Below are 144,179 nucleotides of genomic sequence, written 5' to 3' on the forward strand. Positions count from 1 at the left end.
GCCACGAATAAATGAGATACACATGGTTATTATAATTGTCATGGAACAGGGTGGGGCTTAAACATACAGTCAGAGGACATGGCCTAACCAAAACAGAGAATAGGAAACTGCTGAAGGACTGGTGAGTCATCTGCTTGACCTGAGGCCCAGGGTGGGTAGGAAATAGAGGGAAAGAAGGCTAGAAACGCAGGTTGGTTGGGGTCCCATCATGGTGCAGCACTTCAATACCAACCTGAGGGATTTGTGATGAATTTAATAGTAATAAGAAAACACAGAAGGTTTCCACAGTAGGGAAATACATGATCAAAATTTGCTCTGACTTGATGTGTTAGATTGAGAGTAGCAAAGATGAAGAGGGAGGAGCCCAAGATGGTTCTGGACTTTAAGAGTAGGAAGACACTGGCGCCTTCAGCCAGGAACAGGGTAGTCCAGAAGAGACAATGGCTCACAGAAAGAGAGGTATCAAAACTCATTGTGATGGAGGAGGATACAGCAGTACATCCAAATGAAAACATCTAGCAGGCAGATGGGTCTGCTGACCTTGAGTTCAGGAGAAATGCTGGGCTGGCAAGACAAACTTGGAAGACATCCATGAAAAATACCAGTTAAAACATGGATAAATACCCTGAGGGAGTTCAGGAAGAAGAGGGGAGACCCTTAGGAAGTATGACCCTGGAAAATGAGGAAAGCAAGAGGAGTCAGAGAAGCTAAGAGAAGAATCAGGATTTGCAGAATCACGGGATTAAAAGTAGTTTTCTTTCAAGAGTGCCAAATCTGACAGATCAGGACAGAGAAAAGGACTTTGAAAGCAGCAGAGATAGGCACAGCAGACCTACAACAGAATAGCTGAGGAACCAAGGTATCCTTCTTCATAGTTTCTGTGGCCTAATCTAATGCAAGGCTAGTGGAAAAAGCTTGATAAATATTGACTACTTGAACCACACAATAGCTGCCACATCTTGGGCTGAATGACTTCTGCAAAGTGCCTGAGTCCCTTGCCATATTCCACTCCATGTTGAGTTTCTTAGCCTGTTCTAGAAGAGAAATTAGTAACCCTGGCTCTGAAGTAGTGGTAGGGAGAGCTCACAATCAAGAAGGAGCTGTTTCCTTAATCCTGCAGTCTTGGGCCTGAGGCTAACCTCTTGCCTGTCTTTGGGCCATCTAAGTGAGACAGACATCCATCTCTGTTTTTAACAGCTCCAGAGGCAATTCCTCAACATCTCTTGGTAGTCTGTTCTATAGTTTCTGAAAACCCTTGCCAAGGTCAACTAGAAAATAGGCCCTTGTGACCCAGAGTTTCTAAAAAGCTCACTTGACAAATTGAGTAATGAGTCAATCAAGAGGAAAAATAAAGTCAGAGATCACCCTGCTTCTGGAAGGACCGAGTCATCTACAGCTAAAGGAGTGGATTGTAAAGGGGACACAGAGGCCAACATCCTGGAGAGTGCACAGCACAGCTCTAACTCAGGGAACTGAGGAGCTCTGTCATGCCCAAGAACATCAGAAGCTTGAAGTACAAAGGATCATTTGTTCTGTGCCCTGAGAATGAACTCCAATGAAGTTATTCACAAGGAATGATTGTTGTCAAGGTCTTGTCATTGGAGTTTTCCCATTTTCGTGGTGTCTAGAACTGATAACCCTTGAGATCATGTATAGTGCTCGAAGACAAAGGGCATCACTTAACATCAAGGAGCCACATTAAGAAAAGAGTAGGGGGACAAAGAGGTACAGTGCAGAAAGAATTAGAATAAAAACATATGCTTGCTGCAGGTATTGAGACAGAGCTTATAGGGAAGCTTATAGGGAATGTCAAGGGTCCATGTCTGTGAATCATGTTACATTTTATTGGCATTCTACTAAATATGATGTATGGGAAATGTTTTATTGGATTTTTAAGAATACTTTTAGTCATTCAAATGTTTATTGAGCAGCACCTAGGTGCCACGCACTAGGCTGGGCAACAGGGCACGATGGTGCATTCTCTTGAGGAGTGAACAGCTTATTGGGAGAGACAAGTGTGAGCAAGGAACTGTGAAACAGCTTTAAAGGTGTTAATAGAAGCAAGGGACTTACCATGAGGAGACAGAAAGAGAAACTTAGAAGAGCAGCACAGAGAAACTGTTGCAAATTCTGGGGATTTCATTTGAGCTACAGATAGCCCTGCATTGGCATTTGCAGACTGAATATGCATGAATGACAAAAACCCCCAGTGAGTAATCCAAAAGGTCCCTGTCATGAGGTAATTTGCTGAGACACAAATTTGAATGGGGCTGCCAGGAGGCCAGAGTGTACTTGCCAGCCACTCAGCTAGTGAACGACCACTCCTAACACTGGCATTTGTGTCCCAGTACCACTTAGCTCTCCTTACTTTCTCATCGACATCCGCACAATAATTCTCATACTGTGATCAATTTTTTCTTCACAGAGTCAGGGAAATAGGGCGTTAATAAGGTAAAGATATAAGGTAATGAAGTAAGAAGTTTATTTTAATGGCAAAATTTATTTAAGTAGCTTTAGAAATTACTTTGGCCCCATATTCATAGAGCCATTAAGAGTCTAAAAAGATTCTTTACATTTTTCAGCTACACTTTACTGTACTTTATGGTGGAAATTATATGCCATGATGACATTCATGATTTTGGAGACTCACCAAGGTCATGGATGAACCCTCTGAGAATGTCAAGGGTCCAAGTCCATGAATAATGTTACATTTTATTGGCTTTACTAAATATAACAAAATCTTATTTTAAGTTTGAAAAATAAGATATTCTTCCTTATGTGATTTCCCCATATTTTGGGAAAGGCTGCCATTCCCCTTCCCGTTTATGAAGGTTTAACACGTGTCACCAGAAGACAAAGGAGTTATTTATCCACAAAACTGCAGCCTGACGAGCAACTCAAATTAAGAAACATAACTACATTCCCCAATGAAATGCTTTCCTTTTGGTCTATTGCCTGGAACCTAATAACCACTGAAACTCAAACTCTGACCCCACCCTGCCCCCCAAATACCTCCAAGAACCTCGAACTTAACATGACATCACCCACAGTCCCAAGCTGCTTCCCCTTCTATCGCCTTGTTCAGTTACCAAGTAAATACGTTTACCTCCTAAGTGATTCTTAAATGCAAATGCAGCCAGGCCTCTCCAGTCCCACAGCACTGCCCCAAGCTAGCCGAGGGTCAAAGTATCTGTCATCACAATATTCTGAAACTCTGCCTCCTCTATTCTCTATATGGATGCAGAGTAATTTTTCTCAAAATGCATGGCTTGCCTTCATTGGCTTCCACTGAAGTTTAAGATAAGGTCCTATCAAGAGAAGACACTGGGCCCTACTAGAGGGTGAAGGGTAGGAGGAGGCAGAGGATAAAAAAAAAATACCTATTGGGTACTATCCTCATTACCAGGGTGATAAAATAATCTGTCCAACAAACCCCTATGACATGCAATTTACCTATATAACAAACTTGCACATGTACCTCTGAACCTAAAAGTTAAAAAAATTATTCACCAAACCCAGTGATCAAGGTTAATAACACCAGTAAAAAGTCATATTGCTATCATGTACCCCTGACATAATGCAATGAGAAGGCACTTCATCTTCATGGTATTCATCCCCCAAATCCAAAACCCTGGTCTAATCATGAGGAAACATCAGATAAATGCAAATGAGGAACAATTCTACGGAATATCTGACCAGTCCTCTTTAAAAACGTCAAGGTCATGAAAAACAGAGAAAGACTGAGAAGCTGTCACAGACTGAGAAGAATAAGGAGATGTAATGACTAAATGCAACATCATATCTTGGATTAGATTCTAGAGAAAAAAAGACATTAGTGGAAAAACTAGAAATCAAAATAAAGTCTGTAGTCTTAATTTTAAAAAGAAAAAAGATATGGTCTATCAACAACCAATTGATTCTTGGACAGTGATTCTGATGCCCATGGTCGACACATAACACCTTGAGAAATGCCTTGACTGTGAGTTGTTTCTCCCCCTCAGTACAGGACGAGTTCTTTCATATCTCTATGCATTTTGCATTTGCCAAATGCTGGTCCTGTACTACTCATTCACCTTTCTCTTTTCAGTGAGACTCTACAGTCTGTCAGTATTCAATTTAAATGTCACTACTTGAGCAAAGTCACACGTAAATCTCTCAGTGGCCAGAGAGCCACTGAGTGGCTCTCTGACCACTGAGGGATTTACATGTGGCCAGAGATTTACATGTCTGGCCTTCCACGGCACTGGATACACAGCCCCACTAAAGCAGGTGTCACAGTTTACTATAATAACTTGTTAACAGGTTTATTTTCTCCAGTGATCCATGTGCTCTTTTTCAACTTTGAATCCCTAGTACCTAGCACTATGTTTGGCTCCTGCCAGGCAGGCAGTCAGCCTTTGCTGAATGAAAGGACCAGTGATTGAGGTCTGTGGCTACAAGGTAAAATGAGAGAGACGAGTCATCAAAGGGAAAAACTGCTTTTTTGTTAACTATAAAGTGAACCAAGGTGTCAGAACAGTTAAAACAAGGATGAAGAGTGCTTTTAGATCTCAATCAATTTTTAAATTACTCGTCACACCTGTCCTAGCTAAAGACTAACTCTAGCACCTCCTGCGGCCTGTTAGTCAGTATTTCACACTTGGGCAGCAGATCCAGCAAATGTTCAATGATCGGAGAAGAAATACTTAGAAAGAAACTATTGGCTTTGAAAATAAAAATATAAGAAGATGCCTAGTAAAAGCATCTGCTAAATATTTTTCCTGTTTGGCACATTAGACTGCAGTATCAGACACATGACCGTGGTCATACTGTACACAATGCCCAATGTCTGCCAAAACTCTGGCATATGAGAGACTTAGTGCTGGAGTACGGAGGGATTCTTCCGGTATCCCCACTACACACAGTGGTGGAAAGAAGAGCTTCCAGAACAAACCCAGTCAGGCAAAGAGGCAAATACACTGCATTTAGTAACGCTGCTGGAGCCCGCCCTTCACCCTTCCTGAAGGTAGGATACTAAAAGGGCTCAAGCCTAAATCTAATCCAACAAGCTATATTCTGAATAACGACCAATCTCTGATAAAGCTGTTCCCCTAACCCTTCTGCTGCCCGAAACACTCACTCTACAGCCCCTACTGGGCTACTGGGTTCCCCACTGGACTCTGGACAGCGCCGCGCCCTGCTCGGCCTCACCCACCCGGTGGCGCTTGGGCCCGCCCTAGTCCCCCACCCCCACCCCAGGGCACCACCTACCAGGGCCCCGCCCCGCCTCAGCCCCACGTGCGGGGCCCCACCCCGGCGCTAGCGGCCCTTTAAACACCCCCACCCTTACACATTACCCCCCCCCCACCCGGACGGCAGCCGGATAGGGACAAAACTCATGGCGTACAGCCAGTTTCCTCCGCGGAGCACGTCCTGTGCTGCCCCAGCCGTTGGGGCTCTCCACCCCGGGCCACAGCCTCCTGGCGCCCCCCGGGCCGGGGCAGCCGGGCCGAGGAGTGTCGGTGTGGTCCGGCTACGGGGCGGGGCCGGCGGGAGCTCCGGCCGCCGCCGCCGCCGCCGCCGCCGCCGCTGCCTCCGCCTGCCTCTCGGGCCGCCCGCTCGCCCGCCGCTGGGTGCGCTGCACGCGGGGGGCAGCCGCGGTGCAGAGGTTCATGCAGCGGCGGCGGCGGCGGCGGCTGCTGCTGCTGCCGCCGCGGAGGCAGACAGACCGGGCGCTGCCACCGCCGCCCTCCCCCGGCTCCATGCCGCCGCCGCTGCCGCCTCCTCCTCTCCGGCGAGGGGCGGGGGGCTCCGGCCCGGGGTGGGCACCATTCCTCGCAGCGCCGCTCCCCTCCCTGCCCTCGGCCCGGGCGCTGGAGCCGGCGAGGGCACCCGCTGCCTCCTAGGAGTGCACCCTCCGCGCGCCCTGCCGGAGCGAGGGGGCGGGCGTGGGCAGGCGTCGGGGCAGCGGGGACCCCGCGCGGCTGCAAGAGGAGGGGGCTTCCCCAAGGATGCCCGGCGGCTCCCCGCTCCTAGGTGCGAGCTGAGTCTGACCGGGAGCGAGCGGCGCGTCGCCATGCCGGCGTGACGGGCGCCCCCGGCTGCCCGCGCGGGCCCCCGCGCTGCCCCACGCCGCGCCGTGCCGGCACCGGGCTGCAGGATGGGCTGTATCCAAAGCATCACCTGCAAGGCGCGGATCCGGCGCGAGAACATCGTGGTGTACGATGTGTGCGCCACCATCGACCAGTGCCCCACGCGCATCGAGGAGACCTCGCCCATCGTCCTGCGCTACAAGACCCCCTACTTCAAAGCCTCCGCCCGCGTGGTCATGCCCCCCATCCCCCGCCACGAGACCTGGGTGGTGGGCTGGATTCAGGCGTGCAACCAGATGGAGTTCTTCAACACCTACAGCGACCTGGGCATGTAAGCGACTCGCCGCGCGGCACGGGAGCGGACTCTGGGCCCCCAGCTCTGCTTGCCACCTTGACCCCCCTCCCCAGCTCCTTCCTACTGCTGTCCCCATCCTCTTTCTAAACCTTCCTCCCGCCTCCTCTCCCACCTCCCTCCTCCCTACGCTTTTGTTTCAGTGACAGGGCGGGTGTAGGGAGGCTCCTTGCGAAGGCATTTTCTCGTGGTTTGCTTCTGACTTCGCAGAAACGCGAGGAGAACGGTGCGGGGCGGGAAGAACGCGACAAGGAGGATTCGAGAGGCGGAGGTGGGGATGGCTGGCGAGTGCCTGGCGAGTTTCAGGGCGCCGTCTGTGCTTTGTGGGGCTCCCCGGGAAGAGTTTGGGGGAAACCATAGAGGAGTGGAGTGGAGTGCCGGGGGCGCATGGGCTGTGCCGCGCGTCCTTTGGAGAAACCGGAGCGGGCTTGGAAGAGCAGGTCCCGGGCATCCGAGCAGGAGTTGGTGGTTCTGTCCTTGCCCTCGCGACTGTTGAAGTTTCGAACCCTTGTCCGCCCGGCCAGGGAGCCCGGAGGCGTTTCCGTCTGGAACCACAAGCCGGACACAGTTGCCTCTCTGTTTCCGCGCCCCCTGGACCAGTTCTGGTTGGGAGCTGGAAGGCACCGGGTGCGTCCCGGCCAAGAAGGGCGGATAGCCTTGTGCGAGCAGCTTTCGGCTGGCGCGGCGCGGGGTGTTTCTTATGCTAAAGGAAAGGATGGATCTCTTGTCTGTCTAGGGTCCTTACTTTTTAAAACTTTCCTAATTGCGGCACTGGAAGGGATTCCCCTGGCGCCCACCGCCGAATTCTATCGGCGAGCTGGGAGCTCTCCAACTTTCAGCAGCGCCGGTTGGTGCGCGCCGGGCTTGGCTGCTGCGGTGAAGACCAAGGATCGCCGCGGCTCCTCAACCGCCAGGGGCCGCAGGCTACGGGCGGTCGCGTCCGGGACTTTTATATTTACCAAATTTTCATAACTCCGCACCCGCCTCCTTTCAGAACTAGACTCTGAGCAGGTGGCAACGACAATAGCTAAAAGGTTTAGGGCCTGCCTTCTACCTGCTGTTACAATGTAGGTCTAGAACACCCTAATTAGCCAGTCTGCAGCCTACAGGGAAACCCTTTTTCTGGAAATTCAACCTCGTTTCACTTATTAATCTAAAACTCTAGAGCTCCCAAGGTTCGTCTATTTAATATGGATATGGGGTGGGGGAGTTCCCATTTTAAAAGGTCAAACCATCTTTTTAGCAGCAGTTTGCAGGCTTTTTATTGCACTCTTGAGAGCATGTCAGTTAACACTAGTCATAGGCGCTAAAAGAAATTTTGACAGGTCGTTGTTTCCTTTTTTCCTCCCAAAGATTTTGCACTTTTCTCTTTAAGCACAAAAGCTTAATGCTAGAGAAAACTCAATTCCTAGTGAAGAAATGTGAGGCCCAGTTTCCAATATGCCTCAGCACACTGTATTCTTCTTTCTGGAAGACAGCTAGATGTGAGAAATAGGGGATATTTTATTTGGGGCGAATCATGCCATTTAAAAACGGACATACCCTCAAAAGAATGATTATATGTGAACACATGTGTCTCTTAAAACTGCTTTTTAAAATAAATCCATTGTTTCCAGCCAAGTCAGAGAAAGCCACAGGCAGGGCAAGAGCCCTCCCTCTCATTTCCCTGGCCTCACCCTGATGGCAGTGAGTTGCTGGAGGACAGCAAGTGCTCCCCACAACAGGCTGGGGCCCCTGGTAGAGGAAGCCAGGAGTGACTGTGCAGAAGCAGCCTCACTTTTCCCAAGACTGCACAGCGGAGCTCTCTGTTGCCTCAAATCTCTTATGAATAAGTAAAAGCAAATATATAAATACAGAATTATTTCCGTAAAACTTACTTTACCTTAGGAGAAGTCAAGTTGAGATATAAACAGACATGGTAGTTGAACTTCCTGGAATCTATAGGGAAGGTATGTCCTCACTGGAACCAACTTTAATGGATATGAATCAGTGACAGGATTCCTGACCCTTCCCCACTGAATCCTTGCATTTGGGATTTGGAAAGTGGTTTTGTTTTTAAACTGCCACTTTTGATGTTTTAAGATTCTTGGTTTTCATGTAGATGTAGGAGAGCAAAAATAGACCCCCAATAAATCATAAAGCATATTATTATAGATTTTTGTCCACAGTCTACCTGTTTCTTCATGGTTGCAATAATTGTTGTGTGTTTAAGGCCACTTTGGAGCCCAAATTTGAATGAACCAATTTCCACAAGATATTTATGCCTGGAAAATTTTGCTAGTGTAAACTTTTTAATGGGAACTCATATTGCATGAAAGTTGCTGCAGTCTATTAGTTATTATGTCTACTTTAGCCAATATCTGGATTGTAAAAAATAGCATGGAGTGATTTTTCACCCCTGTGCAGTGTTCTGTCACATGAACCACAATATGGTGAAAGGGTTTGGATTAGAAAACTGCCTTTTCAATATTTTGAAAAGGATTGTGCCAGAGGAAATCCACAACATAAAATGGCAAGAAACTTCTGTTTACAGGATTGAAAGAAAGCCTGAGGTTTTGTGGTTTAAATTGTAAACTTTTCCAAGAAGGGGTAGGCTTCTAAAAGAACATTTGAAATAGTTGATGGCTATGATAGCCAGAGCTTAATTTGAACTTGAACTCATTGCCATGGCACTTCCTCGAATGATTCTATAGAAACCAGGCTGGTGAAGAGTTGTGGCACCTATTTATTTCTCATTTGGCCCTGGTGAATCTTGCTAGTGCAGCCTTGAACAGACTGCTGCAAGTCTTCATCCCTCGGGGAGGAAGGGCTCCTGACTCTCTCAATCAACCTGTCAATATACAAACATTTACCAAATGCTTCTGCTGTGCAGGCAGCAGCACCAAAGAAAAAGGAATATGCAGGCAGTTTTCACTGCTTCTCATTATAAGACGACACATGCAGAGAAAAGCAGCGCTCTTTGGTGGTGTGGAAGAAATGCCTGAGAGAGCTGGGGGGCCAAGCAGGGTGTTCTAGAGGTGAATGGACTCAAGGTGAACTCTGAGGTACAGGTAATATTCAGGTAGGCAAGGAGGAGGGACTAATTCCAAAGGGGAAGACCAGCAAAGATATGGAGGTAGGAAAATAGAAGGTGTTTTAAGGGGGCATAAGTGGGCCAGAGTGGAGTGTTCAAGAAGGAGAACAGTAGGAGATGAGGTTTGAAAGGTAGCTTGGGGTCTGTTGGGTGGGCCCAGAATAACACAGTCTGGAAAAGGAAAAGATTAAAGTCAGATCTTGACCAGACAGAGGATGTCAGGAAGCTCTTCCTATCTTCTTTATACCTCTTGAGTATGCAGAAGCTTTCCAACAGAAGTGGAAGACGTTTATAATGGAACAGTTTTGAATGCTGGAGTACAACGCTGAAGAGGTTTCCTGAGTAAGATTTGAGCAAGGAATGGGGCTCTTGTGCCAGGGTTGAATGAGATGAAAACAAGGTCAGGCAAAACCAGCAATAGCTAAAGGCCCTTCTCATTCTCTTTGAGTCTTCTGGGGCTATAAGGGAACTCTCCATGGTCAGGCTGGGCTGATAGTATGGAAACCATCTCCACTGCCAATTTGGAAATCTTTGGCCTGTGTGAAACTTTAGGAAGTCATAGCTCAGTCATAGCTTCAAGAGACAGCTCCTGCCTGTCCCTCTACTCCTCCTTCAGAATCAAGATTATTGAGGATTTGGCTGTACCTGCTCACCTCTGTTGCCTATTCAGTTTAGTCCAAGCTGATTTCTATCCATTCTGAAACTGCTCTTGCTAAGTTCGTCTGTGATTTCCATGTTGCCGAATCCCTCAGACACTTTTGAGAGACTCACCGTTTCAGCAGCATTCCTTGTAGACGGGCTTCTCTGTATGGAACTACTCCCATCTTTTAGCTTCTATGCTGTTTTTCCGCTGTTCCTCTAACTCCATCTTACCGCAAAGTACAGTTAATGGGACTTTTTTCTCCTTGTTCTATGCTTTCCTTGGGTAATTTCATCCATCCTAATGGTGAGAGATAACCTCTATGATACACAGTCACCTCCAGTCCAGATGTGTGTGTGTCTTCGCACAATGATGACATGACACAATGAAAGACATCTCAAGCTTAGGGTATCCAGACCCGAACTCTCGATCCCCACTATAGCTCCCACTCTAAATCTGCACCTTTGCCATTCTTCATCTTAGTAAACAACACCTCCACTCTTTGAGTTGCTCAAGCGAAACCATCTGTATGTCACCCTAGATATTTCTCCACACATCCAGCCCATCATTAAATCCTACTGATCCCATCTCCAGAATATGTGTGTAATCCAGCCACCACTCTCTCTGTCTAGGACATGTCACCATTAACTGTCACCTGTTCTTGTAGAGACTTTCTAACTGAACCTGTCACCACCATTCTTGTCCCCCTCCAGTCTGCCTCCCACATAGCAGCCAGAGTGATATATTAAAAATGTAGATGTTATTAGTTTCTTGCTTAAACCTTTTAATAACTTACCATTGCAATTGGAATAAAATGGGAAAATCTCTTGCATGGGAGGCCGAGGCAGGTGGATCACTTGAGCCCAGGAGTTCAAGACCAGCCTGACCAAGATGGTGAAACCCCATCTCTACTAAAAATTCCAAAAAGTAGCTGGGCATGGTGGCACACGCCTGTAAACCCATTTACTCTGGTGGCTGAGGCACGAGAATTGCTTGAGCCTGGGAGGTGGAGGTTGCAGTGAACCAAGATCGCACACTCCAGCCTGGCTGACAGAGCGAGAGTCTGTTTCAAAAAAAAAAAGAAAGAAAATCTCTTTCTGTTCTATGATTTTCTGTTCGTAAGCCATGTCAGCCTTCTTCCAGTCTTTCAAAAGAACCAACTTTATCCCAACTCAGAACGTTTCCATATGCCGCTCTCCATCTGAAATGTGCTTCCTCCCTGCACTGCTCTAGCTACTTCCTGCCCCTCATTCCGGTCTCAGCCGCTATCTCCTCTGAGAGGCTATCCCTGATCTCACAGCTGAAATTGGGATCCTCCTGTTCTTTTCCTTCAAGATGCGCTGTTCTTATACTGGTTACCATTACTAAGAATATAATTACTGAGAATATAATTGTTTACTTAATTTCTGACTTGTCCACTACAGTGTAAATTTCATGAAAGCAGATGTCATGTCCATCTTGTTTATGAACAGTGCATGGCCCATAGCAGATGTTCAAGAAACATTTGATACAAAATAAACGAATGAACTATTTTTCTGACCTCAAATAGTCTATGTCCTCTTCAACAAATAATGTCTCTTCAAAGTTAGCTTTTCATGTTAAACCTAAGCCTGAACCCACAAAGATCTTGAACCCAAGACACTCCAGCAGTTACTTAGCACTAATATATAGTTTAACTCCGCTGTGCTTTTGCGTTATTTGTCCTGTGTTACCCCACCAGATGGTTTGTTTCTCAGCACAGGGCTTACTTCTGTCACTTCCTCTGTCTCCCTGAGGTGTTCTGTACACTGGGAGTGGTGTTCAGCAAACACCGAGCCTTGCTCTCATATCACCTACGTGCTGTAAAGTGGCATTCAGTGTGTACCCAAGGAGACCTTGTTGTGGCACTGTTCCACCTGCATCACTAACTCATTAATCCCGGACTTGTGGAGGAGAAGGCTAAAGGCCTTGGCTAGTACAGTTATGTCCCCCAAGCTAGAGCTCCCCTTTTTGTTACCAGTTACACGCTGCTACATGCCCAGTGTGGCTTTAAGTGTGACCTTCATTGGTGACCATAGAGATGGTCACACAGTTGGGCATTTTGCTCTCGAGGACCAGATCAGCCCATCTGTCCAGGGAGCCTGATGAGTCTCCAGGCCACTTGACCAATACGCATTCTCCCCCCACCATTTCCATTTCATTCCAATCAGGAGGCTCATGGTCTGGAAATAACCAGAACTGCTTCTCAGCAGAAACACTGGGGATGCCAATCTAGAGCATCAGATGGGAAAGCAGGATCCAGTTCTTTTATTAAAGTCCTGAGTGCCCTTGGAGGGGAGATGACCCTTTGCCTTTAATCTCCTCCATCTCTGCAAAAGAGGAGCAGCAGAGGATTAACCGGTCTTATCAGGGAAGCATTAAGCTCACTGGAGATAAAGCACAACTCTGGAGTCAAAGGAGGAGTTGGAGAGATAGGGGAGGAAACAAATGATTAGGGAAAGATGTAGAGGGGGAGAAACAAATGGGAAGTTAACAAAATGTGGCTTGTGTAGCCTGGGATATTAATCTGCATTCCAGGGCACTGGATGGGTTGGGGAAAGCAAGGACAGGAGATGGACTGTGAGGGCATCAGACTGCAAAGTATCAGTGACCTTCCACAGGCAGCAGGGACAAATGCTGTTTTAGGGGCAGGTCTGCAGAGGCATCATGTTCCAGGTTAAGGATGCAGACTGGCAAGTGAAAGGGAAATGCAAAGTCTGGTGTGGGGTGTGCAGTCCCAAATATCCCCTTTCCTTCTAATTCATACTGCATTCTGATCTCATCTGACCCTCTCATCTGACCCTCTCATCTGATCCCCCTGGTTCTTGGGAACTAGGTACTATTGTCATGCTGATCTTACTGATGAGGAAACTGAGTCTCAGGGGGTTGGGTAACCTGCCTGAGGCCATACATCAAGTAAGTGGCCGAGCTGAGACTGCAAGCCATGTCTTCTGACCCTGTGTCCTGGCTTTCTATATACTGCCACAGTTTGGCCTGTGAGGGGGACAGGTCAGCCCTCCATATCAGCACAAGAAAAGTTAGTAGTTATGGCCGCCGTTACTGTCATCATGCACCTAGCTCTTTTCCTCAAAGCTTCTTCCAAGGAAGCCTAGGGTTGCCCAAAGGCTCCAAGTAGTTGATAGCATGGCTTTCTTCTTACCCAGCTTCCTTCCCTGGACCACTTTGGTCTACTGATAAGAAAAAGTTGTCACAGATAACAGAGGGGCCACAACTTCTGTTGTGTTAACACCAAGCAGGCCACAAGAAGTGGCTGTCATTTATAAGTTGGTTATTATGGACTCCTTTGAGAAGATAAATAACAGGAAATTAGCAGTAGCAGAGCTTCCTGGTGAATACTTACAAAGAAGCAGAGTCCTCGTGGTGCTGAGGGTCCCTGGAAGGGATTGGTGCCTGCCTGCACACCAACAGCAGAGCTGCCCACAGAGTGGGATATTCCCCCACAGAGGCAGAGTCATCAGGCAAGTTGCCTCTTATTCTCACTAATCCAAATCAGTGTGGTATTTAAGGATGGTTCTAGAGTTGTTGTTGTTGTTGTTTTGGGTTTTAGTAAAGAAGGTGTGAGTGTGCCTGTGCCAGGAGAGTTGTCCAGATCGAGGAACGTCTGGAGATGCTGTTTGGGAAGGAAAAGAAAGAGAAGGGAAATAACACACGTGAAAGGTCTATGTGCCCGGCACTGTGCAGGGTGCTTTCCATGCATGGCCTCATTGAAATCTTACCCAGTGAGGGAAGTTATCCTATTGTGAGGTCCAGGGATGCTCAGTAGCTAGCTCAAGGCCTCATGGCCAGCAAGGAGCCGTGCCAGGAGTCTAGCTCATGTGCTCTGACTACTCTGGTTCTTTTTAAAAATTATTTATTTATTTATCTATCCGTCTATCTGAGATAAGTCTTGCTCTGTTACCCAGGCTGGAGTGCAGTGGCACAATCACAGCTCATTGCAGCCTGGATCCCCTGGGCCCAAGTGATTCTCCCACCTCAGCCTCCCGCGTAGTTGGGACCACAGTCATGTACCACCACACCTGACTAGTATTCTGTTTCTAATAGATGATGGCCTTATCTTCCAGGAAGGGGGTTCTCTGAACTTGCTTTGCAAAATAGTGATAACGGACCTAGCTTTATTGGTTTTCTCTGATTTCTATATTTCCTCACTGCTTTGGAAACAGAGTAAGTTGCTCTGAGATCATGTGTGTGAACCTCCTTGCATTCCCCTTGAGAATGGCATTGGTGGTTAGCTGTAAGAGCCATATCTTTGTGAGGGGCCAGGAGTAAAGACAGCAGGGAATAAGTTCCTTTCATGCTGAGGAGCACATTCCTTGGGAGCAGGGGGACGACATCCTCAGTTCTCAGGCTGCAAGCTGGTTGGTCTGGGCTGTAGCTTTTAGCTGTGTGCCTACACCTTCAGGCCCTAATGGGCAGCCCTGGGCCCTAGCAGACAGTCACCCAGACTACCCAGGTACTGGATATGGATAGCTATTCATCCCTCAAACTCTCCGGGCAGTTGCTGTTCGGGTGGATGATTAGGAAGAGAAGGAGAACAAGGATTCCCATCTGGTGGTGGAAGGGACCCCTGGCTTTGTCATCAGCTCATTGGACATACCTCTGGCTCCCAAGAATTCCTGCACTGTTCCTTTTCTCGAGGCCCATGTGGACCCTGCTCCCTCATTAGGTTCTGGGGTACATGCCAGTTGGAACTGTTCACTGTGCCAGTGGAAGATTTAGTTGCTGGTTCCCCAGCGCAGGGTTCCAGTCAGAAGATCTGGGTCCCAGTGCCAGCTGCATGACCTTTGGCAGGTCCCTTAATAAGCCAGCATCTAGTTTGCCTGTACATAAATGGACAGTAATAAGATCTCCCCTATCCTAATGCCATAGGGATTAGGAATCAACACTTGTGATTTTTGTTATTACAGAGCATGCTCGTTATTATTGCTAGAGGATGACTGTGGATCAGCCTTAAGGAACAGGAAGGTTGTGGCTGTGACCCTGCAACTTCCCTGGACAGAGAAGCATTCAGACTCTGGAGAGGGGTCTCTGGCATGTCAGCTATACAAACCTCCCCTACAAACCCACTCAAAGATAGAGGGGAGGAGAAAGGCTTGCTCTGTACATCTGGAGCCAGGGCTGTTTTCTGTTCAAACTCAGAGGAAGGCATTGGAGCCCCCTCGCCCCCTTGACGTCATGTCACTCAGAAGTCACCCTCCTTGTTCTCCTCTAAGCTGTAGACTTTGGGAAGCCTCCAGGACCCTGGCTGCTCCTAATCCCTAGGCATGATGCCTGCAGCCTAGCCACATCCTTATGGGGACTTCCTGTCCCATCCCTGAGCCCTTCTTTGGTAACAGTATCACTCAGGCTGGGGGAAGGAGCTACAGTTTGTCCAAGCCAAGGACTTGAGGGTGGGGTGATGCTGGAGCATGTGAGCCATGCTGTTCATGCTCAGGAAGGTTGTGCAATTTCCACCTTAGGGGGACAGTGAGACCAACACCTGAAATCATTTGTGTCCAAAGCTATTTTTAAGGTACTTTATTCTTTGCAGGTCCCTTTCTTGATTTTTGTTTTCTTTATAAGGGGACCTCTCATAATTAACCTCACAATAATCATGAAACATGTAGGACAACAGTTATTCCTATTTCAGATAAGCAAGCTGAGGCCTAAGGAGATTAAATTATGTGCCCAAGGTCATCCTGGCAAGCACTGGTAGACTCAGGCCTGATGCTCAGGCATCCCACCTCCTCTCCCAGTGCCCTCCATACTGAGTCCATGATCAGCCAACCAAGAATGGGAGTCAGGGATGGGAGAGGTCATCCTCAGAGCCATGTGCATTGGGCACCTCTGGCTCAGCCAGCATGTGGACACTTTTAGGGGCATCATTTATGATGTCTGAAGACAAGAGAGGGTAAACAGGACCACCTAAATGTCTTCAACAAGTGCAAAGAGAAATTTTCAGGCTGTCAGATTAAAACAAGATAAATAAGGCCATTTTGTTATTAAAACAAAATAAAGGATGGCACATCAACAGGGTCACTGTGCGAGGCCTGCCTCGCAAAGCCTCTGGCTGGCTCCTGCTCCTGGGGCCTGACCTTTCAGAGCCGGCTGGTGGGCCTGTGTCCGGCACAGGCTCTCAGAGGCTGTTAGAGGCCTGGCTAATGGGAAGCGGTAAATCGGCATCCGCAGTCAGCACTTTCTGCAGCATCCTGAAAGAGCAGGCAGAGGCTTCTGGGGCATGCATGGCGGCAGGTACAGGCTTTGGCAAGTCCAAGAGCTGCCAGAAACAGGCAAATTAGATGTTGCTTTGCCCTCTGCATGGGGGCTCAGGCTGGGATATGTAGGGGAAGAGAGGCGTGAAGGGAATCAGACATGCCCGTTCTGTGAGAGCAGGATCTTACTTACCTTCTATTCCCTCTCCCGAGACCACACATGCTGAGCCTCCATTCCAAAATGGCAGTCCCCACACCTGAGCTGGGCAAATCAATTCAAGAATAGATTTTTTGTTATCACTTAATGATTTGAGAATCTGTTTCAAGCTTCCACGAACCATCTTCACTTTCTTTAGGAAGGATGAGTGATTTGTGCCACAAACTAACCCCCAACCTCCTGTTGAAGTTATTTTCTTGACGTTCAGAACCAAGGAGCCTGTCTTTTGCTAAGAAACCTGTACACACTGAGTGATGGGCAGCTATGTGCTCGTCTGTCTCCCCATGAAACCATGAGCAATTTACTCAACTTGATGATGATAACAACTAGTGTGTGCCAGATGCTTTAGATGCACTGTCTGTAAAGTAGGTAGCACCATTGTTTTCCTCATATTAGAGATGAAGCGGAGGCCTACAGCGGTTGGATAACATGCCCAGCATTACTCAGCTAAGTAGTGCCAGAGCCAGATTTAGAAAGCAGGTCAAATTAATTCCTGTGACTCCTTATGATGTTGTACTGCCTCATAAGGGTTGAATGAATGAATGTCCAAATGAATGAATGATCAGGAAGTATTCAGGATATTGCTTGAGTGTTTGCTTTTGTCCTTGCTGAGGAGACTTGGGAAACAAAAGGTTTAAATCAAATTGGAAATGACTAGTCTCCTCGCCTCCCAGCTGCCTGGTTCACTCAGCTGCTCAGGATGTGATAGTAATGAAACCAGGGTCTTGGGATCAGACCCAGGGGACCATCCCAGCACCAGAGGCAGTCCTCTGTCCTTTCAGCTACCTCACAGGTGACTGTTACCAGCTACCAGTCACAGCAGGGTCTTGATTAAAGAGTAGAGAAATGGCCAGAAGAATGCAAGTGGTAGATCAACAGAATCATCCTTAACTTACAGGGTGTTAGGATGGTGCGGGAAATCATCTAGCTCATTTGCTTCTTTTACAGATGGGGACGCTGAAGCCCAGAAAAGGGCAGTGCCACAACTAGTGAGGGACAGAACCAGGACTCAGACTCAGGTCCATGGGCCTGGATCACTGGCTAATTCTGTGGGTCAGGGCTGGAGGCACCCAGCACACCTAGTCTTCAAGGCAGCAGTCAGTGGTCACCACCCCCTGTTTTTTCATCACTGCCTGCCCCTGCCCCCCAACCAGGTTTGCTGAGGGTCCAGGTCTTCAGGCAGAGATGGCCACCTGCCCAGGAAAGGAAAGTACACAGGGTGCAGGAAGAATCCATCCCTTGGCAGCACAGAGAGGAACTCACATCATCCCAAGGGATGTCTACACAGTTGCCAGGAGCAGAGAGTCCAGCCTGTTTTCAGTGTCTATATGCAGTGATTAGCAAGCAAGAAAGAAGAGGGTCTCCCCAGAGACACCTGTCACAGATGGCAGGAGATGGGAGGGCTTGGCAGCCCAAGGGAAGGGGAAAGTATGGAGAAATTGAGATTTAGCCGGGATTCCCAACAACCCAGAATCCCTTTCTTCCACCCCTCAATACCCCCCTTACCCTAGCCCTGGTGCTGATGGCATGCATGGCCCTCCTGGCCCCTACCCACACACAGGCAAGGTATCTTCCTAGCCCCTGGCAGCTCTAGAAGAAATAAGATCCAAGTAGCGTCAAAGATGACAGATTGTGAGGGCGCCAGGGGCCCTCCCCTGACAGCAGGGCTCAGCTGGGAGGCCTCTGTGGAGCAGAACAGATGGGAGAAGTCTGAGAGGGATATCCTAGCAGCCTGGAGACCCTGTCTCTGTTGTGGCTTTTAGTTGGTTTCAGTCAATTCTTTTGTCATTGTTTTGTTTTATTGAGGCATTTCAGCATAGGGACATGATCAAATGGTGCTGTGTCTGCTCACCCTAAAGGAGGTGGGGTTGGGGAAGAATGGGAGGGAACAGGTCTAGGCAACACCCCATTTTGCTTTGCCCTTGTTGGGATCTAAGGGGGGTATAGAGGGAGGACTGCAGAGGGAGACGAGTATATACCTCCGAGCATCCTGCCATCACTGCCTGGCTGGCTTACTCTAAAGCTGTAGTTTCTGTACCACTCCACACTGCCTGTCATGAGGACTCTGGGAATCCAGGGCGATGTCATGTGGTCCACCTCCCCCTTACATAGTCCTGTTGCAGCCTGGCCCTCCTTCTCTAAGCTTGCACTGGGACCAGGCTTCTACCCTCCCTGGAGACCTCCGTAGAGGAGGAGGCATCCTCATGTTTCTTGGGCTATGTGGACCCTTCACTGTTGTCCTGCCTGCCTGGCATGTCCTGTTCCAAGTCCTATAACTCACAGGGCTCCTGCCTGTCTGATCGATTGGCCCTGCTGCCTGATTCTCAGTATTTGTTGCCAGGTTCCTGCCTGCCTTTGAACTACTTGTTCATCTTTGTGTCCATCCCAAGTTCTACCGGCTTGGTTTCTGACCCTCTGCTTGTCTTGGGATAGTCACTCTTTCAAGCTGCAGGGCTTTAGCCAGATGCCCTTCCCCAGACCCCTGGATCCCCCCACTTCTCATTGACTCCCTGACTTGTGCTCCCCCTCTCTCTCTGGAGAGATAAATATGGAAGGAGCCACAGCTGGAAGAGCAAAGCTGTTCTCCACCCTTGGAGCAGAACCGTTCACCCTTCTCTTGGGAGCCCATGAGTCACTCTGTCTTCCACGTTGCCTCCAAGCCTGGCTGGGCGTCTACTTTCATCTCATGAGTGGGTTTCCAAAAACCATGGATGATCTTTATAAAGAAAATTACTTGTGATCTAAAGGGGAAACTCAGCTAGAGTTCTGGATGTCTGGTGAGGAAGCTGGGAACAGTTAAAACCAGAGTACCAGCTGGGCGCACTCACGCCTATAATCCCAGCACTTTGGGAGGCCAAGGCAGGCAGATCATGAGGTCAAGAAATCGAGACCATCCTGGCCAACATGGTGAAACCTCGTCTGTACTAAAAATACAAAAATTAGCTGGGTGTGGTGGCGTGCACCTGTAGTTCCAGCTACTTGGGAGGCTGAGGCAGGAGAATCTCTTGAACCCAGGAGGTGGAGGTTGCAGTGAGCAGAGATCACGCCACTGCACTCCAGCCTGGTGACAGAGCGAGATTCCATCTAAAAAAATAATAATAAATAAATAAATAAATAAATCCAGAGTACCAAGAACTTCCCCTGAGCATGTGGGGTTTGGAATCCAGGGAGAGGGCACAGGTTAAAGGGGGATTGATTCAACAAGTGTCCGGGGCCAGTTCATCCACAGCAAGTCTGCAGCAGAGAGGGAGTATGAAAGAAGCTTAAGCACATGGTTGTCCTCTGGGCAAGCATCTTAAAGGCCTGGATATCAAGAGTAGATCCTAAAATATGGAAAAGAGAACAATTAATGGGGTGCAGACAGGGCCAAGGGAAGCTATGGTGGGCCTAGTTTCTCACGACAAGACCAGACAAATTCTTGACCTTTGGTCCTGCCGCATCCCGCCAGCGTGGAACTGAAAGGCCCGGGCAAGGTTAGCAGCTGCTCCCATCCCTATCCCTGACACCTGAGAACAACAACCACCACGGGCTTCTCTGCTGCAAAGCTCCCTGGGGTAACATCTCCAGCTGGATGGCTGAGCAGATGGCTTTAGCTAGAAGATTCCAGAGAGGGGAGGAGCTAGGAACACTGAAGGGCCCTTTATAGCCTCGGTGGACATCCTCCTCTCTGGCCAGTGCCTGGGCTGCTGGGATTCTCAGATGTCTTTGAGAAAATTTGTCTTTTCAGAACCTGTATCTGACAGAGACTCTAGATAATCTGGGTACCTGTGGGGTTGCGTAATCACAATTGAAGAGTCTTTCAGAGATGGGACTGTTGTATAATTAGGCTGAGAGTTGGGCCCGGGGTAAAGTTAAGTACTGGTATGGATTTAGTGCTAATGGGCTCATTCCTTCTACTGGGCCGTCAAAGTTGAACAGAAGGGGAGAGGTAGCATTTGTCTACATGATAAAGTTTTTGCGGAAACCCTATCTGTTGAACTTTAACCTTGGGATCTGTACATAGTTACTTTTTCATGAAGCAGCTAATTCTCTTTAGCCAAATGGTTGAACAGTTGAGTAGGTCTGGCACTTGAAGCAGAGACATTTGGGTACAGCTCCTACTGAGGAGTATTTGTGAACACCTGGAAGCTAAGATGGTTTCTTGTCCACTTACATCTGGCCATGGTTTCTGTGGCTGTATCAATGACTTCAGATTGAGGGATCCTAGGCCAACAATTGGACAAACTCACTGCTGAGCCAAGAAAAGCAGGATGCTTCTGGATCAGAACCCAGGAATGTTTAGGGCTTTATTCTAAGAGGGAGAGTCTTCCTTGGATGCTGGGAGGGTTTTTTCAAGATTTACCTTCAACATCTGGTGCTTCCTGAAATGTTTGGTCATCAGAGTTAGAATCTAGAATTATACCCTAGTACTTAACGACTTTCCACTAAAAGGAAAATCTTGGAATGTTTTCATGCCATCCTCAAAAAGCAAAAACATTGAAAAAATGTTCTATCAGAAATGCCCCTGGTTAAACTGAAGCAGAGTAACCAGAGAGAAAGAAGTGGACAAGACAGTCAAATTGTCTTCATTGAGACATTTCAAAAGCACAGGCCAATTTACAGGGTAGCATTGAACTCTTGAGCTATTACAAGTCTACGTGCATTTGTTTCCAGTCTCAAGTGTTCAAATTCTTCTCTGATGCCATCCTCTATAACCCAGCACAGAACTGAGGTGAATCTCCCTGCAAGCTCCTTGGCAAAAATCAACTTCTATACCAGATTAAAACCCCAGTTCTGGGTCATACCATCCAACTTCTAAACATTTCTGATTTACCTCTATTATACATTTTAATTTTTTTATTTTTTAAATATAGGTAGAGACAAGTTCTCACTGTGTTGCTCAGGCTAGTCTCAAACTCCTGGGCTCAAGTAATCCTGCCTCAGCCTCCCAAAGTGCTGGCATTACAGGCATGAGCCCCTGCACCCAGCCTGCTTCTATGTATACTTTAAAAGAATGTGTATTTCTTGTTGTCCATAAGATCCCATTTGCTAGTTGTATTGTACAAATGTTCTATATTCTTGGTAATTTTTATGTTTGATCTATCATTTGAGAAGAATGATAGAAATTTGTGTATGAAATTTGTGTTGAAATTTGTGTATGCTAGTGTGGTCGTAACTCTTTTTGCAGTTTTTTCACATTTTACTTTGTACATTTTGAGGATGAGGCTGCTTACCTCTTGAGTTGTGGGCTTCCTCTTCATTTTTGACCCCTAGGAATTTATTTTTGCAAATTCAACTGTGTATTCAAGAAGAAACTTGCAATGTAGGAGTTTTTCAGGAGATTTAGTCTATTATGATTTACTTACTGTATTCTTCTGTTCCTCAATTATAGAGAAAAGTAAGCTTTTCATGTCTCGTTTTTCTGGTTTGAATGACTGTCTTTCAAAGCAAGCTGCCTATCTAGGCAAGGCTCTTTGATAAAAAGAACTGAGGTTTCTTTTTACTTAGCACTCCACTGTTAGGGGTGAAGGGGGAGCCAAGGCACTGGGAGGGTTTGGGTCTAAGGCCAAGGACAAGAGAGTCCAGCACGTTGGTCCCACTGTGCACTAGGCACAACCACCTGGAGTATACTGCTGCCTCAGCAGACCCAGTTTCTCTGAGATGCATTCCTCAGACATCACAAACCCCCCTGAGGCACAGCCATCCTCATTGTCCCTATGCAGTATCAGAGTCCGAAGTAGCTAGCTCCAGGTTTCTCTGCACCTGTTCCCTGACCTTACCCCCAAGGCTCACTTTGCACTAGCATTTGGCTTCTGGCAGGCAGGAAGCTTGTTGCTTTCATCTCTTGCAGGTGGCTCTAGGAAGGACCAGCAGAGGGAAGGGAGGTGGGAGAGGAGACCAAGAGGCAAAGCAATGTCATTTGGAAGGTGCAGCCAGCAACCCCCAAGAAGGCACACATGCCTAGTATCACCCTGCACTCAGCAGGCTGACACTCTCCAGAGGTGGGGATGGAGCATGGGGATTCCCTGTGTGGAGGTATTTTACGATATGGAGCTCAAGGTGGTTGGGGCCATATAAACCTTGAATGTAATGAAAAAGGCTAGGCTTGAACTTTAATGTTTACAAAAATGCTTCCATGTATGTTACTCCTATTGAGCCTCACACTCACTTTTAGAGATGGTATTATTGTTCTCCATGTAATGAGAGAAAACCAAGGCTCTGCATGCTGAACTGATTCAGCAGGTTTACGTGGTTAGGAGGTGGCCACACTTGCCATCCAATTCCAAATTGATTACTCCCTTTAAGTAGCTGATACTGGAAAAGGGGAAAGTGATAGAACTTCTGAAGCTGAAACGACCTTGGAGATCCCAGTCTTCTCCCTTGACTTTACAGGTGAGAAGACATGTAAAAAGAGGTAAAAAGGAATTGCCCAAGCTCATACAAAAAGCTAAGAAATCCTCAAAGGATGGAGTTTAAGATGTCTGTTTTCTATAACAGTTCAATTCAGTGAATGTAATTTTCATGAATGCTTATCACTTATCTGAGAAACCCACTCTGTGGTGGGATGACAGTCTACAGGAATAACCTAGCTGAATGGACAACTGCATTGGGAGAAAAAGATATGAGCTCCCTTTGTCATCTGATCTTCCTGGCTCAAAGTGACAGCACAGGTTGTCTCCTCTCTCATTTCCGTTGAGTTCCCATTAGAAGTCTGAGCTGCATCCCAGCTGCCCGCCTGCCATTGGGCAGATCCTTTTCTAATACAGATTTTCATCATTGATTCATCACCTAATGGGCACAGATGAACATGAGGTGCTAGGCGTTTACACAAATGATATCTCATTTAACACTTATTCACATTATCTCTGTTTCACATATAATGAAACTATGGCTCATGAAAGACCATGTAAGTTGCCCAAACTTTCAGTGCCAGAATCAGAATATAACACCAGGTTAGAATAATTCCAAAGCTAGGCCTCTGCCTACCATCATGCTTATATAGATGCTTCACCTGAAAGAGAAAAAGGAGCCTCAGATTCTGAGCAGGACTTGGGAAAGCTGGGCACAGCAAATAATTTGAACATACCATGGCAAAACTATTGCAATCACTCTTGCCAAATTACTGTACCAAAAGTATTTCAAGATTTATCTTTTAGCCATAAGACACTCCTTAAAACATCTGATTAGAGTTGAATTATTTGTGTTACCAGCTCTCTAGACCCCTCATATCTTACTTTGCATTCATCTGTTTCTACATGGGTTTCTACAAAAAGTGAGAGATTCATTGTTGTTAAAGTTGAAGTGTTAGATTAACAGGAAGAGTGTACCACAATGGAGAGGAGCATGAGATTCAGAAGCCACCCGTCACCAAGAATTAATTTCCTTTAACCCCTCTTTGATTGCAGGCAACATTAAAAAGCACAGACTTTGGGTCAAGGAAGTGGCTCATGCCTGTAATCCCAGCACTCTGGGAGGCTGAAGTGGGAGGATCACTTGAGCCCAGGAGTTCAAGACCAGCCCAGGCAACAAAGCACAAGACCCCATCTCTACAAAAAATGCAAAAATTAGCCTGGGGTATGGTGGTGTGCACCTGAAGTCCCAGCCACTCGGGAGGCTGAGGTGGGAGGATTGCTTGAGCCCAGGAGGTCAAGGCTGCAGTGAGCTATGATTGCACTGCTCCACTCCAGCATGGGTGACAGAGTGAGATCCTGTCTCAAAAAAAAAAAAAAGCATGGTGTTTGGAACCTTAGTATGTGAGTTCAAATCCTGCTTGCTTGCACCATTTACTAGCTGTGTGATTTCAGGCACTTTAACTGTCTGAGCAGGGGGAACGCAGTAGACCCATAAAAACACCTGACAATACCGTAATTTCCCATCCAGCCTTCTCCAGGCAGACTTGTGCCAGTTCTCTAAAGCATCCTTATGGGTTCTAACTTATTCATCCTTTGGACTCAGTTCCCCAAGAAGGTCTGGCCTGAGCTGGCTGCAGCCATGAGAGGACATCCCTGGGCCTCCTGCCCACTGATGCTCATTTAGGCGTTATCATCCTGGCATTGCCTGCTTTTTGTCTCTGAAACCACAGCAGGCCAGTAAGAGAGGCTGACTGTTACCTTCAACAACCCCTAGGACTTTTCTGACTGTGCTCACCACACACAGAACCAGCCTTTCCTGTCCTGGTGTTGAGCAAGTTTCCCCTCCCTGTGTCCACTGCTGCACTTACTAAGCTGAACTTTGTTCTTTCCTGACCACCTCTCCTAGGGTAAGGCTCTTTCTGATTATCTCCTCCTAGATCAGCTCTCTCATGAACTCCAGTCAAGCGAGTACCAGACCCAGAACTCAAAGCTCTGGGATGAGGTTATGAGCTTAGAATGTCTAGGAACCTTACAGCTTTGTGTGTGTGCTTGGTGATGTGAGGATCAGACCTGCAAGGAGAGATCGTAGGTTAGTCTCACAAAGTGGTGAACCGAGCCTGCACATTCAATACAGAGGGAAGTGAATGATCTGAAGCTTGCAAAGAGGAAGCTCAGGATAACTCCTGCCAGCACAAATGAAATGAATGCCAGTGCTCAGAAGGCCATTTCTACTATTGTTGAGAGGTTGACTGAGATGTTCCCTAAGACTCATTATCTATGATTTGTCTACTTTTAACATCCCACTTCCCCTCTGCCTTCTGAATTTGAGCATCAGCTTAATGTGCCGCCCTTGACCCATTGTATATTCGCAACTTCCCAACCTCCTTTTTTTGAATGTGGGGAGACTACCATAGGCAACCTCAGACCCCCCTTGCCCTTGGCCTAGTAGAGCTCTGACCTTGGAGTGCTTTTAGCCCAGTTAGGTTATAGAAATCTCCTCCTAAAACTGGTAAACAAGAGCAGGTTTCTGTCCATCTTCATTTCCGTAGGACTGCATCATCCTACCTGTCCAGTCAGCAGCCCTTATTTATTATTTTATCAAGTACCAGCTTTATAGCAAGCACTGTACTTGGCATGAGAGGACTATGAAAATCAATCAGTTTGATTCAACATAGAAGAAATGTCTCAGAAAGTATCCTAAATAAACATAATGCCTTGTGATCCCAGATGCCGTAAAACCCTGAGTGAAGAAAATAGAAATTGGTCATTGGGTCAGAAGTCTTTTCAACAGAATGACAGTGGCACTGTGAGACATGAGTCCATTGAACTAATGTTTTAAAGCATCCCCCTGAATTGTCCTCAGGGAAGATTCTGGACCTTTCAAGCAATGTTAATAATAACCATCCTTCATCCTTCATACAGGTAGTAGAAGTTTACAGAGTGCTCTCATTCACATTTCTTTTGCTCCTCACAGTAGCTGTGAGAGGAAGCAGAGAAGCTATCATCTCTCCTTCGCAAATGAAAAGAACTAAGACTGAGATTTAAGGGGCAAAGCCTGGCAGAGACACAATAAAAAAAAGAGAATTTTAGACCAATAACTTACCCCTTAATATATTTATTGTCCAAAGCCAGAAGGAGGAGACAAAAGACTAAAACAGTATCTTCTGACTCATTATCCAGTATTTGTTTACTTTACCACACTACTGGCCTTCAGGTTGTGAATTTAGCATCAGTTTAATGTGCAGCCAACCAAGAAAAAGTGTTAGTCACCTTTCATTTGAAAAGCTTGCGTGGATGGGCTTCATTTGATGCCAAAAATGTGTCTGACTTGAGATTGTCTTTGATAAGTTACAGATCCAAGACTAGATGTTTTGCTGGATTTTTGCTAAGATAATGCATTGTGGCCTGTCTTAGAGTCCTAAAGCAGCTGGAAGAGAATTTTGGAAAACATCTGACTCATCCCTTCCCCTCCTCCATGCAACTGAGAGGCAGGCAAATATCCTGTACCTTGCAGGCCCTTACATCCTCCTCTTTGCCCATCAAAACGCCCTCTTTCCCTTTGAAAGCATGGGCAAAGTGCTGCTGACATGATGGCACCTGGTGCCAACCTACAGGATGCCCTAATGCACCCTGGGAATGTAGGCTTCAGGCAGGGAAGTGAGACAGGTGGAAGCACACCCAACATGTAAAATCTTGCTTTGGTACCATGTTTAGGAGGCACCTTTGACTTGCAAAGATAAACTTGATGGAAGCAGCTTTGATGGAAGGGGTGGAAGTCTGAGGCAGGGATGGTGATTCCTGCAGTGCTTGGCCTCCTTAGTTTGTGGATATCAGAAGCTGAGAGGGGTTCAGCTTTTTTGTCCCAGGGCCAACCAGTTGGTACAATCTTTACCGTGACTGGAATAGACCTGACCCAAGTTGAGGGCATTTCCCCCATCCTCCCGCCTGTCTTCTTTGGTGTGGTTTGAGATTCAAGGAACTGGGGACTGATGTATCCTTTAAAATGATAGTCAAGTCTGGTAGGTGGTGGTGAGTCCTCCCAACCCTCACCCCATCTCTATCTTTTCCAAAGAAACCCCAAACTTCTCCCTTCCATGGACAGGAAATCAGAGGAGTGGGTTGCCTTTTTATGGAAAGATTGATGGGTTCACAGCAAAACCCCTGGGTGAGGTGCCATGGTAAAGAACAGAAAGGAGGTTTAAGTGGCAGGTCTCTCCTTCTTTTGTGGGCTCTGTACCTTTGATGTGCTTTTCCCCTCTTGCAGCTGAAGATTTTGCCTTGAGGAAAGTTAGTTTACACCTTGTTGCTGGAGAAAATAGCTGAGGTTTGAGAGATAAACAGCCACCCACTCCCTGTCTGTCAAGAGCCAGTACAGTTTAAGATGAATGGGGACCTCACTCTGCCCCCCCTTTCCGCCCACCCTGTTACTCTCTGATCCTTCCTGCTCCATCATGAGGACAACAACCAACCTCTTTCTCCCCATCCCTGTCTCCCACCTTTGGACGGAGACAGATCAGAGTTGAGCTAATCCTTTCAAAAATATTTAATGTTCATATGCCTTCCTTGCATAGAAGCAGTTTAAGGGTTCCTGTGATTCTGGATTTAAATCTGTCTCTTTCATTTCCTACAAATGTATTGCCATCTGTTGATTTCATTCCTGTGACACCCACATCAAGATCATTCATAAGGAAAATCAGGCCCATTTCTAGACCACCCCCCCCCCACTCCCCAGCCTTACTCACAGCTCTCCCCAGTCCAAATGCCTGAGCAGGGATCTGTGAAAACGCTAACACACACACAACAGACTGACAGGAAATTTAGAGTTTGGTGTTCATCTCCTAAATAATTGAAGTGGGCACCCACCAAGCCCTTCATCCCTGGGAACCCTGGTTACTGGACCCCCATTAATTTGGGCCCAGGAGTTCTCTGGTGCCTTTTGTCAGCTATTTTGGATGCGTCATCATTACTTACGCCTTAATAAAACCACCCTCCTTTTTTATTGTCATCAGATGTGTTAGCAGTTTGTATCTCATCTGTCCTTCAGCTCCTAAGGACATTCTGGAGGAGGGACATTCCCTCCCCATCCTGCCCCCAACCCTCACACACACTGTGGTTCATAGGGTTTGGGTAAAGACTAAAAGAGTTGCTCCATGCGAAGTGTTTGGCACAGGGGCTGACGTGGTTAAGGGCTCAATGTATTGTCAGTTATGGTGTTTTAGTATATGCAGTTCTGTTGTTTAACCTCTTGATCTTTCTCAGATCTCTGCTTCCCTCTCCACCCCACTTCCTTAGAGCACCCCTCACTGCCTCTCACCTTCATTACTGCCATGGCCTCCCGTCAGGCCCCTCTTCCTCCTGGCTCCACATGCTTCCCCTCCACCACCTGTCCTCTGCACCACAGCCCAAGTAGGCAACTCAGAATAGAAAGCTGATAATATCACCCTCTCCTATTTAAAAGCCTCCTAAGGTTCCCCATTCCCTTCAAGATGAAATTTACATGCCTTAGCAAGTAATGCCAAGCCTCTGTTGGCCTGACCTTTCCTAGATAGGGAACCAGAAACATCTCTGGCCTGTCTTCATCTGCCAGTCTCTCCTTGGCACTAGGGCAGAGCTACACCACATGGCATGTACCTCCCAGCCGTGATACCTCTAGACTTTTGAATATGCTGTTCCCCAGCCAGGCTTACCCTCTCCTCTCCTAGAAGACACCTGTGCATCTCCCCAGAGCCCTCCCTGGCACCCTTCCCCCAGTCTGAATTAGGCCTCTTCCCTGCCACTGTCCCAGCCTCTACTATATATTAATAGTTAATACATTTGCAAATATGTTATGTTTTAACTCATTTAATCCTCACAACAACCCTATATTGGGTACTGTCATTATTATGGCTACTTAAAGATGAGGAAATTGAGACATAGAGAAATTACCTAATTTGCCCAACATCTCACAACTCCTAAGAGCTGAGATTTGAACCCAAATGATCTGGCTCCAGAGTCTACACTCATAACCACTGGGCTTTATGGCCTCTTACACTACTGTACCATTGACCAAACCATGGCCCTCTCTGGACTGAGCTCCCTGAACTAAGAAACCATGTGCTGCTCATGTTTGCACCCTGTGCCCTGACACAGGGCAAGAGCACAATTCCTTCTTAATTAACCCTTCAACCCATTCATCCTTCTAGGCCTGTGGTATTCAGTAGATTTAAGACTAGCCCACTTTTTACAACCCATTACCCGTATATCATTTCATTTAAAAAGTGCCTAGAGGGCCTTTTATGTGCTACAGTGGTAAGACAAGGTTCCACCCTTGAGGAACTTATAATTTGGTTGAAGAGATAAAAATTATACCCAAACCTGAAGTAATGAAAATGATTCCTCAAATCACAAACGAAACCAGTTTCTTTGTTTTGTGGTCAATCCTCAAATAAAAATAGTCTCCCTCTTTTCCCACTTAGACCTCAAGATCCTTGAGGGGAGGAATCCCATTGTGTACCATACATATGTCAATGCCCAGTGCTCAGTAAGTGCTGGTGCTAATGCACCACTGACTCTGTCTGTGGACTTCAGGCTTCTGCTGCTGCCCTGTGTCCTAGCCTCAGCTGTGCAGTCTTCCCAGGCCTGGGTGGTAGCAGTCACCCAGAAGACTTAGGGCACAGGGAGAGTCTGGGAGAGTCTAAGTTGGAAGTAGATTTTTGGGTGCAGAGTCTCAAGCTGCAATAGACCCTAGTGGTTCAAGACACTAGAACCTCCTTTAAGTGCAGTCTAACCCTCCACTCCCCAATAATGGTTTTCCATTGCATAATGTCCCCTAGTGACCTGCCTGGGTATAGCTCTCCACAGGGCAGCTGTCCCTTCCATGCAGACTGTCCCAAGTCAGAGCAGGGCTGGTCACCATGCCACTCACCTTCACAGCCAGTCTGATCATTGAGGAGCTGTGCTCAGGGCAAGGACACCTGGGACCTCTCACAGGTGGCATGCCCTTCCAAGACCAGGAGAGAACACCACAACTTTGCAGGACCAGCATCTCTCAGCCTGCCTCCTCCCTTTCTCCATATCAATATGATATGGATGAGTACTCATCCAGCATTGGATGATATGGATGAATGGTCATCCATCCCAGAGCACTGTCCCTACTCCAGTTCCAGGGCACTCTTAGTCTGTTCTTGGCACATACAGCTTTGCATCTGTCAGTGTCCATGCAAAAGCCAACACAAGCTGTGATGGACTGTGCATTGGGTAGCCACCAGAGGTAACTGCCACTTATCTATCAGTCAGCCTTTGACAGGCCTCACATAGATACGTACCTCCCATCACCTCCAAGCTGGAATACACTTTACTCATCTGTAAAATGGGTATGAACATGCCTCCTTTGCAGAGCTTTTTTGAAGATTCTGCATTTACTAGTTTAACAACTGTTCAGTACCTATTATGGGCCTAGCTACCGGCACATAGTAAACACTCAGTTACAATAGCTTTAAGAAAATCTGTCTTAGACAAAGGAGTTTCAAAACTATGTGAAGAATATACAAGAAGTAGTAGTCCAAGCTGTTTTTTCAGTTGTTTAATGATCTCTATGATAAAGATGTTCAGGGAGAGGAATATCTTGCATGATAACTGGAGTAAAACCCACTTAGATTTCTATGTCCCCAAACCTCTGGTGTGGTCAGGGTTGGCACCTGCCCTCTCAACCATTTGTCTCACTGTACATGCATCTTGTCTGTGACTTCCACTAGAGACCATGCGGGCAGAGACCAGACCTATGTACATTGCACATTGCTGTCCCCAGTACCTAGCACAGCACCTTGCCCCAGTACGCACTTCATATATATTTCCTGGACTACGGCAGGTGAGCCCTTTGTGAGGGTTCCACCTGCCCACTGGCCTGGCCTTTAATGTCAGGGGAGCATTTCTGATATATTAATGCCCCTCTAATTGTGCTGCATTCGTTTACATAGGCAGTGCAGCAGCCTGGCTTTGGTGTTTAAAGACTGGATTGCAGTCAAAGCTCTGCTGTTGGCTGGCTATGAACTCCAAGTAAGTTGCCAGGTTCCTCTGAGCACTAATGATAATATTACCTGACTCACAGGGTTGTTTTGAGAGCAGCTTCTGCTGCTGCCCCATGCCCCAGAATTATGGAAAACCATTTTGTAAACTTCAAGTCACTTCCTCTCCATAGTACAGATCAATGGTAGACCAGTGATCAGGGAGGATACAAATCATACCCCCAAAAAAGGCTTCTTTGTTGTATTTTACCTCAAGTGTTTTCTTAGAGAACCTCAACAAACCACACTATTTTCTAGTAATCAGCCACTTATCCCACCATTTGCAGTAAGGAAAACTGAGGCACGCCTTGATGGCTTATTCAGCATCAGCAGCCTCACAAAAGACAGAAGTCTCCTTTGGATTAGCTTTATCATCTTTCCCTTAAGCAGAGATGATGGTGCCTTTCTCGCTGCTCTGGCTCAGTTAAGAAGTCAAGTCTGATTTATTGGTCATCCTAACTATCGTTTCCTGAAGGCCCGAAGCCCTGTAATGCTGTTGTCTGGCTTCCCAGATTTATGACCATGGTTTCTGGCCCCTAACAATATCTGGAGTTCGGTTTACATATTCACTTCCACCGTCCAATCCAAATCCTCCCAGGCAGCAATCAAGCTGGGGCTGATTCCTCATCCATTTGTGGGCTCACTTTTTCTGGCAAGGCAGTCTTCATTCTCCAGGACGCTTAGAAGCCGCATGTTGGCGGTGGATTGTGCTACGGGAAAGAGTGAATGTGTAGCCTGCACATTTGAAGCCTTGCTGGGGTAGAGAGCAACGCTACTGCTCCTGGAATGTCCAGGCCACTGTTAGAAAGGCCATCTTATTCCTTAGAAGAGTCTAGCCCTACTGCAGGCTTCAGAAACGTGTGCTCTAAGCTCGTTCCTGCTCATTTAAAGCAGTCTTCTGAAAAGGTCTGCAGAAACCTGCCTTTACCCTCTCCCTCATCCTGCGTGGCCTTTGTCACATCCTTCCTCCAAGGTTCCTCTGGTGGTGGTAGTAGGGAGGCTGCCACCTGGCTTTGCATGTGGGAAAGCCCAGCCTCTTCCCTCCACCCTCACAGCAGGACAGCCAAACTTGGATTTTTTCATGAGGAAACAACAGCAACGGGGAGACTCTTATGAGCTCTCTGGTTCAGCTCTCTGGTTAAAAGACCATACTGTGCTGTTTCTGGGGCAGCACAGACCTGGTTGATCGTGTCCACAGGAAGAACAGCCTTTGGGATTCATTAGTCTGGTTAAGACCAGCCCTGCAGCCTCCTCTGCCAGCTATAGAACTATGTGTTAGAGTTGGTGCTGAAGCCAGTCGCAAACCCATCCCAGATGTGTGTGGTCTTGTTGATGTTCAAATGCCACCTCCTCCTCCAGGAAGACTTCACCACCTCCCCAAGGCTGCCTTATGGGCTCCTTCTCTGTTCCCTCTCGACTCTGCCCCTCTATCACTATGGCCATTTTATAGAATTTTAATTATTGTCTCGGGTGTCTCCACTAGACTGTAAGTATCAAGTGTGTAGAGACTTTTGTTTCAATTCTGTATCCCCAAAATTCAGCATAGTTCATAGCACATACAGTACTCTCAATGCCTGTTGAATGAATGAAGAGTCTGCTTGCATGTAAAACTACAGTGGTTTGGTCTTGGAGACACTTGTTTTGGAATTCTTCTACTGATATGGACAGCATCAAGATGATGGGAAATGTATTGGTCTGGGATTTGTTTTGCCTACAAAGTTTCTTATGTTGGCTCATCTCCAACTAGATAAAACCCTGAGTCTAGGCTTCCCCTTCTAACAAAGCTGCTATACCTTTATGGACCTCCATTTTCCTGTCTGTAAAATGAGAGTGTGGGCTAGCTAGAAAAATTTCTGGTGTCCCCCTTGCTGCTTTGTAATTCTGGAGTACGTTCAGAGAACACCCCAATGTGACAAAGGATCTGGAAATTCTTCATAAAATATTCAGGGAGGGAGACAACTCAGGGAACATGACAGCTGTCTGGAATTATTTGAGGGGTTGTCATGTAGAAGATGAAAAGGATTAGATTATCTTGAAAGGCCCCACAGGTTATAAATAAGACCAATTATTAGTTCATTCAACAAATATTTGAGTACCTGCCATGTGCAAGGCACTATTCTAAGCAATAGTGATGCAGTAATGAATACAACAGACAAAAATCTTGTTGCCTTTATGGAGTTGACATTCTAGTGAACAGAAACAATTCGAAAACAAACACAATGGAGAGGAGCTTCTTGGACCCTCAAAACGAGCTGCCTGTGAACTATTGAGCTCTTTGTGTTCAGGAATACGTTTAGTACTTAGAAATCTGCTTCCAGTGGCTGCTTAGACTAAATGACCTTGTTAGGTTTTTTTAGCCCAGCAATCCCGTGAATCTAAGGCTAGCGAAGATGTGTGATCTCTCTATTCTAACACCACTAAGCCAAATCATGACCTCCTCTCAATGGTAACTGTCACTCTAAAAAGAGAGATAAGGTAGATGCAGCGGGCTGTTCTTATGAAAAGGCACCTAAAATATAGTACTTTAGAAACATGCATCGTGGTGGGGGTCTGGGTGGAGGGGTTGCTTTTTCTTGAGATCCCCGTGATATTGAGGATGAAGAAAGAGAAACACAGGAGGTGGGCAACTTCCTTGAAGGACCAGAGAGAGTGAGTCACGAGGAAGAGAAGGAGGAGACAGAGAGCAGGAGAGTTGGGGATGAAGCCTTTGATGAGGGGAGTGAGGAGGGGCAGAAGTAGGAGACAGACATGAGGAAACCACCAACTGAAGTCCCAGAAACCCAGCCTCCGTCCCCTCTAGGTCCTACTGCCGTCATCCTCTTTCTGTAAAGGTGAGAGTCTAGGTGCAGTGTCCCAGGTTCCAAACACAAGTTCATACTCATTGACTAGTGGGACACCCACTGTGAGAGCAGGAAGGAGGGCTAGAGAGATCTAAGAGGGCAGAAGCCCTGCCCTGCCAGGAGTTTTTGCCTCCAGCCACCCGCTCTGTTCTGAGACATACCTGAGACCAGCTGCCTGCAGGGGGACCAGGGTCTGTTTCTGCTGTTAACCTTGGTTCCCTCCTGCATTCCTGCATGTGGGGATGTAGACAGGAAGCCTGCAGGTATGGAGCAATTGAAGCAGAGTCTAGATAGAGCCCAGACTCCTTACTTCCCATAGTACTATTCTGCATTTTGTAGTGCTGCTTATGCTTTTCGGTGTTTCCACATCTATTTACTAATAACATCATGGTACAATAGCAAGAACATGGCCTCAGAACTCAAAGTTCTGGAATTCTAATATTTTATTTGATTGTCAGTATTTCTGTGAGATAGATAAAATAGGAATTATTTCCTCTGATCTGCAGGTGAGGAAACTCAGTCACAGGGAGCACATTTATCCATACTTGTGGAGCTATAGTATAACTAGTATTAGGACAAGGATAGCCAACATAGTTAAAAAAAAAAAAAGTACTGGACTTACAGTCAAGAATCCTGGGTTCACATATCAGCTGCTGTCCAGCTATGTAACTTAGAATACATCTGTTTTCTGATGCTTAATTTTATTATCTATAAAATAAATAGGTTGGACTAGAAAAAGAAAATATGGCGGATGGTGGACATCTTTAGTCCTTTCAGTCCTTTGCATGCCTGTGGCAGACATGGCTAATTGATCATAGCTCACTGTCCTGCTGAGCCAGATGCAGCCCAGAGTCCTCAGTACAGGGCTCCTGGGAGCCAGCAACCACTGCTGAAAATCAGGGTTAGCACATAAAAGGAAATTGCTTGCCATTCCTCAACTAGCTCTCCAAGTTTTTTTCCAGTCTAGCATTCTGGGCATAGAAAACTGGTCTCCTCCCTTCCAACCTCATGGTCTCTACATTACGTCATCCTGGAAGACTCCTTTTCTATAGATCTGTAGGAAAAGTAAAGGACTAAAATAAGATCTAGGTTCAGGCCCCTTCTCTTTCCATTAGGAGCTTAGTATCCTCACAGAATGTAATAACACCTACCTCACATGATAGTTATGAGCCATACGAGTGCATTCAGTTAGCAGACGTCAGTGCTTGACAACTGTGTGCCAGGCATTATGCTAACACACAGCAACTTGAGCTCCCCATCAGGCATCTTCTAGACCCTCTTGCCTCTCAGGAACTGAGCAGGAGCCTAGACTATTGACCATCCAGGCAAGCTGTGTTGCTGCAACTGCTCTAAATCAGAGTCACCGGCCCAGTTAGGGGCAAGGTGGCCTGGAGCCTCAGGTAGAGGTGGATTTTTTCATCTCATAACGTTACCTTCCAGGAGTTCATTGCTTTTTCTTTTTGGTAGATCATCCTGTTTCCATTTACTTGTTCATCTGCTCTTTGGTGCCTTTATTTTTTTGCCATTACTTATCGGTAAAGTTATGCTGTTGTAAAGAGGGGAAGAGGAAGGGGTCCTGGTTCATAATAACACTGGAGTGAGAGTTGGCAGAGACAGCAGCAGCTGCGAGGGCAGAGAGATAAGGCATCTGGAGATGGCTGCTCTGTTACCTACGTCACTGATCCGCTCACGGGGGCCAGCACACAGCTAGAAGTCAGCTTCCCCAGCCCTCACACCCTGTCCCTGCAGGCTCAGGCTTTCCATTACCCAGGCTCTGTGAAGATTAGTGTGTCATCTTTAAAGCACTTGGCACTTCTTGGAAAAAGCCATGCTGTGAATTCAGGCATGGCTAAAAGATTGAACTCTTATTAAATCTCTGACACCCTCCATGCATCAGAATTCTTACAGTCTTGTTCTGTTACATCCTCAGTGTCCTTTGCTAGTTCCCAGCTGGTCCCACAGACAAGCAAATTACTGGCAGGTTTGTTTAAGACACTGTACTTAGCCCACCTAGAATACTCATGAGTGACAAGTCCCCTTTAAAAGAACTGTTTGAAAAAAGTTAGCATTGAGGCTTGCAATGTTCCTTCTGCTTCATGTTGAGAATGCAGGAACCCCTGGGGATATTCTAGGTCTTAGGAGACTAGATCTCTTGTTAATATGTCAAAAACCAACTTCTGGAAAATAAGTCTGGTCTGTACTGATTCTAAAATACCTTGGATTGTTAACTTTTGCACCATCTTTGCAGAACACACACAGAATGTGACTATTCAGAGGAAGAAAAATTCTTTCGGCATAGACCTCCCCTCCGTAGTTGACAAAGTCATGGTGTTGAGTTAAAAGTGCTATGGCTGCTCCTGTGTTGTTTGGGGCAGGTAGTCCAGAACCCTGAGACCATGGTGGAAACAGCTCCATTTGGAATTCTCTCTAGTTTGGTTCTTTCTCCTTTTCCCCACCTGCAAAAGAATACTCAGAGTGCTGTCTATGTCCTTTCTTTGAATCTTCAAGGAGAATGTCTTCACCCAACATGTCTCATGCTACTGGACTGAGTAGAAGAGCAATGGAATCTTGTTACTTATTGCTAGTGAAACAGACAAGGAGCAATACATGATACACGCTTTCATTGTAAATCCTGATGTGGAAGGATTCAGGTAGTGCGATGTGAATCATCATCAGGATGATGCTTCCTGCTATTCCATCTCCCAGCTTTAGCTTTAGATGCTGGAGTTGGTTAACCATTACCAATGTACCCTTTGTCCAAAGAGGAATTGTTCTCAGAGTTTTGGACTTTGAAAACAAAAGAATGTGCTTTCAAGATGTCATTGCTGTTATACTTTATAGTTTATACATTCCTGCCCACTGGTCTTGCTTTTTTTCACTTTTTCTTCTGAGGCATTTATAAGCCGTGTTGATACAGCTGTTTAGAGAAAATTCCTATGGAAGTAGTTCTAACTGGAAGTCATCTGGGGAAAATTAACCTCTGTAGGTGGACTGAACTTTTTCAGGAAACGTGTAGGGACCTCACAATTGACCTAATTAATGTGTTTGCATAGTAACATACCTGTTTTCATTGTACATTTAATTAGCTTCTTTAAAAATAATTCTTCAGGTGAAAGATGTTAAAGGCTTCTCATCCTGCCCTGCTGAGCAGAGCCAAAGAGCTTGATAGTTTTAGGACAAATAAAAGGAAGCAGTACTTTACGCTGTAGGTAGTAAATGTGTGAAAATCATTACTCCTAGAAACAGTATGTGTTGAAATTATCAATAGATTCTAGACACGAACCTTTAGAGAGCGTCATGGATGACAGATATAAATTGAGTTATTAAAGGGACATTAGAGAGCATTTTCTAATCGTTTTAAGTTATCGTTACGAATGGATCCCCCATATTCTCCCGTGAACCTTGTGACACCACAATCAGGAACAGAATGTTAGGTGGATGAATGCTGGTCTGACCTACTGAGGTATTATTAAATTCATATGCTCCAGTCAAAATTTTTAAGCCAGTTTAACCTTTTTACCTATTTATGCTCCAGTCTTTTTAGGTCAGTTTAACCTTATACTTATTATTATTATTATTATTATTACTACTTTAATGTTCTGGTGTCTTTCAAATGGCCACTTCTTCAGAACTCTCTCAAATGATTTGGAAAAGCTAGGGGGTACTCAGCCCAACCATAAGATGGGAAACCTGAGCTGCAGTCCTGCCTCTGCCACTAGCTAGTTGCTTGACTAGGGGCAACACTGCACTTCTGCTTCATTTTTCTGCAAAGAAAGGGAGTTGGATTAAATGCCTTCCAAGGCCCCATTGGCAGCAAAATACTGTGGATCAGTAAATAAATATTATATGCACACTCATTCAGGGAGTCCCTAGAATAAAAGAATAGTGGGGTCGGGGGTGGGATGGGGGACTGCTTTGCCTTATTTTCCAAAAAGGATAAAGTAGAGCATTTCTCCCTTCTGACAGGAGAAAATGAATGTTGTAGGGACAGTGCAGAAAAACCCCTGACAGCATGGGGAAACCCCCCAAACTTTCTTTTCTCTGAACCTGAGGAGGTAGATAGTGGGGAGAATATAGGGTGGGAGTTAGGCAGGTCTGGGCTCAGTCACTCACTGACTCTCAGTCTCCCGTTGGTAAAATGGAGGTAAGTACATGTAACCTTTGGGGTGATGAGGATGAAATGAGACAAGTGGCATGAAGTTATCTCACTTAGTTCCTCGTATAAAGTAAGGGCTCAATAAATAATAATGTTTAGAGAAAGGAGATGGGAGTTCCAAAACACAGCAATTATAATGGTAAGCACCTTGTGAGTGTCCATCAGAGAAGGAGAAGCCAGTGCAATTGAAGCAGGTGGCCTGAGAAAGGCCATAGCCTGAAGCCCACAGGTGTGCAAAGGCCTGCTCTAATTAATTAGGCATAAGATTAGCACTGGAATACATTTCTAACCACCAAAAATCAGATTCACTATTTCACATTATATTTACGGTTCTTTTTTTTTTTAAGATTGCTCAACTTTACAGATTAATATTATTTAAAAGTTGCAAATATTTTAATAAATCATTGAAATTAACAGTTACACATTTGTGGGATTTGCGGAAAGATCCCCACATGAAGCAAAGACATCTTGTGTTTTGGTTCATATCGCTGTCACCTGCTGGCAGAATATGCAAATTGCAGGTTTGGTTTTGTCTAAGAAATTCTACCTCTAACATACATCTGTCTTTAGGAAAATGTAACTCTAAACCTAAAGTTACACAATAACAGGTATCCTCTCTTCTCCTGAGAATTCCCATAACCAGCTCTTGAGGAAGACCAGAGTGGACCTTGTGAGGAGTTTCCAGTACTACCATGAAGCTGCTAGGTCAGGATATGCAGCTGTGCACAGCTCAGCCCTTATTCCTCCTCCAGGAAGCCAGTAGAAAAACACTGGGGTCTAACCTCTAGCAGAAATAATGTGCTCAAAGAGAAAAGCAGGGCCACTCTGCTATTCTCAGAGTCAGCAATCTCCTTGCCCTGCCAAGATCCTACCAGTTTAATGAACAACTCATACCTTTCCTCGTTGTTGAAAGCTCCAATTCCTCAACAAAGTCTCAGTGCTGCTGATAACCTTAGACCAGCCCCAGAGATTGTTCTCATATCCCAGAGGGCATAAATATGGCAGTTACACCCCTACAAACTGCCCTTATCATTTTAATCATGGTTCATCTTGAGAAACCAGCAGATACTATGAAGCAGTTTTGTCACACTCATAAGCTGGTACTGTAACTCAAGTCACTGTTTATCTAACAATATGGGGCATAAAATAACAAAGTTGGCCTTTCTGGTACGCTTAGCTGATGTAGTATTATCTTTATAGTGGTTTCCTCACAGAAAACAACTAGAGGCAAGTTGCTTTTGAACTTGGTGACTTCATCCTAACATGAAAATGTTTGTCTAATTAGGTGGAATGATTTGGCAAAAGAGAGCAATACTTAGGTGGAGATTCATTCATTGGGAGGATGGAGGGAATCTCCCACTGCTGTACAAGAAGGGAGATGGCATATGGTAAAGCCCTTTGTCATAATGGTTGACATTCACAAGCCACTTACTTTGCACACACCTGGGTTTTTTTGCACTTCACAAACATCTCACTTAATCCTCAACAATTACCCAATAAAGGTAAGCAGTAATATTATCCCCATTTTGCAGATAAGGAAACTGCAAAATAAAAATTACATGACTTGCCCAGGATCACACCGTTAAATCGCAAGCTAGATTTTGCTAGTCAAGTCCAGTGTGTCATGTTCTTCACACCGCGAGGGTTAGGGGAGAGGGGAGGTTTGGAACCACTCTTCTGGGTAGCAAAGAGAGGACAGAAAAACCAAAACATATCCTTTCAGCTATTATGTGAACTGCTTAATTCTGGTGTTACACAATAGTAATGATAGGACATCACTAAACATATCATATTTACTTTATTTTATGATGACAGCTAATATGTTTCCAGTCTTCATAGCCTGTTGCTCTTACTGTAGAGGTATCTGCTGACAAGTTTTTAAAATTGGAGAAAATTGTGCTTAGGCCTTGCCTTTTATATGGCCTTCCTGACATTCAGCCTCAGATTGCAGCAGAAGTCTCTCTCAACTGAAGTCAACAGCTTTCATCAGAGGGAGAGCAATGCATGTACACCACTGTCACTGCAATTTAAGACCTGGGTCTTCTGCCCCCAGCTGACTATTTTCTGCCATGTGAGGGCAGGATTTTTTCAGGTTCCATCTCCCACCCCTAGACAGCCCTGCTGCTGGGGTCTTCACTTCAGGCCCTCCAACTAGTGCATAGCCACGTAACCTTACTTGTTTTTCATAAAACATAGTAAAAATATGTTTACTATTTTCTTCTAAGGGACACTCAGTGTCCTGAACCCCAATGACATGGAACTTTGTGCCATTTTGGATAGTTCTCCCCAGTCTTCTTCATATTGAGCCCAAATCGGTCAAATTTTATTCTTCATGCAGCCCAGTTCTACCCAGCAGAGCCCCCTAAGATAGGTCTTCTCACAGACACACGTAGCCACCTTGCAGACTTCAAGATGTGCTTGTGCCCACCCCCCCGCCAAGTTCTCCTCCCCACATCAGTCCTCCCCAGCCCTCCAACCCACCACTCTCATGCAGGTGATAGGTTTTAGGACACCGGCCTAAATGCTTAGGAAAAATGGCATCTGTGATCTGTGTCTGTTAAGCTCCTCCTCCTCCATGCCAGCGTGCTACCTCTCTGTTCTCTTGAGTCAAGGAATTCAGTAACCAAGGAAGGGTTGGTGTTAGATTTCCTAGCATGTTATTCCCATCACAAAGATATCTACTCTCCTTGGGCTGCTTCCCAGACTTCATCGCAGCTCTTTGAACCAGGAAAACTAAAGTTGCTGTTGCTTGGTCTCAGTAAAGTCACTGTCTGTTGGAGGGTTCAGCTGCCCACTACTGTGAGGTAGTTTGCTCTCCTTTAACCCCCTTTGTAACGTGGAACAGTGGAGTTGCTTTAACTCTGGAGCAGTTTTGCCTGGTGTACTGGGATGGGCCTTAGCTGCCTGCTGGGCTTTTGACATTGCCTCTCACTGTCTTACATAATTTGGAGACACTATTAAAAAGCACCTAGGGGGCTGGGCACTGTGGCTCACTCTCGTGGCTCACTCCTGTAATCCCAGTGCTTTGGGAGGCTGAGGCGGGCAGATCACTTGGGGTCAGGAGTTCCAGACCAGCCTGGCCAACATGGCGAAACCCCATCTCTACTAAAAATACAAAAATTAGCCGGGTGTGGTGGCACGCACCTGTAGTCCCAGCTACTCAGGAGCCTGAGGCAGGAGAATTGCTTAAACCTGGGAAGTGGAGGTTGCAGTGAGCCAAGATTGCACCACTGCACTCTAGCCTGGGCAACATGTTGAACGAGACTCCTGTATCAAAAAAAAAAAAAAAAAAAAGCACCTGGGGAGATGCAGACACACCAAGTTATTCTACCTCCTGGGCCCACAGCCTTGTGACATCGGCCAAGCTTAGTAATGACAGCATTCTTTGTTGGTTCTGTTTCTTCTCAGTTCTGCCACAGTGTCTGGCTGTGCAGATGTACACACAATGCAGGAGAAAGAGCACAGGTCTGGGAGTCAGGGAACCGGGGCTTAGGCCTGTATCTCCCACTTAAATAGTTGTTCTATCTTGGGCAATCCACCTCACTTGTTTGTGTGTCAGTTTTTTCAACTTGATTAATAATACTTATTTTAATTAATAAGTATTCAGGGTTTCTCAATAGCAGTACTATAGACATTTTGGCCTGGTTAGTTCTTTGTTGGAGTGGCAGCAGAGGGCTGTCCTCTGTATTGTAGGATGTTAGCAGCATACCTAGCCTCTACCCACTAAATACCAGTAGTACCTTCCAGCTGTGACAACCAAAAGTGTTCCCGGACATAGCCAGGTGTCCTCTGAAGGGCAGAATTGTCCCCAGTTGAGAACCACTGCATTAACTCATAGGATTAGCAGGATACATTAAATAACTGTGTGAAAATACAAGACATCATGGTTGTCTTCCTCCTTCTCTGGCATTCCAGTCTTCTCTGATTGTCTATACTTACGTAGAAACAGAAAGAAGAAACAGCATATTCTATCCACATCCCTATGTGGTCCAGCAAGTGACTTGTTATGTCCATGCTTTCACATCATGCGATTCAGGTAAGTTTGTCCTTTTCTAATGGGCTTGATATTTACTGTGTGTGAAGAGCCACAGAGGTGAGTAGCAGTGCCTGTTTTCATGGATGACACATTCTCATGGGAAAAATATTTAAGCACAGAAATGACTAAGACCAGAAAGGCATGCTCAGGTGTCAGAGAGGAAGCACTTCACAGAGGAGGTGATGTTTGGGTTTCAGTAGACGGAGATAGGCTGGTATAGCCTGAAGGGGCTTGAATCAGAGGGAGCAGTGACCCAGGGTAGAAAGCACGTAGGATTAGATGAGAAGGTAGCAAGAGATAAGACCTTGTGATCAGTCTACGGAGGCTTGGAATGCCAAATGTGTTCCTTGTCCCTAATTTAGCAGTGACATGGCATGGCCATAGCTGTGTTGAAGAGGGTCATGTGGCAATGGATTAGAGTAAGGAGAGGCCAGCACAAGGTGGCTCGGGGACCTGAATAGAGTGATTGTGGTAGGAGAAGGGAGGATGAGGTTAATGGAAGAGAAAGTGCAGGAGAAGAAGTAGCAGGGTGTGTGAAGGTGAAGAAAGGGAAGAGGAGGAGAGGACTACAATTTTGACTCTGGAGCTCAGAGAAAAGGGTTTCCCAGAATAGAACAGGAGAAGACAAGAGGAGGAACCAGGAATCAGGAAGTTCGAGCACTGGAGAAGGGCCAAGGTAAAACATTAAAATTGAGGGTTTCCTAAATTCATCCACATCCATGCCTGAAAAGGTCTCACACACTTCCTGGGAGAAAAGGCACATGAGTGTTTGCTTGATGCTTTGTTCATTGCAGAGATGGGCTTCTTGAATCCATTTATCGTTTAAGGACTATTTATATGGCCCTCAACAAATAACAGTAAGAAAAAAAGAAAAGAAAAGCAACTCAGCCTGGGGCTTTCGTTCCTGTGCAAAGCACTTTTTGTAAGCAGAAAGAATCAGACTTTGGATTTAACTAAGTTAACAGCAGGAGCAGAATTGCATGTGGAGCACATGCCATATGCTGCTTTTTCCTAATACTCTAACAATACACTGGGATGCTCTAAATCTATATACACAGGAGTGCGCCCACAGCAGGGGCTCTGGGCACTGAATTGGCACAGCTGGGCCTTCTGCCACTGCTCACACACCCAGACAGAGAAGCATAGCCTGGACTCTTGAGGGTGTGAGCAGGATCCCCACATTTATGTTCTCAGGGACAACTCAATCACATTTGCATCTTGGCCCCCCAGCAGATGACCCAACTTTGGTCTGTTTTTCCTCCCATGAACCTTGCTTCACCTCCTCCCATGCTTTCTATTATTTCATTCCAGCACTCTATACAATTAAGATATTGAGATCCTTAAATGCATCTAAGAAGGGACAATCAAAGTAATGGCTCCCAGGACACTCATCCGTCTTCTACCCTGCATACATATTTAGTCATTAATATTTATCTACTAACCAGCCAAAGAGATGCTCCATGTGTCAGTGGGTCTGCCATAGGGAACCAAGTCATACTGCCTCACCCACTGTCTCTCACAGACTCAATGCCATGTTCTCTCCCAGTGGGAAAGTGGAAAGAGATGCCCGAAGACCAGACCTCCCTTGGCTTCAGCTTGTGAATGTTAGCAGTGGTATCTAGCTGTGAAACCTTCTCTCCTCTATTTTCTGACTTACAACCAAAGAACAGTGATTTACATGGGGATAGCCTTTCACAATTAGGCATTTTCACCAACATTAGCGCATTCAGTTGTCACAGTGAAAACTAATGCAGATGTTAACTGCCTACTTTATAAGGGACAGAGTGCAGAGAGGGAGGGATGTGATTCAGTGCCAGTGCAAGGACCAGACCCCAGGTGTCTGACTGCCAGCCCAGGCTCTGTCCACCTGCTGACTTCTGCCATGGCCGTTTGCATCTCTTCTTTCTCTTGCTGCAGGCTTCCTCCAGTCCATTGAGTGCTCATTATGGCCTTTGTGGAGTGAGGAATAAATAAAGGAGGAATGAAATAAATGTATAAAATTAATGAGGAAAGTATAAAATGAATGAATGAATAAATAAAAGAGGAATAAAAGGAGATGAACTGCAAAGAAGAAAAGTTTAGCTCCTATAGGTAATAGGGTGTCAGAATTACTTTTGTTGGCTTAGCTCTCCTATTTCTCAGTTTCCACATTTCCTTCACTTCCTATGTTTTAGGCTTTTATTTACTATAAGTTTTTCAGTGCTCCTACAATAAAGCTTATACTACTGAGGCCAATTTCATAGGTGGTTTTTATCAAGTAGCAAAATATCTTTTCTGACGTGGTGGCTCTATGTTTTATATCTGCTACTTCTAAAATAATCGTCAGTGTGTGCCAAGTAATTATGTGTGGATCCATTTGCCACCTGATGGACCAGGGCTATTGCAGGTGAGGTGTGATCTTGGTACCATCCTTAGCCTTTGGGTTAACCTCAGCAGTGGTCTGTGTGCTCTTTGACCTTGGTGTGTTTGTTTCACTGCATCCACCCCCTCCGCCTGCTACAGACACACAGTAGCAGTCAGACACATTTTTGAACTAAATTTGTCTTTCTCTTTTCATCACCAACTTTTCCTTTACCAACATCTGTTCAAACTGGCAATACATTTTTAGTAGCAACAAATTCAATTTCTGCTAGTACTATTATCAATAACAGCTATTTATTGAGCACCTAATATATGCCTAACACTTTAAACAGAGCTGTGAGCACATACAGTAGGCCCCAGTTGGTAGAAAAGGGACTGCAGAGTCTCAAGGTTAGAGACTCCTCAAGCACCAGATCCTGAGTCCCCTGGAAGGAAGTTGGACTCTCCATGTAATAGAGACAAAAAGGGAGGTGGTCTTCCACAGTGGTAGGTAAACCCTTCTGCTCAAAGTCTGGAGAAAGACTTAATTCCAAGCTCCCTCCTGGACTGGTGGTGATTGGGGTGGAGGCAGCCAATATATACGCAGTCTCTGTCTAGGGCAGAATTGAACTTGGAGATGGATTGTCAGTGACTGCAGCTGCCAAAAGCTGCGGAAGTGGTAGGAAATGAAAGAGGAACTGCAAGCACTTTTCAAAGCCCTTGGACTTGCATACATTTCAATCTTCACAACCCTGTAAAGCAGGAGTGATTTTCTCCATTGTTCAGGTGAGGATACTGACATTCAGAAAGGTTAACATTATATGTCACCCAGTAAGAGAGAGAAAGACCCAGCCTTCAGCCTCAAAATCTTTTATTCCTTCTACCATAACAGAATCAGGTGAAATCTCTTGGATTCCTTCCAGATCACAAATATCTGAGTCTTAGGTCCTACTGTGCCTAAGTTGGTTGACAGGGGAAGATATCATGAAACATCTTGGTTTCCATGTGTTAGCATTAGGATGCACACATAAGCTCTGAACTGAGACCACCTGGGTGCATTCCCAGCTCCAATACTTGGTTATGTCACCTTGGACAAGATATGTAATATTCCTTTGCCTCAGTTTCCTCATCTATAAAATGGGACTAATATTGGTACTCAATATTGTAGCCTACATAATGCAATAATTATCATGTATTATTGTGTATATTACACCCCATATGATGTGGCCCCTCATTGTCTGTCATCCTCATCTCCTCCATCATCACTCCTTCCCAGCCTCACGTGCCCTCTTACCACTCCCTGAGCACCCCACCATGCTCCCACTTTTAGACCTTTGCCCAGAATGCCCCTCCCCCAGATGGCCAACTCCCTCACCTCCATCAAATTTTTGCTCAGTTATCGTCTTCTCAATGAGGCCTACCTGGACCATTCCCTGGCACTCCCAGTCTCTTTTACCTGCTCTACTATTTCATCCATACTATTTCTCCCTAACCTACTACATGGTTTACCTTGTAGTTTACTACTCGTTTATTGTGTTTATTGCTTGTCCATATACAAGTCAGAGATCTTTGTTTTATTCACTGCTGTTTCCCGAGTGTCCAGTATAGATCCTGGCATCTACAGGTACTTAATCATAACTGTCAAAAGGATTAACACAGACTTGTGAAGATTAAATTAGGACAGTCAGCCATCTGTATCCATTGGTTCTGCATCCAAGGAGTCAGCCAACCATGGATTGAATATATTCAGAAAATAAAAAAATTGAAAGTAATAGGCTGGGCACAGTGGCTCACACCTGTAATCCCAGCACTTTGGGAGGCTGAGGTGGGCAGATCACCAGGCCAAGAGATTGAAACCATCCTGGCCAACCAACATGGTGAAACCCTGTCTCTACTAAAAATACAAAAATTAGCTGGGCATGGTAGTACATGCCTGTAGTCCCAGCTACTTGGGAGGATGAGGCAGGAGAATCGCTTGAACCTGGGAGGCGGAGGTTGCAGTGAGCCGAGATCGCGCCACTGCACTCCAGCCTGGCGACAGAGCAAGACGCAGTCTCAAAAAAAAAAGAAAAAAAAATTCAAAGTAGCAATACAATAATAACAGAAATTCAAAATGCAATATAATGTTGCAATTATTTACATAGCGTTTACATCGTATTCAGTGTTATAGGTAATGTAGAGATGATTGAGAGTATACAGGAGGATGTGCATAGGTTATATGCAGATACTGTGCCATTTTATATGTGGGATTTGTGCATCTGCAGATTTGGGTATTTGGTATTTGAATTGGTCATAAAACCAATCCACCACAGACAGAGAGGGACAATTGTATTTGTTAATAGTTTAGCTCAATGCCTGACCCATAGGAAGGACTCAATAAAAGGCTTCTCTCATCATATCTGACTTTGACATTGATAAATTTGCTGTCAGGTTGTAGTTAAGTTTCAGGTCCCACTGGCAGGGAAGATGGACCGTGTTTAATGACTGGCCATAATGATTGCAGTCCCTCCCTCTTACACTAGCTTTCCCAGTGGAGACAAATAGGCCCTCATACTGAGCTCCAAGGCCCATTGAGGCAGGTTATTAGACTCAGCCTCAATATGCAACTGGAGAAACCGAGTCAGGGGGCATCCAATGGCTTATTTAAGGAAAGACAGTGAGTCAGAGACCTGCCTGGCGCTTGGTCCCACAACCATAGGAAAAAGAAGCTAAACCGAGGGATTAGCTCAATTTAGTTAATGGGTGAAAATCAGCTCTGAATGAAAACCACTCCAGAACCTACATACCCCAACATAGGTCTTATCAAGTTATGCATGGAAAAGTACTGCAATTGTGAGAGCTCAATGCTGGCAGGTCTCAGTTGACCATAGGAGAAGCCAAATTTGCTTAAAGAATAGGAAACAAGTTGGAGAGAGAAAGTATAGCTGAGTTGGGAAGAGACATTTCTCAGAGGTGACCTGGTGGGTGTAGGGTACTGACCAGCTTGCTGGGTGTCTGTGTCCCTTCTCCCACACCAGGTCTGCCAGGATGCAGCCAACCTGGGACTGACTCCAGTGACTCCATTCCTTCCACAGCCCTCTATGATCCCGCTTCCAAGGGCCCAAGTGGCCTTTTCTACTTCTCTCTTCCTCCTGCTGCTGCCCAACAGAGGAGGTTCCGTTCAGTTCTGTCAGACAGTATTTCATGAAGGACTCAGCCAATACCAGCAGTGCAAGGATGGCTGTCACAGTATCTGCCCTGGAGGGCTCACAGCCTAGCCAGGTAGACTGAAGCCTGTTAAATTATTTCTAAAGCAGAACTCAGAGCTACACTTCCTGGGTTTGAACTTGGCTCTGCTACTTATAACTCTGTGATCTCAGGCAAGTGACATAAATTATCTGTGCCTCAGTTTCCTTGCTTCAATAAAGCAAGCTCCACTTGCTATTAGTAGTACCCACCTCATAGGGTTGTTATGGGAGCAAGTGAATTAAAATATACCAAATGCCTAGAACAGTTCCTGGCATATAGTAAGTGCTACGTGTGTTTGTTTTTGTTGTTATCATCATTGTTTAGTGTTATTCTGTAGTAACTACAATAAAGACACACAGGTGTGCTGAGAGCCCAAAAAGAAGCAATCTAGTCTAAGAGCTCTGCGAAGGATTCTGGGGAGAAGCAACTGTGAATTGAATCTGGAAGGATGACTGTGCATTACCCAACCAAAGAAGGTGCAAAGGATGTTCCAGGAAAAGGGTGTTGAAACCCATGAGCCAGACATAGAAGCATAAAGCAGACTGGTGTGTGCTGGAAACTACAAGGAGATTGGTGTTGCTATGGTGGCAGCCTCGGGGTGGGGCATAGTGAGTGATGAGGCCAAAGCAGGGTCAGATCATGAGGGGCTTTTGTCCTCATCAGTTCAGCACCTTCTCCTGGCTTCTGCAGCCCAGATCCCACTCCTCTTCCCACTTTGGACTAGGCCTGGGCCTGGGACCCGGGTACCAATCACATTCCCCATTCTACTGGCCGCAATAATTATCAAGCGATGGGCATGCGACCCAAGCTGGCCGATCATAATGTTTGCCCAGGATTTTTGCTGGAGCTGGGGTGGAAGAATTCAGCTTGCCCCTCATGGCATGTTGCTGGAGGAGTGTGGTTGTGGGTCTCTAAACACCTCTTCCTCACCCCATGGAGAAGGCCCCTGTCCTGACCCCTGAGATCCCAGGAACTGCCCAGTTCTTATGGTTCTTTTCTGCTAGGAACTTTCCCAGTATCCTACCAATAAATCCTTTCGTTGTTTATTAATCTGAGCTTCTTCAAGTTGGTTTCTGATATTTGCAAATGAAAAAGTCCTGACTAGTAGACTAAGGAGCTTGGATTTCATCCTCAGAAGCCATTGAAGAATATTAAATTGGGGTCGTTGTGTGTTTTAGAGATGTCACTCTGACAGCACTGTGGAGGATAAATTAGGTTGGAGACGAGGACACCAGTGAAGGGCTGTCATCTTTGTCCAGGAGAGAAGTGGCAAGGGCCTGACCTGAGGTCATTGAAGTAGGAATGGAGAAGAGGGATTGACCTGAGAAACACCATTATGGGAGCGGCAAGGTGGCCAAGAGCCGACAGAGCCAGAGACTGAGTCAGCTGTGTCTTCACCCATGAAGCCCAGCCTGGGGCCTTCTGAACCAGCTACAGGTGGTCCAGGGTGGGGGAGGCCTGGCCTGGCTTTGAAAAGTCAAGGCCCAGAAGGAGGCAGCTGCCAGAGGCAGCCAGAGACATCTGTTCTCCACTTGCAACCAAAGCCTTTCTGCCACATCACACTGTTACCTGTCCGTGTCGGGATCTACCCCCTGCTGCTCTGCTGTCCCTGCCACTGAGGAATTTCTTTTAAATGTATTTATCTAGTTTCCTGCCTTTCTTAGAGTAGCCCCTGATTGAAATCAGGCTCTGCCCTCTGCTGTGTTTATACCTTCGTCCTGGAGCTCTCAGCCGGACCACGTTTCCCTCATATAAAAGAGGGGCCTCAGATAGCTGTGAATAATCCACTCTATGGGATCCTAAAGAGAACCTGAGAACAGAGGCTTCCAGGAGGGAGGAGGAGAAGGTGGAAATGGCCAAATAAGGGGGAAAAATAACATTTTTAAAGCATATTTTATATACCAGAACATTTACATGTTATTTCATTGAATTCTCGCAATAATCATGTTAGATATTTTCCATCCCCATTTGGCAGCTAAGAAGCCAAGGTTCAGAGAGATCAAATAACATATAGAACGACACACAGATGCTAAGAGAGAGAATGAGGATTTGAACCCAGATTCAGGGTGATTCACACAATGCCCTTTCCACGTTTAGAAAGATTTCTTTAAGCATTTGTGAGTAGGTTGTAGCAAATCTCTATTCTGAGGCCTATTAATATCTGAGATATGAGTTGGCTTATATAATGTTGGATAATAAGCTTTATAAACATGTATAAATATCAAGCTGATGGTGTTTTCCTTGGCATTTGATTTGTTACCCAATTTAGATAGAGGTGGCTTAAGCTTTCAAGAGAACTGAGATCTCTTTTCTTTGGCTTGTACTTTCTCCCAATTCAAGGGCAGCTATCATCACTGGCTGTTAGAAACCCCACTCATCTGGGGTGGTTTCCATCTCTCCTGCTTTCAGGCAGATCTGTGCCCTGGGCAGAGCAGCCTTCTCCTGATTATCAGCTGTGGCATCAAACCACCGATGCCCTCAGACTATGCTTATCTCCTCCCCTAGGGATGATTTCATTCCTTATCCTGGCTGAGGCAAGGAAAAAAAGCCATCTCCTGACTCACTTCCAACTTTCCAAAATGGTGCTTCAGCAAACCTACTGGACAGATCTGGGAATTAATCTGTGATTCCGCAAAGCAGTCAGAGGTGTGGAGATGTGATGAAGACTTGTCCCAAATGTTCATGAATATAGGCCATGAGTACACAGTGGGTACTCCGTAGTGCCTGGTTGGGAGTTGCCTTCAGGGCTGAGCTGTGGGAGGCTGCCCTGTAAGCCAGTATGTGCCTCAAAGGTGGGCCCTGCTTTGTGTACAGGGGATATGATGTAGTCAGTAGGAGTGAGGACCTGCAGCCAGATGACCTGGCTCCATCACGTACGACTTTGGGCAAGTTGCTTACCTGCTCTCTGTCTCAGGTTCCTCATCTGTAGAATGACGGTAGTAATAGTACCTACCTCATAGAGTTGTTAGGAGGATTAAACAAGTTAGCACATGTAAAATGCTTGGGACAGCTGAACCTTGGCACATGGTGCTAATTATTAGAAGCATTATTAGTACATGGGGCTGTCAAAGGTCATTACCACTCAGAGCCCCTTGCCCTGGGACCCATGCTTTAGAGGGCCCTGCTGTGGCCCTTTCTTAAGTCCCTTTCCACAGGGTATGGAGCTCTGAAGGGCCAAGAACACAGACCCATACCCTTCCTTCTAGACCATTCTTCAGTGGCAGCCAGGACCCTGGAATTCCCTGCTTAGACAGTCTAGAGCTCCCAGAACCTGTGTGGACACTTTCCCTGCGTCTGCTTCCTCAGGGTGGGCTCCACTACCCTGTGAACCCTCAGGGGTCCAAGAGTGACCGAGGTGAGGGTGTAGACAGAGCCTGGTCCTGAGGACCTCAGTATCCCACCACAGCTACACACCTGTGGTGGGATGCTGAAGTCCCCAGGACCATATGCATGTGGCCCCTTGTGGACCTTGATGGTGTCCACACCGATGTGTGTTCCATCCCTTGCCACCATAGTGCAACATGTCTTTGATTTAGCATTTGTAGGCTTGATTTGTAACTTTTAAATATTTAGTCATATGATAAGCAGGCTTTTAAAAAAAATTGCCTGAGGCTCTACAAATTTAAAGAGTGCACCTGGTAACAATAATCTTGCTAGTAAAGAATGAGATCAAGAAAGGTCACTCTGAGTTGAAGCTCTGGTGATAGCATCCAGAAGTGATAGTATTACTGTATTGACTTATGTTCACACTTCTCCACTTTGGCCAAGTGGATGAAGGGGAAAGTGTTGGAAACTTAGCTGTAAAGAACAAGACAAATGGTGTTTGCGGATATGGCCAGGGTTCTGGAGTCTCCTACCTAGCGCATTTATCCATTGCCCCTGGTTAACTGTGAGTTCACTGTGGATGTCCTCTGCTCACCACGTGCTTCTGCTCTTGGGGACAGCTCTTAGCTCCTCCTGTTTTCATCCATCCACCTCACTTCAGATTCTGCTGGAAGCTTGTGTTTTTGCTATATTCAGCCTCCCTTGCAGTGGTCCACAGGGACCCCTCTTCAGGACCCCTATTATCCAAATGAGCACTGTTGTCTGTACATCTTGTATTTCCACACAAATTGGGTTTATTCTTCTCTCATTTCACTCTTCTGCCTTTGCTCTCCAAATGATCTTCAGCTCAACCTGCTCTCGTTTCAACGTGATGTACAGCACACTGAATGCACCTGAGCCTCGACCCATGTTCCCGCAGTTGCTGGGCACCCTGCTAAGTAGGCGTGGCACGGTCAGCCCGCAACTGTGATGAAAGAAAGCCTCCAGGCTTTGGATATGGTGCAGTGTGATGGAAAGCACACAGGCACACATGTGAGTTTGAATGCCTGGCTCCACCACTAACTTGCTGTGTGTCTTTGGACCAGTTACTTAACTTCTCTTGAGTTGCGGGTTCTATGTGTATAAAATGAGGAAAATAATGCTGACCTTATGGCTGTGTGAGGATTTAAAGAAATGGCATATGTAAAGCCCCCAGCACAGCACCTGGCACAGATAGATTCTCAATAAATATAAAGACAAGGACTTTATTTATCTTTGATTCTCGGCAGCCCACCCAATGCCTCACACAATCCTTGCTGGTTTTCACCTTTCAGCTGTGAGGAGCTGACTTTATGGGAGGGAGTGGGCTGAATTCAGAGGCACAAGGAACAGTAGATCCACAGGCTGAGCCCCAAACAGAGCTGCCTCTCTTGACGCATCTTCTCTTTCATGCTTAGCTTCCCTCTTGTGGCTGGAAATGTCACCCTTGAAAATCAGGCGTGCGTCTGAGCTGGGCAGAAGCTCTGTGGGCCTGGGGAACCATGCACATGTTCAGTGTATTGCCTTGGCAAGGCTTCAGGGAGTCTCGTGTGGCCACTTACGACACGCGTCCTTTATTCTTTTGACCACTTATGTTAGAACTGCTGATGCGCTTTAATCTCTTGGATGAATATTCATTCCTGTCTGTCCAAGAGAGATGTGTAATAGAAGTGGAAATGCAGAAACTGTAAAGGCTTGTAAATGGCAAAGAGGAGGAAAACAGCTCTCTTAGGGAGGCAGCTGGAAGAAGGGTTAAAGTGGGGTCGGCTTTCAACTGATACTCTCCTGGACAAATGTAGAGCATGCTAATGGGCTGATTGATTCTTGTCGCTCTGGGAAATCTCCCACACAGAAAGCGGAGGCCCGATGTGGGCTTCAGATTGGCTGTTTGTTCTTTAAATGTGATTGTGGGTAGATAGGGCTTGTTTTTTACCGTGTGTGTCGTCTCCTTTGGAATCTCTCATGTCAAAGAAAGGTAAATATCAGGTACTCATATGTTTTGGTGTTTGTAGCAGATGCCGCTGAAGGAATTGAAGACAACTGGGTGTGTTAAAATCATTTTAGTCCAACAAGGCTGCTTGGAGTAATTTCCCTGGAAACCTGTGAAAAGGGTTTTCAAGTTGAACTCGAGACAGTTGTAAATGTGTCCTTTTGTTGGAAAACAGAAGGTGAATGCTAATGCTGAGAGGGACTTGGGGAGCCAAATGAGTTCTTGTCTTCAAAGCTCTTAGAAGCTCTCTCTGCCTTCCACTCCTCTCTCTCTCTCTCCTACTCCTACTTGGAGTAGCAGTTTGAAGCCGGTTCTGTAGGATCAGAACTTGGAAGTGTGAGGCCTGTCCTGTGGCCGGCAGACAGGCATAGTGACCCTGGGCCAGTCACTTCACCTCTGCCCCTCCGTCCTGGTGTCTGCAAAATGACAAAATGGAATGGCATGAAGAGGTGCACATCAGCAGAGGAGCTGGGGATGGGACACTGGGAGCAGAAGTGGAGAAACAAAGGCCTGGGTGTCACGTGTCATGGTTCTTGCCACAACTCAGTCACCACCTAGCTCCCTCGAAGTAAGCCCTTTACTTTGAAGGCCTCAGTTTTCTTATCTGTATAATGGAGGGTTAGATTACATCAAAGGGTCGCAAACATTTTCTCTGAAGGGCCAGAGAATAAGTATCTTAGGCTTAGTGAGCTGTAAGGTCTCTTTTGCAACCACTCAGCTCTGCCGTGATAGCCCGAAAACAGGCAAAGAGAATATATAAATGAATGAGCATGGCTGTGTTTGAATAAAACTTCATTTATTCATATAAAAACAAGCAGTAGGCCATAGTTTGTCAAGTGCTGGATTAAATGACACTTAAGGTTATTTCTAGCAATAAAGCTATATGTTTTATCTTGTGAAGACAAAACCTATTAGTGTGTGAAATTATTGGTTCTTTTATTTGCTATGTGATTAACTGAAACTATACATTAGATAGGTATCTTGGTATAGACTTTTTTAAAATCTCATGGAATTTCAGACCCTTAGAGCCCAAAGAGATTTTAGCAATCATAGAGTCCCACGGCACCCTTCATGCTGAAAGCTCCTCGACAAGTTCCTAACTCCTGGTTATCTGTATTCTACAAAGAGCCTGTCATCTAAGGAGGCAACCCACTACATCCAAGCTCCTGTCTGTGAGCAGGTTCTTAGTGAAGGCAGAATCTGCTTCCCTGTAACTTTCTCCCAGTGGTCCTAGTTATGCCTGCTCCTTCATTCCACATTTTCTTTCTACCTTTGTCTCCAGGAGTGGAGCTGTGGTTCTCTTACAGAGTCCATGAGGTTTGCTTCAAAGGACCACCTCAGTTCTGCCTCCTTCCCTCCAGTCTGAACCTGACTCTGGGCCCAGCACCCCTGCCCCTCCCAATTGCCTCATGTCGGGTTTGCTCACCCTTGCCCAGATTTTTAAGGTGAGCAATTCTGTGGGACTGTCTGCTTGGCTTTCCATTCCAGCTGTGCTCCTGACTCTGTCTTTTAGAACCCACTTGACTCAACCTCTGTGCTCTTCCCAGACACCCAGAAGCCCTGCTGTGTCCAGCCCCTAGGTCCCAATTCATTTAGGAAAAAGGTTTAGAATATACCATAACCCTTTAGATATTTAAAGTGCATTCTTTCAGACCATTGAGACCTCCAGTGCCTTCCACGTACCTATAAAACCCATAGGTCTGCCATTCCTGCCTTGAATAAAACAACTAACTGCCTTCTTGATGGAAACCTATGCTAACAAAGCACATATCCATAGAAAAATAAGTGCCATTAAGACTGCAATGAAATGGGGGCCCTAGAAGCTGCACTTTTCACATGGGAATTAATGGATAGGAGAAATAGCAGCTTCTGCTGATGAGGAAATGTGATATGGGGTGCTAAGACTAAAAGCTGGTTGTCTAAATTAAGAAAGGAAAATGTGCCTCACAACTGATATTCATCCCCTTACAAAAAATAATAATAATAAAAGAAAAAAAGAGAAAAAGTGTGCTATTTGGAAGTCTGTTAGTCTGCTGTTGTATTTACAGCAACAGCAAACTACATGTCCCACAAGATACAAAATGCAAAATAGGTAAGTATCCTACTCAGGGATTGTTGAGTAGGATTCTTGAATTCTACTGGAATTCAACAAGAATTCTACTTGGGGAGATCATATGTCTCCTTAAACTAAGGGGGAAAACAGCAGGAAGAGACCATAGTGCAACACAGAGTTCTGGGGGGTCTGAAAATTCTAAATTTGAATTTGGTCTTCCAGATATGAGGATATAGTTGTCAAAGTAGGGGAATACCACATATTTTATTTAGCATTTATAGGTTTCATTTATTACTTTAAAAGGCAGAAGTCAAGGTCAACATCAAGGGATGTGGTGACCCCTTAGCCAAGACAGATGGCAGGGTGCTGCCATTAGAGACAAAGCGTCATGGGATCCTAGAAGGCTGGAGCTGGAAGGAACCTTAAGATTCACCTGTTCTTAATCCTCCCATTTTACAGATAGTTGTTGAGGCCAAAGGGGTGCTCAAGGTCACAGAGCAGAGCCAACACTTGAACCCAGCCAGTGTTTTCCCATAAGTTGAAAGGGGATTTTTCAGCTGAAGAGGGTAAGATTACTGTAGGACAACTCTGATTGGAAAAAATACACTGGAAGATGAAATACATTAAAGCCTTGGGGTTGGTGAAAATAGACTCTTCTTTCTGAAGGGTCCTAGAGAAAAAGAACTTTTTAATCCCAGAGAGGGCAGGTGGATCATGCTGCAATCTGGCTTTCATTGTTGGGGGTTGTTTGATTTTAAACCATAACCTTGCCAATCTGCTGGTGGAAATTTACTCCCCCAAAGTACCTTCTTGATAGAGAGGGCAGACGCTTCTCTTTCCCTGGCTGAGCGCCTATCACTACGGAGAAATGTTGCCCTGGACAGAGCCAAACCTGGCCTATGTGGGAACAGCATCCCCCTCCTGAATACAGACAAACAGCAATGCAGGGTGACCAAGCACCTGCAGCCTAGTGGCCACCTCTTCTCTGGGGCCTGGAAAGCAGGGGCAGGATCCCATCTCTGGTTCTGGTCAGAGAGAATGAAGAGCCCAGAAGCCAACAGGAGTCTGCACACATGTCTGAGCAATCCCAGTTAAACAGCGGAGAAAATGCCACAGGGATGTTGTCTCCAGCAGCCCCACCAAGAGCCACAGGACACATGAAAGCTGCAGAATGCAACCAGGCCTTGGGCCAAGAAGCCTGGCTTTACAAACTGACCAGCTTTGGTGGGTGCAAGGAGAGGTGCTAGGGGCCTATGCACTTAGCTGTGTGCACTCACACACAGTCACAGGTCTGTAAGAAGAGAAAGCACTGTGGTGAGATAGTAGGAGTATTTTACATCTCTCTAGAACATTACAGTCTTGAAAAGACCTTCACACCTTTGACCTTGTTTTCTGTTTAGAGAACAGGTATTGTTATTTCCATATCTTACACAAGGAAGTTGAAGTTCAGAAAGATCCAAGGATTTGACTGAGATGGAAAATGGGCAAAAGTGGCTCCAGAACATAGCTGACTTCTGGCTTATTTCACAACTGTTCCTTCCAGCTTTGGTGTCATCTCCTCTGGAAGCCCTTTCTTGAGCCCTCAGCCACTCCAAATGCCTTTCAGCACTTACAACGGTGTCCTGGACTCACCTCTTTCTTTGTCAACCTTTGATAGATCATAAGCCGCCCCAGGGAAGGCAGGGATCATGACATGTTTTTCTCTGCCCTCAGGGCCTAGAACATCCCTGGCACACAGATGCTGCACAATAAGTACCCAGGGTCCTCTCAGCATGGCTTCCAGGGCCCATAGGATCTGTCCCACCACTGGGCTGCTACCTCTTTGACCTCACCCCTACCTACCTTCCCAAGTGGAGCTCAGTTGCACAAAGCACTTTCTGGTCACCCCAGGGCGTTTCCCCTTGCTTGTCCCCTCTGCTTGGAACACTCTGCCTCCAGATAACCATGCATGCTCTCCCTCGCTCCATTTGGGTGTTTGCTTAAAATGACAATGTGACAACATTCTCAAAGAGGCCATCTCTGCCTTCTGTCTTAAAAAGCAGCCCCGTCTCTCATTACCTTTATCTTGTTTGTGTATCGTCTCTTTCTCCGGCCAGTATGTAAGCTCCCTGAGAAGTGGGAGCTTTGTTTCGTTTACTGCCGTGAGCCCAGAGCTTGGAGCGGTCTCTGGCACTCAGTAGACTTTTGTCAGATGAACGAACAAACCATGCTGTTTCATGTTCAGGCAGCTAAAGGTGTTTTCTGTCACATCTTGAGAGGACAGTCATATACCACATGCTCCTCCCAAAACTCTCTCACCCTTTCCCCTCTAAAATTTGAGAATCACCACCTCTATACTATCAATGGAGAAGGCTAAAGGGAACTTGTTGCAGAAGACCAGACTATCTCCCTGGGAGTGAGGAGGCCCCAGGATACACATGCATCAGATGTAGTCTAACTCTAAGCTGTTTGCCAGGGTGGCCATGGTTTCTGAGTTTGGGAAGGAAAAAGAGAACAACAACAAAAAAATATGCTATATTGTTGTCTCTTTTAAAATAAAGAATCCACATTGGTATTCTCTTCTGGGAAGGCTCCTCATCTTCCCCTCCCGTGTCCTCTGAGGTAACTAGCACAGGGAGGAATGAGTAAAGGCCACCTCCTCCCTACTCCCACTATCTGTTCTAATGCAGGATGGACCAAGTCTTTTCAAGTCCTGCTGGAAATCTCCTGGCTGGAAACCTTCCCAGACACCCAATTTTCTTGCTTGCAGTGCATTTCTTCTTTTCTCCTTGAAAATTGGTTCCGGAGAATTTGTCTCTATTATAAACCCCATCCTGGGGGGAAGTGTAGTATTCAGTATTCACACAGAACTTTCTAAATGCCAGTCTTTCCAAAAGGTGGCACATCTATTCCAAACTGGATCAAAATTAATTCTGAAAAATTTGAACCATTTTATGAATGAATGAATGAACCAGTCAGCTTCAGCACAAGCTCTTGTCATTTAATAACTATGACCCAGGGCACCCTCCTTCCCTGAGCCTCAGTTTCCCAACCTCTAAATGGGCATTAGACTATGTTCTGCACAGGTTTGTGTCAAGAATTTAGTTGGATCATGCATGTGTTAGCACCTCAAAAATTCGAATGTGCAATGGAAATGTATTTTTATCATCATGCACCCAAAGGTGTGCCCAGCATAGAGTGTGCACAGAGGAGGCCTTTGGCTGAATAGTGAAAGGATAATTGGTGTCTATGTGATTTATTTATTGTCCCATGTCTTGTTTTGTAAAGGATTTGCATGTCTAACAGGTGTCTTCAGGTTAGTGGGCCCTAATGTGGTGGGCAGTGCTAAGGGTTCTGATGGGCTGCTTTCTTTTGACCTGTGTTTGACCTTCACTGGTTTTCACCAGTTTGGACCCTGACACTGCCCCTGCGAAGATGGCATCTTCTTCTGTTCTCCATTCCCCACTGAGGAGAGAGCTGAATAGAGGCCTGGTGGTCTCAGAGGTACACCCATCTGCACACTGGCCCATCTCCTATGCCTGTTCAGCCTCCCTTCTGTCCCAGGAAACACCCTTTCATTGCTGCCCAGGGCTGTTTAAGGCAAAATACTTAAGAGAGTTCAGGGAAAGCCAGCTGGGACACTATGGCAGGACATGCCTTGCAGAAGGGTGGCAGGTGTGGCTCCTTTCCTTCCAGCCAGCTGGAGGAATTTTCAGGATTCCTTTACTTCTGATGCCACATACACATCCCACTAATTTGAGCATGATTTGTTTGCAGATATCCTTGGAGGGTAAATCCTAATGGGCATTCACACCCCAGTGAAAATAAATTTAGTTGTATGCTTAGTCGCTAATGTTTGTAAGGCTTTCACACGTGCTGTCTCATCACACGTTTAATTTAATCTTCATAGTTCTGTGAAGTAGCTATTAGCCCTGTTTAACAGATGAGGAAACCAGAGCTGGAGCAGTGAAGTAATCTGAACATGCATCTGCAAGGAACAGAGTTGGGATTTCAAACCCAACATTATCCCCCTGGAAAGTAAGTCTTTTTCTCCCAGGAAGTCTGTAAGGAGGCAGAACCCTGACTAGGGGATCCGCAGGACCCACCAAAGGAGGGTCCTGGCCAAGGCCAACAAACTTGGTCCAGAGGCTGTGTTGAGAGTCGGTTTGCTCACCTCCTCACCTTGACCAGGACAGCATGTGCAGGGTCTGGGGCCATTGAGCATCTTTCGACTGAGTGACCATCAGACAGCACAGCTGAGCCTCTTTCCCTACAATAAGTTTCTGTATTTTTATTTTTTTAATTAGAAAACAGATTTTTAAAAATCTCTCATCTCTGTAACTTAGCTAATTAAACAATGCACTTTAAGTGGATTTCCCAATAATATAGACATGAGTGTATTTCTCAACTCTGGCAATTATTAGTGATATGACTATGGCAAATTATATAACCTCTCTGGACCTCGGTTTCCACATCTGTAAAATGGGAGTAATGCTAGTATGTACCTCATAGGATTGTTGGGAAGACAAGTTGACTATGTAGTATTTACACAGGGCCTGGCATGTAGGAAGTGCTCACAGAATCCTAGGTGGACCATAGCCTTGCTGCCATATCTCCATCTGTTATTGGTTTGAGAGCAGGGGTGTGGATAATGCCTGCCTTATGGAGTGATGGAGCACCAGCATATTCTAGCCACTCCTTGAATAATAAGGCTCCTCAGAAAGGAGCAGCTGGAGTGGGACGTTAGTGTGTACTCCTTTTGTCATCATTAGAATCCAAGAATTAGTATGTTTTTTTCAAGGCCTTCCCCGAGGCCGACCCATGAGAGCACTTGGTGTTGCAGCATTTGGAGGCAGATTCTTTGGGAAGGTGCCCTTTCAAACTCCAGAGACTTCACTCCTAGACTAACAGACTGTTGACCTAAAAAACCTGATTAGTACTTTTTAATAAACAGGGTGAATTGAGGTGAAGATCACAAGAAATGAAATCGGCTGGGCTTCATAGAATTCTGCTTTGCTTTGGGCTCACACCTTTATTTTCTTCATCCTTAATCTGTTTTGTGTCTGTCAATCCAAGGACCAGGGTTGTGAGCACAATTATAATAGAAATGTGGTAAATAAGTAAGAAGGCTAATCCCTGGTAAATCTGTTTTGAAGATGGGAATGACCAAGCCAGAAGAGAATTGCAGAGCAGTGGACAGATATACCCCAAGAATTTAGGCAGGGGCACTGATGCCAGAGAGGCCAGGCTGCTTCTGAAGATGAAACTGCAGAATTATAGCCAGGGAAGGACACAGCACTGAGTCATGTCTTCTGATGTTAAAATAAAGAAAACGTGACTTCGAGAGCCTGGATCACACAACTTAACTGAACTCAACTTATATTCTCTTAGGCAAAATCTCTATGACCTGGATGGAAATTTAGCCAGAGAGCAATAAGAATGGAACAGGCAATGAAGTATAGCCTCTGGGAAGCCAGGGACGCTGCTCTATGGCTAGTTGTTTTTTAAATGTTAGAGGAAATTAGATAATAATGCACATTTGCTGAGTGCTTATTATGTGCCAAGAACTATGCTGTGAACTTCGATGACCTGCATTCGTTGGATCCCCTGAAAAACCCCCATGCAGAGGGCATCCCAGTCCACTTACCACTTGACAGTTTTCTGTTATAAAGACGTAGACTTTGACCTTGGGAGTTTGACTTTTCCCCCACTTCAGGTGACCAAAAGGAAGTGATATTCCCAGTTACTTGTAACTAAAGCAAGAGACTTTTTATATTTCCAAAATAGACTATAGGCACAGCAAGGACACTGTCTGTGAATCACAGTCAATGTGTTACTGCTGTAGACAGCTGCTCCAGCCTCTGTAACAGGTAGCCCTGGACTTACCTGAGATTTCTAACTTGTTCTCTACACTTGTGTATTAGGCCTCTCAACTTGATAACCCAGCTCTGAAAGCAGAGGCCCATTGGTGGGAGTGCAGAGAGCAAATATGAAATTCAATATAACCTTACCCTTCCTATCCCTGCCCATCAGTCCTGGAGAGAGTTCCTATTTCTGACAACTTCATACATTTGGAGTGTCCTTGATGCAGAAAGCAGCACTGATCCTTGGACAAATACTAGCCACCTGGACATCATGGTTGCTTGACCCAGAGGAGATATGAAAGAGGAGGGCCAAGTCTATGCTAGTGTTTCTGGGATGGTCAGGAGACACCTATCTACAGTGGCCCCGTCAGCTTATCTTCACACAGAGACCTTACACTTTCCATGCTCCAAGCTGGGTTATCCAAGATGGTAGTTCATATTGGTCATTTTATTCACCCCAACTCCTGTGTCCTCCTTCATATTTGCCCAGCAGGGACATTTCAGGTTTCTGTCATTTCTATATACATTTATAGGGGCACAGACTTTCCAAAGCTTGATTATATAGTGCCAATATATGCTCACACTTGTAACTTCTTAATTCACAGCCTGTCCTAATACCTTTTTATCTCATTATACCTTCTGCCTCACTCCTCACAAGTCTAAATATGCTCAGTTGCACAGAGCTCTGCCAGATGCTCTGGGAAGGTATCACAAGCTGAGTCTCTAATAGTTGGGGGCATAGGCTCTACTCTCTAAAAGCAGAGACTCCTCAGGTCTCCCTGTGTGGCTCCATTCAAAGCTGGATACCATCTTAAGTCACTGTTGCCCACCAAGCCACTAGCCAGTGTGCACAGGTGATATAGTCACTGTTTCCATGACAGGCAAGCAAGAAAGCAGTGGTGAAGTTAACTCTCAGCTGGCTTTGGGCACTACCACATGGGAGAAGAAGACATTGATTGCTTACTACTTGTGTTGACCTCAGCCACAGGGAAAAAGAATAATAACAATAATGAGTAATGTCCAAAACAGCAGAAGTGAAAGCTTACTTGCTATCTCTTACTGCCTGACTCCTCAAAGATGCCCAGCTCTGCAGAGGGAGGATCTGAGGTTGGGATTTCATGATACCCAGGGAATAGCAGGATCAGGGCCAGTGATAAATCCCCATTCTCTTTCTTTTTTTTAATATTTTTTTTCTTAAGTTATTGGGGTACAGGTGGTATTGGGTTACATGAGTAAGTTCTTAAGTGGTGATTTGTGAGATTTTGGTGCACCTATCACCCGAGCAGTATTTACTGCACCATATTTATAGTCTTCTATCCCTCTCTCCTCTACTTCCCCCCAAGTCCAAGTCCCCAAAGTCCATTGCATCATTGTTATGCCTTTGTGTCCTCATAGCTTAGCTCCCACATATCAGTGAGAACATACGATGTTTGGTTTTCCATTCCTGAGTTACGTTACTTACAATAACAGTCTCCAGTCTCATCCAGGTCACTGCAAATGCTGTTAATTCATTCCTTTTTATGTCTGCATAGTATTCCATTTTATATATATATATATATATATATATATATATATATATATATATATATATATATATCACAGTTTCTTTATCCACTCATTGATTGATGGGCATTTGGGTTGGTTCCACGATTTTGCAGTTGTGAATTGTGCTGCTATAAACATGCGTGTACAAGTATATTTTTCAAATAATGACTCTTTTCCTCTGGGTAGATACTCAATAGTGTGACTGGTGGATCAAATGGTAGTTCTACTTTTAGTTCTTTAAGGAATCTCCACACTGTTTTCCATAGCGGGCTGTACTAGTTTACATTCCCAACAGCAGTGTAGAAGTGTTCTCTGTTCACCGCATCCGCGCCACCATCTACTGTTTTTTGATTTTTCATTTATGGCCATTCTTGCAGGAGTGAGGTGATACCACATTGTGGTTTTGATTTGCATTTCCCTGATCGTTAGTGATGTTGAGCATTTTTTGATATGTTTGTTGGCCATTTGTATATCCTCTTTTGAGAATTTTCTATTCATGTCCTTAGCCCACTTTTTGATTGGATTGTTTGTTTTTTTCTTACTGATTTGTTTGGGTTCATTATAGATTCTGGATATTAGTACTTTGTCAGATGTATAGGTTGTAAAGATTTTCTCCACTCTGTGGGTTGTCTGTTTACTCTGCTGACTGTTCTTTTTGCTGTGCAAAAGCTCTTTAGTTTAATTAGGTCTCAGCTATTTATCTTTGTTTTTGTCACATTTGCTTTTGGGTTCTTGGTCATGAAATCCTTGCCTAAGCCAATTTCTAGAAGGGTTTTTCCAGTGTTATCTTCTAGAATTTTTGTAGTTTTGGGTCTTAGGTTTAGGTCCTTAATTCATCTTGAGTTGATTTTTGTGTAAGGTGAGAAATAAGGATGCAGTTTCATTCTGCATGTGGCTAGCCAATTATCTCAGCACCATTTGTTGACAAGGGTGTCCTTTCCCCCACTGGATGTTTTTATTTGCTTTGTCAAAGATCAGTTGGCTGTAAGTATTTGGATTTATTTCTGGGTTCTCTATTCTGTTCCATTGGTCTATGTGCCTATTTTTGTACCGGTACCATGCTGTTTTGGTGAATATGACCTTATAGTACAGTTTGAAATCAGGTAGTGTGATGCCTCCAGATTTGTTCTTTTTGCTTAGTCTTGCTTTGGCTGTGCATGCTCTTTTTTGTTTCCATATGAATTTTAGGATTGTTTTTTCTAGTTCTGTGAAGAATGATAGTGGTATTTTGATGGGAATTGCATTGAATTTGTAGATTGCTTTTGGCAGTATGGTCATTTTCACAATATTGATTCTACCCATCCATAAGCATGGGATGTGTTTGCATTTGTTCATGTCATCTATGATCTCTTTCAGCAGTGTTTTGTAGTTTTCCTTGTAGAGGTCTTTTGACTCCTTGATTAGGTATATTCCTAAGTATTATATTTATTTTTTATTTATTTATTTTTGTAGCTATTGTAAAAGGGGTTGAGTTCTTGATTTGATTCTTCGCTTGGTCACTGTTGGTGTATAGAAGAGCTACTGATTTGTGTACATTAATCTTGTACCTGGAAACTTTGCTGAATTCTTTTATCGTTCTAGGAGCTTTCTGGAGGAGTCCTTAGGGTTTTCAAGGTAAACAATCATATTGTCAGCAAACAGTGACAGTTTGACTTCCTCTTTACTGATTTGGATGCCCTTTATTTCTTTCTCTTGTCTGATTGCTCTGACTAGGACTTCCAGTACTATGTTGAAGAGAAGTGGTGAGGGTGGGCATCCTTGTCTTGTTCCAGTTCTCAGAGGGAATGCTTTCGACCTTTCCCTATTCAGTATTATGTTGGCTGTGGGTTTGTCATAGATGGTTTTTATTACATTAAGGTATGTCCCTTGTATGCCTATTTTGCTGAGAGTTTTAATCATAAAGTGATGCTGGATTTTGTCAAATGCTTTTTCTGCAGCTGTTGAAATGATCATGTGATTTTCGTTTTTAATTCTGTTTATGTGGTGTATCACATTTATTGTCTTGTGTATGTTAAACCATCCCTGCATCCGTGGTATGAAACCCACTTGATCATCATGGATTATCTTTTTGATATGTTGTTGGATTCAGTAAGCAAGTATTTTGTTGAGGATTTTAGCATCTGTGTTCACCGAGGATATCAGTCTGTAGTTTTCTTTTTTGGTTATATCCTTTTCTGGTTTTGGTATTAGGGTGATACTGGCTTCATAGAATGAATTAGGGAAGGTTCCTTCTCTATCTTGTGGAATAGTATCAAAAGGACTGGTACCAATGCTTCTTTGAATGTCTGATAGAATTCTTATATTAATCTGTCTGGTCCTGGACTTTTTTTGTTGGTAATTTTTAAATTACCATTTCAATCTGCTTGTTATTGGTCTGTTCAGGGTATCTAATTCTTCCTGATTTAAGCTAGGAGGGTTGTGTTTTTCCAGGAATTTTTCTATCTCTTCCAGATTTTCTAGTTTATGTGCACAAAGGTATTCATAAGAGCCCTGAATAATCTTTTGTATTTCAGTGGTGTCAGTTGTAATATCTCCTGTTTTGTTTCTTAGTGAGGTTATTTGGATTTTCTCTCTTCTTTTCTTGGTTAATCTTGCCAATGGTCTATCAATTTTATTTATCTTTTCAAAGAACCAGCTTTTCATTTCATTTATCTATTGTATTTTTTGTTTGTTTCAATTTTATTTAGTTCTGCTCTGATCTTGGTTATTTTCTTTCTTCTACTGGATTTTGGTTTGGTTTGTTCTTGTTTCTGTAGTTCCTTGAGGTGTGACCTTAGAGTGTCAGTTTGTGCTCTTTCAGTCTTTTTGATGTAGGCATTTAGGGCTAGGAACTTTCCTCTTAGCACCGTCTTTGTTGTATTCCAGAGATTTCGGTAGGTTGTGTCATTATTGTTCTTCAGTTCAAAGATTTTTTTTTTTTTTACTTTTGTATTTGTTTTTATTGATGAAAGTTTTTTGATATAACTTCAACTTTTATTTTAGATTCAGGGGGTACATGTGCAAGTTTGTTACATGGTATATTGTGTAATGCTGAGGTTTCAGGTATAAGTGATCCCATCACCCAGGTAATGAGCATAATACCCAATTGTTAGTTTTTCAACTCTTGCTTCCTTCCCTCCCTCTCTCCCCCTCCAAGTAGTCCCCACAGTCTGATGTTGCCATCTTTTTGTCCATGAGTACCCAATGTTTAGCTCCTACTTAGCAGTGAGAATGTGCAGTATTTGGTTTTCTGTTCCTGTGTTAATTCACTTAAATGCCCTTAAATGCTCTTAAATTCACTTAAATGCTCACTATACGACAATGACCTCCAGCTGCATCTGTGTTGCTGCAATGGACATGATTTCCTTCTTTTGTATATTGTATAGTATTCCATGGTGTATGTGTACTACATTTTCTTTTTTTTTTTATTTAAGTTTTAGGGTACATGTGCACATGATTTCATTCTTTTTTATACTGTATAGTATTCCATGGTGTATGTGTACTACATTTTCTTTTTTTTTATTTAAGTTTTAGGGTACATGTGCACAACGTGCAGGTTTGTTACATATGTATACATGTGCCATGTTGGTGTGCTGCACCCATTAACTCATCATTTACATTAGGTATATCTCCTAATGCTATCCCTCCCCCCTCCCCCCACCCCACAACAGGCCCCAGTGTGTGATGTTCCCCTTCCTGTGTCCATGTGTTCTCATTGTTCAGTTCCCACCTGTGAGTGAGAACATACGGTGTTTGGTTTTTCGTCCTTGTGATAGTTTGCTGAGAATGATGGTTTCCATCTTCATCCATGTCCCTACAAAGGACATGAACTCATCATTTTTTATGGCTGCATAGTATTCCATGGTGTATATGTGCCACATTTTCTTAATCCAGTCTATCATTGTTGGACATTTGGGTTGGTTCCAAGTCTTTGCTATTGTGAATAGTGCCGCAATAAACATACGTGTGCATGTGTCTTTATAGCAGCATGATTTATAATCCTTTGGGTATATACCCAGTAATGGGATGGCTGGGTCAAATGGTATTTCTAGTTCTAGATCCCTGAGGAATCGCCACACTGACTTCCACAATGGTTGAACTGGTTTACAGTCCCACCAACAGTGTAAAAGTGTTCCTATTTCTCCACATCCTCTCCAGCACCTGTTGTTTCCTGACTTTTTAATGATCGCCATTCTAACTGGTGTGAGATACTATCTCATTGTGGTTTTGATTTGCATTTCTCTGATGGCCAGTGATGATGAGCATTTTTTCATGTGTCTGTTGGCTGCATACATGTCTTCTTTTGAGAAGTGTCTGTTCATATCCTTCGCCTACTTGTTGATGGGGTTGTTTGCTTTTTTCTTGTAAATTTGTTGGAGTTCATTGTAGATTCTGGATCTTAGCCCTTTGTCAGATGAGTAGATTGCAAAAATTTTCTCCCATTTTGTAGGTTGCCTGTTCACTCTGATGGTAGTTTCTTTTGCTGTGCAGAAGCTCTTTAGTTTAATTAGATCCCATTTGTCAATTTTGGCTTTTGTTGCCATTGCTTTTGGTGTTTTAGACATGAAGTCCTTGCCCATGCCTATGTCCTGAATGGTATTGCCTAGGTTTTATTCTAGGGTTTTTATGGTTTTAGGTCTAACATTTAAGTCTTTAATGCATCTTGAATTAATTTTTGTATAAGGTGTAAGGAAGGGATCCAGTTTCAGCTTTCTACATATGGCTAGCCAGTTTTCCCAGCACCATTTATTAAATAGGGGATCCTTTCCCCATTTCTTGTTTTTGTCAGGTTTGTCAAAGATCAGATAGTTGTAGATATGTGGCATTATTTCTAAGGGCTCTGTTCTGTTCCATTGGTCTATATGTCTGTTTAGGTACCAGCACCATGCTGTTTTGGTTACTCTACCCTTGTAGTATAGTTTGAAGTCAGGTAGCATGATGCCTCCAGCTTTGTTCTTTTTGCTTAGGATTGACTTGGCAATGTGGGCTCTTTTTTGGTTCCATATGAACTATAAAGTAGTTTTTTCCAATTCTGTGAAGAAAGTCATTGGTAGCTTGATGGGGATGGCATTAAATCTATAAATTACTTTGGGCAGTATGGCCATTTTCACGACATTGATTCTTCCTACCCATGAGCATGGAATGTTCTTCCATTTGTTTGTATCCTCTTTTATTTTGTTGAGCAGTGGTTTGTAGTGCTCCTTGAAGAGGTCCTTCACGTCCCTTGTAAGTTGGATTCCTAGGTATTTTATTCTCTTTGAAGCAATTGTGAATGGGAGTTCACTCATGATTTGGCTCTCTGTTTGTCTGTTATTGGTGTATAAGAATGCTTGTGATTTTTGTACATTGATTTTGTATCCTGAGACTTTGCTAAAGTTGCTTATCAGCTTAAGGAGATTTTGGGCTGAGACGATGGGGTTTTCTAGATATACAATCATGTCACCTGCAAACAGGGACAATTTGACTGCCTCTTTTCCTCATTGAATACCCTTTATTTCCTTCTCCTGCCTGATTGCCCTGGCCAGAACTTCCAACACTATGTTGAATAGGAGTGGTGAGAGAGGGCATCCCTGTCTTGTGCCAGTTTTCAAAGGGAATGCTTCCAGTTTTTGCCCATTCAGTATGATATTGGCTTTGGGTTTGTCATAAATAGCTCTTATTGTTTTGTGATACATCCCATCAATACCTAATTTGTTGAGAGTTTTTAGCATGAAGGGCTGTTGAATTTTGTCAAAAGCCTTTTCTGCATCTATTGAGATAATCATGTGTTTTTTGTCGTTGGTTCTCTCTATATGCTGGGTTACGTTTATTGATTTGCATATGTTGAACCAGCCTTGCATCCCAGGGATGAAGCCCACTTGATCATGGTGGATAAGCTTTTGGATGTGTTGCTGGATTCGGTTTGCCAGTATTTTATTGAGGATTTTTGCATCGATGTTCCTCAGGGATATTGGTCTAAAATTCTCTTTTATTTTTGTGTCTCTGCCAGGCTTTGGTATCAGGATGGTGCTGGCCTCATAAAATGAGTTAGGGAGGATACCCTCTTTTTCTGTTGATTGGAATAGTTTCAGAAGGAATGGTACCAGTTCCTCCTTGAACCTCTGGTAGAATTCGGCTGTGAATCCGTCTGGACCTGGACTTTTTTTGGTTTGTAAGCTATTAATTATTGCCTCAATTTCAGAGTCTGTTATTGGTCTATTCAGAGATTCAACTTCATCCTGGTTTAGTCTTGGGAAGGTGTATGTGTCGAGGAATTCATCCATTTCTTCTAGATTTTCTAGTTTATTTGCATAGAGGTGTTTATAGTATTCTCTGACGGTAGTTTGTATTTCTGTGGGATCGGTGGTGATATCCCCCTTATCATTTTTTATTGTGTCTATTTGATTCTCCTCTCTCTTCTTCTTTATTAGTCTTGCTAACGGTCTATTAATTTTGTTGATCTTTTCAAAAAACCAGCTCTTGGATTCATTGATTTTTTTGAAGGGTTTTTTGTGTCTCTATTTCCTTCAGTTCTGCTCTGATCTTTGTTATTTCTTGCCTTCTGCTAGCTTTTGAATGTGTTTGCCCTTGGTTCTCTAGTTCTCTTAATCGTGATGTTAGGGTGTCAATTTTAGATCTTTCCTGCTTTCTCTTGTGGGCATTTAGTGCTATAAATTTCCCTCTACACACTGCTTTAAATGTGTCCCAGAGATTCTGGTATCTTGTATCTTTGTTCCCGTTGGTTTCAAAGAACATCTTTATTTCTGCCTTCGTTTCGTTATGTACCCAATAGTCATTCAGGAGCGGGTTGTTCAGTTTCCATGTAGTTGAGCAGTTTTGCGTGAGTTTCTTGATCCTGAGTTCTAGTTTGATTGCACTGTGGTCTGAGAGACTGTTATAATTTCTGTTCTTTTACATTTGCTGAGGAGTGCTTTACTTCCAAGTATGTGGTCAATTTTGGAATAGGTGTGGTGTCGTGCTGAAAAGAATGTATATTCTGTTGATTTGGGGTGGAGAGTTCTGTAGATGTCTATTAGGTCCGCTTGGTGCAGAGCTGAGTTCAATTCCTGGATATCCTTGTTAACTTTCTGTCTCATTGATCTGTCAAATGTTGACAGTGGGATGTTAATGTCTCCCATTATTATTGTGTGGGAGTCTAAGTCTCTTTGTAGGTCTCTAAGGACTTGCTTTATGAATCTGGGTGCTCCTGTATTGGGTGCATATATATTTAGGATAGTTAGCTCTTCTTGTTGAATTCATCCCTTTCCCATTATGTAATGGCCTTCTTTGTCTCTTTTGATCTTTGTTGGTTTAAAGTCTGTTTTATCAGAGACTAGGATTGCAACCCCTGCCTTTTTTTGTTTTCCATTTGCTTGGTAGATCTTCCTCCATCCCTTTATTTTGAGCCTATGTTTGTCTCTGCAGATGAGATGGGTTTCCTGAATGCAGCACACTGATGGGTCTTGACTCTTTATCCAATTTGCCAGTCTGTGTCTTTTAATTGGAGCATTTAGCCCATTTACATTTACGTTAATATTGTTATGTGTGAATTTAATCCTGTCATGATGATGTTAGCTGGTTATTTTGCTCGTTAGTTGATGCAGTTTCTTCCTAGCCTCAGTGGTCTTTACAATTTGGCATGTTTTTGCAGTGGCTGGTACCGGTTGTTCCTTTCATGTTTAGTGCTTCCTTCAGGAGCTCTTTTAGGGCAGGCCTGGTGGAGACAAAATCTCTCAGCATTTGCTTGTCTGTAAAGTATTTTATTTCTCCTTTGGTTATGAAGCTTAGTTTGGCTGGATATGAAATTCTGGGTTGAAAATTCTTTTCCTTAAGAGTGTTGAATATTGGCCCCCACTCTCTTCTGGCTTGTAGAGTTTCTGCCGAGAGTTCAGCTGTTAGTCTGATGGGCTTCCCTCTGTGGGTAACCTGACCTTTCTCTCTGGCTGCCCTTAACATTTTTTCCTTCATTTCAACTTTGGTGAATCTGACAATTATGTGTCTTGGAGTTGCTCTTCTCGAGGAGTATCTTTGTGGTGTTCTCTGTATTTCCTGAATTTGAATGTTGGCCTGCCTTACTAGATTGGGGAAGTTCTCCTGGATAATATCCTGCAGAGTGTTCTCCAACTTGGTTCCATTCTCCCCGTCACTTTCAGGTACACCTATTGGATGTAGATTTGGTCTTTTCACATAGTCCCATATTTCTTGGAGGCTTTGTTCGTTTCTTTTTATTCTTTTTTCTCTAAACTTCCTTCTTACTTCATTTCATTCGTTTGATCTTCAATCACTGATACCCTTTCTTCCAGTTGATCGAATCGGCTACTGAAGTTTGCGCATTCGTCACATAGTTCTTGTGGTATGGTTTTCAGCTCCATCAGGTCCTTAAAGGACTTCTCTGCATTGTTTATTCTAGTTAGCCATTCATCTAATCTTTTTTCAAGGTTTTTAACTTCTTTGCCATGGGTTCGAACTTCCTCCTTTAGCTCGGAGAAGTTTGATTGTCTGAAGCCTTCTTCTCTCAACTCCTCAAAGTTATTCTCTGTCCAGCTTTGTTCCATTGCTGGTGAGGAGCTGCATTCCTTTCGAGAAGAGGCACTCTCATTTTTAGAGTTTCCAGTTTTTCTGCTCTGTTTTTTCCCCATCTTTGTGGTTTTATCTACCTTTGGTCTTTGATGATGGTGATGTACAGATGGGGTTTTGGTGTGGATGTCCTTTCTGTTTGTTAGTTTTCCTTCTAACAGTCGGGACCCTCTGTTGCAGGTCTGTTGGAGTTTGCCAGAGGCCCACTCCAGACCCTGTTTGCCTGGGTATCAGCAGCGGAGGCTGCAGAACAGCAGATATTGGTGAACAGCAAATGTTGCTGCCTGATCATTCCTCTGGAAGTTTTGTCTCAGAGTGGTACCTGGCCATGTGAGGTGTCAGTCTGCCCGTACTGGGGGTTCCTCCCAGTTAGGCTACTCGGGGGGTCAGGGACCCACTTGAGGAGGCAGTCTGTCCGTTCTCAGATCTCAAGCTGCATGCTGGGAGAACCACTACTGTCTTCCAATCTGTCAGACAGGGACATTTAAGTCTGCAGAGGTTTCTGCTGCCTTTTGTTTGGCTATGCCCTGCCCCCAGAGGTGGAATCTATAGAGGCAGGCAGGCGTCCTTGAGCTGTGGTGGGCTTCACCCAATTCGAGCTTTCCAGCTGCTTTGTTTACCTGCTCAAGCCTCAGCAATGGCAGGCGCCCCTCCCCCAGCCTTGCTTCCACCTTGCAGTTTGATCTCAGACTGCTGTGCTAGCAAGCAGCGAGGCTCTGTGGGCATAGGGCCCTCCGAGCCAGGCATGGGTTATAATCTTCTGGGGTGCTGTTTGCTAAGACCATCGGAAAAGCACAGTATTAGGGTGGGAGTGTTCCGATTTTCCAAGTGCCATCTCTCACCCCTTTCCTTGGCTAGGAAAGGGAAATCCCTGACCCCTTGAGCTTCCTGGGTGAGGCAATGCCTTGCCCTGCTTCGGCTCATGCTAGGTGCACTGCACCCACTGTCCCGCACCCACTGTCTGACAATCCCCAGTGAGATGAACCCGGTACCTCAGTTGGAAATGCAGAAATCATCCGTCTTCAGCATCGCTCACACTAGGAGCTGTAGACTGGAGCTGTTCCTATTCTGCCATCTTGGAACTGCCTCCTTAAAGAATTTTTAAATTTCCATCTCGATTTTGTTTTTGACTCAATGCTCATTCAGGACCCAGGTTATTTAATTTCCATGTATTTGCATGGTTTTGAAGGTTCCTTTTGGAGTTGATTTCCAGTTTTATTCCACTGTGATCTGAGAGAGTGCTTGATATAATTTCAGTTGTCTTAAATTTATTGAGGCTCGTTTTATGGCCTATCATATGGTCTGTCTTAGAGAAAGTTCCATGCACTGTTGAATAGAATCTGTATTCTGCGGCTGTTGTATATCTGTTAATTCCATTTGTTCCAAGGTATAGTTTAAATCCATTGCTTCTTTGTTGACTTTCTGTCTTAATGACCTGTCTAGTGCTGTCAATGGAATATTCAAGTCCCCTACCATTATTGTGTTGTTGTCTGTCTCGTTTCTTAGGTCTATTAGTAGTTGTTTTATAAATTTGCAAGCTTCAGTGTTAGGTACATATATGTTTAGAATTGTGATATTTTCCTGTTGGATGAGGCCTTTTACCATTATATAATGTCCCTCTTTGTCTGTTTTAACTGCTGTTGCTTTAAAGTTTGTTTTGTCTGATATAAGAATAGCTACCTACCCCTGCTCGCTGCTACCCCATTTGCATGAAATGGCTTTTTCCACCCCTTTAATTTAACTTTATATGAGTCTTTATGTGCTAGGTGAGTCTCCTGAAGGCAGCAGATAGTTAGTTGGTGAGTTCTTATCCATTCTGTGGGTTCTGCATCTTTTAAGTGCAGCATTTAGACCATTTACGTTCAATGTTAGTATTGATTTGTGAGGTACTAGTTGCATTCATCATGCTCTTTGTTGCCTGTGTACTTCGTTTTTTTGTTTGTTTGTTTTTGCTTTTTAACTTGTATTTTTGTTTTATAGGTCCTGTGCGATTTATGCCTTAAAGAGGTTCTGTTTTGATGTCTTTCCAGAATTTGTTTCAAGATTTAGAGCTCCTTTTAGCAGTTCTTACAGTGGTGGTTTGCTAGTGGAGAATTCTCTTATCATTTGTTTGTCTGAAAACAACTGTATCTTTCCTTCATATGTGGTGCTTGGTTTCTCTGGATACAAAATTCTTGGCTGATAATTGTTTTGTTAGAGGAGGCTAAAGATAGGGCCCCAATCCCTTCTAACTTGTAGGGTTTCTGCTGAGAAATCTGCTGTTAATCTAATAGGTTTTCCTTTATAAGTTACCTGATGCTTCTGTCTCACAGTTCTTAAGATTCTTTCCTTCATCTTAACTTTGGATAACCTGATGACAGTGTGTCTAGGCAAAGATCTTTTCGCAATGAATTTCCCAGGTGTTCTTTGTGCTTCTTGTATTTGGATGTCTAGGTCTTAACTCTAGCAAAACCAGGGAAGTTTTCCTTGATTATTCCTCCAAATATGTTTTCCAAGCTTTTAGAATTATCTTCTTCCTCAGGAACACCGATTATTCTAAGATTTGCTCATTTAACATAATCCCAGACTTCTTGGAGGCTTTGTTCATATTTTATTCTTTTTTCTTTGTCTTTGTTGGATTGGGTTAATTCGAAGACTTTGTCTTTGAGCTCTGAATTTCTTTCTTCTGCTTGTTCAATTCTGTTGCTGAGACTTTCCAGAGCATTTCACATTTCTGAAAGTGTGTCCAAAGTTTCTTGAATTTTTTATTGTTTTTTCTTTAAGCTGTCTATTTCCTTGAATATTTCTCCCTTCACTTTTTGTGTCATATTTTGGATTTCCTTGCACTGAGCTTCACCTTTCTCTGGTCCCTCCCTGATTAGCTTAATAACTAACCTTCTGAATTCTTTCTCAGGTAAATCAGGGGTTTCTTCTTCGTTTGGATCAATTGCTGACGAACTAGTGTGATTTTGGAGGCGGCGGGGCAGGGCTGTTGAAGAGCCTTTTTGTGTCATATTACCAGTGTTGGTTTTCTGATTCCTTCTCATTTGGGTAGTCTCTGTCAAAGGGAAGGTCTAGGGTTGAAGGCCATTGTTCAGATTCTTTTGTCCCACGTGTGTTCCCTTGATGTAGAACTCTCCCCCTTTTCCTATGGATGTGGCTTCCTGTTACCCAAACTGCAGTGATTGTTGTCTCTCTTCTGGGTCTAGCCACCCAGCGAGTCTACCCGGCTCCAGGTTGGTACTGGGAGTTGTCTACACAGAGTCCTGTGATGTGGGTCTATGGTTCTCTCAGCCATGGATACCAGTACCTGTTCTGTTGGAGGTGGCAAGGGGGTGTAGTGGACTCCATGAGGGTCCTTGGCTTTGGTGGTTTAATTCTCTATTTTTGTGCTGGTTGGCTTCCTGCCAGGACATGGCGCTTTCCAGAGAGCATCAGCTGTGGTATTATGGGGAGGAACTGGTGGTGGGCAGGACTGTGTAACTCCCAAGATTATATGCCCTTTGTCTTCTGTTACCAGGGTGTGTAGGGAAGGACCATCAGGTGGGGGCAGGGCTGGGCATGTCTGAGTTCAGACTCTCCTTGAGCTGGTCTTCCTGCAGCTGCTGTGGGGATGGGGGTAAGATTCCCAGGTCACTGGAGTTGTATACCTAGGAGGATTGTGGCTCCCTCTGTAGAGTCATATAGGTTGTCAGGAAGTTGGAGAAAGCCAGCAGTCACAGGCCTTACCCAGGTCCCACGCAACCCAAAGGGCTGGTCTCAGTCCCCAAAGGGCTGGTCTCACTCCCACCATGCTCCCCGCAACAGTCCCCAGACCCTTTCCAGTTGGAGAGCCATATGGGCTTGAAAACCTGCCCCTGGCTATCTGCCTCTCAGCTGCGAAAGAAAAGGGGCTTGGTTCTTCCGCTTGCCTGTGCAGTCTGCATGCTGGATTTGCACCCTCCCCTGAGTTCTGGTCAGGAGGCTTCTCGCCCTATTCAAGTTGTTACAGAGTTAAGCTAGAGAATTCCTTCCCCCTGTGGAGTTTTACCCACTGCTCCTCTCCCGTTGGATCCCTGTGGTGCCAGGCAGGAATGGCCTGCTAGGGGACCCAGCAAGCTCCCAGGGCCTTTCTGCTGCTTCCTCTACTCCTGTATTTCTCTCAGCTCTCCAGACTGACTCAGCTCCAGGTAAAGTCGGAAACTTCTCCCACAAACAGACCTTCAGCTTCTCCAGCAGGGGTGTGTGTTCAAGAGAGAAGCGTCTCCCTTTCCTGCTTCTGCAGTTGGGGCACTCACAGTTTTGGGGGGTGGTCTCCTGGGTCGTGCAGGAGCAGTCCGCTTCCTTCAGAGGGTCTGTGGGTCCTCTCAGGATTGCTGGTTTGTTCTTGCAGTCGATCTGGACCTACAGCTTACAGTGTGAGCCGCTGCCCGCTGCTCTGTCCAGAGCTGCAATCTAGTCTTGCCTCCCGTCCACCACGATCTCTCTCCCCTCGCCCCATTCTTTTTCTTTTGAAGACAACTCTTCATCTTCTCTGGATCGTAGGACTCCAGGCTGGTTTCTGGAGTCAAAGGTCAGCCTAGGGTGGGATGCAGGCATAGCTGCCATAGTAGATATTCAGGGAGGAAGACCAACTGGGTAAGGAGAGGAGGACAAGAACATTGAGGCAGGCCTCTCTCACTACATCAGGACAGTTGGAGATACTCTCGTTCTACTTTACAGATGAGGAAACTGAGGCACAAAGCCAAGTGACTCGCCCTAGGTCACATAGCTAGGACTTCGCAGAACCAGGAATGAGATCTATTATGGAGCAAGTTTTCCTTCTTAACAACAACAACAAAATGCTACCACTGACCAACCATCGAGAGGTTGTGCACATAAAGTCGTTTTTCTTGGAGAAGAGATGGATGTAGAGTGATCTATGCATGGGGCTGTTTGGGTTGGCCAGTGAAGTGAGCTACCCATCCACAGATGTAAGCAGCCGAAGCTCACTGTGTTATGCCAGAGTGGCCAGGCCATGTGCTGACCAGTGACCAGCCTGCCCTCAACAGTGGCTCCTGGGTAATAGTAGAACTCCAAGACCCAAGGGAGAGCTGAAATCCAAACTTATATTCTCCCCAGCAGTCAAAGCAAGTCAAGATGAAAATTTGCTGAGAACAGCAGAGGTTCGTGGGACGACTGGCAATTTGAGTTTCTTAGAGACAGATAATATGTTGATACCAGATGTCATCTTAAGCTAAAAACCTATGGTTACGTTGCTTAGATGATCTTTTTTATTTACTCTAACCCATAATCCAGAAGCCATTCTAGATTGAATGTGGGGCATTGAGCATTCCTGTGAGAACCATAGCTCAGTATTTTTAGGTGCTGCCATTTCCAGCTGGGGAATTACATGTCTGTCTGCAGCTTCCTGCATTTAGTATTTGATTTTCTCTGTGTTTAATCTTTCACTGATCCTGGGAGCCAGCACCTTACTCCTCTGTGCCACTGGAGTGTTGCCCCCCTACTCGTCACCACCCCAACACACACACACAGAACGGTTCCTGAATCGTTCATCTACTCAGGTCCCAGAGACCTACCTGGGTTGGGGGTGGGGGTGGTCTGTGTAGCACTTACTATCTGTCACATAAGCAATTCCCTGCCCTTTTCCTCCTGCCCCCTTTTTGGCAGGATGAGGAGAGGGGACTCTGAGGAGGCCTGGGGTTCCTGCGGGCTCACAATGACTGGGGCAGAGGTGGAGGGGCTGGCCATAACGGTCCTATTAAAAACGGTATGAAGTTCCTAATCTCCCTTCCCCTGCCTATGCCCAGCATTGGCTAGGAAGAGTACACATGCCCCCAAAGGCACCTGAACCTCCGGGCAGCACCAGGCCTATTTGAGCCTCATCAGCATTCCTGTCTGCCTGTCCTGGTTCCTGGCCCACTGGCTGTACTGACCACTCTACCCTCCCCTCTGCCATCTTTAAACCTGTCCAGACTGTTCAGCACACCTCTCTTCTCACCCATGATAGCTTTGCACTCTTCTGCTGCCACCTGCACTCCGGCTGCTCTTGCGGGGCTGCTGCATCGAGTATGCCATGCTCAAGGGAAGGGAGCCCACTCTGCACACAGGGCATGGGCAAGCCCTTTGGGAACGGGGAAATGCAGCCACCCTGAGGACGGACCTTCCAAGCCTCTGAGGGCAGGGTTATCAGCAGACTTGCTTCTGCAAGGATGGTGATGACTCTGCAAGGACTGGTATGGACAGACAGAGTCATCATTAGACCAGGTCTAATGATGAAGGCAGAAGTGTCCTGAGCATCAGACCTGTCAGCTCAGCCACCTGCTGATTTGGTCACCTTAGACAAGTCTCTTCAGCTCCCTAAACTTATTTTCTTATAGACAGAACCAATCTAATAATATCTACTAGGCAGAAGGGTCATTCTGAAGGTGAAACAAAGAAATTTATGTAGCATGCTCTAAACCCTCCAGCATTCAATAGGTGTATAAACCTCAGTAAGTGTTACTAGCACTGTTGTTGCTGTCACGACCAAGGAAGTTCTGTCTTGTCCCTCCCGGCATGTCTTAACCTCACTTGGTATCCAGATGTCCTCCTTATCTTTTCAGGGCTCCGTCCAGAATATGTGACCATTTTGATTCATGGGAGCATCCATATAGGGTCAGAATATTCACTGCAGAAACATTAAGGCACATTCTGTCTCCACATCTATAGGGCACTCCTGCGTTATCAGTCTTCTAAGAAAATTGCAGACTGTTGGAAGTCAAGGAACATCTGCCCTGACAGATCACAACAGCACAAATTTACAGACTCATCACCACACAGTGCAGCCTGGCCACAGGCAGTTCTGGGTCCATAGTGATTGGGAAATGCCCACTGCAGCTCTCTGTCAAAGAGCAGGTGTCAGCATTGCATGCACACTTCACGGTGTAGAGCCCCACCATGGCATGAGACTGAGCCCTACATGGAGCACGGGACACAGATTCTCTTTATAGCTGTCCCAAAGCAGGGTGGTAGCCTTCTGCTTCTGTCTCCAGACTGCAGCCTCCTGCTCCATCAGGGCCCACTTGCCTCCAGTCATTCCTGCCACCTCTGTTCCTGCTCCTCGCTTGCCATCATTTTTCCCTTGGCTATAGGCATGGGCATGTTTCTAAGTGCTATCTGTTCTGATGTCTTCTGCTCCGGGATTGCATTCGGTGCTTCCTGTTTGGGATCAGCCCTGCATCCCAACATCCTGCTTCCTTCCCCTGCTGCACCACTGGCTCAATAAAGCAGAGATTCAAGAACACTACACACACACACACACACACACACACACACACACACACACAGTCATTCGCAAGCCCTGTGTGCCCCCTCTTCCCTGTCCCCCATACCCCCACCCTGCTCCTCTCTCCCCGTGCACCGTTATTGATCCTGGGCCTATGCAAGTCCCTCTGCAGCAGCCCTATTCTGTATCATCCTAGCCAATCAGGACACATCAAGGTATAATTCAGATCTTTCCTAAGAAAATCAATGCTTACCTTACCACCAGAGCCCAATCTACAACTGCTAATTTTATTGCTTTCTTTAAAAAAAAAAAAAAAGTGTTTCCCATGTGACCTGATTGTCTGCCATTTACAGGCCCTGGAGAAGCCTCGGCTGATCAGAATTCTTTTATTCTGCAAAGAATTGCCCTGAAATACTTTTCTCTCATGAGTTTGTCCTCAATTAATTTGGCAAAGGTTCAGTCTCTTAGCGCCTTTACATGTGAGAAGGAATAGAAAGATATTTTATGTAAAAGAAGGCAAGCCCCTGGCTTTAAAATGGGGATCCGTGGTCCTATAGGGCCAAACATGTCGGGGCAGTAATGTTTCTGTTTTTTCTCTTCTGTCTTTGACCCAGGAGAAAAGGAAATAAAAGGAGACAAATGCCCTGTCGGCCTCTTGTTTCCTGGTGGGAGCAATGGGAAGGGCAGGAACTTGGAACCTCTGCTTGGAGATGAGGATTTAAAATCGTTTTTATCATTTTCCTGCTGATTACAACCATTGTTCACACCTGGAATGTAGACATGACTTGGCCATGTCTTCTTCCCACCTTTCTGCCGAATATCTGTTCTGGACCATTTCTCACAAACTGCATGCCCCACTTTGAGAAGCTGGAGAGATATATATTTGAAAAAACATAAAATAGGAAAATTTAATAGGTGTTTATTTACATATTACATAAAGAGTTTTCTATTCCAAACAATACTTCTCTCAGGGCTCCTTTGAGGAGTAGCTACCCAAGTATATTTTATTATTTTTTTAAATATTTTCTTAACTAATATTGTTGTTATAAGTGGATTTGTGTGAGTGTAGGTTTGGGGCTCAGACCCAGGTTTGATTTCAGCCCGGCCACTTAACGGCAAGTTAGAATGTCTCTGAGATCCAGTAAGCTTATCTGATGATGATCATATCCACCTAACCAACATTGTTGGGAGGATTTAACAAGTGACTTATTCCTTCATTCATCAAAAATGTGTATTAGAATGGCATTTCTGAAGGCCTCTTTTACTCTCACTGTATCACACAAAAATAACTAACTAGACAGATGTCATCAAATTTAATGAGTATGTTTGGGATGGTTGGACCTAAAATGAAAGCTGTGCTGTATACACAAAATTCATATTGGGGAGCCCACGCCCTGGGGTCACAGGGGTCAGGACTGGAGTTCTGGGTGGGCACAGCCAGCTTGCAGCTGAGGAGCATGGGATAAAGGGGAATCAGAGTCGGCAACCTTCATGACAAGATCAGGCTTAAGGAAGCTTGAGGCTTAAAGACCAGTAGGCATAGAATAGGCAGAGAACCAAAACTGAATCCACAGCAAGGGATCTACAGAAGAGAAGAGGCAAGGTAGGACTAACTGGGGGTGGAAGGAGGTAGAGGAGGTGTTGACCACTTGGAGGGGCCCATTTGAACAAGCCCCTGGTGGGCAGGTGTGGTTAGCAATGCCAGGGAGGGTTGGGGGTGCAGGCTGCACATAGGGCAGGACAACTCAGCATCCCCCACTGGAAGGAGGAGGGCTGTGGTTCTGCCATCCAAGGGATACTGCCACACTTTTTATTCTCCACATCAGTGCTCGCTTCCATTGGCACAGATAATTGACAAACATTGATGGTAGCTCATTAGCTAATTATTTCTGGCTCATGTTTACCAAGTATACTACAGGTATTTTGGGCACATCATCCTGCTGAGAGCTAAGTTCTGGAAAATTCCTCAGAAAGATAGACTTTTGATACATAAGCTTCCCCCACTTTTTGTTTTGCAAAAAAAAAAAAAAAAATGATGGTTCAATCATGTTAACCACACAGTGTCTGTCCAGGTTCTCCTGCTGTCTTGCTTCATTGAGAAGCAGGGGTAGTGTGGTAGAAAACGTAACAGAATGTGGATGTAGGTTTAAGACCTCTGTCTCCATCACTTACGAACTGTTGGACTTTGAGAAAATCATGTAACCTTTCTGAGCTCTGGTTTCCTTGTTTTTAAGGTAGAGGACATAATACCTATTTCATAGCATTATTGTGAAGATTAAATTAGATCATTTATATGGGGATTGTTTTGTGAAATGTAAGGTACTAAGTCCATATCTGGTTATGGTTACTTTCCCATGAATTCAGCCACCAAATCCTTATGGAGGAGCTCCGTGGCAGTGTCAGGTGGCAGGACCAGTAAAGAATTAGGCTTGAGATACCATCTGTATTAGTCTGTCTTCATGCTGCTGGTAAAGATAGATACACCTGAGACTGGACAATTTACAAAAGAAAGAGGTTTATTGGACTTAGAGTTCCACATGGCTGGACAGGCTTCACAATCATGGTGGAAGGCAAGGAGCAGCTAATCACGTCTTACATGGATGGCAGCAGGCAAAAAGAGCTTGTGCAGGGGAACTCCCCCTTTTTAAAACCATCAGATCTCGTGAGACTTATTCACTATCATGAGAACAGCAAGAGAAAGAGCTGCCCCCATGATTCAATTACCTCCCACCGAGTCCCTCCCCCAATATGTAGGAATTCAAGATGAGATTTGGGTGGGGACACAGCCAAACCATATCACCATCCTTCTTGCACCAACCCAACCAGACTTTCATGGGGGAGCTGTCAAGGCCACCACCTCCCCTTCAGCCTTGACTTCCCTCACTCTTGGCCCAACATTGTGTTTAAGAAATACAGAAACAACTAGTTCTACCCTTCCTGCCCGTGCCACACCTTGAGGCCATTGCTCATGCTGCTTCCTCCTCTGCTGTTCATCCTTCACCCAGGATGCTGCTCAGGAGCCAGTCAGCCTACGTTCAAATCCTGTGTTGCCCTAGGCCAGTTTCTTCACCTCCCCAAACCTCAGTCGCACCCCCACCCCAACTTTAAAATGGAAATAAAGTTAGTACCAGCTTCACTGGGTTGTTGTGAGGATTGATCAGTTGGTGCATGTGAAGTGCCATGAGCAATACCTGCACAGAGTAAGCCTTCAATAAACATTAGCCATCATTATGGTCACCAACATCCACCTCTTCCCAGATGGCCAGATGGCTTTTGCTGCTGCCCCTGATGACATGTCTCTGTCCCCAAATATCCCACATTGTATTGAAGTGATCTGCTCTAATTCTGTCCCAGAATTAGAGCAGGGACACTATTTCATGAGTCTTGTTGTCCCCTGCACCCAGGACAGTACCAAGCACATGGTAGGTGGTGAAGAAATCATTCGAACTGATGGCTCATGAGCCATATCTCTGAGGTGGCTTTTATTACTGACTTTGATTGGGACTGCATTCCCTTCAAAGGGGTTAGTTTTACCCATGAAAGGACCGAGTTAATAGCCTGTGACCTTGGAGAGCTCTCATTCCATTGTCCTTGGAGTGGCCTCCTCCTTTGGTTCCTGACACCTACTTCCCCTGTTTTGTTTTTTTCAGCCTAGTCTTCCTGTTGAGTAAGGGTTCAGTTTCAGTGAGACATTGCTCTGCCTGTCCGGGACCTGAGAAGGTTCATGTGTCAGTGTGTGGACAGATGATTGTGATTACCAGGCTTAGAAAATGTTGTATGTTTGTTTGTGTTTACGTGCTCAGAAGCCCTAAAAAGTGTTGCGTGGGGGATTGGACTTTTCATTTCTTAGTTTTCACATGGACATCTTTTGACCTGTACTGGAGTGGAGTTCAGGGCCAGAAAGTAGACACTGGGAAGAAGATTACAGGGCTCTGGGAGGGACAGGAGCAGCATTGTATAACTGACCTGGGTAGGAACCTCAGGACCTCACTTTTATTTTGAAAGAGCTATTTCTGCAAGAGGCAATTATTGGCTTCCTGTTTGGCTTTCGATCCTCCCCTGCCTCTGCTGTTCAACTTTATAATTGCTGCCAGGAGGGCGAAGAGCCCCCAGTGTGGCTCAGGGACAGTGGGAGCTGAGTCTCGGGGAGTCTGTGCAGCGTTGCCAGCCACAGGGCTCTGTACCACTGAGGGAAAGCTGCTCTTTAACCCCCACTGCGGTTATGTTAACAGAGTTCCCTTTTCCCCAGAGAGAGCTCCCTCCTACTGAGTCCAAGGGATACTGGTGACATCTGGAGTGCAGGGCCACCCCATAACACAGGGACATAGGCACCATCAGTACCCTCCCCCTCACCCCCCATTCCAGAGCGCTCTCTTACTTCCTTGCCAGTTCCCAGCTCCCAGGGCACTCTGGATGCCCTAACTGCACAAAACTCCATCACAAGGCTGCATCTTCCCCTTCCTAGGAGCCTCAAAACAGGCCATGCTTCATGGCTACCCCTCTGAAAATCTTAAATGCAAACAGCCCACTCTCAGGTCTTCCTCCTGACCCATTCTTTCACTTCCTAGAGCCCTCTGCTTTTTCCCTGCTGCCCACCGTGGTACCTCTCAGGCACATCACTGCCACCACTCCCTTCCCACTCTCCTCCATCCTCTTGCCCCTTGTTGCTACCTGTTTCATGTAGACATTCACTCTTCATACATGCTGATGGAATACCACTATATCTGAGGCTGTGGTGGATCCTCGTCAGTAGTAGTGATCAGTTAAGGTGTTCCAATCCACACGAAGAGAGACACATTAAATCATAAATAGGTTCACATGTATATAATTACAAATGGTGATAAGTTCTGTGAATCAGGAGAAGATGCAGTTCTATAGCAGAGACCTAGTTTCATTCAGCGTGGGAGGAGGTGGTGCATGGATCAGGGGAGGTATCCCAGAGGAAGTGACACTTGGGTTTAGACCTAAGGATTACTCAGTTGCCCAAGGGAGCAGTGGGAAAAAGTACCTTCCAGACAGTGTCTGCCGAGGCTCTGAGGCAGGGAAGAGCCTGGCATGTTGGAGGACCATAAGGAAAGCTATTGGGGGTGGAAAGCTGTTTGCAGTGGAACACTGAGAGCATGGGGGAGTGTGGTGTGAGATGAAGCTGGGGAGTCAGAGGCCAGAGGATGCAGGACTGTGTGGAGCACTTTAGGGGTTTGGGTGGTATTCTACCAGTACTGGGAAGCCTCTCAAGTATTGTACACTGGAGGAGCCCACTAGCCCCACACAGCCCAAAGCCCAGATTCACCCAGTGTCTGCCCCCTCTGCCCCTCCCCCTGGTTGGCCAAATACTTCGGGTTAGTCCTACATCCCTCCAGAAGTCAGGCAGGGCTGGAACAGTCAGGAAGCCCTTCACAGAGGATTGAAGGGTGGGAATGACTTGGCCATAGCTGTATGCCAGTCCATGAGGCCTGGAAATTGCAGTAAGTGTGACACCTACCGTTCCACATACTTCTCATGTAACCCACATGGCAGCTCTGCAAGAAGGCATTATTATCCCATTTTACCGCTCAGAAGACTGAGGCCTAGGAGAGCCTTCGTGACAGTCATGCTGCTGAGTGACAGACCAGATAGTGGGCCTGGATCTTCTGAGTCCAAACCCAGTGCTCTTTCTGCCCCACCCAGCAGGGTCTCCAGATGGGAGAAAACTCCCTTGGGAGGGAGTGAGGAGAACATGGAGCACAGTGGAGTAAAGGGCCATGCAGGGATGACACTGGTGTTCCTTTTGAATCCACAGCAGTTCCCATGCAGCGTTGATGGGCTCCTGAATACAGAAGAGTCATAAAGCGCCTGATTTCAATTTAACATCTAAAGAGCGTGAGGTTCCAGAGGCCTCTGTTGCATGGCAGTTCCCCTGCTGGTTCTCACATGGATGCCAGAATCATCAGAGCAGAGATGATCCATCCAGGGACAAAAGCCAGTCTCTTGAGTGTTGGAAGGAGATGACCAACAGCTTGAGCAGAATTGGGTCAAAGCATCTGTAGCCTGGGCTTTGCGTTGGGGCAGGCTGACTTCTGAACCACCCTCCCCAGGGTGCAGAAGGTAAAAGCAGCAGACACAAGTACCCTCTGCCATCCCCAGCACCCCAGAATGCTCTCCAGCCTGAGCGGCACTCCTCCCATTCCTCCTTGCACTGTAGTCATTTACTTACCGCTTATGCCTGCTAGTAGCCAGGTCAGAGTCATCTTTGTGTGTCTCCCTGCCCACCCCCTGCCCACATACTGTCTTAGATGCCTACACATTTCAAACATCACACGTTAAAAGAATTAACCAATCAATTAAGTAATGTAACTTTTAAAAATTGACAACACAACACAGTCACGTGTATGTCTCCTCTGGGTTTAAGTCCCAGCTCTGCCACTTACAAGCTGGGCAAAGAGAGACACATTACTTAACTTCTCTCCATCTAAGTTGTTGCATTTGTAACACAGGACTTACAGTGCCCCCTTCACAAGGACTTATGATGACCAAATTAGTTAACCCATACAAAGTACCTAGCATGGTGCCTGAAGTACGCTAGGTGCTCAAGACATGGTAGTTTTCCTTCCACAAGTACTTAAATTTGGCCTGTTGAGGTATCTGTTAGGGTGAGAATCCTGCCTCCATGGTTTACTCCAGTTGTCATCCTTGGTGTCACTGTGTCTCAGTTTCCTCCTTTGCAAAATGGAGATGGTGGGCTGGGCACGGTGGCTCTTGCTTGTAATCCTAGCATGTTGGGGGCCCGAGGCAGGTGGATCACAAGGTCAGGAGTTCAAGACCAGCCTGGACAACATGGTGAAACCCCGTCTCTACCAAAAATACAAAAATTAGCCGGCATGGTGGTGGGCGCCTGTAATCCCAGCTACTTGGGAGGCTGAGGCAGGAGAATCGCTTGAAACTGGAAGGCAGAGGCTGCAGTGAGCCGAGATCGTGCCATTGCACTCCAGCCTGGGTGAAAGAGTGAAACTCCGTCTAAAAAAAAAAAAAAAATGGAGATGGTAATCATAATAGCCGCCCAGTAGTGTTGTTGCAGATTAAATGAAAGCCAGTGTGTGTACCACTTTCATCCACAATCACTGAGACAGACATCTCACCTGGGCCACACTGCATGTGGCCACACTGCATGTAGCCACACTGGGGGAATATTTAGGCATCCCTAGAAATTTTGCAGTCTCTCTGCCCCTCTAGTTTGATAATACCCGTGTGAATTCCTCTGTCCACACGTGTGGACAGTGTGGCCCCACCTCTGCCAACTGCAGACAGGCACCCCTTTTGTGTGCTAAGCTGGCATCTGCCTGGTAAGACATTTCTATGGTCCTGTCACCAGGGTACACACTCAGCTGCCAGCATCCTTATATCTCCTGCCCCAGCTCAGCTGCTGCCGGAAACTCCCCACATCTGCTGCCCTACTCAGCATGCAGTGAAATGTGGCATGCAAAGAACACAAAGTGGAAAGTTAATGAAAACAATAAACTCTGATTTTAAAGTCTGTGCTGCTAGAGCACTCCATCCTCAGCCTCTCCCCTTCTGTTTTCCTGTGTCTGCCTCCCTCTGCCCAGCTTTCATGACCTTGACCCTTCCCCCTACACCTTGAGCATTATTTGGTGGAAACTGGGAAGCCCCTTCCATCTTCCCACCCTTACCCTGCCCAGCGCCAGTGAGAGAAATGAGAGAAATGACCGCTCCAGCAGCAGAGTCCTGCCCTTCTGCCACTGTGCTTTCTTTGGGGACATTCCTCTGCTCTAGTGTCACCTATGAGGAAACCCTGTGCTGTGGGGATGGTGGGGGAGGGAGAATCAGGTTAGAGGACCTGGGTCAGTACTGGCTGCAAAAGCCTTTGGTTTTGACCAGGAAGAGGGGTCAAAGTTACTGGAGAGCCAGAGGCCACAGTTAAGTTTGTCCCATCTCTGCCACTTATTTGCTTTGTGACAATGGCGAGTCATTTAGCCTGAGCCTCAGCTCCTTTATGCAAAAAAAAAAAAAAAGAAGAGTAACATAGTACCTACTTTGAAGGTTACTATAGCAAGAATTTAGTAGACTGCCTGGAAGCCTTCAGTAAATATTAGCTCCTCTTACCTGTAGTAGCAGTATTAATAATACCTGACATTTGAGATTCCTGCCTCTAGCCTGTCTTGATCTTCTCAACTTTGTCACCACAGATGTTTTGCTGTGTGACTCTCCTGGCCTTGTTCTTGCCCCAGTAAACACATCTCTTTATTTCCTGGTTTCCAGACTTTGGATTTCCTGGTTTCCAGACCACTGAGGCCAAGGAGCCCCCAGCCCAGACTTGGCATTGACTCCCAGGTACCCAGACCCTGTCGGTTATGTTCTTTCTGGTCATGGTCACTTGTCATGGGGTCACTGAGGCCTCTAACCAGGGAGACAGGAGAAAGGCAAGAATGCTGTCTGATAGAAGGGCTGATAGTGCCCTGCACTCCTGCTCACACGCTGTGCCCAGCAGACCTGCCCTGGTTCATTCATTCATTCATTCAGCTGATAAGTATCTAGTAACTCCTGATTGATCTTGGAGAAGATTTGACAACCATGTCTTTATCAGTGTCTCCTTGACCTTGAACATTTGTTCTCCTTAATGATTCCCAAATCAGATGGGAATAAATTGCAGGAAGTGCTGTATAGGCCAAAAGATCTGAAGAGATCTTGAGTTCTGACCCCACCGTCCGAAGCTAGCACATCAGCTTTAGGTCCAGATGGGAAGGGATGGTACAGTGGCCCCCCTTCCCCTGAGCTGCCCAGGGTCCCCAGCCAACTATGCTCAGTGTTCATTATCTCCATCAGATGCATATGCTGCCATTAGATTCAGCCACAAAAAAACTAGTCATGTCTTTACAAGTAACAGTTAAAACTGCAGATGTTCTGGGCTAAAACAGTCCATGGCATGCTAAAACAGTCCATGAGATGAGGATGCATTGCCAAACTGTGCCAGTTAACCAAGACAGGGTAAATGGCGGAGGGCCCCAAGAGCTTCTCTTCCAGGGATCCACCAGAAGGTTCCATACTAGGAATCTTACTTGACAAATAAGGTAAAAAGAAATAAGTGCACCACACCTTGTCTGTCAATGCCCAGGCACAAAGGGAAAAAAATAAGAAGAAAGGCATTAGGTGTTCACGGTGTTAAGGCCTTTTATAGCCACAGGACCTGCAGGATTGTAGACTCCAGGTACAGGCACCAAGGTAAGCCAGGCTTTGGGGCTGGGATCCAGGCCATGTGCAGGCAGCAGTGGTGCCCCACTTCCACCACCTGATGCGCAGGTGGCAAGCCTGACAAGCAGCAAGTCAGAGACATCCAGCAGGGCTCAAGAGCTGTAGTCCTCCCAGCTGCAGGTGTCACAGGAGACTCAATCAGGAGGAGCTAGAACCCTGATAGGAGAGTAGACGTGGACCCAGGTGCAGGGAAGCCACTCTGAATCCCTGGGAGCCTTACAGCCTTACAGTGTGGTGTCCTGTATTCTGGGAGGAGCAACTCATCCCTTGGGAATAACCACTATATTTCTCTTTTCTGAAACCATAACTCTTCCCTTGTGGCCCTGAAAATCGCACTCGCCATCAGCACAAGGACTGAGGTCTTTGGTCAGAGATTATAGGAGCTGGACATATCCTTATCCATGAGGTTGTTTATTCTACTCTCTGTTTTATAGATGAGGAAACTGAAGGTGAAAGGGCTCACATTGGAGCCCAAAAGTCATCCCAGAAAGGGCATCTAGGCTGGTAGCTTCCAGAGCAGATATTTTTAGACTTGAGACCCTCACCAGATGAAATTATATGCAGAGAGAGAGAGGAAGAGAGTGTGTGTGTGTGTGTGTGCGTGTGTGTGTGTGTGGTTTCTACATCCTCTGTGTTATCCACAAAGTCTAACACAATGTTAAGAACAAAGTAGGTGCTCTTTGTGAAAAGAATACTATCTGTGGATGTGCGTCTTTCTTGGTGCATGCCATGAATGAATCATTTCTCTACTTCAGTGTCCTTATTATGTAAATAAAGTGTGGCCATCTACCCTCCTGTTACCTTGTCAAGATGGAAGGGAAATACTCAGTTCTTACTTGCATAAAGGGAGGAAGTGAGTCCTACCCTTTGAAGAAGCTCAGGTCCCAGCCAGCCAACATCCTTTTTGAATGAGCAATACCCATAATAATAGTTCTCATTTGTGAGCTGTTATGTGCCAGGCAGGCATGATATAGATTAGTTTTCATAGGGTTCTCATAAAAAAAAAAAAAAGGCTGGGTGCGTGGCTCACCCTGTAATCCCAGCACTTTGGGAGGCCGAGGCAGACGGATCATGAGGTCAAGAGATCGAGACCATCCTGGCCAACATGGTGAAACCCGTCTCTACTAAAACTACAAAAATCAGCTGGGCGTGGTGGCACGCGCGTGTAGTCCTAGCTACTCGGGAGGCTGAGGCAGGAGAAGCACTTGAACCCAAGAGGCAGAGGTTGCAGTGAGCTGAGATCGTGCCACCGCACTCCAGCCTGGGTGACAGAGCAAAACTCCATTTCAAAAAAAAAGGAAAAACCTACAGCGTGAGTTTTGTTATTATCCCCAGTCACATAAGAAATGAAAGCCCAAAGAGGCTTAGTGATTTGTCCAAGGCCACATGGTAGCAGGTGGTAACATCCACATTTGCATGCAGGTCTTGGGAGTCCCACCCCGCACTCTTCCCCTACCCCTTCTCTCTCTTTCCCTGAAATGCTTCATATTCATTCTATGTAATTCTGTGAGGTAACTCATTCCTTTTTATTACAGAATAAAAACAAATTAATTTTTTTAATGAGAATATTCACAAAATAAAGAGAAAACTCCTATAGTCCCACAACTATAGATAAGCACTTTTCACATTTTGGTGTATCCACCCAATAATGTCTTTTCTCAGGTTAACTAAGGTTTGCCTATAATAGCAGAATTCCAAAATAATAAGGAAAAAAAACACACATCCACTCCCCATCTCCTCTACCTGCCATTTGTCTGGCTTCAAGGGCTGGAAGTAGAGGATACAGTCTACTGCCATGGGCTGGATTGAATGTGTGTTGCACCCCCATGCCCCTCAACGCCACCACCCAGCCCCTACATCCTCTCCCAGCTTAGCTGGGCTCCTATTTAATGCAAGCTGTCAGAGGAAAGGCACTCAGTACCTTGCCAGGAGTCTCAGGGACACTCGTTCCAATGTGTCTGCATTCAGTCCCTTCCCATCCCTTCGGCTGCCACGTGGGACTCTCCCCTAGACTCCAGAAGAGCCTTCCCCATCTTACTCCCTCTGCAGCTCCCTTGAACTCACCTCACAGCCAGCCCTGCCTGCTCTTCCAGAAACACTTGCCCCATTCATTGCGCTGCTTGAAGGAAGCACCTGTTCTGGGCTCTTCTGGAGGTACTGAAGATGCAGCAAAGCCTGTCCTCAGGACGCATGCAGTCTAGTGGAAAACTGTCATAGACACAAGCAAATCAGCACACTGAAATGCATATGCAATTGGAAGCCACTCTCAGAAGGTGGCCTGGAGCTGCAAGTTGAGGATGAAAGGGAGCCAAGGGTGGTGGCTTATGCCCATAATCCCAACACTTTGTGGGGGTTGAGGCAGGAAGATCATTTGAGCCTAGGAGTTCAAGACCAGCCTGGGAAAGGTAGTGAGACCCCATCTCTATTTTCAGAAAAAGAAAAGGAGTCCAGGATGTAAAGAACTGAAAGAAAATGGTCCTGGGCAAAGGGAACAGCAAATCCAAAGGCCCAGCAAGTCCAGTGGGAGGAAGCTTATCTTGTTGAAAAGTTGAAGTTGCTGAAGTCTAGAGAGCCAGAAGGGAGGGGGTGAGGATGAATGAGGCTGGAGAACTGGTGGGGCAAATAAGGAAACATGGACATTTGAGTGCAGTAGAAAACCATCATAGGATTTTTCAGAGATGAGACATGGCCTGATGTACATTTTATAAAAACCATATTCGTGGCTTGCAGGGGCAGCACAAGCTTGGAAGCAGTGTCCCAGTGAGGAGAGGACCTGCATGGTCCCGGATAGAGGAGAAATGGCTTGGAGCAGGGTGGCGGCCATGGGGTTAGAGAGAAGAGACAAATTCTGGCCATATTGTAGAGGCATAGTGGAGAAACATGTTGGTCTAAGAGCAGGTGAGGATTGGGGCATGGTGAGGGACAGGCAGGTCTCTGTGCTCGCCACCTGGAATGCTGCCCACATCGATTCCCCCTTATCTTTTGGGGTCCCACTGCAGCCCCATTTCCCCTAGGAGGCCTGCTGACCTCTACCTCCAGCCCCAGTTTCCTCTGCTTCCTCTTGGCACCCCCAGAGCCTGGCATAAGCAGGGCCTTACTCCTGTGGGAAGGCATCTGACCTGTCACCTTGGGTGGGCTGTGACCTTCGGGATGGAGAACAAACGCCACTGAGCCTGGCACAAGTCCCAGTGACTGGTAAGGAGCCAAAAGGGCTTGCTGTGTGGCCAGGGGACACGACCCTTGTAAGGGACACAGCCTGGGCCTGCACGGCGCTCTGCAGGCATTAGAGAACACTGCTTCTCTGTGTGGGATAAGGCGCTTTGCTCCAAGAAACTCAGAATTGGAGTCGGAAGTCAACCATTTTCAGATGTGACCTAGAAAACTGGCCAACGACCCCAGACCTCAGGGCTGTCAAATTGAAACAAGTCAGCAGAGGACTCTGAGAACCCAGCTGGGGCAACTTACTTAGAGGGCACAAGGTAACCTGACCTCCACGTGGTGAAGGTTAAATACACAGTGAGAAGATGTCTCTAATGCTGGAAGAACTCACTCTAAACAGGACGCAAGAGTGGTAACAAACATGAAGCCTGTCTCCGCACTGATGACTCTTGAAAAACACTGCAAATGATCTTTTCTGCAATAGGAAAAATGCCTCCCTGTGCGCCAAAGAGAAAAGGATGTGGTCAGAAAGGAAGTGGGCGGAGGGGAAAGTGGGAGGGGAGTATTTACAGGCTGCTTGGAGTCTGATATAAACAGTGCGGAATGAGGAAAATCCTAATTTTAACACTTACTCTGTAATCATTGTTGCAAAGCATCTGAGAATCAGGACCTCTGCCAGAGGCAGGGCTGGAAATTGGTCTCAGGGGCCAGGTGGCTGCCCAGGTGACAGGCGCCTGGCCTGGCTCCCCTCTGACCCCAGCCTTGTGCCAGACTCCACCTCCATGCCTCCTCTCTCTTCACTGTCCCACCATGCACTGTTATTTCCAGCTCCTCCTGTGGAGGGGTTGGGAGGAGAAAGTTGCTGCAAAGTCAGCAATGACACGGAACATGAGACTCACGTGACTGGGAGCACATTGCTCTCCTTCACGTTAGATGAAAAGCCTCAATGCTCAGGGTGTGGTGTTCTCTTTAACTAAACTTTCCACATACCCAAATAGTAGAACCTTAGGTTCCAGCCATGAAGATGAAGAGAAAAGGCAGAAGCCTCTTTTCCCACCCACTAAGTGCAGTAAAGTTAACGCAGCAGTCAGGATTCCTTTAAAGAGTAGGCTGAACATAGCGGTTAGACCACAGACTCTCAGGACAGTGCCTGGCATTCAGGTTAAGTGTGAGCTATGATCAAGATGATGTTATCAGAACTATTAATATACTCAGCTTTAGAACCAGAGCCTGTCTTGGAGATCCCCTGCTGTGCCTGTGTAAACACTTTAGTTGATTAATTTTTGGAGACATGGTGGTGGGTAGCTGAGGAGGAACCTGGGTGGCCAAAGAGAAGGCATTACAGGGAGGGAGACAGGTCGTTTAGCAATTGTTCCAAAAATGTTTGAATATTTTAACAACTGGCATGGTCATAGCAGTGTGTATCAGCTAATCTCATTCATGACTTTTACTATTTTTCAGAGCTTTTGGACTCTTAATTTTGTACTAAGGAGGCATCATGAGAAAGCATGTGTTTAGAATCAGACCTTGGGTTCACAGTTTGATTCTGCCCCTCACTAGCAGAAAGATCTTGAGCAAGTTCCCTACTGCATAATGGAAAATAGTAAGATGCCCACCTCATGCAATTGATGTACAAAGTAGATGCGACACTGGTTGTAAGGGTGCTTTGTGCATGTTAAGACTAAACAAGCAGCAGTGAAACCACACGTAACAAAAGGAAAACATTCCAGATTGGAACTGTCCTGGGTTCCAGAACTGTGCATCTAGATCTCCCAGCTCTGCCCATCCCTAACATTTGAGGCTTCGGAGTATGAATACAAAGGCCAGGGTGCCATATTTCTCAATATTTATAAGTTATAGGTCAGACTAACAGAGGGCTGAATCAAGTAAGTTCTATCCTCCTACCTAGACAAGTATACCTTTGTAAAAACCTGAAGGCTATGTTTACATTTAGGATTCTTGGACTCCTCAAAGTTTTGTGCCAGAACTTAGCAGCATAGGAACAAGTGACCCTCAGCCCCTAGCTCCACCTACTTCCCCTCCCACCCCTGGCTCTGTACCACATTGAAAAAGATGTTCCATCACACATATGCATGTGGGCACCCAACACATGGTCCCAAACTCCATGCATACCCCCAACAAACAGCCACCCTCTGGCCACCCCGTGGGCCCAAAAGTGCATACACAGTGGAGTGGACTGCCCTTGGAAAGACAGGACAGTGAAAAGGCCTGAATAGACTCTGGAGGTATGTTTAGGGACATTTGGGCTGGAAATATTGAGATCCTAGGTACCCAGAGAGTGTTCTCGAAGGAGGGGCACACCCTCTCAGCCCCACAGACTTCTTACCCAGTGTGAAAGAGCATGGCCAGAAGATACCAGAATGGGTCTCTTAAAAGGGTAAGGCCAGCCAGACACAGTGGTTCATGCCTGTAATCCCAGCAACTTGGGGGGGCGGAGGCAGGAGGATCCCTGGAGGCCAGGAAGTCAAGACCAACCTGGGTAACATAGCGAGACTCCATCTCTTTTAAAATGTTTTAAAATTAGCTGGGCATGGTGGTGCATGCCTGTAGTCCCAGCTACTCCAGAGGCTGAGGCGGGAGGATCACTTGAGCCCAGGAGTTCAAGGCTGCAGTGAGCTATGATTGTGCCACTGTGCTCTAGCCTGGGTGACAGAGTGAGACCCCATCTCTAAAGAAAAAAAAAAAAAAAAGAACATGTAAGGCCAGGCCAGGGCTCCTCTCACCTGGGTCTAAGGGTAGTACTGCTGCAGATTTCAAAATCTGCCCTAGAAGCTCTCCAGGCTTAAAACCATCAGTCCTCCATGTGTGGTTCCCCCTGACTCCTAACCCACACCGCATCAGGGGACATTAGTATCAGTAGAGTCCCTGCACAACTGCCCACTCCCTGCCTCCAAGAATGTTGCTGCCAGCCTCTCCCCAGACTCCCCAGTGACTGCAGGGCTTCAGGGGGAGCAAAGTGGGGTTCTTTTCAGAGAAGTTGCTCTGCCCCTCAAAGGCAGTGGGAGAATTTGTTGGGTCTGAGTGGAGTCTTGACCTTAACCCATGGACTGCTTATTTGAATGAAATGCTTAACATGATGTTTGATTGAAATTTACCTCTTTCTTCTAAAAATGGGATGCAGAAAGCATGAACGTTGCCATAATCAATGTTTTCATTATTAGGCCCATTGGCAAGTCCATTAGCTGTGAGCTTTGGGTCAATAGCTGATTGTCTAAAGCAAAAACACTGTTTATCACAGTGAGGAGAAGGGTTATAGGAGAAGGAAGGGAATTAGATAATAACTAATATTGACGGCCAGGCACGGTGGCTCACGCCTGTAATCCCAGCACTTTGGGAGGTCGAGGCAGGCGGATCACCAGGTCAGGAGATGAGACCATCCTGGCTAACATGGTGAAACCCTGTCTCTACTAAAAATACAAAAATTAGTTGGGTGTGGTGGCACATGCCTGTAGTCCCAGCTACTCGGGAGTCTGAGGCAGAAGAATTGCTTGAACCCAAGAGGCGGAGGTTGCAGTGAGCCAAGATCATACCGCTGCACTCCAGCCTGGAAACGGAGCGAGACTCCATCTCAAAAATATATATAGATATATTTTATTATGTATATATATTTATTATATATATAATTGTATATATATTTATTATATATAATTATATATAAATTATATATATTTACATATAATCTACATATAAATATATATAATTATATTTATTATATATAATTTATATATAAATATATGTAATTATATGTATTTATTATAATTTATATACAAATATATGTAATTATATGTATTTATTATATATAATTTATATATAAATATATAATTATATGTATTTATTATATATAATTTATATACAAATATATGTAATTATATGTATTTATTATATATAATTTATATATAAATATATAATTATATGTATTTATTATATATAATTTATATATAAATATATAATTATATGTATTTATGATAATTTATATATAAATATATAATTATATGTATTTATGATAATTTATATATAAATATATAATTATATGTATTATATATAATTTATAATAAATATATAATTATATGTATTTATTATATATAATTTATATAAATATATAATTATATGTATTTTATATATATAAATTATATATAGAGAGAGAGACATTGTGTGCTGTAGTTTACAAAGCATTTGCTCCTACATCATCACTTCATTTGATTTCTGTAATAGTTCTGAGATGTAGGGAGATCTGGAGTTATTTTTCTTCCTGTTTTACACATGAAAGTATTTAGCTGTGCTAAGTACTTCCCATTCATTATCTCATTTAATTCTCATACCAAGTACATCAAGTAAGTACTGTTATTATCTTTATTCCTTATTTCTTAGATGAGGAAACAGGTACAGAAAGTTCACACAACTAGTAAGTAGTAGCACTACGTTTACAGGCCTAAGCAGTCTGCCTCCAGAATGCTGCTTTCAGCCATGATGCTGGACCAGCTCTCTACTTCATCTCTCTTCTCCCCTTTGTTGCCCAACTTCTTCTCGTTTTTTTCTTGTGCTTGTTAATTCCCTTGCAGAATGGCTTCCACCAGCATATCTTTACTGCTGTCTTGAAAATTAACAAGTTGAATGGCTTTTTCTCTTTAATTTCTGTGGCTTTTGACACTGCTGACTCCCTGCAATTCTCAACTTTGGAAATTAGTTCTCCTTTTTTGCTGGCTATTCCTTTGCTTTTTATACTGTTCTTTGTCTCTGGCCATGTGACAGGTCTGTCATCCTCAAAGAGCTCACCCAGCACCTGATCCTCTCCATGCAGATGGTTGCCAAATTTACATCCCTAGCCCTGACTTTCTTCTAAGCTCTGGACCCAACTTTGCAATTAACTCAGACACAGTGTCCGCCTATTTAGTCAGTTCCGCAAATGCAGCAGTGTCCAAATTGAAATTCATGGTCTCCACTCATCTTTCACTTCAGATCAATTTGATATTTATTCAACAAATGATTTTGAACTCCTGTTTTCCCAGCACTGTTCTAGGTACTGGAGATATAGCAGTGAATAAAATATATAAAAATCCTTGCCTTAGGGATTATATTTGGAGAGTAGGGTGAGGGGAGACAGACTGTTAGCAAAATAAGTAAGTTATAGTGTATTAGAAGGTGCTGTGGAGAAAAAATAAAGCAGAGATGTGGGATGGGGAGCACTGGGGCAGGAGGTTGCAATTTTAAATATGGTTGTTAGGAAAGATTGCAGTGAGAACATGGTATTTGGGCCAAGAATAAGGGAGGCAAGGGAGCAAGCCTTTCAGATATCCAAAGGAATATTGTTTCAGGCAAAATGAACGGTAAGTGCAAAGGCCCTCAGGTGGGAGTTTATTTGGCATGTTCAATGAACAGCACAGAGGCCAGAATGGGCAAGAGGGAGAGAAAAGGAGATACAATCAGAGAGGAAATAGGGAACCGGATCATGTAGGGCCACATGAGCCATTTTAAGTAGCTGAGCTTTTCCCGAGTGCTTTAGGAGGCATGGAAACATTTTGAGCAAGAAAGTGACACGATTTTACAAATATTTAACAAGATCACTGTGGCTGCCATGTTGACAATAGAACAGGGACGCAAAGTTGAGTAATTAGCAAGAAGACCAGTTAGAAGGCCACTGCAGTAATCTAAGAGAGACAACTCTAGCTTGGACCGGTGTCATGGTGATGGGGGTAGTGGAAAGGAGTTGAATTCTAGATATATTTTGATTGCATCCACAGGATTTGCTGATAGGTAGCATGTGGAATGTGAGAGAGTGGCCAAGAGTGACTCCAAAGTTTTTGGCAAGTGGGCAGGTGAATATATGGATTTGGAGCTCAAGGGAGCAATCCAGCCTAGAGATACAAATTTGGAAGTTGTCACAGTGCAGATGGTACTTAAAATCATGAGACCAGATGAGATCACCAAGGAAATGCAAATAGATAGAAAAGAGAAGAAGACCAAAGCCTAAGCCCTGGGGCCCTCCAATGTTAAAAGGTTGAAAGATGAGGCAGAACTAGCAAAGGACACTGAGAAATAAATAATGAGATATAAAGAGAAACAAGATTAGTAAGTATGCGTCATGTGCCAGACACCATGCTCCAGACAAAGGATGCAAAGACAAACACAACCCCGTCCTCACCATCCTCATGCTCTAATGCAGCAGTCAGGTACTACACCTTGAAATACCATTGTGATTGGTTCAGGGATGGGTGTAAAATGTCAGGGACAGTGAGACCACAACCTTGTTACTTCTGTGAATGATTACACACACACACACAATCAGCCATACTTGCCTCTTCTGAGTGATTCTTTTTGTTTATTTATTCTTTTGTCTCTAACAGGCAATTGGTTACCAAACCTTGAAGAATCTACCTTTGTAATATCTCTTATATGTGACACCTCCTGTCCATTTTCTCAGCCACCAGTCTAGATGAAGCCCTCATTAAAGATCACCTGCAGTGTTGCAGAAGCTCCTAAACATCCTCGTTCCCTCCCTTTAACCCTCTAATCCTACTTTTTTCATTACTCTTCTTCCTCGCAGTTAACTCTCCTGAGCAAAAGTCTCACCACCTCTAGGATGCAGCCCAGGTGCCTAAACCCGTTATTGAAGGTGCTCCACAAACCGATACTACCCTGCCCTGCCAGCAGTGTCTTCACTCTTCCCAGTGTTCTCTGTTTCCTGGACACTCACATCCATGCTTGGTATCACACTTTAGCCTGTGACACAGACTCCCACCTGGAATGCCTATCTCTATTCCAAAGTGTTCATATGCCATTTCCTTCACAAAGCTTTTCCCCTGCTGTAGCCTGCATGGTTGTCTGTGTCTCCAAATTGCTGTATCACTTGGAGTCTCTGACACTCATTTTTGTATGTAGGTATATGATGGCACGAGTAGTCACTAAAATACATTCATATTCACTACTTCATTCACTTTCATTTAAATGTGCCTCCTCCTTTTAAGGATAAGCAACTTTCCGTGCAAGGCATGATACTATTCTAATAATAGATTCTAAATGAATAGATGTTAGATTTTTTTAAAGGTGAGTAAATATATAAAGTATAAGACTGTAATAAAACACTTTGTCGTATACAAGTTCTACCAAGCTCCAGGAATATGGTCATGAAAATAATTCAAATAAAGTATTTATTCTTTTAATAAATAGTTATTAAGTTTTATGTGCCAGCCATGTGCAAGACACTAATGATTCAAAAATAAGTCATAATTCCAAGCCTCAAGAAACCTGTAATCTAATGAGAAAGACATATAGATCGTTATCATATAATCTGACACCTGTAGTTGTAGATATATCTATGGGTGCATGGAAGAGAAGGCTTCCTGGAGGAGGTGATACATATGGTGATTCTCAGAGGATGAGTAGTAGTTCGATACAGTGGAAATTGAATAGGAGGAGGAACAGCATAGGCAGAGGGCACAGCAGTGGAGGTGATAAAGGCATGGTGTGTGGAGATGGGGAGGCCAGATGATGGAGAGCCATGTATGTCCTGTTAAGGAACTTGAATTTTACCCTGTGGGTGATGCCAACGATGTCCATATAGAAAAGCCTTGGAAGGATTTTATGTATAGAAAGAGCATGATCAGATTTGCATGTTTGAACACTTGGACAACCTAAAAGATGGATTTGAGAGAGACCAGAGTTGGATGCAGAGAGACAAATTATGCACCATTCCAGTAGATCAGGTAAGAGATGCTGAGGGCTTGGATTAAGTGAAGGCAGTAAGAGTTGGGTGGGGAAAAGGAGATAAATTCAAGTATCACTTATGGGGCAAAATTCACAGGATGCAGTGATACAGTCACTATGGCAGCCTAGGGGAGGGTGTGGAAAGAGCCAAAGATGGCCCTTACTTCTGACCTTGAAGATTGGGTGAGCAGTGGGCCACCCCTTGCAGCAGAGACAGGGGAAGACGGCTTGGTTTATGGTGGAAATGATGAGTTCAGTTTGAGCCATATGGAGTTTGAAATGCCTCTGGCATTCCATTCAAAGTAATCCCCTTAAATGGTCATTGAGTGACTCAAATAGTGCTACTGTTCTTGGAACTTTTCAGAGACTTCTCATAAAACCATTACCAAAGACATTTTATCAGCTACATAAACCAGTCATGCATTTTATAGACACAACTCTCTTTTTGGAAAAAAAAAAAAAGAGAGAAAGGAAGGGAGCGAGAGATAGAGAGAGGGAAGAAGGGAAGGTCACTGCCTTGGGGTGTACATTAGTATCTGTTTTTCATAAAGGAAAAATTTGATATTTTTCAAATAGAAAGCAACTCCCTACTCACTAGACTTAAATCGTAATGAATTTTGGCTGTTTCCAAAATCAAACCATCCCTTAATGATGTAGTCCTAATTCCCTAGGGCTATGGAAGAGAACATGCCTCTGACCTGAGAAATTCCCAAAAGCACAGTTGCAGAAGTAACAACAGTGTGGATGGAACTAAAGTGTAACCTCCAATGTCACTATTCCCAATGACTACATGTGGCCAGATGTGTTTGTTCTGATGTGATGATTAAGAAGCCTGTTGTATTTCTCTGTTCCAGAAACTCCTCCAAGAAAAGGGTATTTTCCTTCCCTCCTGAGATAGCCACAAGAGTGTGTCTTTATTGTATTATCTCTTTTTTGTTGTTGTTGTTGTTGTTGTTGTTGTTGTTTTTCAAAAAACCTAGGACCAAACTAAGTTTTATGATTTGTCTTACAAGGCTGACTTGCAGACCCTGGGCCCAAGTTTCTGCTCACACAGCTCTGGGCAGGAAGATGGGAGGCAAAAATATGAGAACTATAAAGACTCTATAGACAAAGCAAGATAGCCTGAAAAGGACTATGTTGTAACAGAATAAAAAGTACATCCACTCAAAACCAAATTCCCCAGGAAATATGCCACAGTAAGCCCAGTGTGTAGCGGGGGAGAGCAAGAACAGTCTGCCACTGCTGGGAATACCTGCCCTCCAATTCTAAGAAGGAACTCAAAGGCCAGCAAGGACTGGTCACAACCAAAATGTAAAACAAGATTTAGGCAACACAGAAAATAGATGTATTGTGACTGAAGAATTGTCTTAGCCCTTTGCTTGGTGGCATGAAACCGACTCCAGTATGGTTATTTCACGAACCCAATGAGCAGATTGGGTCTCTGCACAACCTCTGACCCACTCAAAGAACATGTACTCCCTTTTGTACAGTAAGAAATGGCATAGAATTACCTGGGAGCTACTACCCCCCAGCTGCAAAAGCATATGTAGCAAAATGAGCTCTCTCTGACTTTCTGCATCAGGTCAATTCCTTACTTAGTGTCTGCCAACCATGATACACTGCAGCTATTCCCAGCAGTTACCAAGGACATGACAAGAAAAAAGGCTCTTGCAGCTGTGGGGTCACCTCCTCCCCAGGCAGCCAAGCCCTCCCTTCACTTCAGGCTGGGGCTGACTGGCCTAGGAGGTACTGTGGGGGGGTCAGTAGGAGGCAGTGGTTAGTGTCTCCATGTCCCCATGTGACAGTAAGGGTGCTGAGATGTTAATCAGCACTAGCTTGACAATGCAATTCCCTTTAAGACAACTTGTATAAAACCCTGCAGGATCTTCTGTCACTTCATAGGAGGAAGAACTTTATGTCAAAGAAGACCACTGCCTCTTAGCTGATGAATAAAGCAGTCTCGTTTCTTTAATTATTAAATTCTAGTGCATTATTACCAAGCATCATCCCTGGTACCCGGAGCGAAAATATGGAGAATGCATCAACACTCTGCTGACTAGACTTCTGCCCTTATTGGGGTCCAGTCCAGTTCTCCATGACTGGTCTTGGAGCTGCTAACTCATTAGACAGCCTGAGTCCTCTCCACTCTAACTTCCTCCAGCGCTGTGTAAGGGTACTTTGGGAGGCAGTATGATACAGTGGCCAAAATCAGGGACTTTGAAGTCGGACAACTCTCAGCTTCACCTCTTGCAATCTTTAGGACCTTTGTCATGTACCTTAACATCTTTAAGCCTTCATCCCCTCGTGTGTAAAATGGAAATAAAAATTTATCTTGTGGAGTATTTTGAATATTGACTGAGATAATGTACTTAGCACAATGGTTGTAATAGAGTAATACTCAAGTATCAGCAATTATTATTAGCAACAGTCTACAGCAGGGGGTAGAGACACTGGTTCCTCCTCCTCCTCCTGTACAAGGTCAGAGACAGCCAGGAGGAGTAGGTAGGTGCCAGAATGGCAAGTTTGCCAAACTAAGCTGTGAGGCTTCCAGGCTGGACTGGAAGGCAATGGGAGAGCAGTGCATTAGAGTGTATGCCAGCCTGTAGAACAACTTTCACATTCAGATGGTTTCCAGAAGATGACCATGATTTTCTCATGTTATGATTTTCTATGCCTAAGTGATGAATTGGCTGATGCCTAGAATTTAAACAACCCCTTTGTTAAGTAGAAATTCTATTACTATGATTTCCTAAGAAATTAATATAACCTTTAACTTTGCCTCCTTTTGCCCTTCTTTCCACCAGATACTGCCTTCCAAGTACATCGAATTTCAACCATCATTTCTTCCCAAAAAGCAAACCTTATTCACATTCATATTTCCAAGAAAGTGGTTCTTGTAATGGAATTCCTCTAAACTGCTGATTACCATCATCTAACTAGTCGATGTCTCTTTGTGGTCTCACAACTGCCTTTTTGAGCTTCCTGTTCTCAATTGGGTCAGCCATGGTTGTATTTAACTTGTTTTGGCATGGCTTTGTTATTTTTATTTTGGTTTGTTCTCATTTAATCCTGAAACAGCACAGCATAGAACTTTTTGCCCTGAATTCCCCCTGTGAACTTCCCATTTTGCCCAAGTTGACTATGTTAGTAAGCAGTGAGCACCTCTCCAGCTTTTGAAAAATTCATTCAGCCTCTTCTTTTCTTGTGCATGTCTTCTGCTTTGCCAGGTCAAGCTGGGAACTGCCTGACTTGAGGGAAGGGAGAGTAAAAGCCATCAGTGACTCAGATGGGGTGAGCTACCCTTGGTACGGGAACACCACAGAAACTGTGACCCTGGTTGGCCCCACCAACAAGATCTCCAGGTTCTCCGTCAGCATGAATGACAACTTCTACCCCAGTGTGACATGGGCAGTGCCTGTGAGCGACAGCAATGTGCCACTGCTCACAAGAATCAAGAGAGACCAAAGTTTCACGACCTGGCTGGTGGCCATGAACACCACCACAAAGGAGAAGATCATTCTGCAGACCATCAAGTGGAGGATGAGGGTGGACATTGAAGTGGACCCTCTTCAGCTCTTGGGGCAGCGGGCCCGGCTGGTGGGCAGGACTCAGCAGGAGCAGCCCCGGATCCTGAGCCGGATGGAACCCATCCCCCCTAATGCACTAGTGAAACCCAATGCCAATGATGCCCAGGTCCTCATGTGGAGGCCCAAGCGGGGGCCACCTCTGGTTGTGATCCCTCCTAAGTAGAAGCAGACTGGCCTGACTGTGTGTGGATCACACGCCTCTGAGACATGCAGTGAGGGTGCCAGGGGTGGCAGGAGCCAAACAGAGTTTCTGAGCCAAAGCAGACCTCTTGGTTTGCCAGCCTTTGCAGCCACTTTTGAAGAGTAGGGCTGCTCCTTGGGTGGTAGAACCATAATCCTTAGGAAAAATCCCTTCCTCTTAGGAATAAAGAAATCACTGATTTGACAGACTTGCTGTGATTACCATGCAAGTAGCCATATTTTGGAGCTGACCAGGATGATTCTTTTATCTGAACTATTGACCATTTCTTTCCTGTGAGATGCAGGAGATGGAAACGAAATTAAACAGTGCCTGTGGCAAATGCTGCTTCCCAACCAATTAGAAGTAGGAGTGAAAACATCCACACCAGGTGGTCGTAAGACAGACTCCTGCTGTCTGACTGGAGGGTGCTGGGGAAATGGGTGGTGAAAGAATGGGTGATGGGGAGAGGAAAGAATAAGGTTTTATGACACATTAATACTTCTGCATTTATTAGTTGATAATCAGATCGACACACTCAATGGAATGAATGCTTAGAAAACTAGACAAATACTGATATTTGCTCCTTTCTGAGGGAGAAAGCCTCCTTGGAACTGTCCAGGGTGCTGATGTGAACTAACGGAAACACTTCATTAGTTCCGTCTACCCACCTCTTTCCAAAAAGATTGCTTATTCAGAGTATTTTTAATGACAGTATTTGGCTTTGTAATTCCCATATTCTGCAGTAGTTATGATATTTGGGGCCCTGTCCATGTTTTAGTGAAATCCTAACTTGATTTTGTTTACAGCTGCTTATTCTGTTCCCATGATTAGCCCTAAATTTATATTTAAAAAGTTATAAGCCATGAATCCATGTAAGGTTCAAGAACATTTCAGCAAGTAAGAACAGCATTTTCATTCTGTTTCTTTTGAGTTTCTGAATGATCTGAACATATAGAATGGACACATATATGCATAGAGACACACACACACATGCATGCATGCACACATGAAGGACGCATATAGCATAATTACTAGCATATTTGCCACCAGTGCCTACATATCCACCTGTAGCCTTTCTATGTACATACGCTGTATATTTTTATATATATTTATTTTAGCTCTATTTCACAGAAACTCAAACTTGAACATTTGTGAGAAACTACTTCCTAAGGCTTTAGAGCTCTTTAAAGAAAATCTAAGCTACTCATGTTAAGCAAGCCTGTATTGCTAAGATTTAACCAGTAAAGATGAGAGGTCAGTTTTCCTTTAGTCAGGCCAATATACAACTTCTTTTTGAGGGTTTCCAGTCTTTAAATGAGGATTTTTGCAGTTCTAGCTTGAATCACCCTTCCTCCCCCACCTCAAAAAAAGAGCTTTTCCCTTTATTCTCAATAATTCAACCATATATATGGTTGTATATATATTTGTTTGTTCACCACCCCCTTCCATGCAAACTAACTATAAAACTTTCACATTGTCATTGTGGATTTAATAAGTAGACACTGCTAGCTTAATTTCAGAGGGAGAAAGTTGAAGTTCAAAGCAGTTTTACAATCTCATGGTTGGCTCCAAAGAGCTGTCTTCTACTAGAGTTTGTGGATAGAGAATAAAAAGCAGGAGGGTTTATTACTTTTATTAAAAATTCAATTTAGTCTAATTTATTTCAGATTCTAGTCCCAGGGGATGGTACTTACTTACGTAAGAGTGCTAACAGATCTACTCCAAATTATGTAGTGTTAACCTCACACCCCAACCATCAACTACTCTGTTATAGATTAGTTATTGATGGCAAGTTATTTATAACAACACATTAATAATAGATCAGTGGCTCACAGAGGACCTGGAGACATTCATTTAGAAATAATTCAGCTGTTATGTTTGGAATTCTCTGTCCCTTCCCATGTTTCCTTGTTTTATTTGGGAAAGGCAGCCTCAGAGAGCTCCATGGCTAAAGTACAAAGCAGCTTATTTTCCATGCTGACACCACAGGCAGCACTCTCTCCCCCAGACTGAATTAGACTCCACCCCTATGGGATCCTGGGGAGTGGATACTGACCCTAGAATCTAATCCATGTGGCCCCACTTTAAGAAAACCTGGTATTTTAAACTCCAAAGTTGTAACAAACAACAGATTAATTAGAATTTACATTACAAAATGCTATACAAGATTTATGTTTGCAAATTCCCCTAGTGCATAAAATAAGATATGACTTACACAAGTATATTTACAAATAACTTTTTCAGAAGCATATCTATATATCTAAAGCAAGGTGTAGCATACTTAGCTAGACTTGTTTCCCATGAAAAATCACAGTTTTTCAGAGTTTTAAAAGAAATTACCCCCACAGCAGTTTTCTGGGAAGTTGTATAATGACAAAATGAAAAAAATGGGAAAGTGCTTATGAAAGTTAAAAGCACCGTATACATTGTGATTATTGTTATTGGTACCATTGTGAACTCTACAGTTGGGTGTCTCAGCTCTGAAGTCAGCCTGGCAGAATGCTCTATTGCCCTTTAGCCAATTATTTTCAAGTTACTGTTGTTTTACAAGGAAATGACCCCTTTTCTTCCTGTGATTTGTGGATCATTATCTTTCAGCTTAGTCAGGATATTGCCAAATGAAAGTCTCTTGTACAAGAGAGAATTAACCTTGAAATCTCTGTTGAGGCCACCTCTGCCCTCCCATCCAGCCCTCCTTCCCCTCAAAGTGCCTGGGCCTGACGCCAGATGCCATCAGTTTAAAGGGGCTCATTTAGTGCCTTGATTAAGTTTTAGTTGGGTGGTCTCAGGACTTAGACACACACACAACACATGGCTTCTTGGTGGCACTAGAGTTTTGAATTACGTAGGAAAAAGCATTTCATCAGGTCTTAAGTTTTCTTAATCAGGTCCTTTGAGATCTTTTACTCCATGATCCCAAAGGAAATTGAGGCCTCGTTAAATTAGGTCATCTATTCAGAATGGTATACCTAGCCAGCCGAAGAGCCAAGAGAAGGCCCCGTCTCCCAAATTTCATCCACAACATGGTCACACTTAGCTAGAACTCACAGCCTCTTGTCTCCAACCAAAACATTATCATCATCCCTAATCCATTCACCCACAAACCAATGAGTCTAAAACTAGAGACAATTGGATCCGTCCTTTAAAGAACAAGAGGAAATCCTTGTTACTATTATGTAAAAGAAAATTTGAATGTTCCAGATTCCCTTTATCTGTGACAGCTGTTTTGAGGTTGAACCCTTAATATGGGCCCTTCGCTGCATGCAGTTTACATTCCTGGGTCATTGCTGTAGCTCACATACCTAGCCAACTGAAGAGCCAAGCACATCTCCCGAATCTCATCTCACATGAGATGGGGGCACATGAGAGGGTTGGAGACTAGTCCCCTACCCACCTCCCATTCTGTGGACCTTTTTACAACTCCCTGTTTCCTGGTGCTGGAATGATATCTCATAGGTCAAAAGCATGTACTAAGCAGCAATTCTGATCAGTAAAATAAAAGAACTATGATTTATAGAGTATTTTTACAAAAGCCTTCCACATGCATTTTCTCATCCCCAGTCTTATGAGTGTAATACTGATGAGTATTATTATCCCCATTTTCAGATAATAAATTGAGACCAAAGAGGTTAAGTGGCATATCCATGAGTACACAAACAAAATGTCAGGAGCCAGGATTGAAATGGGGCCTTTTGGCTCCAACTTCCATGCCCTTCCACTATCCTGTTCTGCCTCTCCTGTTCATCCCTGCCTAGAGGGCACAAAAGAAAAGGAAGGAAAGGAGAAAGCTAGTCCCTTTCATCTACACTGTCATGTAGTCTCTCCCAATCTATTAAATGGACATACTAAACATAGGAGAACAAACACTGCTTTCTTATGCAAAGAAACCCTTTGGGAGGTTATCCCAGAATATAATGCCTGACAGGGGCTGCAGTATGGGTGAGCTAGCTGTCACTCAGCAGCTCTTAGCGGAGTACTTAGTAATTGGAGTAGGAAATCTGCTCTCCTGGCCTCAGAATCCCTTAAGCACCACAAGGCCAAAAAGGGGAAGGAAAGCATGCATCCTGCAACTGAGGTCCCAGCTGAACAAGGCCCTGCCACCCGCCGTCCCTCAACATGGCAGGAGCAGCCTTTGGGGTGTGAGCAGTGGAAACAATGGCTTTCCAAGCCCTGGTTAGCACATTGAACGTGCTTGTTAGAACTGAGGGCACAATTAAACATTGCAAGAGCCAGCTCCCAACTGAGTTGCAAAGAAAGATGTAAACACACACACATACAGAGACCTACCACACTCACATACTCTTCAAACTGAAAAGAAAATTAATCAAAAACCCAATGAATGTCTGAACTCTATAATTAAGCCTAAATGATCCTTAGATAGAAAGGGAGCTGAGTGAGCAAGCTCTGTGCACACAGATATTTTTACCCCAGAGTCTTATTGCTATTAATTTCTTTTGAGATCTTGAGTACATCTGGTTCCAGTTTCCCTGGTAGGACATCTGCCTATGGAAGGCCATCAGAAGAGTTGCCAGATGACAGGAAGGCATCTGGGGAGATGGAGTGTCATCCCCACCCAGGTCAGCGGTGCACCTGCCCATGACAGAGCCCATCACCAACCTTAGGGTCCTAAAATTCCCTTTATGTATAAGTGCTTTACAGTTTATAAAGAGTTTTTCATTTCCTTTGTGTAGAACGAGAGGCATCTCTGTTCAAGATGGAAAGTCTTAGTATTGGCCTGATCTGTCGTTGTTATTAATAGTAACAACACCCATCTGATTAGTATGTTACAGTTTACATAGTACAGACACAAATATTTTGCCATTTTATCCTCAACAATCCTGTAATATTTTGGCATTATATCACCACTTTATGAGGAGTTTGAAGCAGAAAGCTCAAGTGACTTGTCCAAGGTCACACTAAATTAGTGGTGCACTAAGAACTTGAGCCCTCTGCACACAGATATTTTTACCCCAGACCTTTACTCCATTGTCACAGAACATTCTCTCCCTGGTTAAATGCAGGCACCCTCCTCCGCTTGTCCAGCCACTACTGTTTCTCAGGCAGGGCTGACTAGCAAAGAGTGCCCTAACTGATCTCTGGATGCACTTTAACCAGACAGAATAAGCTCCACTGAGGAGTCAGGGTTCAGGTGGCCCAGGCTGTGCCTTCAAGTGGTTTCTCTCCTATCCCACATTAGAAGGGAGGCCCACTTGGGTGCTCTGAGGTAGAAGGCCAGAACCTGGGACATCAGCATTACTTGAGATCTTGGAGGTCCTGCTGGTAGCTGGACTTGAACAAATCATTTAACTTTTCTGAGACTTGGTTTCCTTCTCTGTTACCTGAGATATTAATACAGCCCACCCAACATCACGATCAGAAAGACAAAGTAGGACAGTGTCTGAAAATAGTCCAAATTGCCTAATGTGCTGCCTCATGTAAGATATTGTGACTTGAGTAGAATCACAGGGCCTGAAGCTGATGGCAGGCCCTCTGGCCTCATCTACTTGGGAGCCCAAAACCATCTCAGGAGAACTCACTCTTACTGCCAAGTGAGGGCTGGCCCCTGCGGAGAGTGGGTCCCATTTCCCCCAGCCACCTTGTTTGTTCAGGGAGGCGTGAACCCTGGTGGTCAAGGAAAGAAAGATTTTTGCATAGCACTCCAGGAAGCAGCTCTAGAAAGAATGTGTAGCTGGAACTCCAAGCGGCCTTTTGGAAAGGAAAGGAGGCTGGAATGTCAAGTCTAGGCCAGACTTGAAATCCCAGCCCAATTTGCCTAGTTTAAACCTAGAGAAGCCAGCCAGGAACAGCTGCATTTTTCCTGTTATGGTCTCAGACAAGAGATTCAGAGGAAAATATATATATATTCAAAGTTTTATATGGGTCTCTACACAGTTTTTGATGTCCCAGATCTTGGCTGGGACCCCACAGTTTAACGGTGTTATTTCAGATTTGGCCGTGTGGGTGCAAATAAAATGAAGAAATAACTTTTGTACCCTACAGTCCCCAGGCTGTCTCACCACACTGGAGGCATATATGATGATGGCTTCTCTCTGCACCTGCCCGAGACAGCCCCATTCCCCATGGCCCTACATGGACCAGCCACACAGTTCACCTCAGGGCTGCTTCCCAAGGGCTCCCTGTCCCCATACCCCAAACTGTGCCTCTCCCAGCTGGGCCTGGGAATGGCCCCTAAGAGAACCTAACCAGCTCTTCTCACCAGGACAAATGTGAAGCCAGGCCTCTGGGCAGCAAGCCATGTGGCCAAGCATAGGAGCCCATCCTCTGCCTCCAGGCCCACATATGTCCTTGGCTAACCCAGAAAACAGGTTGATCCTCAAAACAGCTGAGTGCTGGGTCAGAAATGCCCGGGAGAAGGGAAAACACATTAGAATTACAGCAATGATGGGAGAGGCCAGAGACACAGAGCACAACCCAATGCCACATGGACCTTACTGGGGACTATGAGGAATACAGCCAGTGCCATGAAGTATTTGGATAGTGAGATCGCTGAGCCTAGGGCCAGCATTACTAGGAACAGAGAGGAAATATAAAGGAGGAGAGATTGTTTGCTTCATGCCAGTCCTGGGACTGGGTGAGCCAAGCAGGCACTAGGATCCAGAATATTTTTATTTTATTATTATTTTTTCACAGAGCTGGAGTCTTGCTATATTGTCCAGGCTGGTCTCATAAGATCCAGTGTTTAAGAAGGCACTCACTGTCAGGCCATGCACAGGCCTGGGAGTAAGTCCCTTCTTAAATACTGGATGCTGTACCCACCTGCCCTTGTGCAAGCGAGCCTCCTTCAGTGTTTATCCTAGGCACCTGGCTTGCCTCCCCTAGTCCCAGCCCTGCTTCATGCCCACCTCCAACTCACTCCTCTCTTCACAAGAAGATCAAGCAGGGAGGATGTTGTGGTATCCCTCTGAATACTTGTTCTGTCAACAAGTCTGTAGTGAGTGTCTTCTATGTGTCAGGCTAAACAGAGTCCTGCCATCAGGGAGACAATGCCAACAGGAAGTTTTGGGAGCTGCCCATTTTCCCCCTTGGGCTCATCCATCAGAAGGGAGCCCAGAACCTGGGGAAATGGCTGCTTAGTTCTCTCTATCCAGTGCATCAGCCAGTGTGCCTGTAAGGAGATATTGCCTTCCTGGCCCAGGGGCTCCATGAGGATGGGTGAGGTTGACAGGGAAGGACTTCTCTCGAGCACTTTGAGCCCTTTGAAGGAAAGGCGCTAGGAAAAACCTACAGCCACGTCAGTATGTGCACAGACACTGGGGATGAAAGAAACAGCTGGTTATCTCTCCATCTGCTCTTGTCCCTTCACCCTGCCCTTCAATTAGAATATTCCACACAGACGTGATCCAATGAAATGTTAATTGGAAAAATAACAGGAAAGATAATACATGCACTTCAGGCTGAGAACTATTTCATTAAACTGGGCTTTGAAAGCAAGACAGCCAATTAAATTATTTCCCACTTCACTCCCTCACGTACCAGAAACTATGGAAAGCTATTACTTCTAATCAGGAAAGAAAGAAAGATGCTGCACATGCATATCAGATGAGCAGGGACTGAGAGGCTACGCCACCCATTTCTTTGTACACGCACATGCACACGCATCAGGGAACTAAAGACTCATCTGTCTCACCTGAAAAATTTCCTAAGTCTTCTGAAATAGCAAGAAAGCATCTGTTCCCAGGAGCCACTCACAAAATCAAACAAAGGAAAACGCCTTCTTCAGGCACGTTCATCAGAAGGGAAATACGGCATTTGCTGTGAAAGAATAAGCAGCTTTAAACTCAGTTGGATTCCAAACCTTCTGCAGCTTGACATGATCCTGTCTTTTTCTCTTCAGTAGAATTAGATCTTTCCAAGCCTGCTTTCTGTATCAAATGCAGTGTTCATTGGCACAGGGTGGTCTCATGGACCAGAAGACCTGAGACCCCTGAGGCCTGATTTTGGCTTGATGGTGGTCTGATGCAGGCCATCTTTGGGATCTTCACTTTTCCATCTGTGAAATGGGAAGAAGGCCAATCTCAGTGCCATATTCACCCTCAAAGTTTTTAGGCTTGTGAGAGCACATTTGATGGAGAGCTCTGGGCCTTCGTGCCTTGCCTTAGAGAAAACTGATAGAATCCAAACGTGCATTTAAAATATTTTCTGGAGAAAAATTTTCCTCACCCAGAGACACCCTTATTGTATAATAAATATAACAGAAATAATATAGTGAAATAATGATGACATAAAGCAGTCATTGTGGTGATGTGACTGGCACACAGGCATCTCTCCAGTATGGTCCAGGAGCAGCAGGCAGACTCAGGGTGTCTCAAGGCCTCTGCACACGTGCAACCACATTGTGCCCCACTCATTCCCCTCTATCCCTGCTGTGTCTGTCATTCTATGTCACACAAGGTATTGAGGGCTGGCAAAGCCTAGCACAGTCAGTGCCTCTGACCAGTTCTAACCAATCTCATTATTGCAGGAAGGGGAAGTGGCACCAAAGAGCATGGCAGCTATTCCACAGCACAGGGAATGCAGAGGAACACTTTCTAGAATGGCTTCTAGGCTGTTACGTCCCCAATTATATATGTAATGGCGCATTGTCTTCTAGGCTGTTAAGTCCCCAATTATATATGTAATGGTGTTGTCTACTGACTTCAAACAATTGGAACAAGTTTTTTTTACCATCTACCTAAGAATTGAAATTTGGTTTTCTCCTAAAATTGAAACCATGCATACAATCTGAAAAGGCAACATGTTCATTAATTTATAATCATAAAATTTGTGTCATTATAGCAGTACATCCCTGTAAGCAGACAGAGCATATCAAAAATTCAAAGATACCAAACAGAAGAATGATCAAGAAAAAAAAAGAGAAGGATGCCTGATGCTTGGCTTTACCCTAGAGCAACTCTCTTCATATGTTCAAGACTGCTTTTTTCTAATTTTAAAACTTTAGTTCACCCACTTTGTTATGGCCACAACTATTACATGAGAACTTCAGGTTGAATAACTGAATAACTTCAGTTTTCTCTAATGTTGCATATTCAAGAAGTAAGTTTTATCTCATGTGATTTGGACTCTGGAATAAAACAGTAAGTTTTAGCTCAGTCGTGGTGTGACCCCCTTGCACAGGAATGTTGGGTGAGCTACAGAGCTCTGGTCACTCAGTGATTCTTGCAAGTCCCTTTGTGCTTTGGATGCTAAAAAACAATGCCATTGGGGGTCTCAACTTCCCCCCCATTTCTGAGGATTGCCTGGTGACTTGCTAATGGGTTACACATATAAATGACCTGTAAACCTTTAATATTATTTTAGTTTTTAATCTTTTTAAAATAACCATATGAAAGTTATATATTCTCTTTATAGAGAAGTGCATATGAAAATAAATACCAAAAATTTTTTGTAAAATTTCAGGGTCATCTCCCCTTGAAATCTATTAATGGAGCCCAGATCATGACCATCTGCTTTTAGGGAATGACATTTCTTTGATCACTGTCTTAATGCCCGCTTTATTTACATGTTTCCATGTCCACATACAGGTCTCCTAGTAGGACAAGGAAAGCCCAGCAAGCACAACCACATGGCAGAGACTGAGAAGGAGGAAGTGAGCAATGGCTGGCGGCTCCAGAAGCTGAATCCCTGGACAGCTGATTTCCCATTAAAATGTGTGCCATCCTGCCTACCTCCTCGCCTTCCTCCCGTCCCGTGACCAGTCCCTCCTACCCACCCTCCACGAGCCATGTGGCACTTGCCCTGGGCTGACTGGGCTGCCTCCTTAGCCCATGGGGAGCTGTGTTGAAGTGAGAGTTGTGCCTGCTGTATCTTTTTGTGTGTGGAAAGATGGGGTTCATTCAGATCCCAAGTCCTTTCCCCAACCCTCAAAGTGAAGCCTCCTAGGGATGAAGAGCTGGTCAGCCTGGACTTTAAATACCTAATGTGGCCCAGCCTTGGTTCCCAAACCCTGCCTTCCCTCCCTATGCTTTTGGGTGGGAAACGGGGGATTTGTATCTCCCTTCCTCCTCCTTCTCCATGTGGGTGGCCTCTCTAGGTTTCTCTGTGTTCTCTGATCCTTGGAGAGCCAGAGCCAAGGCAGTCATCTTGTTCCCCCTTCCACAGCCAGGCTGGGTGCCTTCAGGTGACCAGGGGCAGAGTGTAAGTCACCAGGATCAATGGGGTGAGGGGAAAACCACCTTAAGAGGGAAAAAATGGTGTGCATTGGTTTATTTATTGGTTTATTTATTGGCTTGCTTACTGATGTATTTATTTATATTTATTATACAACACAAAATCCATTTCCATTTTTTAAGCATCAGCCCCAGAATTTGTCTTCCTGGGCCCATAGAGCACAGTGAATTATTTCTCTTTGAAGCTTCAGAATAGAGAGGGAAATTTTTCTCCTTACGCCCAAACACCTCCACCTCAGCCACATTTTCAACCAGACATGGGATTAGAAATCACCAGCTAACAAGGCTGTAAAGTCACACAAATCAGCAGAGGCTTGACTGTCTAGATAGCCCTCAGAATCCGGCCTCCACCCCAACCACCTTGCACCAGTCCTCTCATTCTCCTTTACTCAGGTGGGGATTGACCAGCCATCTTCAGCCTAACAGTGCAGAACAAAACTTCTCATTCTGCTCTGATGTAGTATTCTAACATCAGATGCACGTTAGAATCATCTGAGGAGCTTAAAAAATATCCATGCCTGGTCCCCTGCCCAAACCAATTATAGCATCGAAGGGTAGATCCTGGGCATCGGAGTTTTTTAAGTTACCCAGATGACTCTAATGTGAAAATAGGGTTGGAAAGTTCTAGTATCACCTCTCCCTTGCCCCTCCCCACCCAGATTCTTTCATCTCTACTTCCCAAGCTTTCTCTGGAGTCCTCTTCTCGTTCCTCCAGCCCCTTCTCCTCTCTGCACCTTCCCCATCAGCTCAGCCAACCATAGCAGATCCCTGGAGAGGGGGCAGGTCCCATGAGTGGTACTCTGAGGCTGTTTCCTGCATCCAGCCTGGGGGCTGCTCCCAAACAATTTCCAGCTTTTCTAGGAGCAGAAACCTACTCTCTGCAAGATTCTCTGTTCACCTGCACCTTCTCCAGGTTCCCAAACTCCAAAAGTTTAAAGGGCACTTTGGCAACATTTCTGTCTCCAAGCCCCAGTCTTGATGGTATGGCCCATGTAAGTCTTATAACCCAAGCCTTGGCCATTTCTGCAGAGCCACCTGAGTTGAATGAGGATCTACTGTTAACAGAGAAAGGGGTCACAGTGCTCCCCCAGCAAGTCCTTTTTCCAACAACGAACCTCCTCAGCCATCTAGGATTTGGATCCACAATGCAGCAGCTACTGTGCATTCAAATCCTAGATGGCTGAGAAGAGGCATCTCACCCTTCACATCTACAAGATCTCCACTGCTGGGTATGAGTAAATGTGTGTGTGAGTGCGTGTACACGTACATGTGCACACACTGTCTACATACAAACCATCTAGATCTATAGAGATGCCAGGCTTCACTTTACATGTGATTACATTTTACATGAAAACAGTTGAGGGCTTTCGTTATCTTTCACTTGATGGAGTTTCACTGTATTATGTTCATCATGGGCCCCAGTGAACTCCATATCAGCTATATACATAGAATGTATAATATATACAAACTGTTAGACACACTACACACACACACACACACACATACACAGAAAGCCTAGGGAAACCTGTGATGTGGGTAAGTTCATTTTGCCATCCCATCTCCTCCATCTAAGTAATTTCCCGGGGCAAGCATTGTTTCACACACTCCCCTCAGCTGCCCAGCCATTCCCTCTCCAGCGTCCCATACCACCAAGCCTTCTTTCCCCATCAGTCCAAATGTCCCTGCCCTATGTCCCATCTCTCAGGGTCCTACTCTCTGATAGGTGACAGTTCAGTCAGTGGGTGCTAAAGAGTCGAGTGTTACCCTTCCCAGGTGACATTTACGTTTTAATAGGGGCTACAGATAATGCCTTAATCAGAAAGAGTGGCTGTAGTGGTGGGAATTTCAGGCACAGAAGTGGGCCAGTAAGGGAGATTCTTTTATATCAGGAGGGCATTTTAGAGCCCCCGAGTCATACCTGTCTGTAAGCGCAGCCCTTCATAAGTGCATGAGCACAAGCAAGCACACTTACCTACATTATACCCTCCATAATTTTGAGATACCTCCCTTGCATTGGCCCTATCTTTAAAAATGAGAAAAAAAAAACCAACAAAAAACAAAAACAAAACAGGGAACTAGCTAAATTAATTTAGATCTCACTGGGAAACGTAGCCTATTTTTTCACCGGCTGCCAGCCATCTGGCCCACCCCACCCTGTTCAATTTCCCTTCTGCTCTTTATCTTTTCAGCTATGACCGACTATATCAGTTAATTTACTTGTACGTGTCCTCTCTGCTGTCTCCTTACCCTGCTCCCCTACACCATGTATTTCCTTCCTTTACCATTTCCTCCTTGGAATTGTGCTGTGTTTCGTTGTCCTGGAGGACAGAAGAGCAGGTTAAGGCATGAGCAGGTGTGTATCACTTTGAAGAAAGAGAAACCAGGTATTCTGCTACAGTTTGGAGAAAAACCCAATGAAGGAAGAAATGAAAGCTGGCTCTGCAGAGTGCCTTAAAAATGACTTTAATTAGGAAATTCTGAGTTGTCGGTCTTCAGATGTTACATAAACTCAAACAGATGTTGCATTTCACTTCTCTGGGATTAAAAAAAGTTAAATACAGTGTGTATTCAACAACAACAACAAAATATGTTTTCTCTTTAATTTGGTCCTCAAAGATGCAGTGCCTGGTTTTCTACAAAACCTGGGGATGGCCCCAGGAACAAGCAAGCTCTGGAACATACAGAGGGCAGATGCAGGAATCCTGCCCAGCTAGGAAAGCTCTGGCAGGCTAAGGCATAATGTTGCCATCAAATTTGGTCCAAAAGACAATTCTAAGATGGGAAAAAGCATGGACAACTGTAAGGGGAAGAAAGGGATCCTCACCCTTCTCCCTAATGACACGCTTTGGGCTTAGTCTTTTGGGGCTGCTATAACCAAATATCCTAAGTTGGGTGGCCTATAAACAACAGAAATGTATTTCTCACTGTTCTGGAAGCTGAGAAGTCCACGATCAAGGCTCTGGCAGATTCGATGACTGGGGAGGCCCTGCTTTCTAGTTCGTACTTGGCACCTTCCAGCTGTGCCCTCACATCGTGCAAAGGACAAATGAGCTTCCTTGGGCCTCTCTTACAAGAGGTCTGTCTTCATGACCTAATCACCTCCCAAAAGCCCCACCCCCTAATACTATCACCATGGGGGTTAGGATTTCAACATGAATTTGTGGGGGATACAAATATCGGAACATAGCACTCTCCTCATCTATGATTCGGTGCTGTGAAATTGGGAGAAAGAGAACATTCTAGAATCAGAGGATAAAGTTTGCCCTTCCATCTCTTTCATACTACCATTTCTTCCTGGAACACCCTTGACCAGATTCTGCTTTGCTTTTGCTAAATTATTTTACTTTAGCTTAATGTTTGCCACCTAGGATCTGATCAAAACAGGTCATCTTAAAGTTTGAGTTCCTGAGGCAGTTAGGTTTCTGGAATGTTGCCTTCTCTCCCTGAGTGTTGGTATATGTAAATGGTCAGACTCATCCAGGCAAGAGTGGGAACTGCAGGGTTGGAAGAGAGGTCTTGAGGTGTACTTGGATTCTGAAAACTGTGGAGGTTGACAGGACTGAAGACCTAGCCTATCAGAGCCCTCCTCCTGCCCGTCCCCACCACCTGCACTCTGATCTTTCCACAAGATATATGACCCTTCTGTGGGGTCCACAGTTTTAAGAGGGCTGAAAGTCACTAATTCACATTCATTCATTCATTCATTCATATTCTCTCTCTCTGTCTACACACACACACACACACACACACCAGTCAAAAGAGGGAGAGCAAGGAGACCCAGATATTGAAATAAAAAGTGGTAAACAGTGGTTATCACTCCTGGAAAAAAAATTTAAGAAAAGGGCCTCTGTCATGCATGTCATGGGGTGAGGGAGTATTTTTAAATATACATATGTCTAACCTAAGACCCCTCTACCCTCACCAGGTGGCCTGAGCAGCACATGCTCAACTCTGGAGCAAGCAGCTTTGCAGACACATTTTAGAAAAGGGATTCCTGCATCTTCTCTATCAGAATGCATGATCTCTGGAAAGAACAATTGGCACTTTTTTCTTAGTTCATTCATTTCAAGAAATAAATAAGGAACTGGCAATTGCTGAACACACTGCAGTATGTATGTGTGTATATATACAGCACAAATGTATGAGTGAGGGTTGGTAGAATATAGTGACAGTTGAGGCAAACTGAAAATACACGTGGTGTTTCTTTCTCACTTAAAAAAAAACTGTAAGTTCCATGTTAACTTGGAAAAGTGAACAGGGATGTGTCTGATTTTTTGAAAACCAAATTGTCATATATTTAACGAAGTTACTTGGGGGAGCAAAAACAATATTCAAACAAAACTATATATTTATTGTTACCTACATGAAGAAATGGTATAGCCTGCCATGTTACATATATGGTCACATTTCTTTTATTTTTGAAATTAATTACCTGAACCATCTTATGTTTTGTTAACAGAGAGCACAGTAATCCCTTTTTAAGGTTTTCCCAGCCCATCTAATTCCAATTTCTCAAAAACCCTGGGTCCTGAACTCAGTCCCAAGAGATTCAAAACCCCAAGCAGAAGCCGGGCATACTAACCTATTCCTGCCTTCCCTGCCCACTGCGTAAAGGAAGATGGCAGTTCATTGCAGCCAGGAAGCCCAGGACACAAGTTATCACCTTGGTATAGCTTCTGGCATACCAAGTCATTATTCTCAAAGCAGAATGACGCCAAGGGGCCAATACTGGAGGCCTGTCCAGAATCATTCCTAAGTTGTGCTGAAACAGACTCCCTCACAAATCTCTTAAGTGTGTTCATTACACCCAAGTCAACAACCTAAACCACTGTCCTCCCCAAGTTGGTGACCTGCCAATTTTCTTGGGCTCCCAGCCCAGGTGTGGGCCCCCTTGGAGCTCCCATGGGAATCCCTGTTTCAAACCTTGACGAAGAGGAGCTGAGCTGTCAGTTCCTTGCCTTGCAGAAAGTTCCAGCTTCTAATGAACTTTTCCACGTCCTCCATGCCCTTCTTCTCCCTGAAGCCCTACATTTTCATAGCTAAAGATCACTGGAGTGATCTGCAGAGCAAAAGGATGTACTATTTCAGCAAGCACTTATGTGACTGCCATGTGCCAGACTTTTAGATGCTAGGAACTCCTCAGCAAACCAGACAGACAAAAATCCATCCCTCCTAGAACTTCCATTCTAGTGAGAGGAAAGATAGACTGTAGACATAATAAATAAAGAAATTTGTATGTTAGGCAGTGAGAAATATTATGGGAGAATTAAAAAACAAGAACAGATGAGGGGAACCAAGAGGACAGAGTTGTTTCCTTTATGTCTGGGCTATACCAAGAAGCAACTATCAATTATTACACTTAATAAAGATAATTTTTGGCCTCTCCAGGCACCTCCTTTATGCATTAACAGGCATCCTATTCCATTAGAGGCTTCACATCTACGCTTTATACATTTCAGAGCAGAATCAGGTTTATCATCTACTGTTTTTACCATAATCCATGGAGAGTCCATTTACTGCAGCTTTGAAAAATAAAATGACGTTCTCAAGTTCACACAGCTGTTAAATATTACAGTGAGGATCCCAGTATGGCTCTTTTGACTTCATCGTATGATTTTCTCAATGCACTTGTAAAAAGCACAAAACATGAAGCTGGAACATCTAAAATAGAGACCCAGCATTGCCTCTTACTAGGTATACAAAACCTTGAAATGTTCCCTGCAAACATAAGACTGGATGTGACCGGGTATGGTGGCTCACGCCTGTAATTCCAGCACTTTGGGAGGTCAAGACAGGCAGATCACTTGAGGTCAGGAGTTTGATACCAGCCTGGCCAACATGGTGAAACCCCATCTCTACTAAAAATACAAAAAAAATAGCTGGGCCTAGTGGCATATGCCTGTAATCCCAGCTACTCGGGAGGCTGAGGCAGGAGAATCTCTTGAACCCAGGAGGCGGAGGCTACAGTGAGCCAAGATAGCACCACTGCACTCCAGCCTGGGTGACAGAGTGAGACTCATCTCAAAAAAAAAAAAAAAGACTGGATGTGAAATTACATTATAAATCATAAGGCACAGTACAAATGTGAGGCTTTGGGGCAACTCTGCAGGCTGTCTCAAAACTCCACTCACCTATCATCTGTGTGATTCATTAAGTAAATAAATATAATTAAAAGTTATTTTTATAACACACTGCACACAACTCCCAAAGCAATCCTTACTCAAGTTGGAAAAATTAAAACAGTATATATTTTCTGTCTGTAAACTAATTATCTGATTCAAATGGATTCAAAGCAAGCCCACTTCTAAGGTGTTCTCTAAAAGCATGTGCATAATTACAGTAAGTGTATTGAAGAAGCACCAACACGTGGCCTTTGTGACCAGCCTCTGAGCACTCACTGTACACAGTGCCAGTGTGGAGAAATGGCCAAGCATGTGATGGTTCCCAGGGGTGTAGAGGTGGCTGTGAACAACCAGTTGGATTTATTCCTGTTTCAGGCCTCTTCCTGTTTGTTATCCTAGTCATTGGAGAATGCCCACCAGTGAACAGAAAAAAGTGTCGCATTGGCCTGCAAGGCAGCTGGTACCGAGTCCATCAGTCTAAGCCAGTAAATAAAATTGAATTCTGCTTAGCAGATCTTAGAAGGGAGATCTTAGGAGGTACAGACTATAAGAGGAGAGGCATACTCTACTTTCTGAAAAGCTTCTGAAGCTTAGCTGCCCAATCCCTGTGCTTCTACAAAGGGAAGGTTCTTGCCCTCAAAAAAAAAAAAAAAACTACAAAAATAAAAGTGTACCTTCAGAGAGCTGCAAATGTCGCCTTCTGTCTTCTCCCCTGCCACACAGCTACAATCCTGGCTCTGAATCCTAGCTACAATTGTAGCTCTGAACCCATGGTCAGAGTGGGAGACTTTAGAACAAGGAAAGACTGGTAGCTCCTCAGCCATCCACCCAGCCTGGGGATGTGGAAAACTATCCTATCCCTGCCTCTGAGGCTCCTCACCAAGATTCCAAGAGAAATTGGATTAAACCCCCCAAAACAAAGATATCTTGATGAGCCTAGGTTCAAAATGAAGGGAGTGAGGAAGTCTCATTTTCAGGAGGAAAGATAGAGAATGAACCAAGATAGAAATGGAGTAACTTCAGGAGTAAATAAAAAGGAGATGAAGGTCAGGTGTGGTGGCTCACGCCCATAATCTCAACACTGTAGGCAGCTGAGGTGGGAAGATAACCTGAGCCCAGGAGTTTGGGACCAGCCTGGGTAATATATGGAAATCTCTACCAAAAAATTAAAAACCAGGGGTGGTGACACATGCCTCTAGTTCTAGCTATTTGGGAGGCAGAAATGGGGGGATTGCTCAAGCCCAGGAGTTTAAGGCTGCAGTGAGCTATGATCTTGCCACTGCACTCCAGCCTGGACAACAGAGCAAGACCCCATCTCTGAAGGAAAAAAAAAAAGATATGAGGATGCTAAAATCATGATGATCGTAGTTTCCAAACCAAAAATGTCTGTCCCTAGCCTGATCAAGACATAAAATAGTTTAAATCAAATCTATCCCCCAAATTCTAGAATGTGTCTTTGTTTCAGCTCAACAGCTAGTCCGTGGTAATTTTTCACCCTCGTAAGACTATCTACATTGAAGATGAGGGGAACCAGTTATTTCCCATCACTGAGGAAAGATAAATGGGCTCCAACTGAAGCCCTAGGGACCCTTTGTTAAGATTCTGAGAGGATGAAAAAAAATGGTACCTGGTGGAGAATTTTGAGTTTTTTCTGTTCCTGACATCCCTTTCCCACTCGGAACAGAGGAGTCCATTAAGTCAGTGGCAAATGCAGCAGGGTGAAGAGTTCATCCCTGGGCAATTCTGAGTTGACTCTCCACTTCTGAATTCCAAAATATTAAACTGATGGCAGAAATGATCCCCCAAATCATACTTCTTCCAGAGATCCCAACCCCTAGAGGAGCAGTGCCCCTCAGTGGGAAGTAGGAGAACTTAGGGCGCCCATGACCAGGCTACATTTCAAGGTTATCAAGAGGTGGCCTGCAGTCTGATTCTCTTGAGTGTTTAATGATACACAAATATCTCCTCAATGTCAAATAAATAGCAGCCATGAGGCTGCCATCCACTTGTAGAGCTAAGCAATTTAGTTTAAAAGAAAAGTGAACAGGCCTAGCTCCCCAAGAGTTAAGATCCAATATGTCCCCTGACTTCCATGCATCTCTCTTTCTCAGATTCAGAGATTCCTACGCCCTCTCAATTGTATAAAGCCTCATGGCTTACCAAGTTTTGACACATATAGTGGTACTTCACTTCATCCTATCAACAACCCTGTAGGTGTTACTAGCCCTGATTTACATATGAAAAAACAGTCTCATAAATGTCAGAGCTGGGGCTTGAGTTGAAGTTTCCCAATCTTGTCTATCCGGTGTGCTTTTCATGGCTCTGGTGTGGAAGTTTAAAGCTGAGAAAGAAGCCTGCATATTATGTAGCCATGCCATTTTTCAGAGAACACTAAGGTCCAACAAATAAGTCCATTAGCTTAGCCACATAGCTTGTCCTGAGCTCAGCAAAGAGAGACATCCTCTGCCCCTGCTGTTAGCTAGCTGGGGTCTTGCCGACTCAGGGATGGAGAGGCTGCCACCCCAAGGAAAGGCCCTTGAGAGAGGACTGAGGGTGGGGTGAGTTTCAGCCCAAGCTTCTCCCTCCCCTTTCAGGTGGGAGAGAGGCAGGGAATGCTCCAACTTATTCCACTGGGTTTTGTGCCTCCATCTGTTCTGCTTGCAGCAGAGATAAGCCCTCCAGGCAGTGTGAGCCTCCAACATAAGAACCTGCCACACAGCTACAATCCTAGCTCTGAATCCTAGCTACAATCCTAGCTGTGAACCCATGCCAGGGGCATGGAAGGGCTGAGGGGCTTCTGGGCAGTAACAGTAAGTCACCTATTTCATGTGTGGCCTCAATTCCATGCCAAAAGGTACCACAGAAATGGGAGTGCCCCAGAAAACCACTTCCCTTTAGGATGTGAGACCCCTATGTTTCCCTCTTTCTAAATACCATTGAAGCCCCAGGGAGTATCAGTGATAGTCCACTGATACACCAATTCATCCACCTACCAGCTCAGTCAAAAACTGGGCCCCTCACCACACGCCTCTCTAGCTGAAGGCTCCTGCGCCTTGGGAAGTAGGTGCTGAGGTAGCTGTGTCAGGGATCCTTCAGAGTGTCCAGAAGCCCTGCTAAGGTCTGGAAAAGACTGAGGGGCACCTCCCATCCCCAGCCCTGAGGAAATCCCCCTCACCTGGGCCAATTCTAGGAAGGTTGACTTCAAGAGAATTCTAGGCTGATTCACATGCTCTATGAAGAAACACATTTTGGAAAAGAGGTCCAATCCCAGACCTAATCCCAGCTGGCCCTGTGTTCTTTTCTTTCCCAGGCTTTCCCCTGACAGTTTGCTACTTACTGTGTTATTCTATCACACAGTCCCATCTCCCCTAAAGATGGAAAAGACACCAGGAGGTCTCAGGATGGATGGGCTGAAGCTCATTGCAAAGTGATTGCGTGTGCATGCACAGTGAGTCCAAGTGCTGAGTTACTTGGTGACCACTCATCCTGGGATCTTAGAGGCAGGGAGGCTCCTACCAAAGTCGCAGGAAAAATAGCATGAAAGCTGACAGAGGGCTCCAGCTCAGTATTGCCTCGTTCCCTCCTGAATGAAAGATTTTTCTGCTGGTGAGCTCACTTAGGCAGAAACCAGAAGCTATGAACAGGGAAATTCCTGTATCTCTGTTTAGCTCCTTTGTTACCAAATCGCACTAGGAGGCAGGAACTTGGAAAGGAAGGCAGCCCCTCAGAGATTCAGTATAACAAACATCTACTGTGTTAGGCTGTTGTTGCATTGCTATAAAGAAATCCCTGAGACTAGGTAATTTATAAAGAAAAGAGGTTTAATTGGCCATAGTTCTGCAGACTGTACAGGAAGCATGGTACTGGCATCTGCTCGGCTTAGCGGGAGGCCACAAGGAGCTTTTACTTATGACAGAAAGTGAAGCGGGACCAGGCATCTTACATGGCAGAGCAGGAGCAAGAAGTGGGGTTTGTGCCACTCTTTACTACAACCAGATCTCGTGAGAACTCAGTCACTGTGGTAAGGACAGCACCAGTACATGAGGGATCCTACCCCAGGATCCAAACACCTCCCACCAGGCCCCACCTCCAACACTGGAGATTACATTTCAACATGAGGTTGGATGGGGACACATTCAAACTATATCATCTACTATACAGGGGATGCAAAGAGGAACACAGCATTGCCTTCCCAGCCCCAAGTCTCCCGAATGACTCTGTGAAGATGCCTGTGACCTAAGTCTGGTAGAGGGACATGAGGCCTCTAGGAAAGAGGAGAGTGGGTCTTAGAGTCGACGGAGCAGGGGCTTGAAAACCAAGCTGAGGAGTTACCCAGTAATTTCTCTTGTGATCCACAACCAAGTAGACGCGAAGAATGGGCCCAATTACCTCTCTTCATTTCCATTATTCAGCCCTCATAAATATTCATTTACTATTTATTCAACAAATATATAAGGCACACCTACATATACACATACACCTACGTAGGGCACACCTACGTAACACTTATGTGACAGGCACTGCTCTAGGTGCAGAGGACACAGGAGTGAACAAAGCAAACAAAACCTTCAGGAGCTAGCATTCTCATTGGGAGTTGGGGAGTGATAAAGAATATTAGTACATAAACTATATGTCGTGTTAGTGTAAGTGCTGTGAAGGAAAATAAGGCAGGAAATAAGAATGCAGTTTGTTGAGGAGCTTAAAATAGGGTGGTAAGAGAAGGTAGCAGATGAAACACAGACTTAGATGAAGAGTCATGCAGATACCTAGAGAAGGCACTTACCAGGAAGAGGAAATGAGCCCTGCAAAGGACCTGAGGCTGGATCGAGCCTGATCTCATCAAGAGCTGTAGAGGCTCAGTGTGGCTGGAGTGGAATAGGCCTTATCCTTAAGGTTCAGCTTGCCAGGGGCTCATTTGAGTGCCCTTCTGAGTTTGAAATGACACATCCCACAGGTTTTCTTCAGAAGCGGGGATGTTCTGGCTGGATAGCCAATTTCCCCATGAAGATACTTCAAACTAGTAGTTCCTAGGTCTTCAATGGAGGTAATGAGTTCAGAACTCTTATTCAAGAAAGGAAGGAAGGGAAAAAATAAGGAAAAGTAATTATAGGACACTCAGAATATTGGAAAGACTGTGGATGTGTAGACAGAACTAAGTTCTGTGCACATGCTGTGCTGTTCTCGTCAGGCCTTTGCACAAGCTGTGCCCTCTGTGGATGCCCCTTCCTCCCCTTGCCCCAGCTCATGCTGCAGGGCTCAGCCATTCCGTCTACTCACACATACCTCTGCACTCATGTAACTGTTCTGCAGTTTGCTACAGTTCCTGAGGCCAGGAGCAATACTATATCCCCTGGACTTCAGAAGAGATGTCCATTGAGCAAATGGAAATGAGATTCTAGAATCAAGAGCCTAGAACCTGTGCTGTCAGGGCAATTGTTGCAGTCGCGTGGAGGAAGCATCTACACAAGGCAAAACAGTTCCTTTTTGGAGTTACTTTTCCTTCTCTTCGGCTCTGTGAGTTGACAGACAAGGCTGGCATAGGGCCCTTGAAACAGTCAGTCAGTCCCGTTCCCCGTAGGTTGGGACTTGAAACGCTTGCAGTGGAGCGGCACCTTCCCAGGGCTGGAATCAACTGGACACAACCAAGCTCCTTGTCTTCATGAGGACCTTGCAGGAGTCATGTGGCTGAGCCTCTCCTGGGGAAGGAGGAAAGGGTCCCATCACTGGTACTAAGTCCCCGTAAGATGAACCCAAGCAGGAATCTACATCAATGGCATTTTTAGGGACCCAGAGGAAATGTTCCTTGGCTTTGGCTGCTTATCTTTTGCCAGAGATTTCAGCTGTGACATTTGCTACCCCAAGGGTCCAGAGGCTTGCTCTCAAATGCCCCTGTCACTAAAGGCTGTTTTGCAGGAGCCAATTACCAGGGTAAGTCACACTTGAGTGAGAAAAGGCAGTGGGGCAGGTGCAGTGACAGCCTCCTCAAATGCCCACGGAAGCCCACCTCAACATGGCACCTTTCACACCTCATAACTCGCAGCTCCGGCTTCTGCCTCTCAGTATCACACAGAAGCACACCAGCAACCACTCAAGGTGCCAGCAAGGCAGATGTAATTGTCTGGGGCATCAGGGTGTGAGAAAACAAATCCTTTGTAGAACAAATGTGGGAAATGCTTCTTTATTTGTTTCAAATCATGTTTTCTGTAAAACTGGCTCTCAGGCAAGAGAAAGCAACATAAAAAATTTTGGAGGTTGAGATGATTAAAGCACAAGAATGAAATAAAGGAGATTCTGCAATGTAGCTCTTCAAACAGGAGGGACTAACCTTATTATCTTTTGAGAGAGGGGGCTTGGGAACTAGGAGGATGGGTAAGAAGGAGATCCATTTTTTATAGATGCCTTTTTTCCATATTTGAATTGTTTCTGTGTATGTGTAATAACTTTTCAAAAAGTTTTAACTCATCCTATGACTATATACACCCTTTCCCACGTTTGATATGGGTATTTATACTGCTCCTGTGTATTTCCCGTTCAAGAAGCAGCAAACACTACACTTACTGAGCTTACTAAGTGCCAACTGCTTCAACCTTCCTCAGTTCATCTTCATGACAACCCTGCAAGGGAATGGAATGACCATAGGTTTTATAGGTGAAGAAACTGAGGCTCACTGACATTAACTCACTCCAATGCACTAGGTAAGTGGCAGTATTGTACTTAAAATCCAGGTCATCACACTGCAAAGCCCATATTGGACCTTGTTCTTGACTTCTGTTTATACCCTGAACCAAGGAGATCTGGATTCGATTAGGAGGAAGGTTCCAGAGAAAGGATGCTCTGTTTATACTGACTGAGATGCATGAAGTTGAAATCGAACCCTCTCCTCCCTCCTCTGTCTTGGAAATAACACTTCCCTTTTCCCCATCTGCCATTTCCCTTCTGGTGTTTGTTTCCTCCCGAGTCTCAGCAGTACCTAATGCTGCATTGTCTCTCAGACCCTGGTCAAGACAGCAATGAGCTCTTCTCATCTGTGAGTGTTAACTGTTTCATAATTCAAGTCTATATCCATGATCCTTCCCCCCCCCTCACACACACACACACACACACACACACACACACACACACACGTTCTGCATCAACTTTCAAAACTGTCAAACCAACACTCTTACACCAGAATATTGGCCCTGCACTAAGGCCTAGAGACTGGAATGAACAATTTGCCCAAGTATAGGTAGGATAGGTAGGGGCAGAATGAATGAGTTGGAGTCATAGTGAAGCCCTGCATACCCAAGGCCATATTCCTGTGTTCATGGACCTAATGATACACTCATGGTGTCATCTTAGGAGCCCCAGAAAATGCTACTTCCAGCACAACTATCCCCCAAGAAACTACTCTCAGTGGGCAATGCCAGGATTTCCTTTTGCTTGAGGCTTTGATCCTGTTAGAATGTACTTCCCCCTGGAAGGACAGCCTGATGCCATAGCAAGACAGCCCCTTTCCCACCTCCACTCAAGCTGCATGCCTGGTTCTGCAGTCCATATACCACACAACTCTAAGGGTGCCATTTACATTGTAATTATTATTGATTTGTATATTTTGTGACAATTTTATGGCAGATGGCAAAGGTCTAGCACTGGTGTTCCTCACCCCCAACAGGACAGAATCCACTTTATCCTGACCCTTTGCTGCCTTGACTTATACAGGGAATGCAGGCACCATGAACCTTGTCTGCCCCATTCTCTTCTTTCTTCAGGGGTTTCTGAAGAGAATGGGGCAGACAAGGTTCATGGAGCCTGCATTTCCTCTACAAGTCATGGGGCTCCTAAGATGAAACCATGAGTGTGTCATTAGGTCTACGAGCACAGGAATATGACTTTGGGTGTGATGGCTTTGGGTGTGATGTCGTCTTTCTGCACTGTAACTGGAGCCAGGGTTGAACTCTCTCTAGGAGACCTTGCCTGGGGACTCTAGCCCAGGACTTCTCACTCAGAGTGAGCAGGGATTGGAGAAGGACATGGGAGTGTATTAGAATCATGGAGGGGGAGGAGGAGGAAGAGGAGTATTTCAAAATACTCAAAGCTGGGACCCCTCACTTAAATTTCCCACCGACACAGGAGGAGAGGAACCAGGCCCATGCCTTTTGAAAAGCTCCCCATAGCCCTCAGCCCCACTTCTATTGGAAAGCGTCTCTCTGGCCTGTGTGGAGGCAGAGTAGACACAGGCCTGAAAGGCTTCAAGGCACCAAAGCATCTCACTCCTGCCTCACCAGAAGGCCCAGAATTCTCCCCCTGCTCACGCCTTTGGGTTAAGGCATCAAATCTAAATGTTATGTTGGAAACAGGGACACTAATGTTAACTGGCTTTTAATCTAATTGTTGTTAACATTCACCCAGCTCTAAGCAGAAGGTTTTGATAGGTGACCTCATTCAGTCTTCACGGCATATGCTATCTTTATCCCCTCCTACAGAAAGGAAGACATAACAATCATTTCTCCTATTGCCCCTACTGTTCCTTCTGATTGGACAGCCCAAATCCCAGCATGGCTCACTTCCTCCCCTTCAAGTTTTTGGTCAAATGTTACCTTCTCAATGGGACTGGCCCTGACCAGTCTCACTAAAAGTATAATCACCACTTTTCATCCTCAGCACGTTGCTCCACTTTCCCCCATGGCCCCCATCATCTCTAACTTACAGATAATTTGTTTATTGTTATTGTCCTGTATCTCCATCTCCATCCCCATCCCAGTAGCAGGGGAGTTCTGTAAGAAAGTCTTTGTCTGTTTTTTTCACTCAGTATTCCAAGCACCTAGAGCAATGCCTGAGGGTGGGTACTCAAAAAATGATATTTGAATGGATGAGAAAGAGGATAAGCATTTCCTCAGGGTGTTCCAGCTGTGAGCAGAGGACAAAGGACAGACTGGAGCTCTTATCCACACTATGCCACTATTTTGTTGAGACCTCCCTCCCTCAGTTACAGCAGAGATTTGCTCAAGTAGCCTCAAATAAGGAAGAGTTTACAATAAGGAGCCATATGAATGGGAACCAAAATTAGGACTAGAAACATCTCAGGGACCAAGTTACCCATGGGGGCTGCCTATGTTTATTTTTTTAAATTATTTTATAGACTTAGGGGGTACAAATGCAGTTTTGTTACATGGATATATTATAGAGTGGTGACATCTGGACTTTTAGTGTAGCAATTACCCGAATATTATACATTATTCTCATTAGGTAATTTCTCATCCCTCACCCCACTCCCACCCAACTACCTTTCTGAGTCTTTGATGTCTATTATTCTACACTCTATGTCCATGTGTCTGCATTATTTAGCTTCCACTTATAAGTGAGAACATATGGTATTTGACTTTCTGAGTTATTTCAATTAAGATAATAGCCTCCAAGCTGGGTGCCATGGCTCACGCCTGTAATTGCAGCACTTTGGGAGGCCGAGGCAGGCAGATCACAAGGTCAGGAGTTCAAGACCAGCCTGACTAACATGGTGAAACCCTGTCTCTACTAAAAATACAAAAATTAGCCGGGCATGGTGGTTCGCGCCTGTAATCACAGCTACTCAGGAGGCTGAGGCAGGAGAACTGCTTAAACTTGGGAGGCAGAGGTTGCAGTGAGCTGAGATCGCACCACTGCACCAGGCTGGGTGACAGAGTGAGACTCCATCCCCCACCGCCCAAAAAAAGATAAAAGATAGTAGCCTCCAATTCTATCCATGTTGCTGCAAAAGACATGATTTCATTCTTTTTTGTGGCCAAGTAGTATTCCATGGTATGTATAATCACACTCTCTTTATTCAGTCATTCATTGACAGACACTTAGGTTGATTCCATGTCTTTGCTATTGTGAACAGTGCTGCAATAAACATATGAGTGCAGGTATCTTTTTGATATAATGAGTTATTTTCCTTTGGATAAATACTCCATAGTGGGATTGCTGGATCGAATGGTAGTTCTATTTTTAGTTCTTTGAGAAATCTCCATACTGTTTTCCATAGAGGTTATATTAATTTACATTCCCATCAACAGTGTATGAGTTTCTTTTTCTCCACATCTTTGCCATTATCTGTTTTTTTGTTTGTTTGTTTTTCTACTTTTTCATGATGGCCATTCTGACTGGTGTGAGATGGTAACATTATGGTTTTAATTTGCATTTCTCTGATGATTACTGATATTGAGCATTTTTTCTTATGCTTGCTAGCCATTTGTATGTTTTCATTTGAAAAATGACTGTTCGTGTCCTTTGCCCACTTTTTAATGGGATTATTTGCTTTTTCTTGTTGAGTTGTTGGAATTCCTTGTAGATTACGGGTATTAGTCCCATGTCAAATGCATCATTTGCAAATATTTCCTCCCATTCTGTAGGTTGTCTGTTCACCCGGTTGATTATTTCTTTTGCTCTGCAGAAGCTCTGGGAACTGCCTACTTTACCTCTTTCATGGGCTACTTAATATTTCTCTTTCATGGCCTCTCTCTTCTTTTCAAGGGTGTACTCTGTTCTCTCTCCTGCTGAGTGTGTCTGCTCCTTTAGTTTCAATCTGCCCATTGACTACGTGGCCTCTCTGGTCCCTCTCCTTTGGTTCCCTCATGACCTTTCTGCTTCAGCTCCCACTCCTGATTGCCACCCGCTCTCTGTATTTCCCTTTTGATTTGCTGGGAGAAGCCTGTCTGATTGGCTGATGCATGTCAGTGGTGGTAGGCTAGCCAATAGTGGCTGCCCTTAGATCAGGTGAACCCCCTCACCACCAGAGAAGTCAGGGAACTGGTGTCTCAGAGCACAAAGCACAGGCAATAAGCAGGGGCTGTAGGTGTGACTCAATCAATAACTTGTTCACTAGAACTATTTACTGGATTCTCTCTAACAGAGATAAAGGTCAGGAGGCAAAGGGACATATCAGTTTTGATGGAAAAGGAGGGTTGGTGAGAGGTCTGGGCACTGCATGTGAGGTTTGCAGACCTGTGGGCAGCTTCAGGAACTGGGGTACCCAGAAGCTCTGATGGCCAGGAAAGTGGGCAAAGCAAGTTCTAAAGAAGAATGGAGGGGGCTGGGCACAGTGGCTCATGCCTGTAATCCTAGCAGTTTGGGAGGCCAAGGTGGGTGGATCACTTGAGCTCAGGAGTTTGAGACAAGGCTGGGCAGCATGGCAAAACACCATCTCTACAAAAATTCAAAAAAAAAAAAAAATTAGCCAGGCATGGTGGTGCATGCCTATAGTCTCAGCTACTTGAGGGGCTGAGGTGGGGGGATGGCTTGAGCCCAGGAGGTCAAGGCTGCAGTGAGCCAAAATCATGCCACTACACTGTAGCCTGGGTGACAAAGCGAGACTTTGTCTCAAAAAAAGAAAAAAGAAGAACAGAGGAGTAAAAAAATCTTTGACACCTTTACAGTTTTACCTTAAGCTAGGCTTGTTCTAATACTCACAGTTTGTCTTTCTTTGACCACCTAGATTCTAATGACTTCTTTTTTTCAGCCTAAAACACCAGGTATTCCCAGGTGGTCTCCCATCTGCGTACTAACCACACCTGACTGCTTAGCTTCTGAGATCAGGAGCATTCAGGGAGGTATGGCTGTAGACTGAGGGCCCTGATGATTTTTAAAGAATCCTAGAAGGAGCAAAGATTTCAGGTGTGTTGACAGAATTCAGATGCTAAAGTGAGAAACAGGTGTAAAACAGTTCTCATCTCTCTCCAGAACCCCTTTTCCCTTCCAGGGACCTTTGAAAGACCCTGGATCAAACTATGGAGCAGTGCAACTACTATTCAACGCCTTCTGGTGCTAAAGGCCTCTTCTCCTTACCTTGAACTGACACCCATTAAGGAAGCCTGGCCCAGGAACAGTGCCTACAAACCTGCAGATTACAGGGGCATTTGACTTGATGGTGGCCTCAGGGCATTGGGATTAAGGTGTTAAATGGAGAGTGCCCCCTGCTTATCCCTGAATGCCCAGCGGGCAAAAAGCTTAACCTGAGAGAGTGAAGATGCCTGTATGTGTCCAGGGACTGTACACCCTGCCTGACCCTCAATTCACCAGGCTAGACAAGCCTTCCCATAAATTACCGAGGGCTATGGCTAACCCTCCCCCTGCCACATAAATGGTAGCAGAAAAAGCACTGGCTCTAGGTCCCACCAGGTGAATCTCAGTAATGCAAAACCTCCAAACCTCCTCTCTTCTCAGCAGGTCCAAGGGAGCTTTTGACCAACACAGTCTCCTTTTGACCACCACAGTCCTCTGGAGGTCCAGGCGATCTCATGCCCCAGCCTGATTGCCTTTAGTGGCTTCTGCCATGCACCTGGGATCCCTTGGCTCTTCTCATCACCACTAGATTTGGTGTTGTCCCCTTCAGAACCACAGTGATGACCAGAGTTATCAACACTGACATGGCCAAGCTTCTGAAGGGCTGTCTCCATCTGTTACAACTCCCATTGTAGGGTTCCCAGAATGGTGGCTTTGTGCACTTGCTTTTTCTCTGTCTCTCTCTCTCTTTTCTCTCTCCCCACTCCCCACTTCCTTGATTCTTATAGCTTCCTTTCTTAACAAACTCAAGACATGACCCAAGATCCTACATTACAGGCATTTGTAGGGTGCCCACTCCAAAACTATCCAACCCTCCAATAATCACTCAGAGTCCCAAGACAGACCCAAGGCACCTCAGCTCCCTGTTGCCTCAGATGAATTCCCAGTGCATCGAGGTCATCTTCTGGGAAGGTAGGGTAACATCTCAGTCAAGACACCTACATCCAGTGCCTTTGAGTCTTTCATTCTCACTATCCTTTTTTATCCATGGAACTTTTTCATTTTATAAGGTTTATTTTATGTGTTTTTAATAAAGAAAGGCATGAGGTTGTCCCCTCCTCCTCTCCCACACTCTTTCCTACACCTGTGCAGACCACATTTACTCTAGCCTTCGGGCTTTGCCTATAAACGGGCTCTGGCAGCAGCCTGGGTCTATAGACTCCCTAGGTGGATACAGAGCCACACCTCCCTCTACACCCTCCTTCATTAGGGACTGTCTTTAATAGCTCTTTCTTGGGGTTTCTGCCTTTGTTTCACACAAAAGCCTCTCAGGGAAGGCAGAAGCCTCTGTTTAGATGGGGCCTGTGTCTCTGGGGCATTGCTCTGCCTATAGGAGATTGTTATTTACAGCTTTTTAATATCTGCTTTCCATTCCTAGCCTCTCAAGAAGCAATAAAACGGGAGATACACTTGCAGCTGCTCTAAAAACTCACCTGGCTTTAAACAAAGGCTTCTGGTGACTTGGTTCCCACCCTCTCAGTGGGCCCAGGTCGGGGGTTCCCACATCCCTGTAATTATGCTTTCTGTTCCAAAGGAATCTGAGGCCACTCCTTTGAATTGCCTGAAACAAGGTGGTGTATTTATGTGTAAGCAAGCCAGAAAGCCAGGAAGGGCAAGCCCACGGACCTTCCAGGTGGGAGGGCCCCAGTGCCTTGAATAAATCCAGGAGCCTTCTAGCACTCAGGGCAAGGAATCCATCAATAAAACATCAAAGGCCAGTGCCATTAGAGGAGGCAAAGCGGGATATTTTATTCATGACTGTATTTTGAAGGGGCTTGCTCATGACTCACAAATTATTCATGAGCTTTTTCTATTTTTAAATGTAAATTACAAGGGTGTTTAAAGGGGTAGAAGTCCTACACCCTTCCCTTTGGTACCACTCTGCTATTTTTGGGAAAGACTGCCTCATTTCAGGTAGTCCTGTCTCATGGCACGCAGTCCCCATTGTTATGACCGAGGGCGTCTCCCAAGCAATTGGAAGGCAGGTTGAGCATCCGCCCCCAGGCCTGCCTTTCTGCTGCTCATTGTACCCACAGCTCCTGGCCAATCAGTACCAGAGACCATCACTGTGACAGGGGTCATAGTGACCCAGAGGTCATCTCCTACATCAGTGATGAAAATACCATCTGTAGACCTGCTTCTGAATCTCCCAGGGCAAATCTGTTCAAGGTGCAGATTCCTGGGCTTTCGTCTGACTTTCCAAACTAGAATTTCTGGGGTAGGGTCCAAGGATCTTCATTTAAATAGGTTCCCTGAATAATTCTTATACACATTACAGTTTCAGGAGCACTGAGCTAGTCCCATGGCTTTCAGACTTTAATGTGTGTGTGTATCAGCGTTACCTAGACAACTTGTTAAAACACAGATTGCCAGGCCCCACCTGTAGAGTTTCGGATCCAGAAGGTCTAGGGTGGGGTATGAGAATTTGCATTTCCAACAAGTTCTGAGTCAGTGCTGATGCTGCTGGTCTGGAGACAGCACTTTGAGATATGGAGACTGCACTTTGAGAACCGCTGAACTAATTTATCACCCTCCTGAAGTCTCTTGAGACCCAGGTCCACACATCTGGGTAAGGGATGAGTTCGATGAGAATGCAGGTCTCCCAGCCCCCAGGCCTATAGGCCACTATTCACCATTGCCTCTCATCACATCCAGGAAGCCTTTCTCACTTTTGAGCTTGTTCCCAGGGCCCTCTGACCGGCCAGAATATGGCCGGAGCAGAGACATCTGTTAAATATCATGAAAACTTGAAGAAAAATTTGCAAAGTCCTTCTCTTCAATCCCTAATCCCAGAATGTTGTGCATATATTATAGAGGCACCTGCTTTAGAGGGTCCTACCTGCATTTCTTCATCCAACGTACACCGATTAAGCACTTACTGTGTATCCACCAGGAATGCAAACATACAGAGTTCCTGGCCTCAGAGACCTGACAGTACAGAGGGACCAGCACAAGCCGATCATCTGAACATGTTGCAGCTCTGGGCAATGATGGTGTCTATGGGAACCCTAAGAGGGCCACGTAAACCAGCCAGGGTTGAGGGCGAAGAATCCCTAAGCAGAGCAGCACTGGAGCTGAGTGTTGAAGGATGTAAGGAGTCAGCTGTCAAAAGGAGTGAGAGGCTAAGCAAAGGAACAAAGCTGAGAAGTAGCACTGGTCAGGGCCGGGCCCAGGAGCAGGGGCGGGGCATGGGTGGGTGTGCTGCAGGCCCTCAGTCTGTGGTGGCAACATCGCTGAAATGTCAGAGCAACCCATCCAGTCCCTGTGGAGGGCATGGTGGGAAGTAAGCGGGTGGGATTTGGAAATAAGGCATTTCCTCAGTTTTTGTGAGCTGGGCTAGAAAAGAGAAGAATGTGGAACCACGCGCCTATGACACGCCATGACCTTGACCTTGAGCGTCAGCTTTTGGAAGAGCATTGCTCCAGTAGGGAGGGAGTGAGGACTTGGGTGGCAGACAGGAAGTTAGCAAAGTTTTCTGGAGAGACCCTGCAGCTGGGCTTGAAGAAGCCAGATCCACTGATTGGCCTTCAGGAGAGTCCTCAGACTCGTGTATGCAAAGGGCTTCTTCTGCCCCTGCCTCCCTGTGTCCAGATTAAACCCATTCTTCAGGCCCAGCTTAAACATGTCCTGTCTCAAGAAGACTTTCCTGCTCCCCTATTGAAAAGTAAATTTCCCCTCTTATCTATGAACTCCTATAGCATTTTATCTATGCCTCCCTTATAATATATATAATTTTCTTGTGTGCTTGTCATTTCCTCAACCAGACCAAGTTTCCTGAGGGCAGAAGCTGTTTGTCATTCATTTTTATGTCAGACACATAGCATCTGGCCTAATGCCTAGCACATAGTAGGGGGTCAAAAGATGTTGAATAGATGAAGGAATGAATTGAGTAAATACATGAATTAAATTATTTCCCATCATGGCCTCATTCCCAGGAAGCAGACTAACCACCATGTGGTTGGAATGAATATCCAAGAAGAGCTTACTCTTGATTATTGGGTGTTGCTCATAGACAACCAGCCTTAGTAAGGGATGAGGCCCTTACCAAACCTCCCACAGGCCAAAACCCTGAATGAGTGATGCAAAGCTGTTCAGCCAGAGCCCCTAGTACCTAACCAATAGACAAGGGCCCGCAGAGTCCCAGATCCATCAGCAGCTGACAGATCGCTCCATACATGCTCTGCAGATAATTAGCTTGTGAGCACTGGGGACTGCAGGCATTTTGGGAAAATAATTACAACAGGTTAAAAGCCCCATCAAAGCAAAATCAAAATGAAATCAAAGGGACTGCTGAGGTCAGGCAAGGGATGCTCTGGTCTTTGAAATCCCATCAAAGTAATTAGGAAAGGAAGGTTGGGGTGAGAAGGGGAAAGGATGAGAGAAGAGGAACAAAATCAAATTCCTGCCCTTATTAGATTGCGGAATTCTGGGTAGGTGCAGACCCAGCCTGCCAGATAACAGCCCATTTCTGTCTCCTCCTACAGTCAGGAGCAGTGGGTGTGCAGGTGCGACTCACGCACATGACCCCTCTTCCTTCACTATACACATACACACACACACACACACACACACACACACACACACACTCCAATCCCTCTCCTCAAAGCTGATCAGGAGGGATGACTTCAAGGGAAGAGCACTGCTGTGGAATTGCTGGGAAAGGAGGATCACTCTAATTATTAACTCGTGAAATCAGGCAATTCTCTGTTAAGTGGTGATTGCGAACCCAGGATTTGGCCAGGCTCAGAAGGAGCGGGTAAAAACTATAAGACTCATCCCAGCCATCAGTGACTTATCCCTCACTAGGGGAAGAAAACTAAGGCACATGAAACAGTTGCAGAAACCACATGGCAAGCTGTGAGTCACTGTGAAGCCATGGTGTGCCAAGCAGGTGGGTGCACTGGAGCACCCATCCCTCCCAGTGCACACAATAAGGGGGTACAGTGTGCACTGAGGATTTAGAAACAATAGGGTGACTCAGTGGAGGTCTGCTTTTTCTTATCACCATTTTTACAACTCTTATTATCTGTGATAAAATATTCCTCCTTACAGGAACAGAGGCCCTGCGGCACCCTCTCTCTCCTCATATACCTCTCGTGTTAAGATTAAGATTGCCAAATAAGAGGAAGTTAGCATAGATTAGCATAGTTGGTAAGGCTTCTCAGATGCAGAGGACCAGAGGTTAAACCTTGACATGTGGGGAGAATTTGAATTGCGAGGGGTAAGTGTAAGGATTCCAGTCAAGATTGCACTTCTGTGTCTGCTGCATTGAGGGGCATTTCCTAAGCCAAGGACTCCTGATTGTCATGAGTCAGGGGAGTAGGAGCCTCCTGACTGGCACTCTGGAGCTCCTTGTGGGGCTCTAACGTAGAAGGAAGAAGCACGTCTCTTTCTAGCAGGCCCTGGGGTGTGCCTGGGGAACATAAGGGAAAACAGACAAGATACTTGGAAGAGAAGCAGGATGTAGTAGGGAACTTTGATTGGGTCGCAAGGTACTGAAATGAAATAAGAAAGCACTTTCAAGAAATAGAAAATGAAACAGCAGAGGGTATTGCCTGGAATCCACAGAGCAAGTAGCAAAAACTGAGAAGTCTCTGTCCTGGGGACAGCCTCTCTCTCAAGGCTCAGAAGCTGTGTCACATCTCAGCAGGAGGACCTGAGAGGCAGCTTCGAGTCACTGGAGGGCTGTCAGGAGGAAGAGAAATGAGTCTCACTGTGTAGCTTCAGAGGCAGAATTAGGCTCTGTGGGTAGAAATTATAGGGAAGCTGATTTCAATACAACATTAGCCTGATGTTTTTTCGCCATTAGAGATGTCTCACAGTAGGGTACACCATTTGAGAGGTGGTGAGTGCCCGGGCACTGTGCATGCTCAAACAGTAGCTGGACGGCCACTCATTGGAGGATTGGAGCATGTTGTAAGGAACATTCTGGCCAGGAGCATGGGTCTTGGGAGTCGCCTGCTGATGCATAATGCTAGTAATAGCTATTCATTTGGAGGAGGGTGTTGCATGACTCAGTCTCCAGGCTTAGCCTTCCCTTTTGCATAAAGAGTTTTGGGGGTCCTGAGATTTTTTTATTTTCCTTTACAGAGGATCGAAGGATGCTATTTTCCTTTAAGAGGTTTGAAAGGGACATTCTAGCAGCAAGCATGGATCTCAGATTTCTCTTTAAGTCTGAAATTCTGTAATTCCAAGCCCCATCCTTGACCAAGCTCTTGCATTTATGCTACTCAATGTCTAGACTCACCCAAGCCAATCCTGGGAATATAAATGACAATCTTCAGGGACATGTCCCCCCGTTGGTCCACAACAGCCTAGCCACCCATCACTAGAGGAAGGCCAGAGAACCATGTGCTTTCCTATTTATTAGCAGTTAGGGTGAATCATCTAAGGTCAGGAGTTCAAGACCAGCCTGGCCATCATGATGAAACCCTGTCTCTACTAAAAATACAAAAATTAGCTGGGCATGGAAGCACACACCTGCAATCCCAGATACTCGGGAGTCTGAGGCAGGAGAATCACTTGAAGCCAGGAGGTGGAGGTTGCAGTGAGCCGAGATGGCACCATTGCACTCCAGCCTGGGTAACAGAGTGAGACTCCATCTTAAAAAAAACAAAAACAAACAAACAAAAAAAACAAAACACAAAAAACAGGGTTAGTAAAAAGAACGCAGCCATGGGAACAGGAGACCTAGGTTCTGCCTGTCCTTAACGAGCTCTGGAACCTTGGGCAGATCTTTTCTCTGGCCCTTGCTTTCTTTATTTATCAAATGAAGATGGTTCTGAGTAGTCCTCTCACTCTTATCAGGTCAAATCAATTCTCTTATTTTCATCATACTTTATTGAGAAAATAAAAGCCATCAGATAAGAATTGCCCCACCTTCCCATCTGCCCGCCTCTAAAGCTGCATACCCTGTCTCCTCCTTTGTTTAGTTGGAAAAGTATCTCCACTCCTCTCTAAAGTCAGCTTCTCCACTTGTGCTCTGGACCCGCCATATTCAAGAGCACTTTAATCCTGAATTATCCTCTCACTTTCCTGCATCTACAGCTTTCTCCTCCCTACCAGATCATTCCATCAGCGTACACACGTGCCAAAATAGCAACAAAATACATTGTGTGGACCTTATTCATGTTCTGATTTTTTAAAATATGCCTCATAAAACCATTTATAAGACAATCAGGGAAAAGTAAACTTTGACAAAATATTTGATAGTATAAAGAATTTTTTTAATTTTAGGTGCAATAACACTCTTATGTAATTATGTTTTCTAAAATGCTTTCTTTTAAAATAATCCAAGGTACAGGACGAGTAGTGGGGTTATGGGTGAAACAATTTTTCATATGTATTGATAATTGTTGGCATTACAGGATGGGTACATAGGAGTTCATTACACTATTTTCTCTACCTTTGTATATATTTGAAATTTTCCAGAATAAAAGTTAAAAATAATAAATAAATAAGAGGCCAGATTCTCAGCAGGTTTTACACCACATCTTGGTAGGACCCTCCCAGGGTTCTAGATGTTTTAACAAGGAGAATTAGGTTGGCTGTATAGATAGGGGGTCCTATTCCCCAAAAGACATGTCCAGCAGGCAGAGAAATGGGTGGTATGCCCAGGCTTCCTCCCTGCAGCCCTGAGATTGCAGGATCCCCAGATCCCAGCAGAGGAAGTAGTCAGGTCTTACAGAGAGAGATGTCCAAGCCAGGAGACCTCCATCAGCCTGCCAAGCTCTCAACCCACCGGAGGGCCAAGATAACTCCCATTTATCCAGTGCTTTACCACTTTCTTACAAAACCTCACACATGCCTAATCTCATTTCATCCTCACCACCCCTTTGAGGTTTTTCTCATACTCCTCCATTTTGTTAATGAGGAAATGGAGGCTGAGAATAAAAAAGTGACTTGCCCAAGGTTATTCAGCTGCTAAAAAGCATAGCTTGGACTTGAACCCAAGTCTTTCTCTACAAAAGTTGTATTCTTTTCTTATCTCCATACTAACTATAAACTCCTTGAGGGTAGAGACTACGTGTTTGTTTTCATCTTTGAATCCCAAATGCAATAATCGTTCTGGGAACATGGTAAGAGCTCAGTAAAAGTCTGCTGGACAAATGGATGGGTGTGAGCTGTGCCCCTGTGTTCAGTGTAAATACTTCTTCTCTTAAGCAAGTGTTTATCACATTCTGTGTTGCAGGCATAATGTGTATGGCTGCTGTCTCCCCTAGTGGTAAACTAGTGGCCAGGAGGGGCCTTCCATGCCACTGTGGCCTCCAGCAGACCTGGGTAAAATGGTTGGGAAAAGAGGGACGGATTCCTTGGGCATGGTAGTAGTAGGAGTCTCCATAAGAAGACACTTAATATACTTGTTATTTTTCTCTCAATGAAAGATTTTAGTTTTATTGTTATAGAATAGATAGAACCATAATTTTTTACTCACATGCTGATTTCTTAAGCTGTTGGCATATATCACATATCACTTCTCTGACTTTTATAAATTATTTCCTCCCTGTCATTGAAAAGTCCAATTGGGATGTGGGCAACCACATCCCTTCTTTGTCTCTCCATAGGCCCCTCTCACTTCAGGGTCCAACACTGGGCAGGCTAGGATCCTTCTCCATGGGATAATGTTAGACTCTCTGGGCCCATCAGTGAGTTGGCAGAGGCTCAATGGGCATCTGAATTCACCGAGAACTCCAAGCACCATGGTCCTGGCAAGTGGCAAGACTTAGCACTCTCAGGCGCACACTGAACAGAATCGATTGGTTAACAGGAGGTAGGGAAGGCTGGGGAAGTGCAGTTTAATTTCCTTCTCTGGCGCCCTGCCAGCTGGATATGACAGCAGCTGCTAATATATTTCAAACAGGCAGTTTCATGCAACGCTTGCAGTGTAAAAGCTGGGTTTTTGTCAAACCCTGGGAAGCTAAAATGGTGAATTGTGAAAGCCTAGGGCTGGCAGAGTCCGGGTGGGCATGTTCACCGGCCTTGACCTTGGCAGCTCCAGCTGGTAGTGGCTCTTTGCCAGCCCTGGCCTGAGGTCCTCCCACCTGGAGTGAGGTGTCAGAGTGTCTGCCAGGAACAGCATGTCACCGAAGCTACCATGCATTTTGAGTCAGGCCGGAAAATTCCTAGGGATTTCAGGGACAGAAGACATCAGGAGGGCTCAGATACAAATCAGGCACAGAGCAATCAGGGTTTTTAATAAACAGTGACATGCCTGTGTGCCTCTGACCCATTCCTGGCACATCCACAGTATCTGTCTAGGATGAAGGGTGGGACAGCTAGGGTTTGGTTGATTTGATTAAGACAATGACCACATAGGGTGGGCTGACATCTAACCACGTCATTCTAAGACAGTCCTCCCCCACCAAAGAACTGGAGGAAATGCATACTGCAAGTTCTCTTAACACCACTGAGGAAAGAACCTATGGTAAGATGGAGTCAGTGCGAATGGAGAATCCCTCAAATTAACTTCTAGCTCAGCCCCTTGAGGAAACTGCAGGTTCCTGCAGAGAGAAGGGCTGTGATTAAAAGTGACGCAAATGGAGATTTCCAGCTCTTGAGACAATAAGAGCCTACATTTTCCTGGGAGAGGATTTGTTGCTTTCAGCAGATCCTCCAAAGGGTGTGTGTCCTATAAAAGGCTAAGAATCACTGACCTACAGGCAGAAACTGGTTGGTTTACAGATAGACCTAATGATCTGGCAGGCCTGCCCAAGTACAGATTGATGCCGTTGACCTTAGATATGAAGACAAACAAATTAGAAGTTCCCAGATTTTCACTGCTTTTGTAATTCATCAAAACTACTAAGCCTGATCTCCCAAGAAGCTTGCAGGGTTTTTCCCACCCCCCCCCCCCCCCCGGCCTGTTTATTACAAAGACTGGTGACTTCACATTTGCATTGCAAATAGCTCTTTTTTGTTGACATTTCATTTGGTCTTGAAGGGCCCATAATATTTTTCCAGTTTGGGCGGGGTTAATGGCTCAAATCCAGAAACCAGTAGATATTCATGTACTCAAAATGTAACAGATGCTCAATAACTATAATTTGAATGAATGAATAAATGAATGAATGAATTTGAATATAGGTTTCCAACTGCACAATAGCAACACACATTCAGTTGTCTTTAAACAATTATAAAGTTAAAATGTTTTGTTTTTAAGATTAAATACTTTTATTCATCATTTATTCATTCATTTAACAAATGTTTGCCCAATACCTCATTTAATTATTGACTGAAAACTCTGTGACAATAGGAAGCCTGAGACTATGTCATATTCAACTTTACATCTTCAGTATCTCCTGGTACATACGAAATGCTCAAAAAATATTTGCTGGGTGAAAAACAGGAATTCTGGATGTCATTTTTTTTTCAGGGAATTGTCAAACACACTCAAGCTAAGAATTTGATTTGTGTACCCACTTCTTAAATAAGAGTAAAATATTAGAAAGAGGCAGCGTTGGTAGCCCTTTGGATATTCATAGCATATAGACTTGAAAAGTTGTAGCAACCCATTCATGTATTAATTCAACACATGTTTATTAAGCACCAGTCACTACATAGCCACAGAAGACATAGAGGTAAGCCTGAGCTGTGGATGACCAAGTCATTTCAGCAAAGCCTTATTGATTGAAGGAGAAGATGAGTGGAGAATAAACAGCAAGACTGAGGGAGGAGGTGAGTGAAGATTAGTCACAAGACTAAGGGAGGAGATGAGAAGAGAATAAACAGCAAGACTGAGGGAGAAGGCGAGGAGAGGATAGCCAGCAAGACTGAGGGAAGAGGTAAGGAGAGGATAACCATCAATACTGAGGGAGGAGGTGAGGAAAGAATAACCAGCAAGACTGAGGTAGGAGATGAGAGGAGCCTGGCCAAGACCAGCAGATCTGAACCTGTTTCCCAAAAGGTGATCTTTAGCCGAGATTAAAGGATGAAAAGGAATGAGAGCCGGGCAGAGGGGGCAGGGTCAGAGGTGTCACAGGGTACATCCAGGAAAACGCAAGATCGGACCTAAAGAATCCTCCATCCACAGCCGTTCAGACAACTGAGAAACCTAAGAGTCAAAAATCAACTAAGAAGGCCTAGGAGTAGTGTGAAAGGAAGCGATAAACATCTTTATCTGATTCACCTCTACCTGCCTCCCCCTTTCTTTCTCAACAATAAGATCTACAGTGAATGCTGAGAAAGGGCTCAACAGGGGGAATTTTTCTTTGAAGAGGAAAGAGCTAGTGTGAGGCCTGAAGGTAAGAGCTAGCATTCTCCATCAGAGGAAATGAAAGAAGGTCAGTAAAAGGAAAGGGTGTGAGGCTGGAGAGGAAGTAGGGTCAAAGCCCACAGAGCCCTTTGGGCCATGTAAAGAATTTGTTTCAAATCCTAAGAACAAGGGGATGTGTGAGCTGAGCTGGGATGTAACATCCCCCATGTCTGTACTTTTGAACTATCTCTTTGGCTGCAGATTCTTCTTATCAAGAAGCAATTGTACAGCTGAGCAATGATGGTGCCTGAGGCTGGGGATGGCAAATATAAGGAAGTGAGTGAATTCAGGAAATATTTAGGAGATAGAATCCAAAGAGTCTAATGATTTGTAGAGCACTTTTTGAGTTCCTGCTCAAAGGTGCCAAGCATCTTCCTTTTTTAATTCTCCTAACCATTTTCTTTGATTATTTCTATTATTATCTCCATTTCCACAAAAGAAGAAACTGAGACATTAAGCGAAGCAAATTTCCAAAGACCACCAGTTTATAAATGGCAGAGCTGAGATTCAGGACAGGCACAAAAGCTCCAATCCTCTTATCCTTCCCTCTTAATCATCATGTCATACAATTTAGGTTTCTGGCTTAGGCAATGGAAAGAATGGTGGTGTCATTTACTGAGGTAGAAAACACAGGAGGATTTGGAAATTTGGGTGAGAAGAAAATTATGAGTTCAGCTTTCAACATGCTTGTAGGACATCCAAATGAAAATGAGCAGTGAGTAGTTTAGAGCTCAAGAGATAGATTTGGTGGGGGGGCGGAGTAGACATACAGATTTGAAAGTCATCAGCAAATAAGCAAGAATCGCACTTCACAGGCTTCCTCCTTGGGAATGATGCTGAATTTGGGAGCAGATTCAATGCTTTCCAAGTGAAGAGGAAGTGGGAAGATGTCAGTAGTAATGAGCCCAGCTGAGCCAGGGCACCAGGAGCTCCAGCAGTGTCTCATCCAGCTCTGCTTCCAGGTCATGCCCAGGGGACAGTCAAAGGGCATGACGTTAGGGCCCTGGTGTTCTGCAGCCCCAGCATTCCCAGGCAGGCTGTAGCACTGCTGCATGCCTGTGCCTTTGGAGCTGCCTTAACACTGATTAACTCTTCCTTTAAAAAGTCACGTTTCTACGTTGCCTGCCAAAATGGTAACAGACAGATAATGTACTATGTCACTAACACATCCCTGTCTATTTAAAAACCTCCAGAGAAGCAAGCAGATGAGCCTTGGAGTCAGCTCAGTGGTGGGAATTATTGCTTGGCTAATTATAAGCAGTGTTCCCAGAACTCCAGAACACGCTCAGGAGGGTACAGTCCTTGTCTTCCTTGAGGATCTATGGGTGACTTTTGAAAATATTAACAACACTCAAGACACAGGAAGTCAAGTGGGGACATAACACCCTTGCATGATTGTGAGTTGAGGAATAGGCCCTCATTTGTGGGGTAGTATGTCAGCTGGCCACCAGTGATCCTCTTCTCCTGATATTTGTGCCCTGTATGGTCCCTTCACCCTGTGAATCAGGATTGGCCCTGTGTGGCCAATAGAATATAGCAGAAGTATGTGAATTTCAAGGATAAATCACAAATGGCATTGCAGATTTCACCTTGGTCTCTCGGATCACTCACTCCAGGGGAATTCAGACACCATGTTGTGAGGTTACTCAGGCAGTCCTATAGAGAGGCCCATGTGACAAGAGCTGAGACACCTCCCTCCACCCGCTGCCCCACTGCCAACAGCCAGCACCAATTTGCCATTAAGGAATGAGACTTCTTAATGTTGAATGTTCCCTCTTCAGTCAAGTCACAGCTGACATCTGACTGCAACCTCATGAGAGACTCTCAAGCCAGAACCACCCAACCAAGCCCCTCCCAAATTCCTGACCGACAGCAATTGTTAGAGAAAGTAAACGATCATTGTTGTTTCAAGTCACTACGTTTTGGTGTGATTTGTACATTAACGAATACAGTCAATAAAAAGATTGGGTCCTGAGTAGGGAAAGAAATATTAATTGAGTCCCTGCTGTGCCACAGGGACTCACGTACATTATCTCATTTACCAGGCCCACTTCACAGATGAATAAACCAAGGCACAAAATATATACAATTGAAAAGCCTGCCCAATTCCACAGCTAGGAAATGCAGAACAAGGGTTTGAATCCTGACCTGCCTGCCTTCAAAGCTCTGGCTATTTCTCCCACGTATTCTGCCTCCCTGGAAATAAGCAGCCCAAAACACTGGTTCTAGCTCTGCCATGACATAGCTCAGTGATTTGGGGGAAAGGTTCATTCTCCCCCAGCTCATTTTCTTTCCTGGAAAGTGGGGGAGTTAGAGTCGTGTTGTCTGTTGAAGTTCCAGTTAGCTCTAGTATCCTTTGACCCTGTGGCTCCAGCTCATTGCTAACAACATCTACCTTCCTCCAAGGACAGGTTGTTCTCAAAGATTTCCCTCCAGCTCTGGCTGTTCTCCGCTTATCATGAGGAATTGGTTTCAACTGTAGCAAAATGCTCATAGGTTAGCCCTTAAGAAATCCCTAGAAGTTATGGGAATCTTAAGTTACCAAGAAAACTGAAAAAACTTTCTTCCCTGGAGGCTTTTCAAAATAATATTATTAAGGATTTGTCCAGGAGCTTTTAGGTTAGCTGAGCAAATTACAAAGAAATGAAGCCAAGTCCAAAAGAAACAGGGTGGTGAGCTTCTAGTAATTTGTGGCTTCCATATAGTAAGCATCTCAAGGAGAATTCATGGACTGAATACATGAATAATGGGCCTTTTTATTGTGTTGAGTAGAAATGAGATGTGTGACAGAGGGCAAGTTACTCAACCATTCTGAGCCTCCGTTTCCTTATCTACAAATAG

General features: G+C 45.0%; 1 protein-coding gene across 3 annotated transcripts; it reads left to right on the plus strand.

Moving 5' to 3' along the window:
- The first annotated feature begins 6,139 nt into the window (after positions 1-6,139).
- On the plus strand, positions 6,140-116,265 carry FAM78B (family with sequence similarity 78 member B). 3 transcript variants are annotated; one of them, XM_008978419.6, is made up of 3 exons: positions 6,140-6,402; positions 101,439-102,370; positions 111,522-116,265. In XM_008978419.6, the coding sequence occupies exons 1-2, from the start codon at positions 6,140-6,142 to the stop codon at positions 101,959-101,961; spliced, it is 786 nt and encodes a 261-aa protein (XP_008976667.3). In that variant the 3' UTR covers positions 101,962-102,370; positions 111,522-116,265. The 3 variants fall into 3 exon arrangements, with proteins under 3 accessions (XP_008976667.3, XP_034795433.1, XP_057158224.1); XM_034939542.4 differs by having other exon boundaries at positions 101,439-102,367; XM_057302241.2 differs by lacking the exon at positions 101,439-102,370.
- Positions 116,266-144,179: the final 27,914 nt, after the last annotated feature.

This window comes from Pan paniscus, chromosome 1, assembly GCF_029289425.2.
Source record: "Pan paniscus chromosome 1, NHGRI_mPanPan1-v2.0_pri, whole genome shotgun sequence".
Taxonomy (NCBI): Eukaryota; Metazoa; Chordata; class Mammalia; order Primates; family Hominidae; genus Pan; species Pan paniscus.

Bases quoted from the DNA above. Each gene is read 5' to 3' on its own strand.
- FAM78B (XM_008978419.6), top strand. From the start codon at position 6,140: ATGGGCTGTATCCAAAGCATCACCTGCAAGGCGCGGATCCGGCGCGAG. The intron at 6,403-101,438 runs GTAAGCGACTCG...CTGCTTTGCCAG, and splicing joins ACCTACAGCGACCTGGGCAT to GTCAAGCTGGGAACTGCCTG.